The sequence below is a fragment of the Talpa europaea genome, assembly GCF_964194135.1.
Source record: "Talpa europaea genome assembly, chromosome: 10".
NCBI classification, from domain to species: Eukaryota; Metazoa; Chordata; class Mammalia; order Eulipotyphla; family Talpidae; genus Talpa; species Talpa europaea.
The window spans coordinates 13,383,692-13,527,870 of NC_140077.1; the positions used below are offsets into that span (position 1 = coordinate 13,383,692).

Below are 144,179 nucleotides of genomic sequence, written 5' to 3' on the forward strand. Positions count from 1 at the left end.
TGGGGGCCTGCCAGGCTGGCCTATTGTCTGGCACTGTTTGCCTTTGGCCTGATGGGTGCCCTGGAGTGTGGAAGCAGAGTGAGGCTGGGGTGGAGGTGGGGAGCAGGTTACAGCACCAACCAGGCAGCCAGCCTGGTGCCAAATGCCAGGGCAATTGTCCCGACAGCCCAGCCGCCTGCCTGCAGGCTCAGTGACTTAGTGATCGTAGAAACTCCTTCCCACCTCTGGCAGAAACCCCTCAGGGCCATGACCCTCCCTCCCCAGGGCCCTCAAAGGCCAGAGATAGTGCTCAGTCCTCTCTGCCCTCTGCCCCCACCGAAGAGCTGGGGACGATAAGGAGATACTGCAAGTGCTGCCAAAGTGTGGTGGAACCCCTCAAGGAGAGTTGAGGACCTGCTTCCGGGCACAAGCAGAGCTGACGTGCATGGGTGTTCCAGGTGGCTGGCCTGGCCCAATGTCATCTCCCCAAACCACGACCTGTCACTTCTGTTTACCTGGCTAAGGCAACAGAGTAGTGGGAGCGTGGGGCGAGTCACTTCCTCTTGAGTTCTGTCTCCAGAGCCATTAGATGAGCTGTTGGATTCCTACACCACTAAGTGCCCTTCCAGCTTCCCAGGGTCATTACTGTGGACCGAGGCTTGAGAGTCCTACAAGACAGCAGAGAGGAACTTGCTGTCACAGACATGCAACAGGGAGGATTCAGGCCCCTGGCTAGAGATGACTCAAGCCACCGAGTGGTATCTGGCTCAACTTAGGTGTTGGTACACACTTTGTGCCCATGCCACAGCACGGCTTGCTACCACAGGTGCACATTATCACACTGTAAGGTGCGATGCACATTTTGGAGAATATTCCACACTTTGTGCATATACATCCTGTGGAGCAAAATACACACGTCGAGGCATATACACCGTAGGGCATATGGACACTTGGGCATGCACACCCTGCATGTATCCACGCACTTGGGATAGCCAAACTCTGTGTGCACAGCACATTCTGGGTAGACGCCTCACTGCTGGGAGTAGTCTGCAAAGTGGTGCTGATGTAACTCGGCCACCAATTCTGGGGTTAGAGTGTACAGACCCTGGAGCCAGGTAAAGCTGGATGCGAAGCATTGCCACCACTTGGTAAATCTGAGCAATCACTTGCCCTTCACTAGTTTCTTTGTGTCCAAAATGGGGATGATAATAACTACCTTGAAGCGTTTAAGGGAAGATTAAGTAAAGCAGAACCCACCTGGGCTTAGACAGCAGGCATTTAAGAAACACTAGGTAAATGGTAACTTTGCTACTGCTGCACTTTCAAATATGAGTGTTTTATAATGTACAAGCATTTTTGTACTAAAAATAGTAGAGGGGTCTCCCTGGTGGTGCAAGGGGTTTAAGCACTGCACTATGAAGCCATCCGCAGCCTCTGAGGCACGAGTTGGATCCCCAGCCAGCCAGGGAGCAACCCACGTGGCACAGCAGACCTCTTCTGTCTCGCCCGCTGCTCCCCTCAGCAGTGTACTTTGGTCAATCTGCCTGTTCTGTTCCCCCACTTTGCCTCTGGTGAGTCCTCTCACCCCCCCAAACCACTGGCCTGTATCCCAGCTCTTGTATGCATAAATAAATAAATAAATAAATAAATAAATAAATAAATAAATAAATAAATAAAAAAAATACTAGAAAGCTATATAATCAGGTGTTCCCAGAGTCTTACAGTTCTTGGAAACACAGATAACAGACAGGACCATTTAATTCATATTTATTTCACATTTGATCTGTAAACGTTTTATTTTAAAAATCCACTGTCATTAGCAACATGTGCTGACATTAGTTTTTCTTTAGTGAAATAAGAGTGCAGGCCTGGCAGGCCTTAAAGAGTCTCCGTCTAAACCGTGTAGAAACTCAGATGTAAACACGAGGTCTCCGCCCTCCTCCGCCCTTGACTTCAGGAGCTCATCAGTGGCACAATCTCCACCAGAAAAGCAGGGATTAAAAAGGGGCAACCCTGATACCTCACAGCTCTGGGAGCAGAAACTTGAGTTTGGCAGGCTCATTTGTCTTTTCAAACTGTTTACCTTGGGCAAATTGTATCAGGTTTGCTTCTTCCACTTAATTTCCACTCCTCTGGGTCTAAACATAGCAGTTCAGAGTTTTCCCCTAGTCAGCACTTTGAGGGGGGAGGGGCCCAAATACATACCAAACAGAAACAAAACATACCCTTCAAGCAGGGGCCCTGCAGCGAGGCAGAGGACATGGGACAGGGATGGTTTTTAAGTCAGTTACTGGGACAAGGTGCATCAGAGGATAATGGCTTTGTACACAAGGCTGATGCAAGGCAGAAAGGTTCATTTACTTCTGTCTTGGCCCATCACTGTAATATTTACATAGGAAAAGGCGCTCACTTGTGCTGTTGGGCACAGGGGGGGAAATGGGCAGACATCTCCCCCCACCCCAAGAAATCTCAAAGCAGGTCTAGGCCCAAGGGACAGTCACCAGTTGCTGGTGAAAAGGTCCAGAGAGAGGTAAAGACATTAAAATGTGGTTTGCAAGGCAAAGGGGCTTGCCTGAAGTAGAGACAAAAGCCTCCGCCTCCAGGACATCTCCAACAGCCAGGATTTCAACAACAAAAGCCAAGCACGGTTGGGGAATCTCCCTCCCCCGCCCTAACTATCAAAAATAGTGTATATTTACAGTGGGGGATGCAGAGGGCAGGCAGGGCCGCCCAGCCTTTGTTTAAAAATTGAGCCAAGTGGGGGTGGGGTGGGGTGGGGTGGGGTGGGGTGGGGTGGGGTGGGGGGGGCGCAATGAGCCAGGTCTGTGTAAGCCCCATCCATTTAACCCTTTGCGAGCCATGCCCTTTGGGAGCCTGTGCTTGCTGGGAACTGTGACAGCTGCTGCGCTCAGGGGGGTGTGAAAACACCTTTAGGAAACAATACTGATTTGGGGAGGCCCAGCACCCAAGAGGGTTGAGCTGGGTCTACAGGGGCCCTAACAACCATGGGGGGGGGGCATATGGCGCTCCCACACAGTACTTTTTCTGGAAGGAAGGTCAGGTTTTGGCAAGAGGCCTGGAGCAACCCCTGGGGGCGCGTGAAAAGCGAGTTCTGCAGGCCCCGGGCGCCGGTGCTGGGAGCGCACGGGCGCGCCCCTCCGCCAGCCCTGCTCGCGGCCGACTCCGGTCTATTCTCCGGCGCGGGCCTCGGTCACACGATCCGCTTCCTGTCGCCGCGGCAGAGGATCTTCTTGAAGGCGCGGCGAAAGTCGTGGTTGAAGATGGTGTAGATGACGGGGTTCAGCGAGCTGTTGCAGTAGCCGAACCAGAAGAAGAATTTGAAGAGCATACGCGGCACGGAGCAGCCGACCGCGGTGAGCGTGTAGGTGAAGAAGAAGGGGAACCAGCACACCACGAACACGCCGATGACCACGGTCAGCACGAACGTGAAGCGCTTCTCGCGGTTCTGCCGCCCGCGCCACCGCGACGCCCGGGCGCCCCCGGCGCGCTCCTCCGCGGCCCCGGCCCCCAGCGCCCCGGGCCCGGGCGCCCCGGGCGCGCGCCGCGGCAGGCTGTCCCCGGGCTTCACCTGGCCCGCCCGGGCTTTGCACTTGGCGCGCGCGCCTCGCTCGGGCCTGCGGGGCCCCGGGGGCCGCTCGGCGTGCTCGGACGACGAGCTCTCCTCCAGGTCCAGCGCGTCGGCGTCGCGCGGCCCCGAGGGCGCCGGCTCCCCGGGCGCACCGTTGAGCTGCGCGGGCAGCGGCTCCGCCTCGGCGCCCAGGGCGCCCACGCCTCGGTCCGGGCCCAGGCCGTTGGGCCTGCGCTCGGCTCCCCCCGGCGGCGCGGCCGCGGCGTCGGGGCCCGGGCGCTTGGGAGGCACGCGGGTTCGGCGCTTGGCGATCTGGTAGATGCGCACGTAGACCAGGATCATGATGAGGCAGGGCGCGAAGAAGGAGCCGATGCACGACGAGATGACGTACCACTTCTGGTCGTTGATGTCGCAGAGGGGCGCGGCCGGCTGCGCGCCCCCGCCACGGCCCTTCTTCTCGATGGAGATGAGCGGCGGGAAGGAGATGACGGCCGAGATGACCCACACGGTGACGATGATGGCCTTGATGCGGCGCGGCGTGCGCTTCAGGTTGTACTCGATGGCCTGGGTGATGGACCAGTAGCGGTCCAGGCTGATGGCGCACAGGTGCACGATGGACGAGGTGCAGAAGAGCACGTCGAGCGCCAGGTAGATCTCACACCAGACTTTGCCGAAGTACCAGTAGCCCATGACCTCGTTGGCCAGCGAGAACGGGATGACCAGCGTGGCCACCAGGATGTCGGCCGAGGCCAGGGACACCAGAAACAGGTTCTGGGGCGCCTTGAGCGCGCGGCTGGTGAACACCGCAATGATGACCAGCACGTTGCCAAACACGGTGAGCAGCATGAGCAGGCCGGCGAGACACACCAGCGTCAGCGTCACCTGCAGGGAGTAGGGGGTGCCCTGAGCGCCGCCCCCCGGCGCCTCCGTCCCGTTCCAGCTCGCGTTGCCCGCGTCCGGCTGCAGGGAGCCCATGGGCGCGAAGCTGCCCTCGGCCAGCGGCTGCTCCTGGCGGAACATGAACGCGGGTGCTGCACGCTCGCCTGGGCCTGCTGCCAGCCGCCTTCCGGCCCGGCGCCCGCGGGTCCTCCTCTTCCTCCCGCGCCCGGCTCGCCCCGCCGCGCCTCCGCGCCTCACATGGGGAGGGGGCGCAGGGAGGCCGGGCCCGCCTGCCGGGCAGCTAGCGGCCCATGGGCCCGGCTCCCGCGAACGGCGTCCGGCCCGCGCTCCGGGCGCTCCGGGGGGCCGCCTTCTCGCTCCCGAACACTGCAAGTTTTGTGGCTCAGCGGCGGAGGAGAGCGGGTCGCGCCGATGGGTAAAGGGATGTGTTCTTCAAGGAGAGAAAACAAAAGTCATGGGGAACCTGGCGACTTGGAAGGACGATCAAAAAAAAGGAAATCGATTTATCTAAATCAGTCTTGACTCGCGCCCGAGGAAAGCGAGAGGGCTTACCGTGCGCGGGGCCCGCCCCCACCCCGGGAGGCGGCCGCGGGTGCTGGTGCGGGCCGGGGGTCCTAGGCGCGTCTGTCTTCACATCCCCGGAGCGATTCCCGACTCTCTCCCTTCGCCCGGGCGCGGCGGAGCCCGCGGGGCCCGGCCTGGGGCCGGGGTGCAGACTCTGCTGCTGCCTCTCGGAGCGCCGCGGGACTTCCAAAGTTGTGCGCCCTGCTGGGGCGGGGGCACCGCGCGCGGGGCTCGGGGGTGCAGGCTGAGGGATGTGGGGGCCGCATGAAGGCGCCCCCGTCCTTAGGCGGGCCGCGGCGGGTGGGTGACCGGCCGGCCGGCAGCTGGGGTCCGGGCTGAGGGCGTCCGGGGCGTTGGCCCGCCGCGGGGAGGGTGCCGGGGGCCGCCGGACGGGCCCGGGCCCCAGGGCAGCGGGAGTTGGGGCGGGAGCGCGGCGCTCGCGGGCAGGTGCTGGGGCGGCGGGGCGGCGGCCGCTGGGCGTCTGCACAGAGGCGGGAGCCGCTGCTGCTCCGCGGCGCTCAGCGTGGACTGGTTTTATAGCCCCAAGATCTCGCCTGCGTTGCCGAGCAGCCGGCGTCAGCCCCCACGTGGGAAGCCGACCCTCCCCCGCCCCTGGCGCCTCCCCTCTGCGGGGCTGGAGCCAGCGCGGGTGCCCCGCCACGGACCCTCGGGAGCGCGTCCCTCTGGGGGGGCCGGCCCCCCGGAGCGGGGAGTACCTTGAGCGAGGGCTGGAAAGTGCGCGTTCCGAGCGTGGGGAGCGGCCCCTGCGGGGACTTGGCCGAGAAGTTCGGGGCTGTCCCAGCGGAAAGCAGCGGGCACCGGGGAGCGCCCCGGAGGAGCCGGATCCCGGGGAGGAAATGGTGCTGGGGACCTCAGGCCCGCTCGGGAAGCAGCGGCCGGGAGCGCGGGTGGCGTCCAGAGCAGCCCGGCCACGCGTCAGGCCGCCGCGGCGCGGGCGCAGCTGGTGCCCGGGGTGAGTAGGGGTCCGGCCGCGGGAGCGGGCGAAGGTGCGGACTGGACCCTTGGGGAGGAAGGGGAAGCACCCACCCAGGAGCAAGCCCAGCCGGAGTCCAGACCTCCGGCCCGGGGACACGGGCCACGAGTGATCCCCGCCGTAGCGCAGTCCACCGGACCCGACCCCGAGGTCTGGACCGCTCCCCAACCTTGGGCCGCGGTGGGGAGGGGTCCTGGCGGCGGCGACCAGGCGCCGTGACAGAGCGAGGGCGCACTGACACCTGCTGGCCACTCGTGGTCATGGCTGGGAAGGTACCCGCGGGCGCGGGCATCTTCCTCCCGCCCCTGCAGCTCGCGCCTGCAGTCTTCCAGCTAGGGACGAGTTTGGGTCCAAGTTCCAAGAAGAAGAACCCAGATTTTAAATTGCACGTTGTCATATTGCGTACATCTTCCCACAGTCTTGTGTGTCTAACCCTGGCGGGAGTGGGGGTTTCTGACAGTTAATTTAGCAAGAATTTAGCAGGCACTGGAGCCCAGGCCTGGCATCCCGCCCTAGACCCGCACAGCCCACCCTCGGGAAGACTCCAGAAACCCAATCCTGTGTAGATGGTTGCCCACCTCTGGCGTGCTGTGAACCTCTGTGTCTCTGTCAAAGCAAGAAATCTAGGCTCATCCCCTCTCCCACCCCACTCCCATTTCAGATGCACACACCCTCTTTCGGGTCACTGGAAGAGAGGCTGTTCTTTGTGACAGGAATAGCATGAGTGCATGTGCATGGCTGGATTTTCTCTGCGTGCTAGGTGGCCTACAACAGATTTGGTTGCTAGAGTATCAGTTCCTATTGTGGCCTCTGCACTTTTCAAATAATCAGTAGTTTTAGGGGAAGGCCCAAGAGGATGGGACCTGTCAGCAGAAGAGAGATCAGCCCTAACGAAAGCTGGTCTTATTTAAGGACCCACTGAACTAAATTCCCTTGGTAGTGACCTAAGCTGGAATACCCAAGACTTGACTAGATCATGACCTCTCTGCCCAGTGGGTTGCAGACTCGGGCTCAGGGCTGCTGGGGACTCAGAAAAATTAAGGATGTCAAGTATCACCTTCAACCCCAGCTGGTCTCCATCCCATCGGTGATGCAGGCAAGGTCCTCAGTGACTGACGCTGCTCCTCTCCATGCAGATAATCACGTCTGTATTTTTCAGTCCTTCCCCGAGGTCTCCTTTAGCTTCAGTGCCTTTATCTCCCTACCATCGCCCTGGGGGATGGCCTGCCTTCCAGTCTCAGTTCTGAAGAGCCTCTCTGAGTCCCTTTTCTAAAGAATCTAAGAAAGCCGAGAAGGCAGAATTTCCTTCCTCTGTCAGTCCATCTTCCACTCAAATCTCAGCTGTGTCTCTTGGCAGGAGGCAGAGACAAGGACCTGGTTACACTCATTTTTGCACAGGAACCCCAAACTTCCAGTATGAATTCAAAGAGAGACAAAAGTCAAAGCCCACGGCAGCCTGAGGCCCACAACACGGGGACCAAGTGTAGGGGGGCCAGAGGTCTCCGTTCCAGCTGCTGACATGCTGCTCTCCATCTCCTTGCAGAAGGGGAATGAAACCAGAGGCAGCAAGACCACCTTCGTTGGAACCTCTGCTCTCAGATGACACCTCTTGTCACACTTTCTAGATGATTCCCAAATAGCCAGTCAGCTTTTTTATTCCTGAGTTTGGAGTCTTTCTCCTAAAGTGGAAACAGGCCTTTCATGGAGCCCTGAGGCCACAGCAGGAGAGTGGCTGCCTCCCTGGGTACTGGTGCCCCTGGGCAGAGCTGTCCAGAGAGCCCGTTAGATGCAGGTGCAGAGTTCTCTGTCCCATGTGCCAAGGCTCTGCTTCCTCAGCTTGGCACACAAAGCAGTGTCTCTGAGCTTCAAAATGCGACATGGAAACCATTGTGTTTTGCTGGACTTACTGCTGTGACAGCTGAGTGACACAGTGTTGAGTCGAGACATGGACGAAGAGCAGTCCTTTAGATCCGTGTTGCTGGGAAGGTAAAGTACACTTACCAGTGCTGCCCCAGGGAAATCAGGGTTCATAGAGTCTGCGGGGGGAGGCAGGATGATCATTTTAGCAGAGCTTCTTGGGAGATACAGTTATGTACTGCTTCAGCCTCCCTGGCGTACGCAGTAAATCTCAGTGGCAGCAGCCGTGATGAACAAGTGCTTTTGGGAGGGAGGCAGGGAGAAGGTGGGGGTGGTTGGTGACCTGGGGACTTTTACCTGAGTGACAAAGAATGGGCCCCAGATTGAGACTCACTGCCCTGATGGGCCTGTGAGCAGGGGCCTGGGGCAGCCAGGTCCCCTCCAGCCTCCAGCCAGGACTAGCCCTCTAGGGAGCTGGGTCAGGATAAGCAGTTGTGAGCCACTGTGGATATGGAAGTTGACATTCATGGCTGGAGGAAGAGACACTTCTGGGCACATGTAGGGGGTCCAATATTAACAAAAATAAATACTATTAGCACTGACCCATGCCAGGTACAGTGCTGAGCAGTTTATGTGCTATGTGTAATTTTATATAATTCCCAAATAACCCTATAATGTAGAACCTAGTATGTGCCTTTGTAGATGGAAAAAGCAAGGCCCGGAGGGCTGAAAAGGTTATCTACTAGAGATTCCCAGGATCACATCTGGACCGTGTCTCTGGATGATAAGCCCAGCCTGCTTTCCTACCCCTTCCCGTGCTGCCTGACCTCCACGCTGACCATGGGATACCAGCAAGAGGGTCGCCAGAAGCGAGAGTCCCCTGAGTCAGCAGATTCCCCTCTAGCTCAGTCCTCCCGGCCCGTGTGCAGCTCCTAGAGCAGGACAGAACAGGCATTGTCGTCCACTCGAGCCTGACGCCCCCTGCGTTGGAGCAAGCAGCCGGCACACTACACAAGACTGAACATTTCCTGCTGACCAAGCTGATGCATGGAGAGCAAGCCCCATGCCAAATGGTGTGTGCCCCTGAAATTGCGTCCTCCTCTGGCGGGAGCAGCTGTGCCCTCTCAAGGATGCCCATGCACCTCAACCACAGCCTGGTGAACCTCTCTGCACGAGCTTGCACTTGTACATGGTCCAGAAGGGAAAAGGACTGCCCTGTTCACCTTTGTGTTCCCAGAGCATACCCAAAACAGCCTTTTTAAAAAGGAAATTTCTGGAACCTACCTCTTGGAAATTCAATAGGATTAGGGTAAAACCTAAACACTTACTTGTATTTTTAACAAACATATCTGAGCAATTCAATAAATACCAAAACATAAGCTGCACTGGCATAGATAATTGATAAAGGTTTGTGTGATGAATAAATGAACAAATGGATACTACTTATAATTAACCAGCCAAGAAGAGACGGGAGTAAGGGGAATGGTGAGATAGCTAGCATTTCACCCCAAAGTCAGGATGGGTTAAGGGAGATAGGTATAGAATTGTCCCTTTACACACACACACACACACACACACACACACACACACACACAACCACACACAATATTCCTAAAAGGAACAGGCAAGCAATGGAAGATATTTTATTTATAACTTTCAGTTAGGCAATTTACCAATAAATGCCAGCTGCTTACGCTGAGTAATATGTTTGACCTGGACTCACATCTCTAAGTAAAGTGCCAGGCAACACCATCTGACTTCGGAGGTGACATCATCTAAAGGGAATGAGCAAACTAGGTGAGGTGATATTAACAGGTTATTATTATTTTTTTTTGAAGATTTCACTGTCTAAGAAATATCCTACATAGCCCATGAACTAGGACTCCCAAGTCGCGCTGGAACCCTGGCAAATAGAAGCTGGGACACATTGGCACACAAGCCACACGCCCACGAGCACAGCACTACTTAAACACATATTCTCACTGGTCCAACATGATGAGCAGGTGGGGAACAGAATGTTCCCGCTGCCTCCCGTGCCATGTGCACAGCTGGAACCAGATGCCCCAGTGAACAACATCTGTCAAGTCTCTGTATCTCAGCACTGGGCAGGGGGTGAGGACAGCGACTAGAAAAACCTTCCCTCCCTCAGAGCTGTTATTTCATTCCTCCACTTTCTTGCAGCTGTGCAGGAGCCCTTTGGGGTCACATCCTCGCTGGATGCAAATGGAAGCGTCAGCAACAAGAGGGATGAGGAGCTGCGTCCTTGCCGCCCTCCTGGTTTCCCGCCATTGACTGCCAGCTCAGTCCCGCTCCACTCCCAAAACAAGTGTGCGGGCCCGCCACCCTTCACCTCTTTCTCTAAAATGCTAACCCCTGCCTGGAAAATTAAGCCAGGTCTTTTCTGCCTCTGCAAGCACCCCTGGCCAAGATCACAACGACAGCAGCTATGCGAGAACCAACTCTACTTTCAGGGTGCCAAGAAAAGTTGGGGTCCCATCTGGCTCTCTGCTGCTGCCCGGCCCTGTGATATGTTTGTGTTTCCACTAAAATGTGACTGTCCGTGTACACACGTGGACCTACCTTGGTTCCCTCCTTCTTCCAGGTCAGGCCTCACCAGTAAGTGCCCAGGTGAAGTGTCTTCCCTGTTTTGTCCAGAAACCTGAGGCAAAGCAAAGCCTGAATCAGTTACGGTGAGTGAGAGCTCTTTGTTGTCAGGTTTAACAGGTGAGCTAGAGCCGCTGGCCCTTGGCTGTCAAGGTGGTATCTGTCACCACCATTAATAAGGCTTAAGCTAACATTCACTAATCTAATTAGGTGGGGTGACGCATCACCTTTACTCAAAGAAACCATGGAGACTCGGTACCTGAAACATCACGTGTGGTGTTTCACACATGTACATGCGCGCATACACGCACCATTGAAGAGATGGTGTCTGGCTGTCATTGCTCCCCGGAAATGATTTCGTTTTTCCATGCTCCCTGGTTAATGATAGAGCACAAGTCCCTCCCTCCAGAAGGGACCCCTGCCTGTCAGGTCCTGGGAGGTATGAGAGTGAAGTCGTTAGGAATTCAGACTTTGGAGTAAGACAAGCCTGGATTCTGGTCCTGCTTCTGCCACTTAATAACGATATTAATTTCTCAACTTTCTGGGCCTCAGTTTCCTCCCATGGAAATGGAAGCAAGCTCTACACACCTCGTGCGTCCTCTGGAACGAAGATTAAATGAATACAGGGAAGAGACATAAAATAAAAGTGCTTAGTGTTTTACAGGTGCTTGACATACATGAGATAATTTGTCTGTTTATTTGATATCCTTTCTCCTTTATTAATCTCATTCTTGCTCAGACAGATGCACATAGGTCCTTTGATCTGTACATACTGAAGGTTGATAGTTAATAAATTAACTTGAGAAATAAGAACTAAAACTAACATGAGTGTGGAAAAACCCATGTTTATTCCATTTTTGTGAAAGGCAAGGGAAGGGGTGGAAGTCTGTAGTTTTGAGCTGTTCGTAATATATAAGGAAGACACACGTGCAGTGACTTACGGTATTAGCCTCCAAAGAAGAAACACAAATGGCAATGAAGTTGATAGAACCAAAAAGAAAAAAGAAAAAAGAACTCCAGAAGGAAAAGCTCCCAACAGGGTTATTAAGCACTAAAATGCTTCGGAGATGAAAACTGGAAACTGCCTTCTTTGGAAAATTTCAAAGCAGGATTCACGGCCATCGGCTAATTTTGAGTCACTGGGGATCAGACTGGAGGTGTAGGAAGGGCCTAGAGAAAGAGAAGAGAGTCACAGATTCTCCAAGCTGATGGAAATTTAGATGAACAGGATCAATAAAGGCAACGCTGTTTCGGGTGCTTTCTTTTGTAATAGAAAGCCTGCCCTAAACTGGCTCAGTAGAACAGAAAATGGATTGATTCAAATAAATGAAATTCCATCAAGGGGCAGGCTTTGGGCAACAGTTCAACATTCTCACTAACAATCCTGTTTCTTTCCCTCTCTCTCTCCCTTTGGAGAAAGAAAGAAGAGGAAGCAAATGCACAGAGAATAATAGATGCAGGACCTATGTAGTTCTCCGAATTGTGCGTGAGAAAGAAGTAGCCTTGCTTTTTCCCTGAGCTCCGATTTCCAGATTCATTGCCACGAGGCAGAGAAAGGCAGACCTTTTGCTTTTGTTCTTGGATTCCATGGGATTCCAGACCCCACAGGACTACCCCTTTCTTAGTTCAGTCTAGTTGAGTTGGTTTAATTCTGGACAAACAGAATGACTTTAATTTTGCAAATTAGTATTGATCATCTTCAAAGAACCAGAGTCAGTGCTAGATACCGATGCTAATAATTATCAACAAGACATAATTCCCAAGTTCACTGACCGGGAAGTCTCAGAGAGGAATGTTTTCCTTTGACCTACATATATTCAAAAGACTTAAAGTAACTGAGATTTTTTTTTTTAAGTGCCAAAAATGTGATGATGGCACAGTAAGTTCATGCGTTAAAGCATCCTTTTGTGCAAGCATATACAAATAAAAGATAAGAGAAATTAAAAAAGACATACCCAACGTCATACAAGAAAGGATGTCTATAAGAACCGCTCTCTCCCTCTCCCCTCCCCCCACGTTTATTACCAATAAAACATTGGACAAGATACAGAAAGTATTAAAGTAACTACTTAAAAAGTAAACAGTACCAGATTGATTGGAGAGGGGAAACAAAAATTGAGAAAAATAAACCCACAGGGGGGTGATTTCCTCTCTGTTTTTATCTTGTGTTTTATCTCCCAACTTTGACCCTAGGAAGGCCTCAATTGTGGAACTGAGCAATAGGTGTGAATGACTGAGACAGAGCTTCTACTCCATCTTTCTTTTTTTTTTTTAGACTTTTATTTTACTGATGTTGTGCTCCTCACCACTTTGTTCTCTCTCCGTCCCTCTCTTGTAGCCTCAGTTCTTCAGTCAGATTTCTAGGGTCTGTTTCTTGTTTAAGCCATTTAAGAGATGAAATTATTTTTAAAAATTTTGTATTAGGGAATATGGAAAAAGAACCACGAACATCCCTACTCCCCTCAAAAAAATGCCTTTGGAATTTGGGCATACGCTTCATTTGTATGACATTTGCTAACTTATTTTTTAAAAATCTGCTTTAGAAAATGCTTGACTGACAAGAAAAACTTACCTAGTTACTACTCAGTATTTTAATCTGTATACCTGGATGTTGATGGATCTTCTATAGGTCTTATGTAGCCAGGATATAGAAGACTACTCTGCCTTTTAGTGGCATTTTAAATGGAAACAAAACAAAACAAAACAATCATCAAGTGAGTTCTTTAGGTGCTTTTATAGTCAATGCCTTTTAGGCAAATAGTACTTTCCTAAAATAGTTCAGATATATTTTTTAAAGGGCCAAGTATAAGCACAAGTGTAAAATCTTTGCTTCTATTTCAAGTAATGGTCGTGCTCCATGTTAGGTATTTCAGCAAAATAATCTATCCTCCCTCCAAAAAAAAAAAAAACCAACAAAAACTGTCTAAACTTACATATAGAACCAGTGTGCAAGGCTTGCTTTATGAGGTATTGTTGAGAAGTAAATGACAGTGATATGAGGACTCAGAAGGCACAGCAGGGGTGGTCATGCCAAAGAATATGTTGCTAATTAAGAGCTACTTCTATGTTCAGACACTGTGTATTCCACTTCATATTCCATACTTCTTAAAAAATGGACTAAATGATTTCTTGAGGATACTTTTACCAATACCTGGTAAAGAACCAGTTATTGAACTGTAGCTCCCAATAGCAAGGTATCTGAGAAAATTCCAGGGTGTCAAACATGTAATTCTGGACACTTGCAATACTCTATTTTCTCATCTGTAAATAAAGGCACCTAAATATAGGGGTTTTGAGAGTTAAGGAAATGATAAACAGCAAAACAATAGACACTCAAGTCATTTGTAAAACTTATGCCATGCAAATCACAGCCAGCAAATATTCTTGAATGAAGTCACTAACAACGAATGATTATTAAATTTAACTGCAAACATATACCTGTATTACTTCAGATTACTGGATTTGTAAGGTGACTGACATTTACTCATTCCCTTTAAAGGTCATTTATTTTGTGATACAAACATCTAGTTAACGCTACGAAACACTACTCATTTTTTGTGGTCTTGGTTTTCCAGGAGTGTTCATCAAGTGCTTGTTAAAAAAAAGGGAGGGGGGGGCCTCCCCGGTGGCGCAGTGGTTGAGCACTGGGTTGCGAAGCTGCCCGCGGCCTCTGCGGTGCCGGCTCGATCCCCGGCTGCTCCCCGGCCACCGGAGGAGGGTCCCACATAGCGTGCAGACCTCTCCTGCCGCCCACTGCTCCCCTCAGCAGTGTCCTTCGGTCCTTCTGCCTGCTCTGCTCCCCGCTCTGGCTCTGGTGAATTCTCTCACCCTCCCGCGCTTCTGACTGTACCCAGTGCATGTATAAAACAAAACAAACAAACAAACAAATAAATAAATAAAAACATGCCTCTATAAAAAAAAAAAAAAAGCAGATGATAAAAAAAAAAAAAAAGGGAGGGGGGGTGACAAATTCTGATCCTTTTGGCTTAGACCAGATCCAAGACTGTTTTTTAAAAAATAATCCTACAAGCATCCCTATGTAGATGGTGTGAATACCACATTTTGAGATGTCTGGAAGAAAATATTCAAACTTTTGGCCTTTTTCTTCCATGTGTTCTATCATCTGGTCACAATGGCCAATTTCCTCAAATAGAATATTTGGGACTGAGATTGAATCCAAAATTTCCATGGGTTAAGAAGAAAAATTTCACCATTTACTATTGAATCAAAAAATAACTCACTATTCACCTTAAGGTTTGTAAAAAACACCTGGTGGCTGGGTTGAAATAATTCTTCCAATGTACCACTTACGTGTTAAGCAAATGGTTCAATCCCTAAAAGTCACATTTTTTTAAATGCTACTTACACCATAATCTCAATCACTAGAATTATAAATCCTATAACTGCTCATAATTAAATGCAAGACACAGCTTAGATACTATATATGTAACAGCCCCATTTATACAAAAATATGTTTATAAATATAAAAAAATATAATAATTTTTTAAAAGACAGCAGCTTTCAGTTCTTCAAAGAAGGATAACTGAAACTTAGTAACTGAAGCAATGGGTATATTCATAACCAGCTTAATGAGGATGTTGCCCACTGCCTAACATCCATAGGACAGTTGGGGTATTTCTGCAAAGCATTCATAATTTGCTACTCCATCTTTTTGGCCAGAGAATTGTGAACTGGGAAATGTGGAGAGAGTCTCTGGCAATTTTCTTTCTTTTTTCTCTTTTATATTGACATGGCCCTGACACTACAAAGAATATACTACATTCTGTTTATCCATTCATCAGTTGTAGTTTACTTGAATATTTCTACTTTTTAGCTGCTATAACTAATGCTTTGTGAATATCGAGGTATAAGGATTTGTGTAGACAAATATTTTCATCTCTCTTGGGTCTATATCTAGGAATGAAATCGTTGGGTCTTATAGTGCCTATGTTTAACATTTTGAAGAATTCTTTTTCCAAAGTGAATTACCATATCATGTTGCCACCAATAGTTTATGAGGGTCTGATTTCTTCACATGTGATTTATTGATTGTATTTTTGATGATCGCCATCCTGGTGAGTGCCAAGCAGCATCTCATCGTGGTGTTGGCCTGCAGCCTCCCCTTTTATGGATTACATATTAGCCATCTACACTCATTCCATTCTTGTTTTAATCTTAGCTCTACAATTAAATATACAGGATGCTTGTAAATATAAAGCACTAAATATACAGGATGCTTGTCTTCTCAGACATTCTTTGACTGAATAATATTTGCCATCTGGTGGAACCCTCATGAAGAGTGCATATTTTGTTTAACCTGAGATCTGGAACATCCAGACTGTAACTGGGGGCTGAAGCCAGACTGGTAGAGGTGGCGCCCCCTGGAGGAGAAGCTGCAGAGGAGGCTGGAGAAGGAAGGTGGATGGAGAGCCAGAAGAGCTGGAGGAGGCACATGGAGCAGAGAGACAAGTGAAGAAGCTGCACTTGCTTGTAAGCCAAGCACTGAATCGAAGGGACTGGGGGACTGAAGCCAAGCACTGTTACAGGTGGTGCCCAGCTCCAAGTCTTCACCTTCCCCTCCAGGCTGTAACACAGCAAATCTGGGAACAGTGTCAGTGGCTCAGCTACCTGAAAATCCTCTGAACTTTCCTGCTTTGAGGCTGGCTGCTAGAAGCCGTTCCACAACCTTCAGAGGCCGGCAACAGCCTTCTGGAAGATCAGCATGGTGGGGGCAAAAATGGCTGATCCCGTAATTGCTTAAGGTCCAAAAATGCTGAAATCAACACAGAATCTCAGGGCCTGCTTCTGCAGTCCTTATGTTTCTTATCAGAATCCACCCCACAGATACTTTGTATTTTGCCTGTGGCTCTCCATCCTCACCAGCATCCCCCTCCAGGGGGCACCACCTTTAACAGTCTGACTTCAGCCCCCAGTTTCAGAACTACTTATGGCCTTGATACTTAAAGATTAGATTTGAGGGACAGAATAATCTTAGTTCACACTGTTTCCTGGAAAGGATGGTTCCCTTTTGCTGTGGTTTGCATGTTGATTTTGAAGTCTGGTGTTTCACCAGTCTCTTGTCTTTGTAAGATTATCTTTGCTTGCTTGGAGGATTTTTTGTTTGTTTGTTTAACAGTTTTGCCATACTAGGTCTCTGAGTCAATTGCTTTGACCAGTTCTCCCAGGTAACCAAGTGGGCCCTTTCAATGTATACTTCAGTTCTTTTGTTCGGAAAGTCATCTTCCCTGCAGCCAATATGATGAACTACCAAGTCCCAATGACACTGTGTGAGCTGTTAATTTAGCCCTTGAACCACCACAGGTTTTTGTTCCATGAAGCCGTAGGAAGGAATTCACAGACTTTTTAGATAAACAAGCCGAGAGAAGCAAACTTTATTCAAGAAAAGAAAGAACAGTTTATTTAAAGGAAGAAAGCAAGGACTCCCACGCTGCACCTGGGAGAGGCAAAGAATCCGCTGTGGACCCATGTCTAGGGGCATTTAAACTTTTTTTTTCTCTATTCTAAAGCCTCATCATCCTACTTTGTGATGGGCTCGCTCCCAGTGGTCATACTCCTCCAGGCTGATGTGCCCATTTTCCCAGCTCTTATCTTAGTTTCTCCTTTTACCTCCCCTGTCCAAGGTCTTATTCTCTCAAGTGTTACTATCCTTGTTTATTTAGTCCTCCTGGACTCTCTGACTTCATCTCTGGAGTATGTTTTGGTTAGCACCTCTTAGCATTTATGCCCTTATCTCAGAAGCCTCTTTAACTCTCCTAGAAGCCCCTGCCTGAAGTCCCTGCCTGAAGCTGCCTACTTAACCCTAACTTGCCCTGGGACTCACTAACCTATATTGTTTGTTGGCATTTAACCTTGAACTTTGTTTAGAGTGAACTTCAAAGCCTCCCATTCCCTATTCTCCACACCCACAGGCTTGGAGCAACAGCTGGTGGTGGAAATTCCTTTACAATTTCTTTTCTGGCTTCTAGTTAGGCTGAAGGTATGGACCATGTGTAACCCGGTTTTATTTGGTCTTTTTGTTCACTTTGAAAGACAGGGGTGGCAAAGCTGAGTCACAGGATTGGTGGGGAAATAAAATCAAGGAGCTTCCTTGTTCTCAATACCTGGAAGTTCTCGACCAAGCTGAAATGAAGTCTGGGGCAGGCCCAGGCTAAAATACAGAAGCAAATCAGACACCATCAAATACTGTATAGTAAGTAAACTCAGTAGATAAAATACTTGGCTATTTTCTGCTTTATTCAAAGACCTCATTTTAGGTTAAGTTTTGGCTGCAAATAGGCCTGGGTTTTGCAATACTGTAACATATTTTGTGAGAGCAGAAAGCTCTTTCAAGAAACAAGGATTGGTTAAACAAAGATAGTAAACCCTGTTCACTATCCTGGCTGACTTTGTTTCCAGGTATAGAGGAAGAGGAAGATACTGACATGATACTGGAATCTCTGATTGGGGGAATGAAGAAATGAATTGAGGTCAAGTCAGAGCTGCAGCAAATACTGTTGAATTTACTCTATAGGTAACAGAATGTTCTTTATTTTAATAATCTCCACATAACATATCTGCATTGATTCTCTAAGGTTATGCACAACAATCTTCATATTCATCTTTTAACACACACACACACACACACACACACACACTGGCTTACAGACAAATGTTCTAAATGCAATCCTCTGCAGGCCATTTTTCAATTTCTAAATCAAAACTAGACATTTATTTTAGGACATTCTCAGCACTTTTGAGACAAACAGACCTACATTTGAGTCGGCTTCCTCTGTTTTCTTACTCTGTGCTCATACAGATGTTACTCAGCCAGTTTCATCATCTGTAAAATGAGAATAATAAAATAATAGAACTTACCTCCTGTGGTATTATATTACATGATAGATATCAGCTGCTTACTATAGTATCTACTATGTAGCAATGGCTCATTAATAATACATGTCACTATTAATCATTGCTATTCACTTACCTCCCTCTTATACATACATGGTCAGCAAGAAGTAAAAAGGAAGTAAAGGCCACACAGCACAAGTGATACCATAAAATAGAATGAGCACACCCACACCACCAAAAATAAAAAAGACATTTTATAAAATATGGGGTAGTGATGACATATAATTGTAACAGGGTAATACCCAGGGAAAGGGGAGGTTCCAGGTTCCCTGCCCCACCCTGAGGAAGGATGGAGCTGGACAGAGAGGTGAAGCTGGAAAAGACTGGAAGACTGGAAAGAGGAAGAAGCAGCAGGGAAAAAAGAAGAAAGGAGACAGGAAGAAGACCTGGAGGAAGCACGTGGAGCAGAGACGTGTGAAAAAGAGGTCACACTTACTTCTTGGTCTTGGACCTGTGCCAGGAACTTGGGTACATGGAAGAAGATATTTGAAAGAGACAGAGATGTGGGTGAGATACTCCTGGGGAGGCTGACAATGGCAGCCTTTATCTTAAGTTGGATTTTGCTTTTGCTTTTTCCCTTCCAAGCTTGCCTGGCCCCATCTGTCCCTTTACTCTGGGTCCCCACCAGAAGGTGCTTAGCCCTGTGGCAGGCTTTCAGGCCTCAGTGGGCCTATTATTGGCCAACCCTGTTTGGCTGGGCATTTACCCACAAAGGGGTAACTGGTTGTTTCATGGGGAAACTTCTATAGTCTTTCTCTTCTTTTTATTGCACACATTATATTCAAGTTAACTCCTATTGAAGATCTCACACACTGGACTGTTTTGTCTTGACGTGGCTGATGGCAGAACCCCTTTAGAGTGTGCAGGTTTGCAGGTTCTGGGGTACACCTCATGCTGCCCTGTAACATTTTTAGTGACACTGCTTCCTAAAACTTCAGGGGAGCGTGAGAAACAGTCCTTAACTTCTCCCAGCATGGATCTTAGCATGAGTCCATTATGCTAGGGAGCACTACTCACAAGCATTGGCAGACCAGACTGAGAATGACTAGGCCGCTACCCCTAGTGCCTGGCCAAATAGACCTCAGATAACATTCCTCTAGTTCATCCAGACAGCTGAAGGAAAACCAGGTTGGTATACCAATCTGGACAGCCTGGCTGTCTTCACCAACACCTCAGTGTCCCCTCAAGCTCATCGTGAAACTTTAGTGTATATTTTCTTTTTTTTTTTTTAATTTTTTTTTATAGAGGCATGTTTTATTTATTTGTTTGTTTTTGTTTTTGTTTGTACATGCACTGGGTACAGTCAGAAGCGCAGGAGGGTGAGAGAATTCACCAGAGCCAGAGCGGGGAGCAGAGCAGGCAGAAGGACCGAAGTACACGGCTGAGGGGAGCAGCGGGCGGCAGGAGAGGTCTGCGCACCATGTGGGACCCTCCTCCGGTGGCCGGGGAGCAGCCGGGGATTGAACCGGCGCTGCAGAGGCTGCGCGCAGCTTCGCAACCCAGCGCTCAACCGCTGCGCCACCGGGGAGGCCCTTTAGTGTGTATTCTCTATGTTACACAATCACCTGGATACTTATTTCCTGTTTTTATCAATATTAGAATATAATGAGTCAGAAGGCTATTAGTTACAAGGAAAATGAGTGGACATTTTAAAACAGGAAAGTCATACCAAAAAATGCAGCTCTACGGTGGCAATACCCGAGGGAAGATGAAGAACCAGTACTCCCTTAATACCAACCGTAATGCAAGACAGTGTTACTGCAATTAAAAATAGGATGGTCTCATAAAAAAAAAAAATTAAATGCAATTAAAAAAAAGAGAAATGTCATTTTAAGATTAAATTTTGGTGGAGGCAATTAACAAACTTTTAACATTATCCAAACCAAAAAAAAAAAAATGTTAAAAATGTAGCATGATTTTGACAATACTGATTGTAAAATATAGGTTTTTTTTAGTTTGCTACATAGAAGTAGACCATGCTCACTACTGGCATTCCTCGCACAGAAACTTAGGATGTTAGCATGTTGCCAGGGGTGCGTAATAATGGAATGTAAGTGCTTATAAATCATATTTAGAAGCAGGGTTAAAACGCAAGATGATAAATTATACTTTGAGGCTGCTTATTACATCTTGGGGCACTGAAGTACTGCCACAATAATTTCTTGGAGAAGGCACAGCAGTTGCTTTATCCCCAAAATAGACAATTTCCAGAGAATCTGAGAAAGATGGCCTCTCAAAAACGTGAAAGGTTTATTATAAATATATCAGAATGGCTAAAAAAAAAAAAATACAACACTGTATGTCAGGCAAAATAAGGAGTTTTGGAGATTCTTAAACAGATGCTGCTAAATTAACTATATATTAATTCTAACACTCCAGAAAATTATACAGTAGTATTTATTAAAACGGAACATATTATATTCTATAACTAATAATTTCATTGTTAGATATATAACCAACAGAAATGCATACATGTTTATCAAGAGACAGTAAAATATTTATAAAAGCTCAAAACTGTACACTATTCATACATCCATCCACAGTAGAATGATTAAGTAAATTGTGGTATATTCATATGCTGCAATACTATATAACAATGCAAATCACCAAACTACAACTGTATATAACACAATGACTCTCAGTTTAAATTTGTGCATTCCCTCGTATCCCTGGATTCCTCCTGCTCCTCCTTTCATTTTTAAACTTAATTTTTTAGAGTTTTTGGTTTGCACACTAATTAGAGAACACAGGAGTTCCCATACAGCCATCACCCACAAGCACACAAACTTTCAGACCATCAACATACTGCACTAAGGAGGTACATTTGTTACAATGATAAACCAGCATTAATACTTATTGTCACCTGAAGTCCATAGTCTACATTTGGGTTCACTCTTTGGTATTCTAAAATCTATGAGATTTGACATGTACATAGTATCCTACAAAACATCATAGAACAGTCGCATGTCCTAAAAATCTCCAGTGCTCTGCTTATTCATTCCCACAAGGTCTTGGCAAATGTTGACTATTTTGCTGTCTCAAAAAATTTTGCCTTTTCCAGAGTGTCATACAGTTGAAATCATACAATATTGTAGCCTTTTTAGAAGGACTTCACTTAATAATATGCACTTAGGGTTCCTCCATGTCTTTTTGTGGCCTGATGGTTTATTTTAAGTGCAGAATATTTTATTTACCACAGTGTATCTATCCATTCACCTACTGAAGGATGAAGCAAATGTGGTTGCTTCCCAGTTTGGGCAATTATGAATAAAAATGCTGTAAACATCGGAGTGCAAATTTTTGTGTGGGCATGTTTTCAGCTCACTTGGGTAAATATCTAGGAGCTAGATCATATGGTAAGAAAATGTTTCATTTTGTAAGAAACTGCCAAATTGTCTTCCACAGTGACTGTGCCATTTTGCACTCCCTCCATAATGACTGAGAGTTCCTCTTACTCCTCATTCTAACAGTTGGCATTACCAGTTTTGGGTTTTAGATATTCTTATAAGTATGCCATGGTATCTCATTGTTTTATATTTGCAATTCCCTAATGATGTATGTTAAGCATCTTTTAATGTTTATTTGCCATCTGTATCTCTTAGGTGAGGTGTCTGATCACACCATTTAAACATTTTTTTAATCGAGCTGTTTTCTTATTAGCATTTTACTTCTGTATTTTGGGTAACAGTTATTTGTCAGATGTTTTGCAAATAATTTCCCCCAGTCTATGGCTTGTCGTCTCATCCTGCTAGTGTCTATCACAGAACAGAACATTTAAATTTTAGTGAAGTCCTCAGCAACTATATCTTTTATTGTTAATGCTTTTGGAATTGTATCTAAAAAGTCACTACTAGACCCAAGGTCATCAAGATTTTCTATTACCTTTTTGGAGTTTTATAGTTTTGCCTTTTATATTTAGGTGCACGGTTCATTGAATTAATTTCTGGGAGAGGCTTAAGATCTAAATTCACTTTTTTGCATGTGGATATTCAGCACCATTTGCTTAAGACTATCCTTTCTCCACGGAGTTGCCTTTACTCCTTTGTCAAAGATCAGATAGACCCTTGGGTGGGTCTATTTCTCAGGTCCGTAGTCAGCTCCAACTGTAGTCAGTTAATTTGTGTGTTCTTTCACCAATACCACTGTCTTGATTATGGTAGCTTTATATATATCAAGTAGTATAGTCCTCCAGCGTTCTCTCTCTTCTTCAGTATTTTTGCCTATTTTGAGTCTTTTACCTTTGCATATAAACTTTAGGATTGGTTGGTCAAATATCCACAACGTAACTTTCTGGGGTTTTTGACTGAGATTGTGTTGAATCTAAGATCAAGTTAGAAGCCAATCTGTATATTGAATTGGGAAGAACTGACCTCTTGACAATATTGCCTTCCTATTCATGAGTATGGAAAAATCTCATTTATTAGTTCTTTGATTTTTCTCTAATTTTTTAATTTTTACTTATACTGAAGTATGTATTTTGGAGGTAATCATGCAAATGTATTTTTTCATTTCAAATTCCAATTATTCATTGCTGGTGGCTTTTGTACATAGACCTTGAGTCTTACAAACTTGCTATAATCAATTCCAGTTTGGTTTATTTTGCCAGCTGCTTTAGATTTTCCACATAGCTGATCAGGTCATCTGAAAAGTTTTATTTTTTCTTTCAACAGATATGCTTTTATTTAAGAAATGTCTCACTTCTGGTTCAATGTTAAAAAGAGTGATGAGCAATGGAATATTACTCAGCAATCAAAAAAGATAAACACATACAGTTTGCAGCAACATGGATGGAGCTAGAAGGGATCGTGCTCAGCGAAATAAGTCAGAAAGAAAAAGAAAAATACCAGATTGTCTCACTCATAGCAAGAATTTAGAAAACCTAAATAAGAGACCAGGAAAAAGACTAATCAATGCAAAGTAATAATCAAAATCAACAAGCAACTATAAACCAGAGACACACTATGGGGGTGGGGGGTTTAGGGAGGGGCAGGGAGAAGAACAACTAGAGTCAAAATAAGGGGAGGGGTGCAATTGTATGGGGAACATATCCAAAATGAAAATGCATACATCGTACAAAGACGAAAAATGATGTAAGAATTACATAAAATATTAAAAAAAGAAAAGTGACGAGAACATCCTTGCCTTGTTCCTAATCTTAAGGGAAAAGCTGCTTTTCTTACCATAAAGTAGTAACGTTAGTTGTATGGTTGGTTTACGTTTTTTTGTAAATATGCTTTAACAAGTCGAGGAAATTCTCTATTCCTAGTTTGCTACGTTGCTATCATGACTAGGTACTGAATTTCGACAGATGCTTTTTCTGCATCTAATATGATCATGTGATTCTTCATTAGTCTGTTATGTGATAAATTACCTTATCTTTACAAAGTAAAGAGTAAAATAGCAAAAATGAAAGGAGAAAGACCATCATAAGCCAGTTGATTAAATGAGAATAAGAAAAAGAGCAAGCAGTAAGAGTTTACATGAAGAAAAATGGGTTAAATCTTTAGGTGACATTTCTAGTGAGATTTAGGGGAATAAAATTTAAATAATAAAATTTAAATAAAATAAAATATTTTTAAATTATTTATTATACAAGCACTGGGTACAGTCAGAAGCATGGGAGGGTGAGAGAAATTCACCAGAGCCAGAGCAGAGAGCAGAACAGGCAGACTGACAAAGTACACTGCTAAGGGGAGCAGCGGGCGGCAGGAGAGGTCTGCGCGCCATGTGGGACCCTCGCTGGTGGCCAGGGATAGAACCGGAGCTGCAAAGGCTGCTGGCAGCTTTGCAACCCAGCACTCAATGGCTGCACCACTGGGGAAGCCCAATAAAGGATATTATTATGTAAGATTAGACCATGAAAAATTGCCCTTAACTTTGGCACCCTCCAGAGTTATTTGGAGAGATAAAATTGCACACAGGCCAAACCTGGGGAACATGCACTTAGAGAAATCTCTATCTCAACTTCAAGGCTGAAAACTAATTTTGGAGAGAGTGGTTATAAACTAAAATCACTGTCCAATAGAACTTTTTGTGATGATAGAGATGTGCTGTATCTGCAGTAATACCGTAGCCACCAACTGCATGGGGTTATCGAGAACTTGAAATATGACTAGCATGACTGAGAAATAAAAGTTAAAAATTACCTAACCTTCATCCAAATGGCCACATGTGGTTGGTTAGGGGCAGCCAGTTTGGACAAGTTGCAGAGTTCTAGAAAAATAGGACTTGAAAGTGAGACTGAAACACAATACACTGAGAGTTTAGAAACACTGAACTTTAATGCAACTGGCTATTCTATTTTCTAAACACAATATTCCTCATTGCTTTCCCACTTCGACTGCAGCTATTTTTCAATTTCTGCAGGTTCCTCCTTATCAATACAAAAGCTGAATGTTGGAATTCATCGGGTTTCCATCCTAGAGGATTCCACCTTCATTCCACTCTACATGTTCTCCCTAGAAAGTCCTTGCTTCAACTATCTATATGCTCGATCCTGTTTCCAGAATTCATCTTCTAAGCACTGAATTTAAATATCCATTTGCTTACTTGACATCTCCACTTAACATCCAACAAGTAGTAGAACACATTTCTCTTTCTTCCTCCCAAATGAAAAGAACCCGTTTTCCTGCAAAGTTCCATGGTTGAATAAATACACCCATATGCTTAAGGCATAATCCTGGGAATAATGTTTGCTTTTCTCATTGTTTCATATCAATCATGGTCTCACTAATACATAGTTCTATGACTTCATTAAATGATTCTTTGCATCCCCACTGCTACAATCCCAAAGTCATTGTCACCTTGCACCTGAATTACTTTAACAGCTTCCACTTGCCTGCTTAGCCTCTAGTTGTGATTCTCTCCAATCCATTCTTCTCAAGATTACTGGAGCGATTTTTTTGCAAAATACTATCACAGAATGTTAAGAGGAAATATAAACATCAATCGGGTTTTGATTAGAACTACTTACTATTTGTTACATTCCTTGATAAGTTTTCTTCAGCCAATTAAATAGTCCCCATTTGGTCAGGTTTCCTTTCCCATTAGAGTTTTTGTTCTCAAGGAACATTAAAAACACAACCTAAAAAAAAGTTCTTTTCAAACGAGTATCACTTTTTCTAGGAATCATGAACTCAGTTTCCACCTTTATTTACCAAGACATCTTAAACATCTGAACAGACTTCCTCAAAAGTTTACAAAACAAGCATTTTCTTTATGGCACACGGAGAACATGACAAAAATAAGACTAAGGCTCACAGAATGGGGGAGGAATTACCTCTAATAATTCAATGTCTCCATTATAGAACAATCTTTACTGTAGGATATATTCATTATATACTTTAATAGTGGGAAAAAAGTTTTTGGGGGGAGAGGTGTAAATAGTAGATAAAAATATAAATAACTGTATTGAAGGTCATTATTGACCATATAAAATACTTTGTTGAATCTCTCGGTGCATCTATGCATGTATACCTTATGCAGACAATTTGGCATTTTAGTTTTCCAAAAGATCAAACAGTAGTGAAAGTCATTTCTCTCAGTTCCACAATTTTGTGGTAGGATGACACTGCAAACTGATTTGATGTCCAACCTCAGTTATTTGTAGCACTGGAAAATTTTCAGAAGACTCAATGGCAAAACATTTACAAATACATTATTTACATGAATACCTTAATAAATGACTTTTTAAAAGGTAAAATGATTTTTATATAGGCAAAATAATCCACAATATGATTCAGGTTAAAAGTACATTTTCTGAAGGCCATTTATACCTTTTTCCCTTGAATCATAATTTACACAGCACAAGCCCTATTAACTATCAGTGGAAACTTGGGATCTTAAGTAAAAACAAAGTCAATACTGATTAAGTATGTTTTCAGAAACTATCAACTTTTGTAGTGTTCTATTTATAACACTTATACTACATACTGCACAAACTATCATATATCTAATTAAAAACAAGTTCTGATGTACAGATTAAAATATATATAATTATATAATTTTAAAATAAATACAATTAAAAGACACTACTAATACAAAATTCCTCGTTACATTCTTATTTAACAATTATAACTTTCTGATTTATGAGTTTTGAGGTGAGAAATAAACACTAAAATAAAGGAAAATTATGTATTAGTATACTTTCCCATTAAAGACAAATATTAAAATAAACTATTTGAATCATATACATAACAATCTTCTAGTAGTGAATACCAGGTTTTAAGTGCTAGCTAGATGGACATATTCAATAACAGGTTCTACAAAATCATGAAAATGGTATAATACAAACGCTATTTGTATATTAAGCCTGAACAGACTAATGGAAGGTTAAATTTTCCATATAATACCAGTAATGATGAAAGGTAAATTAAGATAAAATGAGTTCTAAATAATAACGGTCACTAATAAAGCATCCTTAAGACTCTAGATTTTCCAAGCAAGATCATCTTTTGTAGTACCTATGACTTAAAAATGCTTATAATGTTATTTGAAATATTATTGAATCACCATTAGAATTGCTAGGATGAAGACCTAGTAATTTGCATAAAGATTGCATCTCCCTCTTACCCAACCATCTTCATTGTGCAAATGAAGAAAAAAATGCTCCTTCCTCAAAACTTCTTACTTCCATCTATCAGAAATTTGACATTCTATACTGCTCTTGATGGAATATGGTACTTTACTGCCACCTGTTGAAAAACTGAAATAAACAGATCTACAATGTGAATAAATCCCAAGATACTATTATACACTGACACAACCTGCAGAACTGGTACATGATAGCCCGACACATACTACTGTCAATAATGGACACTCATCCTCCTATTACCAAAGTTTAAAAAGGTCTCCGATCTGAAACATTTCAACTATCAAGTTGAAGTCTTGTTCACTAAAGCCATTTATGTTCAAACCAGTTTATATGTATAATGTGAGTGGAATAATTCATAAGGGTGTAAAAATAAAGTTTTTTAGGGGAATTAACAACCAACTTTAGTTTTGAACGTTTAAAAAAAAAACCACAACTCCCATCCTTATTTATATTTTAACTTATATGTTAATGTTAAAAGTAAATGTTTGGACTGTAAGACCAGTTAGTGATTTCCAGAAGGAAAGGGGGAGAGGGGTGGGTAAATTAGGAAAATGGGGGAAATGGCCTGGTGAGGGATGGATTTGGACTTTTAGTGGTGGACTTAATGTGGTTATATGCACATGCTGATTCCCATGATGCAGACCTGAAATGTGTTACAATGCAATATTACTTCAATTAAAAAATATTTTTTAAAAACCCACAATCGTTTCTTTAGAATTCTGCAAGCTGAAATCTGGACTCAATAATCATGAATTAGAAGTAACTGAGATGGATGAAAAGCAAAAATTTTAACAAAAATTATCAGACAGACATAAATTGAGATATACTAGTACTGTAACAGTTCATCCAATTTTAAATGATTTGGGTTTTTCCACTGCGATAAATTAGAAATATGCAATTAAAATTTTGGGGCTCATTCCAATTGCATCATCACTTTTAATATAAGCACAAACGAAGGTTTTGTATATTTTTCCAACAGTTTCTGTTGCCTGTTGTTTTCATTTGTACCCTTCAAAGTCATAAATTACTTAGCATCTTCCCCTTCATTCTGTATGAAATAATCATCTGGGGCTTTAAAAGTATTAAACAAGTACAAAGGAAGGGGGCGTCCCTTGTCATCCAGGGGCTAAGTCTCAGCGCTATCACCTTTACAAACAGAGTAAGATCCCAGCCAGGGAGCAGACCCACATATGGCATAGCAGACCTCTTCCGTCTCACCTACTGCTCTCCTTAGCAGTGCATTTCAATAAATCTGCCTGTTCTGCTCCCCACTCTGCATCTGGTGAATCCTCTCATGTTTCTCACCCGCCCCCACCCCACCCCACCCGAGCATATCTGGCCTACACCTCAGTTCTTCTACACAAAAATAAATCAATCTTTTAAAAAAATTTAAAAAAAAATAACACATATTAACAAAAAGAAAGTCTAAGCAATGATTTTATAATGTACCACTCTTTGACTTTTTTTAATTATTTACTTTGCCCCCTGAAGAAACTAAAGCTAATTTCTCTAAAAGAAAGAGAACTTTTCAATGTGCCAATCAGTCCCAAGGTAGTCCAGGAAAAGTATTAGCTCATATGTAGTTATTCAACAATATGTCTTATTATATTCAAACTCAGTATCAAATACCTTTATTTAACAATATCCCAATCAGAGTCTAAGTTTCTTGTTGGAAGAAGTGATGGATGAAATTCATGGTCTCTTACAAGGTGACAACCATATATAAGACACATGTTTTATGCTTCTTAGAACAAATTCTAACTCCTCAGCTATATATGGTTTGTGTGTAATATCCCTGCTACATGTAGACTATGATGAGTTAGCACTTTCATTATAGACTAACATAAATGAAGGTAGGGGAACCAAAATATTTTAAAAACCGTATCTATTTTCATTTTAAGAAACAACAGCCATATTATTTTTCAAGAAAAGATACTAGGTTACTGACTTTAAAGTTCAAGTTTCATCATCTTAATATATAAACACACTTGGATATGAGATTTTAAAAAACCACACATACACACAAGCTCTAGGTAGAGCTATAATAAACAAATTCCTTTTATAAACAAAACTTTAACTGAAAAGCCACAGTAGATGGAAAAAAAGAAGAAAGGATATTACTTGGTAAAATCCAGTGACATCTACAATAGTTTTACAGCACATTTAAGCATTCTACGGTTTTATATCTTTACCTGTCTTCCATTTCTTAGTTGCTCCTTAAAAAATTGCCAATTAAAGGTTTGACCTCAAGCTTAGCCCTGAATTTGAGTGCCAGGAAAAGCAAAACAACACTTCAAATTTCTATCTTAATATTATAGCCTTAATTCAAAATTGGTTTATTTAAAACACAATGCACATCTAAATGGAGGAAAATTAAACCAAGCAGCAATACATAATTACACATAATAGGTTTCCTTATATGGGAAGTGTTTTTTTTTTTTTTTTAGGAGGATATCTAGAATGCACTTGCTCTGTGAGACTTTTCAATAATTAAAATTGACTTCGATCAACACTACCAAGGTAAGAGTACTGTATAAGGGGCACACATTTACAATACTGCTAGCCTTCAAAGCAGTAAAGCAAAAGAAAACATATCAAATAGCACATGCACATCTTACAGAACTCCACTGAACTATCAATGATTTCTATGCAATGTGCCTCTTTTTCCATAATTGTATTAACAACTACCAAGAAAGGAAAGATGAGATTAAAATGAATGGTACTGAACTGAGTTGTTTGAAGCCAGTGCCCCACATGTGGGGAAAAGTGCATTTAGTTCAGCAGCAAAACAGCACAGTGTGAAGATATTGTGCTTAGACGCAGATATTCCAGAATTGAAAGATGTGCAAGGCAAGTCAAGATATAAAACCATAGTACACCGTTAAATAACCTTGAAACATACATATATTGCAGTGTTCAAAGGAAAACATTCATTTCATTGTATAAGGATAGGGAGAAATCCTTAAAGTTACCTATTGTTGTTTATGATATTATAAATACATATCTATATAGCATTGTATATACACATATAGAATGTGTGTTTATGTATATTTTTCCCAAAATTATTATTTTTGTGGATCTGCAACTTTCAGGAATGAAAACTCATTTGCACTGTAAGCTTCTGTTCCCCCAAACTTAAGATAGTTTTACCAGGAAATGTGCCCAAGCCCTCCCCGCCAACCCAAAACTCACTTCAGATATTCTGCTTTGTAAGTGAACCAAGAAACACGATGAAAGGAATTCTAGAATTTTTGACTGTATTTTTTCACTTTGCCAGTTGTTTCAACAAGCAAATATCTTTAAAAGAGCTGATGCAAATTGGTAAGCAGAGTATATAAACTCTAGATGTGAATGATTAAAACAGAGCAAATCAAAACAATTAAAAAAATCCAGTGATTTACTCTGACTGTAAACAATATATAAAATTTAAATCTCAAATTTCAAAATAAGTTAAAAGAAAAAGTCTAACTTCAGGGCCTATAATACTATAAAGATCTGACAATTGGTAAGGGGAAAATGTATATGAAGAGTTGTAACAAAATTTGCTTGCCAATTATTTTTGCTAAGAAAAAGTATATCTAACCATACTACCTCTGTCCCTTAAATTTATTAACTTCACAATCTGTTGGCAAATGTTTTAAGCAAACTGGCGTTATCATATTACACAACAGAAAAATGTCCTTCAGTTCAGCAAAGAAAACTTACACAAGCTTTTTGTACAGAATTAAAAAAAAAATCTAAATGGCTATGATTCCTCTATTAGCATAAACACATAATGCAGTCTTTATAAATCTGCCAAATATATCGATATCTACATAAATAGATACAGATATAGATATGAAACATCGATGGCAGTCTATTTTTGAACAGTGTGTGGGACCAGCAGATTTGTATCAGACCATGGCACGATATGGACCCTGCATCTTTAGGAACTGAATGATGAAGGAAGGACCCCCAGCAACAATCTGAGGCGGAAGGTGACTGAGTGGACAGTTCTCAATACTCATGATTGAAAGCTTGCTGCAAAGAGCCAGCTCAAAGGGAAGGCTATGCAGGTTGGGGTTGTCATTCAAATACAGTTCTTCTAGGTTCTCCAGTGTACCTGTTTAAAAAAAAAAATCAAATCAATTATTTTTTAATAAATTAGTTAGTATTAAATACACTCAACTGTCATGATGCTATCCTGGACATTATACATACTGAATATATATTTCCTCTTATTTTCTTCTCTTACTTTTAAAACTCTCTGCAATTGTGGTTCTAAAATTTTGCTGCATATTCAGATCAACTGGGGGGATTTTTAAAACTATAATGTCCAAGTCATACTCCATACCAATTAAGTCAGAATCTCTTCCTGGATGGTTCATTTTCAACCTTGGGCAGTGCGTTGGAGAAAAAAACAAACAAAACATGCTACATGCTGTTTGGGATAGCTTGGCATTCATATATGTTTTTTTCAAGACTCAAGAGGTAAATTTACAGTCAATGCCTATAGTTACTTTCTGTTATAAATAATGTGATAATCTCTCTTATTAATAAACTCTTGTGCAAAGTTTTTTGCTACTTGGTATAAATCTTTCACTAAGAGAATTATCACATTTTTGATAATAAGCCAAAAATCAATCCATGTAATCTTTCAAAAATTTTTATTAGACTGTCTTAGGATCCTAACTCTCACTTTCTAGGCAAATGTCTCAACCAATTGCACGAGGCAGTTAAATATATAGATTAGGAATAAAAGTGTAAAGTTGATTCATATGTTTCTATTTTAAACTTCAAAATCTATAATATTTGATAATGACACATAGAAAACAAATAAAAAATAATAGCTAGCAGGTAATGAATTTGTTTATATTTAAGACTTTATTCTTCAGAGCAACCCTATGAGAAGCTACTGTATCATCCTTCTTTTAATGGAAAGAAGGAAGCTTAGGAAATTTATGTAGTTTATGTACTTTATCTAAAGTCAAAAAAACCAGTAAGGGGCAGAGCCAGATTTTGAACTATCGTACTCCAAAATTATTCCCCAGAAATAACCTATAGTGCCTCTGGAACAGCACAGTATATATGGGAGCATATGATACATGGAATCACTAAGTGAAGAAGTAGCTTGTAAACTGGGGTTACAACCTGTACTGCCTAAAATGCAAGGTAGTCATACTGATTATATTAAATAATGGACATGAAAATTCTAAAGTACCTAAAATCTCATAAGGAAATATTCTTTTGAATACACTTCACTAATTTAAGTCTTTGTAACTTTTTGAATTTAGAATAAATATAAAAGAACTTCGAAATTAAGGTCAAACCTACTGGAAATGCAAGTTTGCAAAAACACTGTCAAACATAGTGTTATACTAACACTCAATGAGGAAACCCATCAAAACCAACCAACCAACCAACTACTGGTACCCTATAAAAGAAATCTTAAGTCTGATTTAACTTCAGTTGACAAAACACAGTTGATTTTTCATTTATCTGAAATAGTACTTGAACAAGTAAGAGCAAACTATCAGTACAGAGTCAAGCATCCAAAGGGTTCATACCAATTTCCTCAGGAAGATGAGTAAGCAGGTTCTCTCCTAGGCCTAGATGTGTGAGATTGGTAAGATGGCCAATGCCTCTGGGGAGAGTGGTCAACTGGTTGTTTGTCAGAACTAATTTCTAGAAGATTAACAGGACAAAAGATGATTAAATACATAAACTTCATATTACTGATGTAAATTTAAAATAATACATTGACTAAAAAAAGGAGATAAATTAACAGGGAAATTAGCTTTGTTAGGATGAGAATCACTTTGTTTTCCTCTAAAAAACACACTTTTTAGGAAGAAAAAACAGATTAAAGGAATATAAAATTTAGCCCTAATACTCTAACAGGAAAAATCTCTCTGTTCTAAGAATTAGATGAAATTCTTAAGAAAAACATGCAATTTGGAATGTATCCTCATAATCATACAACATAAAATCAGCATAAAGTTTTACCTGTAAATCCTTAAGATAAGCAATTTCATTTGGCAAGGATTCTAATTTGTTCTCCTCTAGATCCAACTCTCTTAACTTCCTAAGGTTTCCAAGACCATGGGGAAGCTTCTTTAGAAGATTGTTTGATAATATTAAAACCTAAAGATAAATTATTGATAGCGTTTGACCATTCGGAATTATATATTACCACTGCATGACTTAAAATTTTATATTAATTTTATACCAACTTGCTAAGTAGCAAATATTAAAGGTAGTAACATAATAACTTACTATTCTAAAAAACAATTACGTATTTAGATATTTAGAAATAAAAAAGATTTTATCAGATTAAGTCAAAACTAATTAAAGCAAATGGAAAGAATTTAATTAAATTACCAAAAAAGAAAATTATTAACTACTTGTTTTAAGGTACTTTTAGCTAATGATATTTTGATAATGAATAGTTACAAACATATATCTAATAGAAAACCAATTATTTATTCAAAACCCCTTATAAGCCCATTATTTAAGGTTAAGGTAATAAGTGATTTCTAAACTGCCTATATCAGCCCACAACAATTATTATTTGTAATATAATGCAAATTTATACAAATACAAATTGTGATTTGAAGAGGGCAAAAAAAGGTTGAGAAAAGCAGTCCTTGTTCTCAGAGAAGTTACAATCTAGAAGGGGGTTGGGGGGAAGGAGACAACATTAGGCATGGGAATAGTAAAAAGAACACTGGCTCCAAAGATCTATTGATACATAAAGATTTGGTTAGTATTTTATACCCACTTATTTCTCCAAAGGTTATACCACCCATGATATAATAAACATACACAATAAGACCAAAAAAATAATAATAGCAGCTACTACTGAGTTTATTATTTACAGGACACTGTACCTAATGTATTATATGTGCTGTTGTATTTAATCCTAACCACAACCTTAGGAAGAAATACCAATATCCTGATTTCAATTTTAAATGCTCTTTTATTACTCACTTCAAGAGAAACGAGACCAGACACATCCTCAGGGATCTTTGTAAGCTGATTGGTGGCTAAATTCAATTCTACCATACTAGTCCAAGTTCCAAAATCCAAGGGAAGTGATGTCAACTGATTGTCCTGGCAAAGACAAAAAGATGCTTGCATCCAAAGAACCACCACAAAAGTAAAACCCCTTATGTAACCCCCAATGCAAGAGCTTTCTTAATTAAACAGAAAACTTTATTTCCTTAGTTGATATCCAAACAAAAAGGGGAAAAAAGCAACAAAAACTATATGCCTTGGAAGTTTTTCACACAGCAACTAAGTTTTCACTTGGAGGCTAAACTGCAAGTTTGTTTCTCATGTGATTATCTATATTAGGTATAGAAAAATATAACACATATAACAACAATTTAGATTTCAAAGGTCCCAATGATAAATAGGATATTTTCCCCATTCCACAGTAATTTACAGAAATGTATTGAACACACTGAATTAGATATTGAAAGAATATCTAATTACAGTTCACAAGAAAACAGATAAGCTCAGCATTTCTAGAGATGCTGAGCAATAAAGGACAGGGGGAAAGTCTAAAGACTTTCGATCAATACCAACTTTCAACACATTGTTGTGTGACTATTAATATTGAAAGGGAAACCATCAGTACCTAACCCTGCCCCAGTTAGGTACCAATAATACATGCCAACATGTTAATAGGGATGTTGCCTCTCACTGGTGGGAGGGCTTATTTTATGTCCTCCTTGTTCACCTGTATTTTTTATTTTTTCTGCAATGTACATGGACCACTTTTCTCATTTTATATAAAATCCCCATAAGAGAAATTTCATGAGGCAAATATTTATTTACTTGCTTTATATCCTGCCACTTTACTGTACTCATTATTTCTGTAAGTTGTTTTGTAGAATCCTTCAGTTTCTCTAAGTAAATGAGCATGTTATCTGTGAACAGTGTCAGTTTCACTTCTCCTTTCCCAGTTTGAATTCCTTGTATTTTATTTTTATTATTATTATTATTATTATTATTATTATTATTATTATATTAACTTGCCTAATGTTTCAGTTAGGACTTCTAACTAAAACTATGCTGAATATCAATGGTGATAGTGGACATCTCTGTATTGTTTCTTTTTTTAAAGATTTATTTATTTATACGAGCACTGGGTAGAGTCAGTAGCGCGCGAGGGTGAGAGAATTCACCAGAGCCAGAGGGGAGAGCAGAGCAGGCAGTACACTGCTGAGGGGAGCAGTGGGCGGCAGGAGAGGTCTGCGCACCATGTGGGGCCCTCACCTGGCAGCAGGGGATCAAACCAGCGCTGCAGAGGCTGCGGGCAGCTTCGCAACCCAGCGCTCAACCGCTGCGCCACCGGGGAGGCCCTCTGTCTTGTTTCTGATTTTAGTGGAAATGTTTCTCACTATTATGATGTTGTCTTTGGGTTGCCATATATGGCTTTTGTAATATCTAGATAGGTTCCATTTATTCCTATTTTTTGGACAGTTTTTATCATAAATGGATGTTGGATCTTGTTGAATGCTTTTTTGGCACCTATTGAGATGATCATGTGATTTTTGTCTTCCTTTTTATAATCTGATGGATGACAGTGATTGATTTGCATATGCTGAACCAGTCTTGCATCCTTAGGGTGAAGCTTACGTGATTGTGGTGAATGTATCCGTTCGCCTGGATTTTGTTGAGTAATTTTGTATCTGCATTCATCAGAGATACTGGTCTCTATTTCTTTTTTGGTACTATCTTTGCTTGGTTTTGGGATCAGGACAATGCTGGCCTCATAGAATGTATTGAGGAGTTTTCCTCCCTCTTTAATTTTTTTGAAGAGTTTGAGTAGGCTAGGCATTAAATTTTCTTTCCAAATTTGGTAAAATTTACTGGAGAAGCCATCTGGTTCTGGGCTTTTTTCTGGGGGAAAATTTCTATTACTTTTTCATAATTTCAGTACTTGTACCTGCACTACTTTTTTTTAAAGATTTATTTATCTATGCATACAAGAGCTTGAGCACAGGCCAGAGATTCAGGGAGTGAGAGGATTCACCAGAGGCAGAATGGGGAACAGAACAGGCAGACTGACCAAAGTACATTGCTGAGGGGAGCAGTGGGCGAGTCAGGAGAGGTCTGCTGCACCATGTGGGTTGCTCCCTGGCAGGCCAGGGATCGAACTCATGCTGCAGAGGCTGCAGATTGCTTCATAGTTCAGTGCTTAACCCCTTGCACCACCAGGGAGGCCCCTGTACCTGGACTATTAAGCTTTCTATTTCATCCTGGTTCAATCTTGAGAGACTGTGTGAATCTAAGAATTTGTTCTAGGTTGTTCAATTTGTTTGCATGAGCTTCTGTGTAGTTCTGCAGTATTTGTTGTAATTTCACCTCTTTCCTTCCTGATTCTATTGATTTGGGTTTTCTCTCTCTTCTCTTAGTAAGTGTAGCTGATGGGCTGTCAATTTTATTTATTGTTTCAAATAACCAACTCTTGGTTTCACTGATCTTTTTGTCTTTTATTTCATTTATTTTTACTCTAATTTTTTTTATTTCTCTCCTACTGGTTTCAGGGTGCTTCTCCTAGTTTCAACTGCCATATTAGATTGTTACCTTGACATCTTTCTTTTTTTTATGTGGGCCACTATTGCTATAAACTTCCCATGTAGTACTGCTTTTAAAGCATCCCATGGCAAATATTTATTTGAAAACTGAGTTCATCTTTTATTATATTTAAACTAATTATCTAGCTGTGTCTAAACTACTGGTAGTTATAGTATGATAAGATACTATCATTATAAAAATTTGCTACTGGTGCTTACATGAAGAGGAAATGCCAGGTTTCATTTTGACTTCTTTCAAGAAAAAAAAATTTTTTTTTAATAGAGGCATGTTTTATGTATTTATTTGTTTGTTTGTTTTGTTTATACATGCACTGGGCACAGTCAGAAGCGCGGGAGGGTGAGAGAATTCACCAGAGCCAGAGCGGGGAGCAGAGCAGGCAGAAGGACAGAAGTACACTGCTGAGGGGAACAGTGGGTGGCAGGAGAGGTCCGCGCGCCATGTGGGACCCTCATCCAGTGGACGGGGAGCAGCCAGGGATCGAACTGGCGCCGCAGAGGCTGCGGGCAGCCTCGCAACCCAGCGCTCAACCGCTGCACCACCAGGGAGGCCCGAAAAAGTTTTTTTTAAATATTTGTCATGATTTTGAAGAAAATTTAAGGCAAAACTCTAGCCAAAGTTTTATTCCTTGAAAACAGTAAGCCTTCCCAAACTAACACATTACAATGACATCAGTTTAGCAAAAATGTGTAACCGAATGCAAAAACTAATCTACATCTGGACTGCTGTGTTCCTATAAATGGAAATTCAGAATTAATGCCTTTACCTACTAAATCTCAAATTGCCAATAATGATTAACAATAAATTTTATACTTAATATTATAATTATCTCCAATTTCCATGCATTCACTTATTACATACTTCCAAATAATTGTAAATGATACATGCATTATCATTTACAGATAGAATCAGGTATAGCCAGAATCAAGAAATTACATGTTTATAGAAATAAACCATAAAAAGAAGGCAAGGAACTTTCCTACCTCATGGAGATTAAAAACCACACTACTGGAAGACCATTGGACTAATGAGGAGATCAAAGAAGAAATTAAAAAATTTTTTGAATTGAACGACAAGGAGGACACCAATATCCTAAATGTATGGGATGCAGCAAAAGCAGTAATAAGAGGAAAATATATAGCAATAGAAGCTCACATCAAGAAACAAGAAAGAACGCAAAGAAACAACCTAATCTCGAAGCTCAAAGATCTAGAAAAAGAACAACAAAAAAACCCCAAAACCAGTAGAAGAAAAGAAATAATAAAAACCAAAGCAGAAATAAATGAAATTGAAACTAAAAAAACAATCCAAAAGATCAATGAAACCAAGAGCTGGTTCTTTGAAAAAATCAATAAAATAGACAAACCCCTAGCCAGGCTCACAAAGGAAAAAAGGGAGAAAGCACAAATAAACAGGATCATCAATGAAAGAGGAGAAATCACAACGGACACAGCAGAAATCAAAAGAATAATCAGTAACTACTATGAACAGTTATATGGAAACAAGTTTAACAATCTAGAGGAGATGGACAAATTCCTACAACTCTACAATCACCCAAAGCTAGATAAAGAAGAAATAGAACACCTAAACAGACCAATTACAATTAGCGAAATTGAAATGGTAATCAAAAACCTCCCCAAAAACAAAAGCCCAGGACCTGATGGATTTACAAATGAATTCTACCAAACATTCAGAGACGAATTAGTGCCTATCCTTCACAAACTCTTCCAAAAAATTGAGAAGGAAGGGACAATACCAAACACGTTCTATGAAGCCAACATTACACTAATACCAAAACCGAACAAGGACAACACAAAAAAGGAAAACTACAGGCCAATCTCCCTAATGAACACTGATGCAAAAATCCTCAATAAAATTTTAGCTATCAGAATCCAACAATGTATCCATAAGATAATTCACCACGACCAAGTTGGATTCATTCCAGGGGCACAAGGATGGTTTAACATCCGAAAATCAATCAACGTTATCCAACACATCAACAAAAAGAAATATAAAAACCATATGATAATATCAATAGATGCTGAGAAAGCTTTCGACAAAGTGCAACACCCATTCATGATAAAAGCCCTTGAAATTCTTGGGATACAAGGAACATACCTCAACATCATAAAGGCCATCTATGACAAGCCAACAGCCAGTATCATTCTCAATGGTGAAAAGCTGAAAGCAATTCCATTAAGATCTGGAACAAGACAAGGATGTCCACTCTCACCATTGCTTTTCAATATAATACTGGAAGTCCTAGCCAGGGCAATAAGACAAGAGAAAGACATCCAAGGAATCCAAATAGGAAAAGAAGAAGTCAAACTATCACTATTTGCAGACGATATGATATTATACATAGAGAACCCCAAAAACTCCACAGAAAAGCTAATTCAACTCATCAATCAGTTCAGTAAAGTGGCAGGATACAAAATCAACACGCAAAAGTCAGTAGCCTTCCTATACACAAACAATAAATCTGAAGAAGAAGAAATCAAAAAGACCATCCCTTTTGTTATTGAAACAAAAAAAATCAAATATTTGGGAATAAATCTAACAAAAGAGGTAAAGGACCTATACAAAGAAAACTATAAAACACTGTTAAAAGAAATAGAAGAAGACACAAAGAAATGGAGAGACATCCCCTGCTCATGGATTGGAAGAATAAACATTATTAAAATAGCCATCCTTCCAAAAGCAATATACAGATTCAATGCTATTCCAATCAAAATTTCAATGTCATTCTTCAAAGAAATAGAACAATTATTGATGAAATTCATATGGAATCACAAAAAACCCCGAATAGCCAAAGCTCTCCTGAAAAAAAAAAGAAGGGAATGGAGGCATCAGACTCCCAGACTTCAAACTATACTACAAAGCCATAATCATCAAAACCGCATGGTATTGGAACAAGAACAGACATACAGACCAATGGAATCGAATAGAAAATCCAGAAATAAACCCACAGGTTTATGGTCAACTAATCTTTGACAAAGGAGCAAAGACTATGCATTGGAGCAAAGAAAGTTTGTTCAATAAATGGTGCTGGGAAAACTGGGTCGCTACATGCAAAAGAATGAAGCTTGACCACCACCTCACACCATACACAAAAATCAACTCAAAATGGATTAAAGAACTAGACATAAGACCTGAAACCATAAAATATATAGAAGGAAATATAGGCGAAACACTACGTGATTTGCACATCAAAGACATCTTTACAGACACATCACCCAAAGCTGTGATAGTGAAGGCAAAGATAAACAGCTGGGACTATATCAAATTAAAGAGCTTTTGCACAGCAAAAGAGACAATAACAAAAACAAAGAGAAACCCCACCAACTGGGAGAACATTTTTGCACCCAACACTAATGATAAAGGACTGATCACAAAAATCTGCAAAGAGCTGATGAGTCTCAACAACAACAAAGAAAATAATCCAGTCAAAAAATGGGCAGAAGAGCTTAAAAGAAACTTCTCTGAAGAGGAAATGCAAATGGCCAACAGGCATATGAAAAAATGTTCAACATCACTTGTCATCAGGGAAATGCAAATCAAAACTACCATGAGATACCATCTTACACCAGTGAGAATGGCACATATTAAAAAAACTAGCAACAACAAATGTTGGCGAGGGTGTGGAGAAAAAGGAACTCTTCTGCACTGTTGGTGGGAGTGCAAACTGGTCCAACCACTGTGGAAAGCTGTGTGGAGATTTCTGGACCTACTAAACATAGAGCTTCCATATGACCCAGCAATTCCACTCCTAGGTATTTACCCAAAGGACACAGAAACATCAATTCCAAAGAACACCTGCACCCCTATGTTTATAGCAGCACTGTTTACAATAGCTAAGCTTTGGAAACAACCCAAATGCCCAAAAATAGATGACTGGGTCAAGAAGATGTGGTACATATATACCATGGAATATTACTCAGCATTCAAAAAAGATAAACACATGCAATTTGCAGCAACATGGATGGCGCTGGAAGGGATCATGCTCAGCGAAATAAGCCAAAAAGAAAAAGAAAAATACCGGATGGTCTCACTCATAGCAGGAATCTAGAAAACTTAAATAAGGGACCAGGAAAATGAATAACTATAAGAAAGTGAAAATCAAAATCAACAAAAAACTATGAACCAGAGACACTTTTAGGGGGGCGGGGGCGGGAGGGGAGGGATTGGGGTCAGAATGGGGGGCTGCAATTGTATGGGGAATATAACAATAAAATTTATAAAAAAAAAAAAAAAAAAAGTACAAATTTAAAAAAAAAAAATAAATAAAATAAAAAAGGAAGATGTTCAAGTGTTTTAGAAGATTACAAAAACATGCCTTTGCATAAGGAGAAGACATCCTGTCCTGTGAAGAAGGTGGTGTCTACCAGCCCTCATTCTCTCTCTCTCTTACTCCCAGGGGTGAAATGCCCTACTTTCCACTAGAGAATAAATAGTATCAGGTCATCTCCCTTTGCCATTTTGCAGATAAGAAAAAGTAAGATACTAAGAAGTTATCATTTCAACACAAAATAAAACCATCAGGAGGCTGGTGAATTATAAAAAAAAAAAAAAAAAAAAAGAAATTACATGTTTAGACTGTGGTTCAAAGAACCACAATTATGTTGAAATGGCACAAAGACAAAAGGATGTACTATAACACAATAGAAAAAAAACTACAGCTATAAGCAGAAAATAAAGATTTCCTAGATTCCCACCTCAATCATGAATTAGCTATATGCCAATTTACTTATCACATCTGGGGCTAAGGTTTTTTCACTACAAATTAAGTCACTGGAAAATAATCACTTTTCATTTCTTTCCTCCTTTGGAAACAGATTCCTCCCCATACACCCCTCCCCTTTACAACAATGTAAAAGTCATTCACTATAAAGGATATATATATAGAGAAAAGAAGAAATTAAAGATTACTCATAAATAATTCTTACACATTTTGGTAAATACTGCTTATATGTATGATATAAGTCTATAGACATTTAATATATAATTAAGCACATTAAAAACAACTTTAAAAGATATATTGAAAAAGAGTTTTACATGCTTTAACTTTTTTCTACTTAGTAAGTTGAAAATGTCAGCTAGTATTTAACATTCTTTAGACTACTGTTTTCAATAGCTCCATAATATTCCAATAAGATAAATTACTTTTAAAAAAAGGGAAATGTCTATTAATAACTTGGTATCAACTAAGTAGAAAGCTCTACAATAACTATCCCTACAGCTATGCTTTTATGGACATTCAAGATAATTTCGTTAGGACAAATCGCTAAAGGTAAGCACAGTCCTAAGAGCTTTGTTATCTAAAACAAATTGCCCTGAAGTACTCTTATTATCAGATTAGACCCCATTAGCACAAAACAAGTACCCATTCACACAGTGATAGAGAAAACATAAGTATTTGCACATGTTCTATTAATAACAGCTTTTACCCGCTCTCCCCATCACAGAGACTTACCTTCATATTCAGCTTACTTAATACTTTTGCTCTGGAGAAAATTCCAAATGGGATTTTATTGATTCGATTGTGTTCCATGTTCAGGGAATAGATGGTAGAAAACTGAGATGGACCACCTACTGGATATAACTGGAAGCAATTTCTAGCTAAGGTCAAACTATTCAGTTTCACAAGACTTGATAAAAGACTCTGTAAAAAATGAAACAAGCATAAGAACTATAACAAGACTTATTGTGTACAGAGCAGCAGTCCCAAACACAAATGTCTCAAAGGGCCCTGAAGGGAACAAACATTAGAGGCTGGGTTGGACAGATCTGTAATGCCTCACCCAGAATGACAGTCTCTCGCCTCAGCTCTAGTCATTGGTTGCCTTTCAACATAGGTTTGTGGAGCCAATGAAGTCATCTCTACATTTTACAAAAAACCAAAAAATTCACTAATTTGATATCTCCTGATTTTTATTCTTTGATTTTAATTTATTTAAAGCACTCAGTAAATGTAAAGAAAATATGTCTGCAGGAAGAGTTGTCTTATCGTAAGTGGCCAGTTGGACTCAGTCTACACAGCAGTAACTATCAGTTAGTCCTGGGTGTGAGTCCTGACTCTGACACTTGCTATGTGGCCAATACTATCTAGGTGTTAGTTAAGTACCAATCTCTAAATTATTTTTAAGATAAATATAATGCCTGGCACAAAGTAATTTAATGCTTTCATTTAGGAATATTAAATTCAAAAAATGATAGTACATCCTGACATTGTATGATACATTGCTCTTCTATGTGGTAAAACTTCTAAGGGAATATGCATCTACCAAACAAGTGTATCACCCTATCTCCCCTTATTTCAGTCTCTTACCATGTAACCACAGTACTAGGTATTAAGGTATTATAAAATAAATCTTTGTCATTAAGAAAAATAAACCCTATTTAGAGAAATAAACCATTCAGGAAAAAAACAGGAAATGGTATATAACTGCACATAATCAATAATAAATTATATAGACTAGGCTCTCACTATTTAATGTCTGGTATCAGCATCCCCTGAGAGCTTATTAAATTGCAGACTCTAAGGCTCCACACCTACAGAATCATAGTATGACTCTCAACAATATTCCCAGGTGATTTATTACATGCTCATACATATGTTTGAGAAATACTGGTATAGGCCATCAAACAGTTTTGAAACCTGGCTCTATAAGTAGCTTGTGACTTTTGGCAAGTTATTCTTCTTAGTTTATCCATTTGCAAAATAACACATTATTTTATCGGTCATAATGAAGAGTTTAAGAGATGACATATAAGTGATGAAGCTGTAAATTCCTTTTCTATTTAAATTCAAAGAAAACAAGAAATAGTGGAATAACAAGAAAAGCAGCTCTAGCTCTAGACAGATAGGTCTTGAAAGATGAAAAAAATTTAAATAGTCAGATAAATAGAAGAAAACCTTGTAGACTGAAGTAAAAGCCCAAGGAGAAAACAATCAGTGGAGGTGTCTCTGTGCGTGTGTGTTTTAAACAATGTTCATATTTCAACTATTTTCCATAAGGAAATTGAAGACTTGGTATCTGGAGATATCAGCTGATTTGCAAGGCCAACTGAAGAAAATATGTAACTATATAACTGAAGGTGCACTTTTATGGTGAAATGAAACTTGCTCTTTATACTAAACATTAAAGAAGTGTCTCCACTAGTATAAACAGATAAAAAGTAGACAAAGAGTGCTGTTGAGAAAATTGCATGGCAGTAATTTAGGAAAAATATCTACATCTTTCTTTACCTAAAACAAATGAGTTTTATTGCATCTCACGGTTAAAACAATATTCTTACAACTGATTACTTTATTGAACGGATATGCTTCAATGATAAAATGTTAATATCTAAGGCTATTTGAAAAGGGGTAACAAGGAAACTCTCTAGCCTCATTCTTAGATTATACTGTGAAGCTTTGAGATTGCTTATCATTGTTTTAGAGTCAGTCACTTCTGATTCCTATCTTACTTAGATCCTCTGCTAACCAGTTTTTGTGACCTTTGGTAAACTAGATAATCAATATCATTTTCACCATATTCCCAGAAAAATATTTAAGGCAACAAACGTGGCCAAGAAAATAACTTCTCTTATTTTCCTATTTGATGAGATTACTCCAATAACTAGTAGGATTACAGTAAAAATTTAAATGGGAAAGAAATCACATATAGCGTTCCCAGTCTTTGCTTTGAGCATACATGTTTAAATGTCTTAAATTGCTTGATCTTATGTTTACATTGAATATAGTCCATTTTCAGACATCAAATGGAACAGTAGAGTCATTTTGCAGGCTGTAATTTCAGCAATATAGAGAACCCCAATTGAAAATCACTTTCCTGATTTTTCTTGTCGAACTCAGCTTGAATGTCTAGTAAGTGCTGTTTAATGGATTTTATTGTTTTCCTTATTGTGCTTATTAAAAATGTAGATAATTACACATTGGCTTTAGGCATATGTTGCTTTCAAAGCACAAAGTACTTTCAAATATGACTTACTGCTTTGCCATATTTGGACAAGGCCAATCAAGGGTCTTCTTCTCTATTTGAAAATGGGCTGGTTTAAACATACACCCATGTGCACACATACACACTCACAAGCATAAACACACATACCTTCCAGAGCCAAACTTAAAGAGAGCTGTCCTCACTAAAGTTCTCTAATCAAAAGTAAATCCTGGGGGGCCTCCTTGGTGGTGCAAGGGGTTAATCCTACACTATGAAGCAATCCGCAGCCTCTGCAGCACGAGTTTAATCCCCGACCGCCAGGGAGCAACCCACATGGTGAGGCAGACCTCTCCTGACTCGCCCGCTGCTCCCCTCAGTGGTGTGTTTCAGTCAGTCTGCCTGTTCTGTTCCCCACTCTGTCTCTGGTGGATCCTCTCACCCCCCGCATCTCTGGCCTGTGCCCCAGCTCTTGTATGCATAAATAAATAAATCTTTAAAAAAAGAAAAAGTAAATCCTGGTGGCACAAGGGGTTAAGACGCAACACAATGAAACTATCCACAGCCAGTGCAGCACAAATTCGATCTCCGGCCAGGGAGCTGACCCACATGGTGCAGCAGACCTCTCCTGTCTCGCATGCTCCTCCCCTTAGCAGTGTATTTCAATCAGCCTGTTCAGTTCCCCACTGTCTCTGGTGAATCCTCTCACCTCCCCCCCCCCCGCACCTCTGGCTTGTACCCCAGTTCTTATATGCATAAATAAATCTTTTTTAGAAAAGTAAATCCTCACTTTTTTGAGTCACAAAATAAATATGAAAGTACTTAACACAATATCTGTATCTTAAGAGGTATCCAATAATTACTGCTTTGCCATATTTGGACAAGGCCAATCAAGGGTCTTCTCTATTTGAAAATGGGCCAGTTACTAGTATCTCAGTTACTATTAGAATGGATGTTGTTTACTTGCACAATTATTGCTTATTTGTACCCTTCCTTTTTTTTCCTTGCACAAGCTAGTTAGTAGTCTTTTAAATTTTGTCTTTCTTCTTTTAAAACACCAGCCCCTGATTTTATATTTGGAGAGGATATAAATTCAAAGCTATACAGAAAGAAAAAGAAAAATACCGAATGGTCTCACTCATAGCAGGAATTTAGAAAACCTAAATAAGGGACCAGGAAAAAGACTAATTACAATAAAGTAAAAATGAAAATCAACAAGCAACTATGAACCAGAGACACTCTATGGGGTGGGGGAAGGAGGGATTAGGGTCAAAATAAGGGGGCTGGGAATTGTGTGGGGACTATAACCAAGATGAAAATGCATATGTTGTGCAAAAATGAAAAATGATGTAAATATATATATAAAATAAAATAAAATAAAATAAAAATAAACATACACCCACGTGCCAATGATCTGGGTATTGCTGACAATCTGCTATATCTCAGACCAAGACTGGATATATATAAAATAAATTTTGAATTTCTCATTTTGTGAAATTTGACACTCTTTAGATTTAGGCATACTGACACTATAAAGGGGTCAGTGTTAAACTCATAAATCAAACCTAAAAGGAACCCATCAAATTATAATTACTACAAATCTGTAACTTCATCTACCCAATTGTTCTTTATAAATCAAAATATAAATTTGAAAATTTTTTATCCAAAACACCCTTATTTTTAACTCTCTTTCTCTCTCTCTCACACACACACACGAAAAACCAGTAACAGTCTAAACATAACAGTTACTTACAGAAGATATTTTGAATTGTTAGAAAAAAACTTTGCAAAGCTTATAAATCCACAAATTCACATTTCCAGCTTTTTGTTAGATTACAATAAGATTTGCTTATTAAATAACCACAAGCAGATATATAATTCATTGGGTATGCTAAAATAATAGGTAGCAAAATAGAAAAAGCAAAAGTGAGAAAATAATAAACACTGAGGAAAACAGTCTATAGAAAGTATAGAAAGAGTACTATATCTTTCCCAGTTGACATCTAAGCAAAGTAAGTGAAAATCTTTTTCTAATAGAAAAATCAAATTAAAAATAATTTATTTGAAAAAAAATAACAGATTCTGGTGATAGAGACATATGCTAAATAGGCTCTAATATTATATAAGCAAAATAATAATTTGGGTAATAGGAGTACTGTAGGTAATATTAATCTTTATAATAGTGTGTTGTATGTAGTTCTTTCTTTTCATTTATCATCCATCTACACTACTTTTTCTTTTTTTAATAACTGAACAAGGTGCGGTAGTTAAGTTTTGAATCCAGTCTGATACCCTTTCCTTAATAATTGTTATCACCACTTCCCAAAATGACATCAGAAAGATGTATGTGGTGCTAAAGAAGAATGCAGCACACTGATTTTCCACCTTGGCTTTTTCCTTCCGCACAAAAGAAAGAAAAAAATATCATTTTTTTAAATGTTCCTATAATCAGACATATTCTTCCTTCTTTGGAATTTTTACCACGGTGGGAGCTAGTTATTCATAGCATACTCACAATCATAAAATTATTTACCCTGTTGTAAAAATTTAGTTTCTCCTGTCATTATTTTGCAGATTTGTTTCTACTTCTTACCTCTGGTAAAGTAGAGATGTTATTATTCTCTAAATTTAATTCTTCAAGTGCACTGCATTTTGCCAATGATCTGGGTATTGCTGACAATCTGTTATATCTCAGACCAAGACGACTTAAGCTGGACAGGTTTCCTGTGAAGACAAAAAAGGAAATTAATACTTTCATTTTTAAATCTAGTGAGTCTCTCACTGTCTCAGGCTATCAACCAAATATTTATGAATTACTCTGAAGTACTATTTTAGCAAGATCCTTAACTTCTATTACCAAGGAACTACATTTTGTCAATTAGTATGAAAATGAAATACTTTTGTGTCTACTTGTCTTAGAGAAATAACGAAATGCACAGCATTTGTAAGTCTACAAATATTTGCAATAATTTTTCTCAGATACGCAACTTCTAAGCAGCCTATTTTTAGATATCACAGAGGAAAAAGAGAACAAGTACAACTCTGTATTCCCCCTACCTCACCAAATAATTTTTTTGAATTACAAAATACATGAATACATTTTTCTCTCCTCCCTAGATAACTACAATTTATAATCTAACATGCAATTAATGAGATCTATCTCTCAGCACTTTTTGTGTGTAGAAAAACTGGGTTATAGAGCAGAGGTAGGGGGAGGTAAGAAGGTTCACCAGAGACAGAGTGGGGAGCACAAGTGGCAGATTTACTGAAATACACTGCTAAGGGGAGCAGTGGGTGAGACAGGAGAGTCTGCTGTACCACATATGGCTTAGCTCCCTGGCCGTGGATATGTGACATATTACCTCTTCCGTGTAACAGGTCATAGAAATATTTTCTTATGAGTAAATATACATAGAACTCATTTTATTTAACCATTAAATTTTTTAAGATTAAATGATTTTGTTTGAAAAGAGTATTCTGAAAATATCATACATAATTTTTCACCTACACATAAGAAAACCAGACAGTATGTGATAAAATCAGTAATGAAAGAAAGACTGGAAAGAGCGAGGATTATTCACAACAATCTCAAGCCTCAATCATAAACTTTGTCAGAAGTAGAACCAGAAGGAGTATACCATCCCACTCCATTTAGCCTGTCTGTATTGCCTCTGAAAGGAAAGAAAGTATTAGAGCTAAAATAAACTTCACTGAATTTATCAACACATTCCTTCTTCTGGGCCTTAGTAAGTATCTCAAGTTCTTCCTCAAATACCTTCCATTTTTTCAAATCTTAATCCTCACCAATAACTCCAGTAACATATTGATGAATGGCATTGATGATTCGCTCTAGTTTCAAACTTCAATGAAATCACTGTGGATAATGTCTGAATTATCAGGAGTTTGCCTTAACTCCCGCAGGATGTACGCAGTGTATCCTAAACTACTGTCCAGCTCCAGTGCCAGTAACCTGAGTATTCTTGCATAACACAAGGAGTTACACTGAGTATACTTAAAAGCTGTGGTGCCTACAGTAAGGCCTCAGACTGTGGATTCCAGCAAATCTTTGTTTTTTAATAACAACATTGCTAAGTAATGACTTGTCAATGACACCATTATTTCTCTTCTCACTTAAAGACCAAAGAAAGTGCAAACTTCATTTTCATCTTGTTGTAAGACTGGTCCATCTAAAGAACACAGTAGCTCCCATTTTTCGTTTTATAAAGTATTTGTAAAGCTAGCTCTTCAAATCCTGATGCAACAATACCATCAGATAACTCTGGGGATAATTTTGGCAGTAGGGCTATCACAAACATTAGAAACTGCAATAAAGTCACCAAATGAAGACATCCTATCAGCCCCTCTTGCTCTTGCATATGCAGTTGGTATGGGTATAAGGGTTTGATATGGACTATAGACCAGGCGGATTTTTGCCATCATCTTCACTGAGTGCAGTACCTGCTGGTCTGGCATGTTTGAAAGAGACAGAGGATAGAACAGCTAAAGTTTGAGTTCCTTCACCAATTGTCAACATTCAAAGTATCATACAAGTTTATAAATCCATTTAAAATTGCAATGGGAAACTTGGGATTCAGTATGTACAAAAAGGGCATCTGAGATACTCCTTTACTTAGTATTTCCTGAAGTAATCTGAAATTGCTTTATCCTACTGTACCATATGGGTATCATACTATGCCTTCAAAACTAACTGGCATCTAGGCTCCAAGGAGACATCTTCATTGTTGGAGTTCTGTATCTACATGGAGACAGTCACCTAGTAAGCTGGTTCACACATGACTGTCACACAAGCATCGTTTTTGGTAGCTACTCTCAGTAGCAGCCTATATCAGCCTGTTCAACAGCCTCTCCAACAGTTATAGCTGGAGAAGCCACTGTCTGCACAAAGGGATAGAGATTATAAATGGCATCTCTTACGAGACAGAAATTAAGTCTGGCCAAGTCAGTACCTCTTGGTATATTACGAGCCAACATTCCGCATGAACTGCAGGATGCACACACCATACCGTACCCTGCTCCCAACATTTCAGGAATCCCATCAGGTGAGGGACATCTTTGATAGCCAGACAACCATCCCTGAGAACTTTCGCAGTCCCTCCAGAAGCAACCAGATTCAAAACCCATGGAAACTAGACTTCTGGCAAATCCCACAAGGTCAGTTTTGCCAGGGATACTACTGCCATGCCTGAAGGTGGTGGGGTTCAAAGGCATGTGGGAGCAGCCTTGCCAATGCCAAGTGTGGAGGATAACCACCGTATTCTTTGATGTGTGTGTACCATTATCTATTTAATCATTCCCCAATTGATGGTGTTTGTTTCTAATATTTAAAAAAGAATTCTTTAATGAATATCCTTAATACATATGTCCTTGTGTATGTGTGACAAGTCACAAATTTCATCTCCACCAAAAGTGAAGGCTAGTGCCCTCTGGTCACATCCTTTCAAAATGGGGAGGGCAGGGGAAGGTATCAATGTTTTCCCTTGCCTACTCCATGCTCTTGGCCCCTACAGCTATAGCAAGATTTGCAAAGGTAAAATTTTTTTGTAAGTAGTGATAATGTCTGACTGTGAAGAACTTTTTAAGATCTTCTGATAAAACTTTAGTTTGCTAATACAGTTGAAGATAAAAGGCAAACGCTTGTGAGAACTGGAAGTAGAAAAGACCATCTTTCTCCTTACTCTGACCACCACAGCCCTATGGAAGAAAGCTGTTCCACTGTAATAAAATGGCTGAAGCATTCACTAAGGGGACTATGAAATCTGCTGGAAGAGGAAAGGGCTTTTTAAGTAGAAATTCCTCAGAAATTTTCTTCATCAACAGGCATGCCTCATTCAATCACTGTTTACAGTAGAATAGTAGATGAATATAGTACCATATCCATTTTTTTTTTTAATTCTCACTGAAACCTAAAAGCGTCCTGTGGTAACAGATTAGTATAGTAACCAAATTCAATTCAGAAGTACAGTCAATAGAACAAGAGTCCAAGAACTTCTCTTCCAAAAGCAAAATAACTCTAAGTTTCTCACTTTTAATATCAGAATAGGTTTCCAGAATTTGAAAATTATAAAATAAAAATGGTGTAGTGAAATTACCACACACTAGTGCTTATTTTAACAAATTTAGTGCTTATTTAAACCAAATGGCACTTTCAATTTTCCTAATTTTTCCCTCCTTCCAATCCCTCATTTTTGTGGGTATAAAAGAGGTTGAACTTAAAAAAAATGTACTCCATGAGAATATGCTATTCTGACAAGGAACCCCACATTTGTAAATGCCTTATCATTTCTTGAGAGCATGGTATTATAAAACAGTCATCCATACTTTACCAAAACCCATTGTTATAAGCAAAATAAAAGATGAGAAAAATAAGGATGAAATATCCAAATTCTCTTACGCCAGAAGAAAAAAAACTGACCTCAGAAGTCTGGTATTTACTGTGATTCACCCTCTGCAGTGGTTTCAACTCTAACCTCTTTTAATGAGCAATGAGAAGTTTTAACCACAAACTAAACAGCAGTCTAGAAATCAAGTCAGAGCTTGCTTGAACCATTGAACCACTGAAGCTATGAAATAAAACAATGTTGCTGGGCTTCTGCCTATAAATGCAGTTATCATTACTAATCACCTGCAGCTTGCATTTAAGTGCTTAACTTTTACAAATAATTGTTGTATGTTTTGCTTTTACAGGTTTGCTTTCTTGTGCTGTCAATTTTTTTTAAATATAGCAAATTTTTTAAATATAGCCTATGAATTAAAGTAAGATGCTTTCAATTTCTGCAATTATGATCAGCATCTGTAGGTTAATTTAGTGTAACTTTTGAGTAAGACTAATTCAAATAGCCTTAATCTTATTTTAATAAAGTAGCAGAAAATCAGCAGGAAGACATATAGTTCTAATAATGAAACAAAGTCAAAAATACATTTTTTCACAAACACTACATTGAAAAACTGAAAGCAAACAGAAACACAAAATAAAAATTCTTAAATGTCAAAAACCACAAAAAACACCACCTTTAAAAAGAAAACTAGTAAAGTTGTATATGTAAGTTATACTGTAATTACCTAAAACCTATTTACTAAAACTCTACTTGTTGGTATAACCATAGTTAATGTAACAGTTCTTCAGAGCCCAGTGTAACAAAAAGACCTCTGTGAATTGTTCTGTGCTCCAGCCTTGAAGGCAAGGTCTTGCTGCATATTTCTCTCTTTATCTCATTTTGAGAAGAAACAGAAAATATAATGTTTGTTCTACTTCAAATTCCCTACCTTCTTTGTCATAAAACCCTTAAATTATCTCAAAAGTCTTTACAGTATCAGGTTCACAGTTTGAAACAAAATTATTTATATTGAAGCTTAGTAATTCCTGAGTCCATAGGTAATTCTTGAATTTAAATTTTTTTACACAAAGAGAATGTATTTTTTATTCATTAATAGAGCAGGCTAAGGGTTAAATCAGAGAAACCATAAATATCTCTTGAAGCACTCTCTCACTAAACTGCAACCAGCTTTACCTCTCACCATTTCTTTCTCCCTCTTTTCCATATTTTATGAGCTGTCAGTTATCTTGGCCTAGAAGTAAATGACAGTGATTATCACGAAAGAATTATCAGTAGTCTAGAAGTACTCACTTTAAAGGGGCCTAGTTATGGGCGGCGGGGTGGTGGGAGAGGAGGGGGGTGTGTGTGCGAAGAAATTAAGTGATTTTTAGAAGATTTTATTCTCAGTTTAAGTTTAAGGCAAGATTCTACAGTCTAAGGTATAGAGTAGGGCAGCTACTTATTGCAGGGCTAGCATCAACTCTCTAAAACAGAGTGGGGAGCAGAACAGGCAGACTGACTGAAATACACTGCTGAGGGGAGCAGCGGGTGAGGCAGGAGAGGTCTGCTGTGCCATGTGGGTCACCTCCCTGGCAGGGGATCAGGGATGGGGCTTGTGCTGCAGCAGCTGCAGATTGCGTCACAGTGCTGACGCTTAACCCCTTGTGCCACCAGGGAGGCTCCTGTTTGCTTTTCATTTTAATTTATACTTTTCAAGAACTAGACAAGTAATACAGAGAAGTATCAGAATTATATTCCAATTAAGTAAGCTGTTCTTCTCCAACAAATGAGAGGAAGAATCTCAAAGGTCAATTAAGACTGTTAAGATTTATAACAGTTCAAAACTCAAATCTCCAAATTTCTCACTATACCTCAACCTTCTGATATACAATCAAAATAATATAGATAGAGGGCTGGAGAAAGGGAATACAATTATTTTCTTTTGTTTTAAAGATTGATTTATTTATTTATACAAGCACTGGGTACAGTGAGAAACGCAGAAGGGTGAGAGAATTCACCAGAGCCAGAGCGGGGAACAGAACAGGCAGGCTGATGAAGAAATACACTGCTGAGGGGAGCAGCAGGCGCGGCAGGAGAGGTCTGTCGTGCCAAGTGGGACACTCGCTGGTGGCCAGGGATCGAACCAGCGCTGCAGAGGCTGCGGGCAGGTTCGCAGCCCAGCGTTCAACCGCTGCACCACCAGGGGAGGCCCCAATTATTTTTTTTTTAAAGATTTATTTATTCATGCATACAAGAACTGGGGTACAGGCCAGAGGCACGGGGGGCGAGAGGATTCACCAGAGACAGAGCGGGGAGCAAAACAGGCAGACTGACCAAAATACACTGTGAGGGGAGCAGCAGATGAGATAGGAGAGGTCTGCCATGCCATGTGGGAATCTCCCTGCCCAGCCGGGATTGAACCCATGCTGCAGAGGCTGTGGACAGCTTTACAGCACTGTGCTCAACCCAGAGCAAGCTATGATGCTGTTCTCCTCCATCCCAGCTCATGGGCCTGACCTTTAATATCTTCTCCTAACTCCTTTCAAGGGGTCAGGCTGTAAGTCTCCTTTGCAGCACTGGTTCCCTCATACACGAGTCTCTAATGAAGCTTTGCCTGGTTCAACTACACCTAGCAATCCCTGGTAAATTATTTTTCCTGGAAGGTAAAGGATCCACTCCTTTGGGTTGGGGCCTATAACGTAACCAAACAGATTAAGAAAAAAAGAGAAGACACAAGTTCTTTGGTATTAAGAATTAGAGATGTGGCACTGCTATAGACTATAAATTAAATTTTTTTTATTAACAATTTTATGCCTAGTAAATGTGACAAGTGAAATGAATATGTTCTATAAGACACATGATAAGGGTTTTTACAAGGAAAGTAATAATCTAAATATCCCTGTACCTATTAAAGTTAAAATTAATTTTAAAAAGATTCCCACATTGAAAACTCTAACCCAGATGGCTTCACCAGTGTATTTACCAAATACTAAATGAAGAATAATGACAATTTGATATAATCTCTTTCAAAAATTAAAGAGAACACCTCCCAATTTATGTGGCCAGCATTAATTGAAACTAAGAAAATATAAGTTTTACATTATTATAAATGAATATATTGTTTTTTCAAACCAATTTAGTAAATCTAATTTTCAAAATTTGTACTAGACTGTATCCTTTTCCATTATTTCTTCTTGGCAAACAATTTCAATCTTATTATCTGGGATCTTATCTAGTTCAGAGAAATATAACATTATACTGTATCAGTTGCTACATTATATTACTTCTATGCTCTTTCTAGAACTTTTAGTCCCTGTCTCCCATGACTTTTCTTCACTTATTTTGCATCTGTGCTTTTTGTTCTAGAACTTAGGGGACTTCAACTTTATTCTACACATCTCTTCTGTTTTGGTCTTTGGATGTATTAATATTATACAGCATTTTCTATTACATCTTATTTGGCAAAGATTTTTAAGAAGTATATTCTTTGATTTCTTTTGTCACAGAATCTGATAGTTAATTAAAAGTTTACTTTAAAATTCTTTAAAAATTGTTTCTGTTTCACTACATGACATGCACCTCAAAAATATCTTTACAGACACATCACCCAAAGCAGTGATAGTGAAGGCAAAGATAAACAGCTGGGACTACATCAAATTAAAGAGCTTCTGCACAGCAAAAGAGACAATAACCAAAACAAAGAGAACCCCCACCAACTGGGAGAAAATTTTTGCACACAACATTAATGATAAAGGACTGATCACAAAAATTTACAAACTGCTGATGAAACTCAACAAAAACAAAGAAAATAATCCAGTCAAAAAATGGGCAGAAGAGCTAAAAAGAAACTTCTCCAAAGATGAAATGCAAATGGCCAACATGCATATGAAAAAATGTTCAACATCACTTGTAATCAGGGAAATGCAAATCAAAACTACAATGAGATACCATCTTACACCAATGAGAATGGCACATATTAAAAAAACTAGCAACAACAAAAGTTGGCCAGGATGTGGAGAAAAAGGAAATCTCTTGCACAGCTGATGGGAGTGCAAACTGGTTCAACCACTATGGAAAGCTGTGTGAGATTCCTCAGTTTACTAAAGACAGAGCTTCCATATGATCCAGCAATTCCACTCCTAGGTATTTACCCAAAGGACAGAATCATTAATTCCAAAGGGCACCCCACCCGCACCCCTATGTTTATAGCAGCACTATTTATAATAGCTAAGCTATGGAAACAACCCAAATGCCCAAAAATAGATGACTAGATCAAGATGATGTGATACATATACACAATGGAATATTACTCAGCAATCAAAAAAGATAAATTCATGCAATTTGCAGCAACATGGATGGAGCTGGAAGGGATCATGCTCAGCGAAATAAACCAGAAAGAAAAAGAAAAATACCAGATGGTCTCACTTATAGCAGGAATTTAGAAAACCTAAATAAGAGACCAGGAAGAAGAATAATAAAGAAAAAATCAAAATCAACAAGCAACTATGAACCAGGGATACACTATGGGGATGGGGGGCGGGGAGAGGAGGGATTAGGGTCAAAATAGAGGGGGTTCAATTGTATAGGGAATATAACCAAAATGAAAATGCATGCATTGTGCAAAAATGAAAAATGATGTAAGGATTATATAAAATAAAATATATTAACCATTAAAAAAATAAAATAAAACACTGACACTATCGCTACAGATATATTAAAAAAAATTTGTTTCTGTTTCAAGTAATGGTAGACTAGGTAATTCAAGCAAGCATTCCCATTGAAAACAACTAAAACAAAATAAGGGGGTTGCAACTGTATGGGGAATATAAAAGTAAAATTCATATATATATATAAAGAAAACAACTAAAAATACTTCTAAAATAAAAATTAACAAGTAATGACTAATTACCAGGCCAGAGATAAGCTGGTAGCCCAGAGAAAAACAAAACATGGGAGAACATTTTGTCTTGAGAACACCTCCTTAACTAGAAGACAAAGCTGAAAGGCTAAGGTATATTTCTGCCAAGAGTAAAACTCTAGGGTCAAGAGTATAGTCTAGGGGCCTCCCCGGTGGCGCCCATGGGGCGCAGACCTCTTCTGCCGCCCACTGCTCCCCTCAGCAGTGTACTTCGATCCTTCTGCCTGCTCTGTTCCCCGCTCTGGCTCTGGTGAATTCTCTCACCCTCCCGCGCTTCTGACTGTACCCAGTGCATGTATAAAAGCAAAAACAAACAAATAAATAAATAAAGCATGCCTCTATTAAAAAAAAAAAGGGTATAGTCTAGTAATCAAATAATCTGGAACCCTACACTACAGCACCCTAGTACTAAAGGTGAACTGGAAGTAAAATGGCTCCAATTCATCTGTAGTCTGCTTCTGAACCACCTGGTAAACCATAAAAATCTCAAGTCTGAAAAAACAATGACAGACTGAAATGGTCCCTTAGGTACTTGACAGAAAAGCCTCTGGATAAAGATAACCTCATTATAGGCCTTGAATGATTTAGTAAGTCATTGAGTGATTCACTGCCAAACTATACAAGTATAGATGTAATTTTTCCAAATGAATCTTATAATATCCTTATACCATACCAATAACTAAAAACAAGTCCAAAATTAAAAAAAATATATATTCTGTACTGTTTATACATGAGCAGGCATTTAGAAAAATAAACAAGACAAACTGTACATATTACAGTAAGTTCAATTCAACGTTTTACAGTTTGGCTAAGTCTTTGAAACACGTCTTGCACTTCAAAACACAACACCAGATAGACCTTCTTTTAGTCCCTATATTAGAAATGAATAACCTTTAAACTATTCTTGCAAGTTAAACTAGTCTGATAGTGTTTTTAAAACACAAGAGCAATGAATGTTGTTTTGTTTTCTAAGTGGTTTACTTTAGCGAAGAAGGGACCGCACCCTATGCAATAGCATGCAACATTCTATAATAAGCAAAAACAGAAGATGAACTCTGTGCAATTTAAGCAGAGTTATAGTAGAAAATATTCATGTGACTCAATATTCCATAATCTTTATAATACAATTGAGCTTATTTTCTAAATCCTAAGTATTTTCTTTGCCAAGAAATGGAAAGTGATTTTAAAATACTATCTTTTAGAAGTTTTACTACTTTGATAGAGTTTTAATCTTTTAATTTTTATTCTCAAATGAATCAAAATTTTTCTTTTTAGTGTTAAAGCAGATAGAAGCAACTTTGTCTTCTTTTTATTCTCATACCTATAGTATCTGGGAGGTCTAGCAGTTCATTGTGCTGCAAGTCAAGGTTGGTTATCTGTGTACAGTTTCCAATCTCCTTTGGAAGGTGTTCAAGTTGATTGTGAGCTACATCCAGCGTAATGAGGTTACATAATTCACCTGTAAATTGACCAACATAAAAATTAATAAGGATTATTTAAAAATATACTAAATACTGAAAGAAAAATTCACTTTTTATATCAGAAGTATACTTTTTTCCAGAAAAGGTAAAAGTTGAACACAAAATCTGAAATCACCTTTTCAAGGTGACATCTGATAAAATGTGGCATGTAATTACCAACCAATGTTACATATTCTGCATTTTATGACTTACAAATTCCATACCTTATTTTTTAATTTTAAATTAACATGGACATCATTCTTTCATTCATTCTACAAATATTAAGTATTTACCACATGTGATACACTATCCTCGGGCTGAGGATACAATATGGAAAAAAGACAAAATTCCTGTTTTCATAGAACTTACATTTCATAAGTGGAAAAAAATCAGCAAATTAAAACATAATCAATGTGAGGAAGTATTAAAAAATGTAAAGGAATTAGCAGGATAAAAGTAAAAATGTGTAACGGAGGAAGGAGAGAGCAGAGGTGTTGATACTAAGTATGCAGGAAAGTCTGTTTTGAGCAAGTCGCATTTGAGAGTAGACCTGAACAATGGGAGAAGGAAGAAGAAATGGAGAGTATCTTAAGTGAAGGATGCTCCATACTGGTGACCAACAAGCGCAAAGATTCTGAGGGAAGACAATAGTTCAAAACACAACAGAATGCTGGTAGAAGAAAGAGGGAGGAGGTGAAGTAGCCACGAGTCAAACCATTCATGACCCTATATGCCAAGGTACGGGCTTCGGTGACAATGGTAAAGAGAGTGAGGTTTTGTGTGTATATCTAGAGCAGTTTTAGGCTCACAGAAAATTGCATTAAAAAGTTCAGAGTTGCAAAGATCATCTTCCCCATACAGTTTCCTCTATTATTAATATCCAGCATTAAATGTTACATTTGTTACAGTTGGTGAACTAACACTGACACATTATTAACTAAAGTCCATAGTTTACATTAGCATTCACTTTGTTTTTTCCAGTTCTATGAATCTTGATAGATGCATAACATCATGTATCTGTCATTACCATATCATACTGAATAGCTTTACTGCCCTAAATATCTCCTTTTTAGTGTTAAAGCAAATAGTAAATAGGGCATCACCTATTTATTCCTCTCCCTACCTATTTCCCTCTCTCTCTGCCAGAGTCCTTGGTTCCTGATTTTTTACTTTTGCCTTATCCAAAATATTATATAGCTGGAAATATAGAAACATATGCTATGCAGCTTTTTCACTGGGCTTCACTCATTTAGCAATACACAGCTCAAGTCTTTCCATGGGTGTTTTGTTTTTGGTGGCTTGAGAGTTTATTTCTCTTTTCAGTATTCCATTATATTGGGTGTACCACAGCTTGCTTGCCCATTCATTTATGAAGGACATCTTGGTTACTTCAAATTATTAGCAATTATAACTAAATCTGCTGAAAACATTTTGAGTGCCATTTGCTGTGTGGACATAGTTTTCAACTCATTTTGGTAAATAACTAGGAGTATGATTGCTGAAATGCATGATAAGACTATGCTTAGCTTTGTAAGAAAATGCCAACTATCTTCCAAAGTGACATTTTTACTTTTCCACTAGAATGACTGAGAGTTTATGCCAGTGTTTGATATTGTCAATGTTTTTGGATTTCAGCCTTTCTGATAGGTATGTTGTGGTGGTGGTGGTGGTGGTTGTATTTCAAAAATATAGCTTACAAGTTATGAGGCAGCTTTATGGAAAACCAGTACCAACAACATTGCCTCAGAAAACTTAAAATCTAAAAAAAAAAAAAAAAAAAAAGAAAGAAAACTTAAAATCTATTATGGAAAGTGATGGGTAACTAGAGAAGGGAGATTCTGGCTTGGTAGGCTGGGGAAAGCTACATTTTAAAAGAAGTCAGGAATTACATAAATATTCCAAGAAAAAGAAATAATCTGAGGAAATTAAGAGAGAAAAATTCATCAGCTCAGCTATCCCTTTATTAGATATATATTCAATAGAAATGAGTCAATATGTTTATCAGAAGACAAGCATTAGTATAATATAGTAGCATTGTTTTTATTAGCCCCAAATTAAAAACGACCAGACAACAGGAGAATAGATAAATCAATTGTGCCATGTTCACACTATGGAATATTATGTAGGCGAACAATCTCTAAACACATCCACCAATATGATGAATAATTCAAAGTCAAAGAAGTCAGACACAAAATCATATATGATTCTATGTATATAAAAATAAGGAAAATTAATGTAATGTAAGAAGTCAGGATACTAGAGTCCCTAAATGGGAGTAGTGATTGAAAGGGATTTTCTGGTTGGCTTGGTGTTAAGTTTTAAGTGTATACTGATCATACACTTTGCAAGTAACCTTTAAGTACATAAACATGTATGTTAAGGAAATAAAATGCTGAAAAAACAAGCTCTGGCTCAAGCTCCTAGTGTGGACATGGCTTAATCCAAGCTATGGTAGAAAAACAGAAAAAGGCATTTCTTAAATTTGTATTAGATGTGTAATCTCCAACATATTCTAGTAAAATATTGTGGTTTATCCCTATGGAAGTTCTGTAAAGTCTAAAGAACTCTGGCCATGAATGGCATTAAAGATATAAAAGACTGTTTTTTAATGGTGAAATCTCATAAGCAGGCCCTTATTAGGGTTCCATCAAATAATGTAAAACTCTTGCACTATTTAAGTTTCATAAGAACAAGCATTTAGTGTGGTATAATGCCTGATAAAGAAAAAGCACACATAAGAATTTTTTGACTGAGTGAATTAATAATTTATTTTCTTTTATGTTTCAGGAAAAATATGTGTTTTATATGGTAATGTTCCTTTGTTACTGGTTAAACTCCACACTTGGTTTTGTCATGTATTTAATCACATTTTCATGAAGTTTCTATTCTGAACAGTCATATATAAAATATTTTAACATAATTAATAAAAGTCAAAACATTAAAAAATGAAAAAAAAAAAACTAGGAAAGTGCCAAATAATCCCCAGAAATTTGTTATTTAAGCATTTTAATGACTTGTAGTCTCTAACAGGGAGAAAAACCATTTTTCCTCCTAAAATTGCTCTTCTGTTTGCAGGATGATTAGTTTTATATCCCTAATAACTTATCTGGATATCAGAGTATCAGGGACCACAAGTCCCAATGCTTTTTGCATGTAAAACACCACCTTTCTGTATCACAAAATGAAATTACTCTATTAGAGTAACCTGGGAAACCGTGTTGCTTAGATAAACAGCAGTAAGAATCCCAACATATGTCTAGTCAGTTTTGACAGTTTGAGAAGGGACAATAGGCAGTATACTTCATTGTCTGGATAAAGGGTAATGTCATGCTTTAAAAGTCTTGGATAGAGGGCCTCCCTGGTGGCGCAAGGGGTTACGATGCAACCTATGAAGCTGTCCGCAGCCCCAACATGAGTTTGATTCCTCAGCCGGCCAGGGAGCAACCCACATGGTATAGCAGACCTCTCCTGACTCGCCCGCTGCTCCCCTCAGCAGGGTACTTTGGTCAATCTGCCTGTTCTGTTCCCCACTGTCTCAGGTGAGTCCTCTTACCCCCCCACACCTCTGGCCTGTACCCCAGCTTTTGTATACATAAATAAATAAATCTTTAAAAAAAAAAGTCTTGGATAGAGTCTGCAATCTTTGATTCCTCTAAAGAGAGGACAAAAGAAAAATAATTTACATTTTTCAAAGTGGAATTTTCCCCGAGTTTAAGGACATAACCAAATAGAAGCACCCTAAAAGAGTTAAATCCATGACTCTACAGGTTCAAGGTAAGTCAACAGTAATTCAATTGTCTAGAATAGAACTTAAAGCTTTTTCAGAGGATAATAACAGATTCCAAAATCATTACTTGTTTACATATATACAATATCATTCACTTTTACTACACCACGAAGTTTTTACAATGACTTCCATTTCTGGCCATCATGTAATGAGAAAATGTACAAATTATATGAGAAAAAAATGGTTTGTAGACAGTAGACAACAGCCACATATGACTATGATCCCTAATATAAAGGAAAGAAACTTAAAATGAGCACTATTTTTTGCCACAGGTTATTGCCTAGAGGCACGGTCTAGGCCATTTAAAAATAAAGCAAGGGAAAAAGGCCAACAAGTTTAACTGAGTTGTGGCAAAAAACAAACAACAACAACAACAACAAAAAAAAAAAACCCACTGCATTTAGAAAGCTTGGGATGGGAGAATTTGGGGGGCAGAATTTGAGATTAGAAAGAAGTAGAGAGTTCTAGGTATTTACCCAAAGGACACAGAAACATCAATTCCAAAGAACACCTGCACCCCTATGTTTATAGCAGCACTGTTTACAATAGCTAAGCTTTGGAAACAACCCAAATGCCCAAAAATAGATGACTGGGTCAAGAAGATGTGGTACATATATACCATGGAATATTACTCAGCATTCAAAAAAGATAAACACATGCAATTTGCAGCAACATGGATGGCGCTGGAAGGGATCATGCTCAGCGAAATAAGCCAAAAAGAAAAAGAAAAATACCGGATGGTCTCACTCATAGCAGGAATCTAGAAAACTTAAATAAGGGACCAGGAAAATGAATAACTATAAGAAAGTGAAAATCAAAATCAACAAAAAACTATGAACCAGAGACACTTTTAGGGGGGCGGGGGCGGGAGGGGAGGGATTGGGGTCAGAATGGGGGGGCTGCAATTGTATGGGGAATATAACAATAAAATTTATAAAAAAAAAAAAAAAGAAGTAGAGAGTTCTGTGCAATCTGCCAAAATGTACCTTTTAGTATTTGGATAAGAGCCAATCCATGTTATTTGAAAAGAAATTATTAAAGGCAAGCAAAGAAGCAGTAGAAAGCAGTAGCTGAAACAGTTTCCAACAATCACACAGGACTAGAATAGCTTGAGGTCACACCAGTCAGAAAGAAAGACCTCATAATATAGAGTGCCATCAGTGTTTGCAGAAATGTACAGCCTTAGCAAGGGGGATAAATTAGATCTCAACTAAAGGCTATTCCGAAACCACCAAGACATAGCTTAAAATCCAACTACAAAAGGAATTAATTGATTCCAAATAACTGCATGTCAGAACAAAGTCCAGCACTCTTTAAAGGAATATAACAAAATCTACACTCAAGAATGTAAAAATTTTAATGCTGGACATTCAATCAAATACTATCAAAGCATGTAAAGAAACAGGAAAATACCAACCACACACAGGAGTAAAGTCTTTCTATAGGCTAGAAGTAGAAATAAAAAGATTATGGAAATAGAAAACAAAGACACTGAAAATTTATTAAAAATGAACTCCCTATGCCCAAGGCAAAAAAAAAAAAAACAAAAACAAAAAGCCTTGAAAATCACACCCAAATCAAATGCATAGAGTTAAAAATACAACATCTAAAATTAAAATTTCATTGCATGGGATTAACAATAGAATTAAACACTGAAGAAAAAATTATAGCAATAAAAAAATAGCAATAGAAATTAAACACACGTACAAAATGAATAGAACATCAATGACCTAAAAGACAATAGAAAGATATCTAATATACATGTAATTAGAGACCCAGAGAACAGAAAAAGAAAGCAGAAGACCCCCCCCAACCCTGCCCAGCCCAAAAAAAAAGAAAAAAAGGGAAAAAATGACAAATAAATAATTGCAAAAATATTTCCATCTTTGATAAAACCATGAACCCTGAGATCCAAGGATGCTCATAAACTTCAATCTAAATAAACATGAAGAAAAGCAATAGAGGGACACCAGTCATAAACAGCTGGAAAGTAGGTACAAAGAGAAAAATATTTAATATACATAGAAAATAAAGCTTTACAAACACAGAAATAAAGGTAAGAAGAACAATAAAACTCTTGTCAGAAAGTAGGCAAGCCAGAAAAAACTGGAAAGCTAGGAAAAATATCTTTAAAATGCTGAAAAAGAAAACAAGCAAACCAGAATTCTATACCAGGAAAAAAAAAGCTTTCAAAAATGAATACAAAATAAAGGTTCTCAGAAAAACAAAAACAAATGACTACTCATTATGAGCAGAAATACATATTTAAAAGAAATTCTGCACTAAAATACATATTAAAAGAAATTCTTCGGGCAAAACGAAAATATCAGAAATCAACATCATATGCCTCTTGATATGATTCACTATATAGGGTGCCATAATCACCTCTGTAGTATTCTTGCCAGAAAAGCATATCCTCAAGCTAGTAATGAGAAAATATCATACAGAAAAAAACATATGCACACATATATGTGTACAGATATCCACACAGACACATACATGAGTGATATACTACATATCTGTACAGTACTCTTCAAAAGTATCACTATCATGGGGAGAAAAAGATCTGTCTTCTAGCCTGTTCCACATTTTAGAGACTATGGACATATAACTATTAAATGCAATGTGATTCTGGAACAGATAAAGACCATTAATGGGAAAAAAATCAGAATTTTTTAACTTCTAACTTGCTGGTTTTAATTATTGTACAATAGGCATGTAAAGATATTAAAATTAGAAGCTACATAAAAAGAATATGAGAATTCTCTGTACTGCTTCTCCAACTTTTCTGTTCAAAAAACTTCACGAATTATTTAATCTTTCTATATTTCCAGCTCCTTCTTCAGTGTTAACAGGAAGAAGGGTGGAGAGGGCAAGAGAAGATTTATTTCACTGGGTTACTTAAAGGAAATATTAAGACAATGTACTGAAGTATACTGGTATAGAACAGTGTATGGTATATGCCATACTATGCTCAAAGAATAGCTCTTCTTAATATTATAATAATATTATTTTTACTAGACTTTTATTTTCTCATTTCCTCTAAGAAAACAGATAATGCAGACCTGCAATGTTTGCCCCAAATCCATGCATCGAAGTTGAAGTTTACAAATCTTAACTCCTCATATGAAATATTTATGTTTATTCAGAAGAGTAGTTATTTTCTGATGCCCTGCTTGGAATAAAATCAATTAACATTTATGAAATTACTTTTTCAGAAATTATAAGAACACAAATTTTAATAATGTTACTAATGGTGGGAAGGTGCTCACTAAAAAACAAATTCAATGGTTATTTTTAAAGTTACAAACAGGAATGAAAGTCAAAAAATTAGGCCATTACAAATATCAACAATTTAATAAAATCACTTTTAATAAAAATGATATTATCTATATGCTCAATAATGAACTACAGTAAGTTTAAAATCCTGTGAAATAATTTCTTGCTTAAATAATGTATAGTCTTAATTCCCAAGTAATCTGATAATATCTCCATGAGAAAAAAATCTTTAAAGAATGACTCTCCCATAAAGCAAACTTTGCAGATGGGATATTAATACATACACAAAACAATAAGAACAAAGACAACAAATAACATTTTATACTCCTACGTAAAAATACAACATTTCTTTCTCAAACAGCCTATACCTCTACTCCACAATGGACTATATACACAAGTCTTTTTTTTTTTTTTTTTAATAGAGGCATGCTTTATTTATTTGTTTGCTGGCTTGTTTGTTTTGTTTATACATGCACTGGGTACAGTCAGAAGCGCGGAGGGTGAGAGAATTCACCAGAGCCAGAGCGGGGAGCAGAGCAGGCAGAAGGACCGAAGCACACTGCTGAGGGGAGCAGCGGGCGGCAGGAGAGCTCTGCACGCCATGTGGGACCCTCCTCTGGTGGCCGGGAAGCAGCCAGGGATCGAACCGGCGCCGCAGAGGCCGCGGGCAGCTTCGCAACCCAGCGCTCAACCGCTGCGCCACCGGGGAGGCCCTATACACAGGTCTTAATTCACCTATTTTATTTAGAATTTGCCTTTCACACAAAAAGAAAAGTTTCCGGGCCTCCCTGGTGGCACAAGGGGTTAAGTCTCAGCACTATGAAGCTATCAGCAACCACTGCAGCGCAAATTCGATAATGCACATGGCGCAAAAGACCTCTCCTATCTATCATGCTGCTCCCCTCAGCAGTGGATTTCAGTCAATCCGCCTCTTCTGCTCCCCACTCTGTCTCTGGTGAATCCTCTCATCCCCACCCCAACCCCCCGCACCTCATTTAAAACAGTGCAAAATACAGAAAAGTAAGCACTTTCAAAATGAAACAGAACATCAAATTTCTTATGACACTGCTCTTCTCATTGCCGATCCCTTTAGGAAATTAGGTAGAAAAGTGATAAAAATTTAAACAACCATTTTTCAGGTAAAAAAAGGGAACATGAATGTTATAATGGGAAAATGTAGCCTTAGTACATTGAATGTAATTACATAAGTCAATACTTTAAAAATAGACAGCGACAACTTCAAAATTAGGAGAACATCTTTTTTCTTGCTTCAAATTCACTATGCTCCAATGAAAATGAGAACTGAGTAGATCTGCGTGAAAAAGGGTCTGTTACAGCTATGTTCCAACTCACTCTCAGGTCTATAAGCTCAAACATGTAACATTAATATTGATAAAATTTAATAAAATAAGCCATAGTGAAAACAGAATTTAGAAACCAGCTATTTCTAGGCAAGTATCAGATACTTTCTGACATGAAAAAGCACTCAACAAAATTATTAAGCATTACAAATACCACACACACACAAAGTAACCCAAAGCCTCTTACCAATTTCAGCAGGTAGTTGTTTGATTTTGTTCTCTCGAATGCTGAGCATGCTGAGTTTTGACAGGTTTTTGATGTCCTTTTCCACAGTAGTTATACGATTGAAGCGAAGGTAGAGAGTGGTGAGAGAATCTAGCCTGTACACCACTGAAGGAATTTCTCTCAGTTTATTATGCCGTAAATCAAGCATCCGCAGCTTCTTCAAGTTATCAAGAGAGTCAGGCAAACTGGTAAGTGAATTTTCACTCAGAGCCAGTGTCATGAGATTTACTAGACAGCCCACTTCAGCGGGAAGGGACTGCAATTTGTTGCTATATAAATAAAGTTCTGTTAATTGAGTCAATTCTTTGATTGACGGTGGCAATATGTGTATAGACCTTTTGGATAAGTCCAAACGCATTGAATTCTCTTCTCGGCATTTGTTGAGCTCTTTTATCACCTCTGCATTACTAGATTTTTTCCTAGTCCCAGGTGCTGGATTTGGTCTTTTGATGGTATTGTCAACTGAAAAAGCCACCCCTGGCTGGGCAGTGCTGGGGTCTTTCTTCCCGTCTTTGGCATCTTTCCCTTTGGTCTTAGGTTCTTTTTCTTTGCTGTCTTTCCCAAAACCTCCAGAGGCTTTTGCCTCCTTTTCTCTTTCCTTGGCTGATGGTACTTTGGGATCTTTCTCTTTAGAGTCTTTTTCTTTTCCTAAACTACTACTCATGGTTACTCAACCTCGGACAAAAACTACATGAACTCCTTTTATCTTATTTGCCAACAAAAGTAATTGAAATTCGAAGATGAAGAGACAAAGATCCTACACAATCAGAAAAGGTGCTGGCTTGAAAAAGTAATCACTATGGAGTAACAGCCATCTGTTACATGTTGTCGTTAAAAGCACTATGCCCATTTCTGGCAATTCATTCCAAGTGGTAAATGGTGCTGGTCAATCAATGATTCATTAGGATTTCTGAAATACAACAGAGAGAGAGTATTAAATTACTTTAGAGCATAATTTTCATAAAACAAATGACCTCTGGAAAAAATCTTATTGGCAATTTTACTATTTTCCTCTGACTTGATAATGTAAATATGCAAATTCCATCAAAAACTATAAACATTGGGGCCTTCCTGGCAGCATAAGGGGTTAAGAAGCAACCTATGAAGCTGTCCACAGCCACGGCAGCACCAGTTCAATCCCCAGCCGGCCAGGGAGCAACACACATGGTGCAGCAGACCTCTCCTGTCTCACCTGGTGTTCCCCTCAGCAGTGTATTTCAGTCAATCTGCCTGTTCTGCTCCCCACTCTGTCTCTGATGAATCCTCTCACCATCCACACCTCTGGCCTATACCCCAGTTCTTGTATGCATAAATAAATAAATCTTTAAAAAAAACTATAAATACTAATAAGGCAGGCCCTGTCTTCAAGGAATTTACAATCTAATTGAAAAAGGTAAATATATAAATTGCTACAGTAAAAAATTTTATAAAAGTGGGAGAGATCACAGCAGCTGGTAATGTTTGAATATTTTCTGTGTATAGACACTGTTATGTAATTACCAGATAGGTTTAAGAAAGGATTTCAAAGGTGATGACAGAATGGAAAGCAGTCTGACAAAAGAATAAAATGAGCAAACAAATATGTAGTGAAATATGAAGAATGGCACATAGTTCAGAAAAAGGGGCATTAAAAACCTGCAGTTCAATAAACACTAAGTGATTCTTATATGAAGGTAGATTTGGAAGCACCTTAAAAAAAAAAAGGCAAAGAGAAATTTCCAAAAACACCTATATTCTAGAGGTAGAAAAGTGAAAACATTTTTTTTTAAAGATTTATTTATTTATGCATATAAGAGCTGGGGTACAGGCCAGAGATGTGGGGCATGAGAGGATTCACCAGAGATAGAGTGGGGAACAGAACAGGCAGACTGACTGAAACACACTGCTGAGAGGAGCAGCGGGCGAGTCAGAAGAGGTCTGCTGCCCCATGTGGGTTTCTCTCTGGCGGGCCGGGGATCGAACTCGTGCTGCAGAGGCTGCAGACTGCTTCATCGTGTGGTTCTTCTTAACCCCTTGAGCCACCAGGGAGGCCCATGAAAAGTATTTTTAAGAGATCTTAAAAGCAGAAAAAGTTCACTGATAAAATGACTGACCAAAAGGTGTCCACACAAAGGCTGAAAAATGAGAAGAATATTTGTAGGGTCCCAAAGTTTTTCAAAATTTAAAATTATTTTTATGGGCCTCCCCTGGTGGCGCAGCGGTTGAGCGCCAGGCTGCAAAGCTGCCTGCAGCCTCTGCAGCGCCAGTTTGATCCCCGGCCACTGGGGAGGGTCCCACATGGCACACAGACCTCTCCTGCCGCGCCCACTGGTCCCCTCAGCAGTGTATTTTGTCAGTCTGTCTGTTCTGCTCCCCACTCTGGCTCTGGTGAATTCTCTCACCCTCCCGCGCTTCTGACTGTACCCAGTGCTTGTATAAATAAATAATCCTTAAAATAATAATAATTTTTATTTTGTAACTATTATTAATTTTGTAACTTTGGTACTAGGGCCATAAGATTAAAGACAAAATAATGTTTTACCTAATTAGCTTAAGAGGTTTAACAAAATTTTATCAAACCATCAAAAGTATTTGATAGTCTAACTGCACAGGAGTGTAGTAAGGATTTCTATGCAGGCACTGTGAAGCTATCCGCAGCCTCTGCAGCAAGGGTTTGATACCCGGCCGGCCAGGAAGCTACCCACATGGTGCAGCAGTCTCCCATGCTGCTCCCCTCAGCAGTGTATTTCAGTTAATCCACCTGTTCTGTTCCCCACTCTGTCTCTGGCGAATCCTCTTACTCCCAACCCCCCCCCCGCCTGTACCCCAGTTCTTGTATGCATAAATCTTCTTTTAAGAACTGGTTGGAGGGCCTCCCTGGTGGCGCAAGGTGTTAAGACGCAACCTGTGGGGCTGTCCGCAGCCACTGCAGCATCAGTTCGATCCCTGGCCAGAGAGCTACCCACATGGTGCAGCAGACCTCTCCTATCTCGCCCGCTGCTCCCCTCGGCAGTGTATTTCAGTCAATCGCCTGATCTGTTCCCCACTGTTTCTGGTAAATCCTCTCACCCCCCACGCCCTGGCCTGTACCCTAGTTCTTATATGCATAAATAAATCTTTAAAAAACAAAACTGATTGGGAAAAAAGTTAGATAAGACAGATCTATGATAAAACTCAGATGGTCTATTTCTTGGTTTAAGGAGATTCTATTTTTCCTGAAGCCCTTTCAACACTGTTAACAGTGTTAACATATTCAGGTTATCACATATAGGAGTATGTTTAGCACTTAATGGGTCTACACCCATTAAAAAAGCTTTTAAAAAAGCTGTACTGCTTACAAATAAATTATTAGCATCAATATCAATGCTTGGGGTATAGCTGATGCTCAGTAAGTACTGATTAAATGAATAAATCAAATGGCGATTTCATTCTATATAGCCTGTATTAAAAGAACATCAGACATTTAAATTTTAATCTCAAAGACAAAAGTGCTTTAAAAATCCATTGCACTACACCCATTCATGATAAAAGCCCTTGAAATTCTTGGGATACAAGGAACATACCTCAACATCATAAAGGCCATCTATGACAAGCCAACAGCCAGTATCATTCTCAATGGTGAAAAGCTGAAAGCAATTCCATTAAGATCTGGAACAAGACAAGGATGTCCACTCTCACCACTGCTTTTCAATATAATACTGGAAGTCCTAGCCAGGGCAATAAGACAAGAGAAAGACATCCAAGGAATCCAAATAGGAAAAGAAGAAGTCAAACTATCACTATTTGCAGACGATATGATATTATACATAGAGAACCCCAAAAACTCCACAGAAAAGCTAATTCAACTCATCAATCAGTTCAGTAAAGTGGCAGGATACAAAATCAACACGCAAAAGTCAGTAGCCTTCCTATACACAAACAATAAATCTGAAGAAGAAGAAATCAAAAAAACCATCCCTTTTGTTATTGAAACAAAAAAAATCAAATATTTGGGAATAAATCTAAAAAAAGAGGTAAAGGACCTATACAAAGAAAACTATAAAACACTGTTAAAAGAAATAGAAGAAGACACAAAGAAATGGAGAGACATCCCCTGCTCATGGATTGGAAGAATAAACATTATTAAAATGGCCATCCTTCCAAAAGCAACATACAGATTCAATGCTATTCCAATCAAAATTTCAATGTCATTCTTCAAAGAAATAGAACAATTATTGATGAAATTCATATGGAATCACAAAAAACCCCGAATAGCCAAAGCTCTCCTGAAAAAAAAAAGAAGGGAATGGAGGCATCACACTCCCAGACTTCAAACTATACTACAAAGCCATAATCATCAAAACTGCATGGTATTGGAACAAGAACAGACATACAGACCAATGGAATCGAATAGAAAATCCAGAAATAAACCCACAGATTTATGGTCAACTAATCTTTGACAAAGGAGCAAAGACTATGCATTGGAGCAAAGAAAGTTTGTTCAATAAATGGTGCTGGGAAAACTGGGTCGCTACATGCAAAAGAATGAAGCTTGACCACTACCTCACACCATACACAAAAATCAACTCAAAATGGATTAAAGAACTAGACATAAGACCTGAAACCATAAAATATATAGAAGGAAATATAGGCAAAACACTACGTGATTTGCACATCAAAGACATCTTTACAGACACATCACCCAAAGCAGTGATAGTGAAGGCAAAGATAAACAGCTGGGACTACATCAAATTAAAGAGCTTTTGCACAGCAAAAGAGACAATAACAAAAACAAAGAGAAACCCCACCAACTGGGAGAACATTTTTGCACCCAACACTAATGATAAAGGACTGATCACAAAAATCTGCAAAGAGCTGATGAGACTCAACAACAACAAAGAAAAGAATCCAGTCAAAAAATGGGCAGAAGAGCTAAAAAGAAACTTCTCTGAAGAGGAAATGCAAATGGCCAACAGGCATATGAAAAAATGTTCAACATCACTTGTCATCAGGGAAATGCAAATCAAAACTACCATGAGATACCATATTACACCAGTGAGAATGGCACATATTAAAAAAACTAGCAACAACAAATGTTGGCGAGGGTGTGGAGAAAAAGGAACTCTTCTGCACTGTTGGTGGGAGTGCAAACGGGTCCAACCACTGTGGAAAGCTGTGTGGAGATTTCTGGACCTACTAAACATAGAGCTTCCATATGATCCAGCAATTCCACTCCTAGGTATTTACCCAAAGGACACAGAAACATCCATTCCAAAGAACACCTGCACCCCTATGTTTATAGCAGCACTGTTTACAATAGCTAAGCTTTGGAAACAACCCAAATGCCCAAAAATAGATGACTGGATCAAGAAGATGTGGTACATATATACCATGGAATATTACTCAGCATTCAAAAAAGATAAACACATGCAATTTGCAGCAACATGGATGGCGCTGGAAGGGATCATGCTCAGCGAAATAAGCCAAAAAGAAAAAGAAAAATACCGGATGGTCTCACTCATAGCAGGAATCTAGAAAACTTAAATAAGGGACCAGGAAAATGAATATAAGATAGTGAAAATCAAAATCAACAAAAAACTATGAACCAGAGACACTTTTAGGGGGGTGGGGGCGGGAGGGGAGGGATTGGGGTCAGAATGGGGGGGGCCGCAATTGTATGGGGAATATAACAATAAAATTTATAAAAAAAATAAAAAAAAATAAAAATCCATTGCACTAAAGGCGATTTACTATCCTTCTAATTTAATGCTGACATTAATATTTTCTTATCACATGAGAATAGTAGTCTTTAGATTACTTATTTGCTATAGTCCTGCCACCTAAACCATATCACTCCACCTACTCAATGTTGAAAAAAATCAGCCAAATTACATCATTGTATTATTAATTCGAATATCTACTCCAGGACAATGCCTTTCAATGAAGAAAAACTTTTAAAGATATTATAAATACTAAATTAGAATAAACATATAATTATACATAAAAAACATCAGGGATCAAAGGAAGGACCTGAATTCTCCTCCTCCACAGACACAATAAATCTACACTATACAACTAGATATGGCGTAAACTCAGAAAAATGCCTGAAAACTGTATAAATAGAGCCTACCCAACAAAGAATAAAAGGCAGCACCAAGACTGGTAGAAGAGACAGAGTTTCATTCTTGCCAAAGAAGAAATCCTACCCTAGCACAACAATTTGTGGCGGTAGGCAGAGAGATCTTAAAGCTACAGAACATGTCCCTCGCGGGTAGGGAAAAGTGATGTACACTGCATCGGGCACACCAATCCTTCAATACTGTGCAGTGGAGATAAGTAGCTGAAACACGAGACATTGAGGGCTGAGGAAAATATGCCCAGGAAAACCAAAGAACTATAGGGAACAGAGAAGATGACCTCACAAGGCCCAAGCACAGACTCACTGACACCAGGACCCAAAGCGTTAACACCACTCAGAAAAGTTCCTGGAACTAAGTGAAGGAACCCAACTTACTATTCATACAGCATCTGTCTGAAAAGCAGGAAACTTTAGAGATGATCCCCAGGGTTAAAAACACAAGCCAGTACCATTTTGGCAAATTCACAACCTTGCTAATACTAGCTCCACTGGGCACCATTTTGGAATCCTCCCTCCAGTTTGCAAGAGCTGGTGAGCAAGCACCACTGAAGGTTCCACCCACCCCACATGACTGAAAATTACAGTCCTGTGCTGAAACCACGATCCACTGCCAGGCCAGGCTGGCAGCCATGCCCACACAGTTTGCTGCAGCCTAGCCATGGCAGGCAGGACATGCAGTCCACACTGGGGATGCACCTTGAGCACTGAGCTCTGGCAGCCAGTGGAAACTGAACTAGGCCAATAATTCAAGACTGGGAGAGGTAGATCTGCTAAATACATAGAAACAAACAGAGAATTAAGCAAAATGGAGAGACTGAAGAATATGCCCCAAATGAAAGAACAAGAATTAATGCCAAAAAATGCCTTGAAGAAACAGATAAGCAAACTACCCTGAGGAAGAATTCAAAGTAATGGTTACAAAGATTCTAAGTGAAATGGAAAGAAGAATGGATTAACACAGTGAGAATTTTACACAAAAAGAAAATTTAAGAAAGATCAAACGGAAGTTACAGAGCTGCAGAATAAGATAGGAGAACTGAAAAGACAGCAAAGGGTTTCAACAACAGACTGAATGAAGCAGAAGAATGGCTAAGTGAGCTGGAAGACAAAGCAACAAAACTCACCAAGAGAGCAAATGAAACAAGAACTAAAAAGAAAAAGTGCCCTAAGAGACCTCTGGGACAACATCAAGAGGAATAATATTTGCATTACAAGGGTCCTTAAATAAAAAAAAAAAGATGATAAAGGGCCAGAAAAAAATATTTGAGGAACTGATCGTTGCAAACTTACAATTTGAGGAAAGCAGCAGCCACAATGGCATAAGATGCCCAAAGAGTTCTAAAAAAGAGGAACCCAGAATCCCACACCAAGATACAGTATAATTAATAAGATAAAAATTAAAGACAAAATGAGGATGTTAAGGGCATCAAGAAAAAGAAAGTAGCATGTCAACAGAAGTGAAACAACATAAGGCTAGCAGCAGACTTTTCAGAAGAAACCTTGTGTGCCCGAAGTGAGTGGCATGACATGTTCATAGTGCTGAAAAGAAAATTTTCAAATAAGATTTCAATACTCAGCAAAAATTCTATTCAGATTTAAAGAAGAGATCAATAGCTTTCCAGACAAGCAAAAGCTAAAGGAGTTCACTAAATCAGCACTGCAAGGAATGCTAAAAGGATGCATCTAAACTGAAATTAAAAAGGTACTAAATAAAAGCAAGAATGCATACAAAAGAAGAAAATCTAACTTTGAAAAATATACTCACAGTAGCAGATCAACCACCCAGGAAATAGATTAAAAGATCAGAGTAGTAAAATTAACTAAATTATGGCAATTAATCAAGGAAATTATATAACAAAAAGATCTGAGACATTACAATTTTTAAACATGAGGGAGATAAAAATGCAGTTTTGGAGTGCTCAAATGTAAACGGCAACAAACTCAATACAGATCAATACATATATCCTATTACATCAATCAAATGGAAATAATCTCTGGAAAACCTAACCAAATAGCGAATGACCTTAGGTAAAACCTACTTGACACACAATGAGTGCAAAATACTGACATTCATCGCTGTTTTTATGTTAGGGGAAATAACTTGCACAAATGGACCACCCTCAGACTTACGTTGCTAACTAGACCCTAATCATAAGTAACTGACTTCATGTTTGCCTACCCCCAAGTTTTCACCTTTTATTAAGATTATATCAAATGTCTATTGTTCATTATTTTATAGCACTATAGGCCCAAAATAACATTAGTAAACACAGCCTTTTCTCATACCATTCTCAAGTCACTAAAATTTGCAACAGCTCTCCGACCTATTCACTAGAGTTCTGTACTGTGTTCTTACTCAGTAGGCTCAGTCATCTTCACATCTGTCCTGACAGCACAAGACTTTCACTTCAGAACTGCCAATCAATCTCCTCTTGTAGCTGTTATACTTCTAGTGACAAGTCCTACTGGGCTTGCTGATAAATTATCATTTTAATTAATCCCACCATTTCTTAGGTCAATAATCTCTTTATAAACTTAATTTCAAACCCTAAACAACAATCCAATCTCTATAAGCCTTCGTTTTTTTCTATTTTTTTTTCCTCTGGCTTCCTCAAATGACTAGTTTACAAGCCTCCTGAACTTGTTAGTTTTTATTGTGGCCAATACCCACAATCCTTATTAAATTCTTGAGTGTCAATAGGCTATTATATAAGGTACCAAATTCATCTCCTTGATTCTAGTCTCTAAACAACCTTCTGCATCTGATACCAGATGATATAAGCATCTTTAAGCTAAATCATCGGTTTGAAATAAATCCTCTACTAATACATACAACTATGTACACATACATGTACACAAATACAAATGTACAAACATATTCGGTTTCTCCACAATCAGGTTTCGATCTGTCTTTTCCAGATTTGTCAGTTGTATCCGAAGTACACTCATCATTCCTGTCTTACACTATTTACACAGCATGTGGAAAGGAACTTTCACATAACCATACATTTGCTTAGCTTGCTGCCTTTGCTTAATGATTTCTACCTCCTTCTCACCTCTATACTAGTCTCCTTGGCTACACCCTTTATATACTACCCTAATTATTGTTATCGGTATCCTTAATATATGGTACTCTTTCCTGACTCCATGTTCATAATCTTGCTGTTTCCTTCTCTGCCAGTAGGCATTCCCTAATACCTCCTTTACACTTCTTCCCTTTCCCATTGAACACATACACACATCTTTTAAGAATTCAAGAGTAAGCTTTTCCAGAAAGTCTTTCCTTTATTTATATTGGGAATTAAAATAAAAGTCAATCTTTAAATTCAAATTCTAGTTAACTTTCACAATAGTAGTTTAGATTCTGATATATAATCAGATTTTTCTGCAAGGATCTGTATTTCATTTCTTTAGTAAAACTATAGCCATATTTTTGCATAGCAAAAAAATTAAACACATTTATCCCCTATCTGAACAATTCAAGATTAAAACAATTGAGTGTGGCAGAGCTATGTAGGAATCCACCCCAGTGATGGCGGGAGGTGAAAAGTCAAAATGTCCTATGTCAAATTGTCCTCAGGGTGAATCCAAGAAGATTCAAAGAGAATGTGAGTAATAGAATGACATATTGAATGTCAGAGCCTGAATGAGGTAAGACAACTCACATAGGGGGGCAGCTCAGTGAGGAAGAGTGGTATTCATAGCAGGAAGAGATGGACATCAACAAAAGCTAGCAACCCACAAGAAATTTCAAAGGCCAAGTGGAGGTATGGATGGATATTCTCACATTTTAAAAGAATGTTTTTAAATTTCTTAGTTTTAATTTCTAATATAATAAATATGGATAAATGTAATTCCTATGTGCAAGCTCTCTGAGGTTCTAAATAATTTCTTAAGACTATAAAGTTGTCTGAGCCCAAAAAGAGAACTGCTGCACTAAAGTAATCAAGGGTAATGGGGAATTAGACAGATAACTTACTAACAATTAATTTGGGGTAAAGAAGTTTCTTAGTGCACTTTCTTAGTGCACTTTTGTGATCATTTAACACTATTTTTAAAGGGCAAACATGAACAACTTTTTAAAAAACATACCAAAGACTAGGACTAGATCTTTGTAACCTGTACTTCTAAATTAAGGCTTGTGTTTGGAAAGTTCAAAGAAACCTAGAAAACTGTTTAGACAAAAACTGACTAAAAAGAGAAATACTGCATGCAAGTCATAGAAAAAAATCCTTGGGTTGCCAATAAATACAGTTTCAATCTCCCTTATAATAAAGGGAATAAGAAGTAATGTTATTGCCATCAGGTTAGCAAGTGAAAAAGTCTGATAAAACCAAATGTTGTTATGAGTATGGAGCCAGAAGAATTCACATTTGGCTGGTATAAAAGTATAAATTGTTAAAAAGCAGACTGGAAGACAATTTGACAAAAATCTGGTGAATTTTTTTAATAGTTTCATCATTCTTGAAGTTTTACTATATCCACCCATTAGATCCATCAATTCTACTTTTAGGTTATGAAAACACACTTGCACAATGAGCCGCTGAGCCAAGGTATTACTACACAGTAAAAACCAATCACTACACCCACAGGAAGCAATATGTACAAATCTCAGAAACAATGGTGAACAACAACCACCCTCCCCCCAAAAACAAGAAGAAACATAAAAGTTGCAGAGTGATATACAAAGAGTGCTCCCATTTGTATAAAGATTTAAAGCATATAAAACAATCCATTTCTTTGTGGATACATATCTAAAAGTTAAGCACACATAAAGGATTAAGAAACATCAAGTTTAAGGCAGTGGTTTCTCAACTATAGTTAAGGGTAGAGACAAGGTAAGTTAATATGCTAACCCAATGTTTGATAAATTAATTGCAGTGGGTCCAAAGTTACACAGAAAATGTTCAAATTAACTGAGTTCCCTTCTCCTGGCCTTTTCAAAGCTCTAGAAAGACAGCATTAGTAATTAGAAGAATGTTTGCTTTAAAATGCAATGAAAAATGTTATACCTATAAAATTGATGAAAATATAAAAAAGAACAGTGTTGGTAAGACAGTGGAAAAAGGGACAGGGAACAAACCAAATGTTTGTTTGGAATGAATCAGGGAATGAATTAATTATGCCCATTTATTTTGTAGAGTATTATAAAGCCATCAAAAAGAATGAGAAGGATTTTTTTTTTTTAAGATTTATTTATTTATGCATACAAGAACTGGGTACAGGCCAGAGGTGTGGGGGATGAGAGGATTCACCAGAGACAGAATGGGAAACAGAAGAGGTGGACTGACTGAAATACATTGCTGAGGGGAGCAGTGGGTGAGACAGGAGAGGTTTGCTGTGCCATGTGGGTAGCTCCCTGGCTGGCTGGGGATCGAATTTGTGCTGCAGTGGCTGCGGATGGCTTCACAGGTTGTGTCTTAACCCCTTGCAGTGGCTGCAGATGGCTTCTTAGTGCTGTCCTTAACCCCTTGTGCCACCAGAGAGGCCCTGAATGAGGGCCTCTGGCATATAAAAGAAAAAGCATGGTGTAGAACTCTGGCATATAAAAAAAAAGGCAAGCTGTAGAATAAAAAGATTTAAAGCACTATTTTTGCCTTTCTACTCAAGTATATAGTCAATCTATATAAAGAATATGTGAATTATTTTTCAGGATTCCCAACCATTTTCAAAAACATATTACCAATTACCCAAGTAGCCAGGCTGAGTGAGTGCTACTGATTTCCTTAATATGTTCAAGGGAAAATCTGAACTAACTGAAGGCAATAGAAAATCATTAAATAACTAAGAGTAAAAGGAATTGATAAAATCATCACAGCAAAGAAACAAGAATACATCAGTCTTCAAAATTTTGCTATATTTAAGCAACATCTGCATATAGGTTATGCATATAGGTTATAGAGGTTATAAACATAACCTCTATAAAATTACAACTCTATAAAGCATAGTATTCACATTAGTTATGTTATACTGCAAAAAATCACATATAATATATATGCAAAACCATATCTACTATACTTTACATGCATTTACAGACTGAAGGGACATTTTTATTATACACTATTTTCACTATATGTGCTGACTTTTGGACCTAATTCCTAAAATGCAACTTCTTTATAATATGATTTGAGAGTTTTGTGTTTAATGAAAAATATAAATGTGAGTTACATTACTATATAAGAGCACAGCAGACAAAGAACATATCCCAAAGTGTTTGCTTAAATGCTTACCTGTAACCTCTCTCTGGAAAAGACATGGGTGTTGGTGTGACAAGAGAGACAAATGGCAGAGAACAAGGTAAACAAGTAGAGGTTGAGGTGAAAGCATAAAGGGCCATAGTTAAGAAACTAAGAGAACCTGAACTCTGCCACAGATTCATCATCTAGGATCTTATGAGCACTACGGGGTAGACATTCTGAGTCTAATTGGCCAGAAATGGAAGTGCCACATATGTCACAGTCTCGTGGTACTGAAGACAGACGTGTCTTTAAACCATTTCTACTCCCTCTGCTTTTACCTGCCCAGTCATAATGGTATAAGACTTGTTATCTTCAGTTCAGCCCAAGAAGTATTATTCTCATTCTCACTTAACAGATGAGTTCATCAAAATTATGGAAGTTAATTTGTTCAATAGCACCATGTAAACCTGAAATAATACCACTAGCAGCAGTAGATGATACTTATTGAGCACTTATTACATTCCAGGCACTATGCTAAGTGTTTTTAACTCTTATTAAGCCCTTACAATAACTGTAAGGCAAATTAATTCCCACTTACCAGTAAAGAAACTGAGACTGCGAGATATCAAATGTCATGTCAAAGATCACACATACTATAACTGGCAAATTTGCAAGAATAAAATATTTGACTCCAAAATCCACTATATGCATTTGCAGGATACATTAAGTTGACATAATCTTGTACACAATCAGGATTACATTTTTATACTGTACTGATTTACACCTTTAAGTTCTACAAGACTTTAATTCTTGTAGTTCCACTTATCTCTTGATCCCTAAGCTATGAAAGGTGAGTAAATAAGCAAAATGTTGTAACAAATATAGATAAGCTAAATACACTCATTAAAAGAAAAAGTCTCATATTAGACTAAAAACATTAGACCACAAAGCATCTCATATCAACTGACTTTTAGGTTATGTCTATCACAGTCCATTGAAACTAATCCATGACAGCCCAAGAAGAAACAAGAATACCCAGCACTTCAGATTAGAACACAGTACACTGATATTCAAAAGTGTGTCAAGTGATCTGATTCACATAAAACTTATAAGTTTTTTTGAATCAAAATCAACAGGCAACCATAGGCCAGAGACATTCTGTAGGGGAGGAGGAGGAAGAGGGGTCGGACAGGGGTGGGAAGAGCACAAGGGATATGGTGATGGTGCACTGGTGAACTGGTGGGGGGAATTTCATGGGGAAATCATACAATGTACAAAAATGAAGGATGATGTAATAAATATACTAAAAGTTTTTTAGATGTCAGCATTTCTGAAAAATATTTTTTCTCCAATTATATTTAAATTTTATAGATGTTAAAACTATATTTTCATTGAGTCAATATTTATTTTACATATATCAAGTGTCATGTATGGTGCAAGATGCTAAGTATGCAACAATATTAAGGCAAAGCACTTGCCTAAAAATTTATGAACAAGTGGAACTGGCAAGAACACAGCTTAGTAGGAGCTGCTGAAACATAAAAAGCCAGCACTAAATTCAACCTTAGAGGTTGGGAAAAAAGTTTCTTAAAAGAAATATCTAAGAATAAATCAATTAAAAACAGTGAGAGGGGTTCAGGAATCCTAAAATCATCCTGATTCCTTCACCCCTCTAACTCCCACTTCCTAACAATAATCAAACTCTATTTATTCATCTCCCAAAATCTCTCCTACCCTATCAACTTCTCTACATTGTCACTGCCACTACCCTGCTTCAGGGTATACTGAATCACTCCTCCCTCTAATACTTTTCTAACTGGTCTCACTGCATCCACTTTCCCATTCTGTTCCTAACCTAGTCACTATAATTAGAGTGATCTTTCAAAGGTTGAAGTCTAAGGAGGTTAGTGTTCAATTTAAAACAGGGAGAGAGGGGTCTTCCTGGGAGTGCAAGGGGTTAAGATGCAGCACTATGAAGCAACCCACAGCCACTGCAGTATGAGTTTGATTCCTGGCCAGGGAGGTGACCCACATGGCGCGGCAGACCTCTCCTGACTTGCCCGCTGCTCCCCTCAGCAGTGTATTTCAGTCAATCCACCTGTTCTGTTCCCCACTCTGTCTCTGATGAATCCTCTCATGCCCCCACCCTGTACCTCTGGCCTGTACCCCAGTTCTTGTGTGCATAAAAAAATCTTTAAAAAAAAATTAAAAAAAGAAAACAGGGGGAGAGTGGGTAGGCCACACGAACCCAGCATCAGGACAAAATCCAAAATTCTTAAAGTAATTACCAAGCCTTTCAAGATATGGACGCTACTTACTTCTCCTCTTCACAACTCTAGCATCTCCAACCTTGCACTCTGGTCACATGAAGTTCTTTTAGAGCCAATAGCAGGCCCTTCTACCCTTTGTCCCTAGGACTTTGCACAGGCTATTTCCTTCTGCCAGAGACACCAGTTTACAGCAACCTGAGCTAACTCCTATGTATTCTTCAGATTTCAGCTCAGAGGTCTGGAAAGCCTTTCATGATTACTCGTCTTTCTGAATACCCCCCTCCATGCTCCCATTTAAAATTTCTTGTATCAAAACATTTATCAAAATACATTTATCTTGTATCAAAACTACACTTGCCAGTAAGTTGTCTGATTCCCTTATTTAAAGTAACGGGAAAACAAATACACTTTAGTCTTTTTCACAATTATATCCTAGTACTTAGAAGCAATACTTAGCCTATACAACAGTTATATTTACTGAAAGAATTATAAATATTTATTAACTTGGCTTTATCTACCCTACTAGATGGCAGGCTCCTAACACAAAGAAACAATTATGTTGTAAAGTGTACTGCAACTTCAAAGACAATTATGAACTACAGAAATGAGGCTACCAGAAGGGGAGGGTGGGGAGTGGGGAGTAGGCCCAACAGATCTGGTGCTTTGGTAGTGAGTACAGAAACATATAACTGAAGAGGTGTGACCCTGTAGCTCTCTGTCATATACCATGCTGTAAAACAATGCTGCCTCAAAGATACCAACTATTTACTGAGCATACAGTAAGTGCTCAAAGAAAATATCTGCTGAAAGAAGATAGTGAAACAATAAACAAAGACAAAAAAACTGTCTTATGCCAATCTCCGTATATTCTATTCAAAATTAACTCTAGAGCACTCAGATTTTGATATGAATTCCTGAAAGTGCAGAATTTCATGGTATTTTCACTTGTTTATAAAGGTCTGAAATGTTCCTTATCCTTTTAGTTAGTTTAAAAGACAAACTGTGCTCTGCTTCAAACCACATAAAGTCATATATTTTTGTGGCTCAAGAGTTAAAGGGAATCCTCAAAATAGAAGACCAAAGATAAAATAAACACCCAAAATAAATTCAAAGGAATGTTATTATTCAGATAGAAAAGGAAAAACACATCCTTGAGCAGCACAAGTGAATCTGAGGTAATAAGAGCTTTCATAAAGGCTAAAGGAATAGAAGTCCATGAAAAATAAAACACAATGCTCCACACTAGTTCATGCTAATTAGAATTAATTGGTCCATGATTAGTTGCACACAAGAAAGTACAATTCACAGCAACTTCACTTTATTCACACAACTTCGCCCCTCCCTTTTGGAGAGGAGGCAAGATGAAGTAGTTCTGACTAAAAAGTATACAGGATTAACTTATTTTCTATAGTAGCAAATACATGAGAGTTTTTCAGGAAATCTGCACTCCTTAAGGGAAAGCAGGAGACTTACTATGTAACTTTGCTCGTGGGCAAACAAAAGTTTTAAACAGTATCAAAGCCATAATATAAGCCAATTGGGGTTACAGTTCCTTTGTAAAACACTTCAAATCACTATATATACACAAGTTGTATGATTTTCCAGCAAAGTCTCAAAATAAAAGGCAGAAGTAGGGTAGAATGTCCCAATATAACTAAGCTACAGCAATAAACATCTAAAATATTCTTATGCTGCACACTTTTCCAAAAAAGATTTACCTACGCATATTTGCTTAAACTGCCTTTCTTGCCAAAGACTCAAAATATGTCACACACAGCCTAAATATTCCCAAGAGTGACTTTACTCGTCACTCCCATGGGCAAGTTGGCAATAAATCAAAGTTGGCTGCCTAATTATCAATGTAAAGCAAAAGATAAAATGTAATTGCCATCTTAGGTTATATGCACTAAAATGACAAGAGTGGTCAATAAAGCTTAAAAATGATTTCCAGTATTTTTAAGTTAAAAAAGAATTACATTTAACTGCTTCACTTTTTGTATATATAAACCCACACATTTCTTCACTACATCTTATCTGATTGTAAATCCATTCCATTACTCATTCTATAAACTATCAGAAACTTAGGAAAAAAACAAAAATAAATGTACTATACATAGCAAGGTTAGCTGAGTGTGTGGTCTCAAGGACAGAGTCTTACATTCAAGAATCAGTATTTAGAGGTAGTGGGTACTAGGGCAAACTTCTGAGAAGTTTATAATATTCTACTCTTTTAGCTGCCTAGTTGGTTACTCTGGTTTATTGACTTAGTTAAAGTTCACAAGTGGTAGATATACTTATAATTTGTTGTAATATTTTATATGTATGTACAATAAACTTGAAAAAGTTTATCTGACATAAAGTTTATCGTTGTCAGTCAGTCAGTCAGAGTGCTGGCAGTTTACAGGCAACTAACTGCCTAATTAACATTTTGATTTTACTTGATTTTTTTTTAAAAAATCAGTATTTAGGGCCTCCCCGGTGGCGCAGCGGTTGAGCACTGGGCTGCGAAGCTGTCAGCAGCCTCTGCAGCGCCGGTTCGATCCCCAGCCACTGACGAGGGTCCCACAGGGCGTGCAGACCTCTCCTGCTGCGCCCGCTGCTCCCCTCAGCAGTGTACTTCATCAGTCTGCCTGTTCTGTTCCCCGCTCTGGCTCTGGTGAATTCTGTCACCCTCCTGCTCTTCTGACTGTACCCAGTGCTTGTATAAATAAATAAATCTTTTAAAAAAAAATCAGTATTTAGTAAGTTGCCATTATTATAAAACCAATAGTTGTTATCATGTCTATATAGTTTATTTTAAAGATAATTTGACAAATACTTATGTTCAAGTAATTATTCTATTTATCTACTTATCCTGACAGAAAAGTAAGTTTTGTATAACATATTATGGGCTTCAAAATGTAATTACATTTTTTTCTGCATATTTTTAATCCAAAGTGAAAATCTTCCTCATAAAAGATCAAAAGAAATAAAAGTGGTCAGTCAGGCCCAGTTTAACTTAAGGTTAATAAAAATTCTTCCCATTAGAATAGCTACTCAAAAATATTGGAAGGCAGTCCTTGTTTATATTTTTGAATACACATAAAGACATTTTCTGTGTATTAAACCAATATAAGGTATGAAACCAAACCAGCTCCCAATTGGTTATGTACTATCTGCTATCTTGTAACTATAATCCCAAAATATGATTCCCACATAGTTTACAGAAGCTTTGATGTAAAAAATTCTCACACCACAAAGATGTAAATCATTTAGTAATTTGCAGTTAGCAAGTGGTATATTATTTAAATCATGCCAGAAAGAAAAAAACATTATTTGGCAATACTTAATTTTAATTACTTGCCTAAGCAACTCAAAAATTATCAAATTGTTAGTTATAAAAATTGGATAATGGTATGGTCAGGAAAGAAATGTGGTAATCAACAAATTATTTTTATTTTAAGCACTTGACTACCATTTACAGAGTGTCAATTTTCAAAGAATTTGAATATAAGATAGCAAAAACTTCAATTATATTCAACTTAATTTTAACTTTCTTCAGTGAAATAAAGATCTTCAAAATTTTGCCACAGGGTCATTATTGTTACATTGATTATAACAAGAAATTATACATATGTGTGTGTATGAGAGAGAGAGAGAGAGAGGCACATATAAATGAGTTACTGTTAAGAAAAGGACAGATAAAATTTGTATATTTTTGTATGCAGACAATTAGTCATGCATTAAAGCATTACTCACAGTGCTAATCTACAAAAATTACATAGCTGACTTTTAAAATAAATTTATTAAGACCTTCCTTTCATATCATAAAAATCTTTAAATTAAAACATTTAATTAACATCCATTTGAATTCTACAATTAGTGCAGATCAACTCAAACTCTTGTAATTAATAAACTGGTAAAAAGTATATTTCATCAAATGTCTTTGTAATCATACTTTCCTGAAACTAGGAACTTTCATTCTTTTAGTTTGTAGTTAGTTCTAATCAGTTTCAGTATCTGGGTCTCACAGCTGACACAACGGAGTGCTTGGGTTGCAAAACACTCTGGGGGAAATGTTTAAAATTATTTCAAGTACATAAGCATCATAAAAATGTTTATATCAGAGTTATCTAATGTTTCAAATAAGAATTTTCATAAATACCCTAAATTTAAATTTTTTTGCTCTTCAAAAATTTATTTTGCTTTTTCATTTTTAAAAAGTAATTTTTTCTCCAGCCCCAAAACATTTCTTTTTTTTCATGCTTTATTTGCATCCAGTGAGTATTTGAAGTAAATACCATTAGCAAATTTGATAATCTTTAGATCCTCAGTGCACTAAACTAACACAGTATCACATATTTGGGGACTTCAATACACTTTATTTTTGTCCCAAATACTCATGTTCTACGTGCACTACTATAAGCTGTTATGTAACAGGAGGTGGGAAAATTAAAAAATACTGCAGCACTACAAGCCGCTTAGCATGCTGACTTCCCACAGCTGCTTAGTGGGTGTTCTGAAACTAGGCCATATTTCTAGTATTAAGAATTTCAAATCACTACTTCTAAAGTACAGAAATAAATGTCTTCAGATTAAATCATAAAACCTTACTATTTTAAGTTGCTAGTATATAAGCATCCAAAGTCTCTGAGTTTAAAACTGTAATTAACACATGGGAGATAAACCAATATTTATTTTAGCAACAAAATAAAAAATAACCAGCTTTTCTATGTATATTTATATAGTCATAGCAGCCAGTAGATGACAATATTAAGATAAAATGCAATTTATTTTAATCAGAATTAAAGCCCTTTAGTGAAATCTTTGAATTCTTTGTCCCAGAAGACATACAAACAAAACTGAATTAAACATAAGCTATGGTTACCCAATCTGTTAAACTCCACATACTTCTAGCAAAGTAATTATGACCTCCGATCTAATTTTCCAGTCTAGGTTACCAGGCAATGCAAAAGAATAAAGTTTATTCTTTTTTAAAAAAAAAAAAAAAAGTTGCAGAAATACTTATGTCATTTTGTCCTATCATTGTAACAGGTATTTTTCATTCAAAACTGATGAAGAAAAATATGTCATTACTAAATTTGACATTTATCTTAGCTAAGTAAATAAATACATGGTAGGTATAAAATCCACTTCTAAAAACTATAAAGCAATAATATTATACTGTACCGATTTAGTACTCTAAGTATTTGCTTCAAAAATTGTACTCAGCACCTACTGTTGCCTGCTGTTTCACTCATTAAGTAAATCCTTACAATTACAAACACTTAACACATTAAGTTTTAAATTGTATCATTTCAGATGAAAACTTTTCTGAAATACACCATCCTGTGATATCTTCAACAAAACTTAATAACCGATGAATCTATTTTTTGTGCTTTTATAATTAGTTACACTGTTTTACATACAGTGTCTTTAAAAAGTCCAAATATATTTATAACATTAAGCGGCCGTAAACTATTTTTTAAAAAGTCTTGTATCTGCTTTTTAATTGCTTCATCTAGTCTTATTTTCACCTATTTTATGGTTTATAGGAGTATCCCAGACTTTCTACATTTGGCTATCAAAACTTTCAAAAAGTGTACCTTATGTGAGAATTTAAAAGTCAATTGAATTAAGACCTTCAATGGTTCTAAGAACAGGAAATGTGTTTAAGATAAGAGCACATCTATGATCTCTTTGACTTTTGTGTGTGTGTGACCTGTTTGGGAGCTCTAGACTATGAAACTAATTTTCTATTAGGAATCTACAAGGCCTATGCATTGTATACTGGAGAAAAGGTGGGTAGACATACACTATGCTCCTCACGCAGCTTAGAGTCTAGCAAAAAGGGCATTAAACACAGTATTACAAAAATGACGAGTGTTATGAAAGAGAAAGTATAGATGCTAAGAGACCTTAAAACAGTAAAACAGGAGAATTTAGGGATCAGAGAAGATCTCTCGAAGGATTTAACAGGGAGGTCTGATGGGCAAATTAGGAGGTTAGCCAAGTGAAGATGACATGGGATTATTTATATTCAAGGAGATGATACCAGAAAGCTATTAGGATGTTAAAATGTTAAGGTAACTGTTAAAATGTTAAATGTTAAGGTAATTGCTAAAATGCAGGGGTGGGGGGATATTAAAAATAATTTCTTAAATAGGGATTAAAACCAAAGAAAACAAGAATGTTTTAAAATGAGAGACTATGGCAACTTCAGGGGGAATGATATTTGGGATGGCAAAAGAATACCGTATTATGCCCTCAAAGCAGGCTTAAATTATACGGCATGAAAAATTACTTAATATTCAGAGAACTTTCAAATCATGTAAGACCATACAAAGACTTGTACGGAGGTAACTGTTCATCATGAAGTCCAACTTATCCACGTGAAACAGTGGCACACAGAAATAAGTATAAAAAACAGTTTTTTAATGAGCTCAGAAGAGTGAATTTTGAATATTTATAATAAAAAAAACTTATTATGAGTTCCAAGGGATAGACTGTTATTCTTAATTAGATACATAAGTGCTGAGAAAAAGATTTAAATATGATTTTGAGGCATATCATTATCCAAGTTCTAAGTCTTGGAATTATTGCATAGCAGGTTGATAATGTTCTCGTGTTTAATTAAAATATTAACAAAACATATACATAGTTAAAAGATGTAAATAATTTGGAACAGTTCATCAAATTAAATTAGGCACACAAAAAATAAAAATCTAAAAATGCAGGCTTTAATGAAAACCTAATATTTTAGGTCACACAGAGAATTCAAATTCTATTCACTTGTATTTCTCCAATGGACCCAAACAGCTCTAACCTTTGAGCTTTTTCTACCCTCTCCCTATCCTACTAGTTAGTTATTCCTTGTTATTTCTAGCTATTCCTAGTTATTTCTAGTTATTCCTAGAAAGTTAGTTCAGGTCCTATCATCCAGTAATCACTGCTAGATACACAGGCAGTCTGAGTTCTTCAATGTATATGGCTATCAAAGCACTTGTCACCTTGTAAAGCAGTTAACTATTGATTTGTACAGTCAAATCAACAAACTGAACTTACTAAAAGTAGGGAACACAGTTCTCAGATTCTGGAACATACATGGCACTCAGCAGAAGGTCTATGACATTCGTGTATATGAAACTGTAGTTAGGAAGAAACATCCATAGAACAAAATTTTAAAGTTAACCTGAAGACTATCTGTGAAAATCTTCAATGCAGGAAGGAGTGCTGTACAAAACTAGAAACTGAGAAAGCCCAAATTTAACTGATGGAATTTACTACAAATTCTAAAAACCATCAGTCATTTCCACTTTTCCTCGAAGACATCAGAAAACTAACACAAAAAGATTTATCTTTGTCAACAGTGAAATTACTTAATTAAAACTATAGGATTTATAATTAGTACGTGAGTGCAAATAAAGTGCTTAAATTGTGAGTGCTCACAATGCTATAAATAATCAGAAGACAGACATGCCAAGATACTTCATGAAAGTCTTTCAGCCTCATTTCACATAGGGACCAATTATACACTCTCTTAAGGGTTCCTGTAATATTTTAATTTCAAGCAATATATTCCTTCTTTCTGGTTAAAGAACCCTTACCTTTTACTGCATACACTACTTTTTGCAGTTCCAATCTTTAGGGAAGTTGGAATGAGATATATGGTGTGAAATCTAATTAGTTCTTTTCAATCTTGATAATGGGAACTTCATACTCTCAAAAAGCACATATGTTACTAACATTTCAAAAGCTGAAAAGCCCTTTGCAATGAGAATACTCTTTTCATGTGTTAGTACTTTGATTTGCTGAATTACAGATACTGTGTTAAAAAGTTGGGAACGGGGGAAAAAAAACAAAGAATAAACATTACTTTACCATAAAAAATACAATCACATATTTCAGAACATAAATTTCTCAGACTTATGCATATTCCTTTCAAGCTGCAGTAACTGACGATTACATTTCAGAATCCTCTAAAACATATCAAGTTCAAGCACATCATAGGTCACCTACAACTTGTAAATTTTTCAGATTTTGAAAGTTTGGACAGGATAAGAAAACACGAAATTTTAATCACTTCACTAACACAGATGAGAAAAAATATTTCCAGAAAGATTTATAAGGTATAACTTTGATTCAGTATAACAAGCAGACAAAAAACTCAGAAGTCCAATCAAGCAATTAAAATAGGGGATACAAGGATAGCAAATTATATTCATATATTATATATACACATATATTTTACTTATTATATTCATATATTATATATACACATATATTTTACTTAAAACACAACAGATTATTTTCATATTTACCTTCTGACTAGAAAAAATCTAAAAATTAAAATATTTTAATATTTTTGTATGGCAAAAATATTAAATTACACAACAGACACTGATAACCCAGCATATTTTTAAAACAAATATGACTGCAATTTAACTGCCCGGGTAACAAAGAATTCCAATTTTATTCACCTTTTCCCCACAACCCATATTGGTAAGTCAAGGCAAAATAGATACCAGTAACTATTTGGAAGCCATGTTGGGGAGTATTCCACATAGAACTCCAGTTTATAGCTCTTGTAATGTGGGACAAATTGTGACTGTCCCAGCCACTGAAAAAACAGCAATACTTGAAAAGGATAATTCCATCAAGAACAAAAGAATTTATAATTTTGATGTCTCTCTTGAAAAATGCTGGTTTGTAGTACCGACCGGTTTGTAGTTCACAAGTGGTTGTATGACCCTTACTTGCTACAATTATCAAAACATAGCTCTCATCAGCTTTGCGAATATGATGGCTAAAACAACAGCAGCAAAAAAAAAAAAAATCCAGCTGTTCGCTGCCACTAATTTTTCTCATAATATCACTCCTTAACCCATAAAAACTATAACAATTTTAAAAATGCATTTGATAATGACAGGTCTGAATACAAATGCCAACGTAGGATAAATACAGTTGTTTTTTTCAAAAACTCAACAAAAAACTTGGGAAGTAGTATCCTCAGAAGACAGGTTAGGTCCATACTTCAAAATCAGCATTTCAAGGATATAGTTTTCTATCTTAGCTTGATGTTACAATTAAGTCATTAGAAACCTACAAACCTTTTAGACAAAGCCTTTGTCTGGGGTCTATGTCGCAAATGTGTATTTATAAGAAAAGTTGTAGGGCACCTTATGTTCAAGCAAGTATTTAAAAGACATCACATACAGTCTAAGTTCCATACGTATACACGGTCATTTACATACTTTAGTCCTAAAAATTCTGGTCACTGTCACTTAGAAAAACATCAACACTTGAAACAAAAAATGTTGCCGACTGTACCCAACAGCTAAGTCTCTTCAAATACATAGTAACAAACCGCAATCAGGGCTAACGCATAGAAAGGCGGGGGCAGACATGAACACACTAATACACAGGTCCTTCAAATGAAAACATTTTTTTCAGCGCTGATGCTACATTGAGATACAAAAATATCCAGTTCCACAAATGCACCGGGAATGCTGAAAAACGTCAGGGGTAAGTTTAACAAACACTCATCCCTACGAGCAGCTACCACCGCCGTCTGGGAAGACAGGGAACAAAACTGCACAGGTGGAGGCTGCGCTCCAGCCTGGCGGTAGAGGGGCTGGGAGCAGCAGCCACACCGTCCACATCTGCAACCCAATTTGGCTTCAGCATCCCCAGAGACTCCGAAAACATTTCTTTGGGTAGGTTGCAAAACAGCGCTTCCTCTTTTATTCTCATCACCCCCATTAGGCTCCAAAGCAACAGAGACCCAAAAAAAAAAAAAAAAAAAATCCGATCAACTCCACGGTCAGCACGTCCCACTCCTGACAGTCCCTCCACCTGTTTGGAAACCCACGCGGACCCCGGCCCAGGCGCCGCGCGCATTTTCGCCGGCGGTCCAGGGTCTGGAGTCTCAGGCTCCCACCTAGGCAGGGCGGGGGAGGGGCCGGGGGAAAATCCTCCGTCCCGGCGCCCGAGCGCGCGGAGCTGGGGGAGCGGGGAGGGCGGGGGTCTCCTCCTCCACCCCGCGGCGCGCCCGCGGCGGGCGGCCCCCCAGGCTGTCCCGGGCAGCCCCGCGCCCGACGCCCGCCCCGCCGGGCACCCCGCGCCGGCGCGCGCCCCCCGAGGGGCGCCGGGGAGAGGTGGGCTCCGCGCGGGGCGGCGGGACCCGCCCGCGTCCCCGCCGCCGCGCCTAGGCCGCGGCCAGCGGTCACACGCCCCCCGACGCCCCGCTCCGGGCGCCCCGCGGCCCGGCCCGGCGCCCCCGGGGGCGGAGGGGGCCGGACGGGGCGCCCGACGCCCCCGGCTCGCCCTCGCGCGGACGCTGCCCGGCGCCGCCGCCGCAGGCCCCGGCCGGCCGTTGTCAGAGCCGCGCCGGCCCGCGGCCCCCGGAGCGGGCACCGCGCGAGAGCCGGCCCCGGGCCCCGCCGGGCGAGGCGCCCCGGAGAGCGGCGGCCCGGCGCCTCCCAGCCCCCCGGCCCCTCGGGCCTCGCCCGGGCCCGCCGGCGCGCGCTGTCAGGGCGCGGGCCTCCCCCGCCGGCTCCCGGCCCGGCCGCCCGACGGGCAGGAAGGCGCGCAGGAAGCGCCGCCGACACACGCCCTCCCGCCCGGCGGCCCCCGGTTACCGTCGGGAGCCCGGAGCCCACCATCCTCCTCGCTCGCCCGCCTTCCTCCTCCTCCTCCTCCTCAGCAGCGACGCTGCCCAACCGCCGCCCCCCGCCCGCCCCTCCCCCACTCGCCCCGCCCCGCCCCGCCCGCCCCTCCACACACTCCCGTTTCTGCCGCCCCGCCCCTCCCCTCCGGCGCCGGCCCGTCACTCGCTGGGGAAGAGAAACGGGCGGAGCCGGGGCCGCCGACGCGACCCAATCAGGGCGAGGCCCCGGCTGCCCAATCAGAGGGAAGCAGAGGTGCCAGCTTCCCCCTCTCCGCCCTCGCCCTATCCGCGGCTCTTCGGCGGCCTTTCTCCCGCCCACCGGGCGCCGCCGGCTAGCCCCGCCGCAGAGTCAGCCTGCGGCTCGGGAGAGTGACAGCTCCCAATCGGAAGTGACTGTGGAAGCTAAGGCGGCCATAACTGATGATGGCAAGGGGAGTTTCCGCGCCTCCCGTCTCCAGCGTGACGTCGTTTTTCCGTCGCCCAGATCTCACCGTTGCCCTGGGCAACAGCTGAGCCGTCAGCGGAGCGCTGCCTCTGTAAGTAGGCCCGAAAAGGACCCCAAAGTGACCAGACACCCCGCTCTAGACGAGTTCACTCATCGTCCGGACTACCTGCCCGGGCTGGGGACAGAAGGGGGTTTCCTGGCCGTTATTTTGTAGGCCGTCTGGTCACTTACCAAGGTGGCCAAGAGTTTAGGGCTCCGAAAATCCCTGTCCTGCCCGGAAGTTGCATATGGCACTTCCGAATAGGGGTATGGCGGAAGGGTGGGAGTCTCCTGCGCCCCCTGCACCCCAGGAAGTGCCCATTCTCGACCGGAGCGACGAGGTGAAGCGAGCGTCCCTCGGCCCCGAGCGGAGGGGCAGGCCCCGGTGGTCAGGCCCCAGGGCGGCGGAGCGCCGAGCAGCCGAATGGGTCTCGGAGCCGCTTCCGCTGGAAGAAGGTTTTCTTTCCGGGCTGGCCGGGCGGCGGCCCGCCCTCCTCCGCCCCTCTGAGGCTTCCTGTGGGGCGAGGCCGCCCCACCGGCTCTCCGCGCCCGGCTGCAGCCTGCAGGGACTGGTGGGGTCTGGGCGCGGGCGGCCGGGCGGAGTCCTCCACGCCCGCTGGATGGAGCGCCGGACCACGCCCCCTCAAATTCCTCTTAAGTACTTTCACCCCCTGACCTCTGAGGACAAAGACTGGGGAGCTTGAGAAAATAATTTTCCACTCCCTGTTATAGGGGGGAAAGATGGTCTCCCACCTTCACGGCGAGAGCTTGAAGCCTTATTTCCCCGCCTCCTGTTTTCACGTTCTAATTTTTCTCCCTTTGTTTCTCCTCTCCTGGGGGTTTGTAAGTTCTGGATGACTTATAACCTGACCTAATGCTTCATGTCTGCTGTTTATTAAACAAGTTAATGCTTGTGGATATTCGTAAAAATGCCGTATTATTTTTATATGGCTCTTTATGAGAGTTGTCACACATTATCTCATGTAGTTCCTTCTGTAGGCTTGAGTCAAGAGTTGTCTATGGTCATCTTCGTGATAACTGGATGGAGGCCTAAATGCTGTGGGGGGGCAAGACCTCAAGAACTTTCAGGTAAATTGAAATTTTTTTCTACTCAACCGGCCAGCAAGAATAGTGCAAACTTGCTGTCTTTACTTAATGTCTTTCGACTTCCTTAATATTCATGCTCCAGCCGAAATAAACTAGTCCTGTGTATTCCAAGGTTAATCACCAAGCGCTAACCTTTTGCAACTTCGTATCCATGCCCTAGTTATTCTTGAGGATGTGCTTCTAGATTCTCCACAGAAGGAAGTATTGTAATTTTCTCTTGAGCTTCCCTACCACTTTTTGTACCTTTTATGACAACCACTATTTCATATATTATAACTTTTTATGTGCTTGACTTCACTACTTATTATGTTTATACCTAGACAGAATGATTTGTGCCGGGTTCATCTGCCTACCATTCTACCCTGCATGTGGTAGTATTCTGGTAAATACTTAACTGAAAAACTGGTGTCTCCTCAATGCTACTCAACTTTTTTTTAGGTTTCCCTCTGAAAATTTTCCAACATGATTGCCTGTTCCAAATTTGTATTTTAAAAATATAGAAAAAAAGGGGCCTCCCTGGTGGCCAGGGGGACAAGACGCAGCCACTACAGCTATGAGTTCGATCCCCAGCCAGGGAGCTACCCATAGGGCGCAGCAGACCTCTCCTGCCTGGTCTGCTGCTCCCCTCAGCAGTGTATTTCAGTCAGTCTGCCTGTTCTGTTCCCCACTCTGTCTCTGGTGAATCCTCTCACCCCCCACATCTCTGGCCTGTACCTCAGCTCTTGTATGCATAAATAAATAAATCTTTAAAAAATATATAGGGGCCTCCCCAGTGGCACAGCGGTTGAGCGCGCTGGGTTGCGAAGCTGCCCGCGTCCTCTGAGGCGCCGGTTGGATCCCCGGCTGGATCCCCAGCTGCTCCCCAGCCACCGGAGGAGGGTCCCACATGGCTTGCAGACCTCTTCTGCCGCCCGCTGCTCCCCTCAGCAGTGTGCTTCGGTCCTTCTGCCTGCTCTGCTCCCTGCTCTGGTGCTGGTGAATTCTCTCACCCTCCCGCGCTTCTGATTGTACCCAGTGCTTGTATAAAGAAATAAATCTTAAAAATAAAATTTTAAAAAAAAATCCAAAAAAAAATATATAGAAAAAAAGTTGAAATAACAATAAACACTCATGTATTCATTACTTATATCCAATAGTTGTGGCAATAACATTTTGCCACATTTATTTCATCTCCACTCATACTTTTTTCATTGTCATTGAATCACCTGGAAATATGTTGCTGACACCTATCATTAAGTAGACACCCTTGACATTTCCTGTATTTCCAAAGAATTAACAAGTTCTGAAAAAGTCACAGTTAAGGAAATTAATAATTTTGTACTGTTTAAAGTCCATTGACTTAAGAATTTCTTTTATACTTTTCCCTGCCTTCCCACAACCCCAAAAATCAGAGTCTAATTAGGGTTTATATATTATATTTGTAACTCTTTAGCCCAAATATGACCAGTCCTCTTATTGTTTTTTTTCCTCTGTGATATTGGCAATTTGAAGAATTCAGACCAGGGGTCTTTTTGAATGTCTCTTTTATTCTCATTTCTTATAAATCAGAAGTTGGTCTAGAGATTTGATTAGTTTCAGTTTAACATTTTTTGCAAGAATGCTTCTCAGTAGTCAGACTTTTCCAATCATGATTAAACCCTGTAGGATGTAGTTACCTGTATTCATACCATGAGTTACTAATTAAATCCCTCCAACTTCTCAGCAGACATACCCTTCTATGGTGTCCTACAAAGAAGAGTTTATCATTTAATCCTCCTGTCTGTAGAAAGTATGTGTGAGTGCCTTGTAGTGACAACATAGACTGTCTATCTTTAATAAAGTGTTGCTGCTACTTTGCCTACACTTGAAGCTGATGCAATGTAATCTGCAGCAAAGTGTACTGATGTCAGCATAGTTTCATGAGTTTCAACTCTGGCACCCTAAGAACTGTTGATGAAAGATGTGTGGGCCCTGCAATTCAAATACAGATGAATCTTGATATCATCAAAGCAGATAACCAAGGCAACTGCTGGCCATCTGGCCACATTCCAATTTAGGTGCTGTTATTTTTCTTCATGAAATTCTCTTGCACGCCCTAATTGGTCCTGGTGTTTTGTGATATTTTTTTGTTCACATTCATCAGAGCCTATTAAAAATTGCAAAAATCAAGATTATACTGAACGCTTAGTACATTCTCTGCGGACAGAAAAGTGTTTGCAGAATTTACTTCATATCACACGATGAAAACTCCTAAGACTGCCAAGCTCGTACTCCTCCCTATCCTAGACTTACATTTGATCATGAAAGGTAAGTGAATGGAAGAAGATGCACTTAAGGGAGCAAAAGAAAATGCTCTGAGAGGCCTGAAACTCCTAGATAGATAGAGAATGTTTTTAGCTGTCGGACTGAAAGTTAAGTAATGTACTCCATTAGTCACCTTCTTTGTGTAGAAGTGGGACTATGAAACAACTGACTCCAGATTCAAATAATGCAAAATAATATATTAATTAAGACCACAGATTTTAGAATCAGTCCTAGGTTTCAGGAACAGGACCATTCACTCGCTGGTCACTTTGGGCAATTTACTCTCTCTAGAGCCATTAAACTGCTTTGGATTTTTGAACAGAATGATGTCAAATACATATAAAGCGCTTTACCTTGATGTACATAGCACATGATATGTATCAATGTGTGGTTATTATTAATAACTTCTAAAGCAATCCAGTTTGGTCACACAGTAGACATTAGCTATTAAGTGAGTGAAATGAATTTAAGATTGTGGTTCTTCAAGTTTAACCTTAAATTCTTTAAGTAGGAACTTAATGAGAAATTAGAGATTCTGCTTTAGTTAGTCTAGGGAGGGCTCCAGAAAAATCTTTATTTTTTTTTAAAGATTTATTTATGCATACAAGAACTGGGGTGTAGGCCAGAGGTATGGGGTGGGGTGGGGGGGCAGTGAGAGAATTCACCAGAGACAGAGTGGAGAGCAGAACAGGCAGATGTACTGAAATACACTGCTGAGGGGAGCAGTGGGTGAGACAGGAGAGGTCTGCTGAACCATATGGGTCATCTCCCTGCGGGGGGGATCAAACTCATGCCACAGTGGCTGGCGATAGCTTGATAGTACTGAGACTTAACTCCTTGTGCCACCAGCGGGGTCCAGAAAAATCTTTATTTTTAATAATTTTCCAGGGGATTTAGGTGCAGGTGATCGGAGGATCAGGCTTTGAGAAACACCAAGTAAAGTATCAAACAATTCTTTATTTCCCGTTCCTTGCATACTATTGAAGTAGCCAAATATCTCAGCTGCTAAGAATGTAAAACTCTTCACATTTTCAAAAGGTTAACAACATTTTTAGGACAGTTTCTAATACTGAGTTTTGAAATAACAAAAAAATTATTAGAAAAGGGCATTTTGCATGAGTAGGATGTTATTTTTCTACTGACATAATAGTAGTGTTTGCTGCTGGAATATACCAGAATCCAAATTCACCCCAGAAAAACAGTTCCTGTTCTTAGGCCTAGGCATACATTTCAGAAGCTAGACACCACACATTTTACTCACATGAGTCTGAATTAATTAGTCAAATTAAACATGTTGCAACATTTTTCTACCAGCAGATGCCAGAGAGCAAAACAGAATAGAATCTACTATAGTTTCCAACTACTTGACATATGATGTTATTTGGCATCTCTGGATGAACATTATCAATCCAAATTAAGCACTCTGCTAGCATGTGGGCAGCCACTTGAGTGAGAGTGAATATAACTACTTTGTGTCTGCTGAAAGACACCTTTTTTATGGGCCCCATTTATGCATCCCCAAGTCTTAGTTAAGACAAAAAAATAAGTGTTTTTTCCCCCCCTACCATTCCTGCAACCCTGTCTACAACTTGTACTATGCAGATTGAATTTAATTAAAAAGAACTAAATAAATATTCACTAGAGAACATACCTTTATAGTCCTTTATATAAACAGGATTGCTTGTGGTGCCTTCCTCAGTTCCCAAATATATTTTTGTTTCTTAATTTCCATTAATGATAAAATAAGACAGCTTGGCATACAGTGTTGTAGTGGCTCTGTTTTATTGAAGTAGAAAAGTCAAGTGACTGCAGTGACTGAGCAGGTAAAGAAATAATGGGCAGCAGTGGCGATCGGAGAACTCCCTGTGCTCATCCAAATGCAGCATCACCTCCTGGCCCTAGCCAAATTTTGCCATGTGGGAGTATGGACCTCATGTTGCCAGATTTGTCAAGAGGAGCTGAAATTTGGACTTTATGTGAAATCTCCTGATTTTTAAACAGTGGTTCGAATACTTTTTAAACAGCTAGCATGCCAGTAAAACATTTAACTAGACAGGACCAAGGAACACCAGTTTATGACCTCTGTTTCCTACATGAAAGTATGATTGGTACTTTGGTTGAGAATCTCAGAATGCTTTAGAAATGCTTTTTTGCCATTTTCCAGGTGCATTTACTTCTGTAAGTAGGGATCCATGGATTGTCACCATCCAAAATATAAATTCTTACAGACTTCAAGCTTCTATTCCCTTGATTACTGCCTACTTTAAATTTTGTCCACATTTTCTCAACTTTTCTCTGGTGGTCTAGTGGTTAGGATTTGGAAAGCTCACATTTTCTTGACTTTAATTATATTATGAAATAGAATAACAATTATATTTTTTAAACATACTTAAGAACAATTTGACAGTAAATCAAGTTTTTAAAGGAAAATATCTTCAAATAGATGATGGTATCTTATAGTTACCGTGGTATTGATGAGAATTTAAAGGAATTTTAGAGTAAGAAAGCCCCTTAATGGGAAATCTAAAACAAGTCCTTTATTGTAACAATAGGAAAATTAGACCTAGGCTAATAAATGTCACACTGTATTTCTAAGTACTTTCACATCCACTTTTCATTTGAACCTTGCACCCCAGCACAAATACTAAACATGTTTTTTTTTTATGAGAAAATCCAACCTTTGATTACTTAAGAAATGTATTCAAGCTCACATACTAGTTAGCAGTAGAACAAAGTACAATTTTCTACCCCATTTAAAGATGATATGTGAAATAGATTGATCAGGAAAAAATGTAAAAAAATTCCACAGTAAGTTTCTGTTTTAAAATTCTTACTGAACTTATCTGTCATAGCTAGTTTAAAATACTCGGATCCCGGACCTCCCTGGTGGTGCAGTGGTTGAGAGCTGGGTTGCGAAGCTGCCCACAGCCTCTGCAGCGCCGGTTCGATCCCCGGCCGCCAGGCGGGTCCCACATGGTGCGCAGACCTTTCCTGCCGCCCACTGCTCCCTTCAGCAGTGTACTTCATCAGTCTGCCTGCTCTGCTCTCCCTCTGGCTCTGGTGAATTCTCTCACCCTCCCGCGCTTCTGAGTATACCCAGTGCTTGTATAAATAAATAAATAAATAAATCTTAAAAAAAAAAAAACTGGGATCCCTAGAATACTCTGAAACATTAAATATCAAGCTTTTTAAGTGGGGTTCTTTATAATTAGGATAAGCTGATATGTTTAGCTAAATTAATGAAGAAAAATTATGCTGTGATGAATTATGATGAGCTAATGACAGGTTAGGAGTGGTAAGCTCATTTATGGATAACCACATTGACCCAAAAATGACTCCACGGAACTGCTAGCAAAGAGCAGATATTGGAGTAAGGAGGCTTGAGTACGACCTGGGAGGACAGATTTAAAAACACCCAGTTCCTGTCCTGTGCATTATTTAGAAACCAAGTCTTGACGTTAGCATCAACAGTATGTTATCATCTTGATATTTGATCTGGATGAATGTACTTTGAGTTACCGGAGAAGGAATTTTGATTTTAGTAATTTATTCCTCTTCTCACTCTGCCCCTGTATTTTCCAGGTAGCTTGATGAAAATAGGTTGCAACCTAAAGCTAATAATCCTGATCAGCTATTTCACCCATGATCTTGGTCTCAATATGTCCTCATTTAGTTAATCTAAAAAAAATTACAAATTTTGTAAGTTTTTAAAGTGCAGATTTTTTAAATGTTGCATATTTCTAATCATGCTATAACAAGATTCACAGACAAAAAGCAGTTTTTTTTCCTGTTAGTGTAAGAATATTACTTCTGACAGCCTTTTTCATTTTAAAATCTGCCATAGTAGTCCATTGTATAGCTGTTCCATAATGTAATCTTTGACATATTGAACACTGATTCATCTATTACTGAAAATTTTGCTATTCACTGCATTGCTTTAATGAACATGCTTATGTTCACATTTTTATACACTTGTGCTTTTATTTCATGAGGGCTCATTACTAGAGGTAAAATGTTTGGGCCATTACAAAATATTAATGGATACTACAAGATATTAAGATACTACAAAATATGCCTCTAAAAGAGCAATATCAACAAACACCCACCAAGAGTTTTCCCATTTCCTTATGCCTTCCTTAATTGTGGATATTCCCTAATTGTGGACCCTAACTGTCAGACTTCTGACTTTATTGCAATTTCAAAAGACATAACACATCAAAATGATGCCACAATGATTTTCACCTTCTTAATGAGACCATAGTGATTTTTCTATTCAAATTGCAGTATCTACCCCCACAGCAGTCCTAAACCCCTGTAGACTATTTTATTTTCTATACCACTTGCTGTCTTCTAGCAGTCTATTGTTTCTCTCCCTTTAAGCTATACTTGTAAACTCCAGAAGGCCAAAGGTTTTGCTTGTGGTTTCTTTGTTCACTAATGAACACTGCGTGCATGGTAGGCACTCACGTATTTACTAAATTGAATGACATGGCACTTGTGCAATACACATGAATTTCAGCCATAGCTGGTATGTTTCTTTTTTGGCCCATCTGCCCCTGGGCTTTCATACATCTGACCTTACCAGTAAGAAAATTCCTTTAGTAGCAGCCACATTTCCTTAGAGCACTTTACACCAGAACACTCACATTGGCTTATTAGCAGGCCACCTGGAGAAGGAAATAAATGTTCCTATTCTGGACTCCTGGGCAGTTGATTATCATGACAATGTAGCCTTGCCAGTGCAGGCCATCCAGCCACTACCTTGGCTTATTTTAGCCCTTCCCTTCCGGTTTCTCTCTTGCCAATGCCTAGGGGGGCCTAGGAACAAGAACCAGCCCTAGGAAAGTAGACACTCTGCCTCCCAAGTGAAGGCACTAATCTTCCCCACACCAGGCCCAACCAGCTCTCTACCAGGCCCTTGGCCCCACGCCCTTTGCAGTAACAGTGGCAGCTTAGTCAAACACAGAACTGAGGTTTGGTTGATGACCAAGTTTCATTATTTTCCTCAGGCCAGATTTTGGATGAGAGTTACACATACGAGAGTAAAGGATAGTGATTAAATTCTGAGTAGCTGGTACTGCTTCTCTAATAAACGGCTAAGTTTAAGTATTCACCCAACATTTTAGGACTTTGGTGATATAAAAACTCTTAGTTGCTATTTATTTTCTTCACATATATCAATATCTATAATATCTAGCCTTTCAGACGCTTTTCATGTCAGATTTGCACCAAATAAGAGTCTAAGGAATATTTTCATTGTGATGTCTTAATGAAAAGGTGGTTTATTCTAGCTATAGACAGGCTAAACAGAGATCTATGATGTTGTTAACCTCAACATAACTTGGGAAAAAAAGGAAATGGTCATGAGGTGCCACTGGCAGGACTAAGTAACAAAGAGAAAAGAGTGTGGCAGAAGGAGCTATGCTTTCTAAGGAAACAGCGTATTACATTTACCTCAGATTCTAGTTAATAGTGAGTTGCTCTATTCCTGGTCCACTTAGTCCTTCACTTCCAGAGCAGTGTAAGGGTAAATTTTAATCACAAAGTCCTGGAAAGTGTATAGAGGTTCCTCAGGAACCTGTTTAGATGTTCAGGGAGAAGGAAAGAGGCTTGGCATAGAGAGTAATAGAGCGTTAAGAAGCTTTTACTAGGAATGTTAAAGTTGTAGTAGGTTGGGAATAACTTAAGACCAGAAACAGCTTCACTTCATTATTACTAATTTGCAGTGGGTGGTGAAAGCAGGCACCAAGCCAGCATCACCACTTTATAAATAATAAATCTTTCTTCTGCAGTGGTGGTGATGTAAAAAAAAAAACACATGGTAAGGTTGCATCAGTATGATGAAATCTCACAAAATGGGTGGGACTGTCTGAAGAAGCATCTGTGTTTGGAATGGGATTTTGCTACAAATTAGTGCAGAACACCTTGAATATACAGCATAGCAATACCAGGGTCATAACACTGAGAACAAATACCATCAGCAAGAAGTGCCGTATATGCCTAGAATATTCATAACAAAGTATTCCTATGACAGAATTCACTGGCATATTAGCGTATCTCTTGTAGTAAAGAAAAACAGTAAACTGAAAGCATATCACTTCTGTACAAGGATTAACGTAGCTGTTTTTGTTGCTTTTTAAAAAGTGGCAGTTGTGTACAGCCAGTAACTGGTCCTTAGAATGCTTATCATTGTAACAAAGGGATTACAAAAAAAAAAAAAAAAACAGCTATTGGCTATGGAGAAAAGTGGAACTGTTAGGAAATGTTTACTTACCACCACCTCCTTTCCCTGCCTGCCTGCCTGCCTTACTCCACCTCCCAAATGGTCATACTTTTTTTTTTTTCCACTTCATCCACCATTCAGAAGAGATGCTTTTACTAACCAAAATGGCTGCACATAAATGCTTTTTCCTCAGCTGTTACCTATTCGCTATTTGTCTAAACAATCAAGCCCTGCCAATTTCTCACTCAGATGGGAAAAATTTAGAACACCAGCTTTCCTATTAACACCACTATTGGTTAATGAAAGTTTTCAAGATCTAGATATTAGCATGAACAATCTCAGCTTATTTCAATGAAGACTCAGTAAACTTATGGAAGGACAGGGTAGCTCATTTTCTGTGGGAATTGGTGCTTTTACTTCTTAAGCTACAATGAAAATGACTCAAGCAATATGCTGCGGAAATTCATTCTTGAATAACTGATTTCTCATTGAAGGAAAGAACTTGTGTCCAAATTCAGCTATGGCGGAAGTGAAGTCAATGTTCCGAGAAGTTCTTCCAAAACAAGGTAACTAAATCCAAAATACTTAGGCCATAGAATATGATAGGGACCTACAAAGTTAACAGGCAATTTACATAGCAGCATCTGTAGCTGAACATCTGAAACTGCTTTGTGTTCTATATGCCACATTTACTGTCCACTTTTACTATGCTGCTTTCACGAGTAGGTTGTGAAGGAGTAATCATCACATTTTCTTCCTTGTAAAATGATGACAAATGATGCAGTTTCTTAAACCTAGTTGTTACACCCAACTGTAAATTACAATATGAAATTTTCAATTAAAATAAATTTCAATTAAAATTATAATTCATATTAAATAAGGTAATTTAAATGCTTGTTAAATACCATATTTTGTATTTTTATGCAATATATATTTCTCCCAAATATTTTCAAATTGAAAATTTGACCCCACAAGTTTGCTCATGCTAGCTTAAAATCTTAGAAAGCTCAAAACTTACCTTCCTCATGAACTCCCTAGCATTCAAGTGTTGCTTTCCTACATTACTTTATATTGCAGAACTACTGCAGGGTAACATGAGAACATGGGATTTTCAGACAGTGAATTAAGTTTTTAAGACTTTAATTCTAGCTGCAAATCCAGACCACCAAACAACTGGGCTATCTCATGCAAACTAATTCTTTCTTCTTTTTAAACTTAGGGCAGTTGTCTGTGGAGGATATAAGCACAATGGTGCTGTGTAAGCCCAAACTTTTACCCTTAAAATCTGTGACTCTGGAAAAACTGGAGAAAATGCAGCAAGCAGCACAGGATACGATTCGTCAGCAAGAAATGGCAGAAAAGGAACAGCAAATAACTCACTGAGTAACTTACCACTTCTGTAGACACCTATCTGCTGCTGATTAATAGCTAGAAAATAATCTGCATCTGTAGCTGAAAGTATGTGTGTAATAAAACTGAGTGTTCATATAAATAATGTAAGAATGCCCAACACTAATAAAATTTGTATTGTAAATTTAAACATTCTGGTTTGTAAATTTAAACAATTTAAAAACTTTGAACACTCTTTTTTTTTTAAACCCATTTTTAGAATTGCAAATTATTGCTCATTATTATGCCCAAATGACTAAATGCAACTTTTATATTCAGAGATGACATACTTAATAAAAATTGAATTCAAAGATACATTCTAAGCTTATGTTGTGTAAGATTTTTAAAACTTTTTCCTGAATTTTGTGTCATGTCACTTTTAAGGCTATCTTGCCTGACCAATTGATCACAATGTTTAAAGACAAAACTCTATTAAATTTTAAGAAAGTTTCACCCATCCAATAGTCCCCTGAGCTTTTAATTATACTGATTTTAAGGATTTAGGAATTAATACCTTCTTCAGGTCTCAAGCAAACCCTGAAAATATTAATATGAACTTGAAAGAATCCATGAGGTAAAATATGAACATTAAATTTGGAGTTTTGGTTATAAAAAACTGTACCTAAATGTGTATAGATATATTACTAAGTATACCTTTGTAAATTCTGAATGTTTCTTGCTTGGTTTGCTGCAGTCAATAAGCAACAATTTAAATTAGCATAAATCTTGAGGGCCTGCTGACTAATTGGGGTCTGCATGCAAAACAGGTTAGAAATGTGATCATTTAGATGTTATATTGGTAGCTACTTCTTTCTCAGACACTGGATAATGTAAGACTTGAGTCTTTAAAGAATAATCTTTTTATAACACTGTTACAGAATTTAAGGATTATGAAGGTGTTACTGTGTTTTAGAAATTAAGCTCTACATAAGATCAAAAAACAAAGTGTACATGCATTTTACTTAGTATAATATTAAAAGAACTTACAACTGTACTTTTGATTTAAAAGTTTACAAGGGACAAAGCTTAAATTCACTAAGTTCTAATATGATTTAAAATGTGCTAGGTAGAAAAAGTTTAAGTGATCTGAAATAAATAAACTCCCAATAAAGAATCAACACTGCTTCACATGTTTTATTTTTGTCATACATTCTTCCAGAACCAGGTTCACTTTTCCAGTTTGTAGAAAAATAGATGTTCCAGCCACCATTTACTTAACTGTCTAGTCTTTAAGACTAATCAGTATGTTCCCTGGAAAGATAAGTTTCATGACTAACTCGTTTTCTTAAAATTCTTTAAGACAAAGAAATACTTTTTTTTTTTTTTTTACTCCCAAAGCACAGTATTTCAACAGCAGCAGCCAACATGGGGTTTTAGCAGCTTAACTTTACCCCCTAAATAAAGCTTTGTATAAACCAGTGATTTTACTACAAAAACACTGTCCTTGAAAGAAGGGTGGCAGTCAGACACTGATGCAAAACTTGGAATGATTAGGTCATAAACATGGCACTTACAAAAGTTAGCTTATGAGAATATTCCACTTAAGAAGTGGTTACTTTTCTATTCCCCCATCCTTTACTCAAAAAAAAAAAAAGAAAAAGAAAAAAGAAAAGAAAGAAAACAAAAAAATTTTGCTTTAAAAACTTCCCTTAAATGTAAGTTTATAAAATTTCAGAAATGCCTTGTACTGAAAACAAGTGCTTTAATAAAAAAAAAAAAAACCTGTGCTAACAACTCTTACAATTCAGATATATATAATTTTATAGTATCTAAGACTGCAAGAGTTCTTATATTCAGTAGCTCTCTGGTTTAAGACGACCTCCATCTCCTTCACTTACAAAACGTTTTCTGCCCCTGTAAATGAAAAAAATACAAACATGAAAACATAAAAAGTTTGACTATATGTAAATAAAAAAAACTAAACAGTAGTTTTTGATTACTTATATTAAGTTTTGAAGGATTTTATTATCATTTAAGGACAGAGGTCCCTAATGCTTTTTTTTTTAAAAAAAGATTACAAGCACTGGGGTACAGGCCAGAGGCGCGGGAGGGTGAGAGAATTCACCAGAGACAGAGAGAGGAGCAGAACAGGCAGAAGAACCAAAGTACACTGCTGAGGGGAGCAGCCTGCAAGACAGGAGAGGTCTGCCTCGCCATGTGGCAATCTTCCTGGCTGGCCAGGAATCGAACTGGCGCTGCAGAGACTGTGAACAGCTTCACAGCGCTGTGCTTAACCTGCTGCACCACTGATGCCTCTAATGCTTTTAAAAGTACTTTTTCCCTGCTACATATCCTCGGTTATAAATGCAAATGATGCCTTTATGAGCAGTTTCTAGTTAAATGAAAGCTCAATTACTGAAATAAGTCCACTGTCCAAATGGAGTAATCTAAAAAAAAAGTTAAATTATTAATAAGGCAAACATTGTGCTAGTTAGAAATTTAATACCACACTGTTATTTGAAAGCTAAACAGTGAGCCAAGTAGGAAATACCAACATGATTTCAAATTTTGCAAACTAGCTATTGAACCTATCAAAATAGCTATGTTTAAGATTTTTTCCCCCTCAGATGTAGAAAAGCCATAACCTTAATATAGAAAAATAAATCAGAATCCAATTAAGTCAAGTCTACACCCCATTTTGGGATTCCTGCTATTTCAAATGCAGAAGACCTTCTATAATATAACCACACTCTACCTACATGTAGTAGCAACAGCCCAGGGAGAAGAGCTGACCAGCAGCCTAACATATTTGGAAAACAGAACTTGGGCAGGATTTAGCGCTTATTCTCTAACCTGAGACCAATATGCACAGGCATTCAAAGCCATACATAAATGGGCACTTCACCCAAGTAAGCACAAGGATAGAGGATAAAAAGTCAAAGTTCTATGGTACACACAGAAAGTTTAGGTATCACCTCAAATAATCCTTGAGAATAACATCACAATAGAAATAACCAGTTATGCTTTTGAACAGCAGTGGAAAATTCTTAAAGTCAATACCAATGTGTTACCACCACTTTTCATACTAAGTCTAAATGGAATCCAGCTACATGAAGGATTCAGACTATAATATTAGGAGACCAAGATGGGGAACAAAGCAGCCTTGCTTAATGAAGTTGACGGTTTTTACTGACGTCAGTATATAAGGTGCCATTAACAAGTAGTTTATTAGTCATTAAACTATATTTTCTACCTTTTTCTTTTTCTATCTCTTGATGGTTTCTAAAGTTTGTAGAGCAAAGGACACTACGAGGAATATTTTTCTGAGATTTAATTCTCACAATGCACTTGTAAAAATATGCAAAACAGAATTTTCAGATAAAAATCACAAACTTTAAAAATGTACATAAAACAGACTCCTCAAGTCTAGCTTTTGTAACTGTTTCATTATGTGCTTTATTTTAAAAATAAAAAACTCCTAAAGAGGTAGATTCCTAATATCACAAATATACGTCCAGAGAAACACACACACCCACTTTCTAGAGCGAGAAGACTCAACTAGCCCTGATTCTCCAGTCTATGAAGGAGCAAAGGAAGCTACATAGAATACAAGCATGAGTCTAGATTTCCGAAGCCAAAGAAAGTCTGAGTTCATTCTTGGCTTCAGAAAAAGAACATTACGCTTCTCTAAATCCCAATTTTCTCATCTTATTGGTGAATTTCTATACCGAAGTAACATTTAAGCTATTTAGAACACAGTCTGGTACACAGAACTATTCCAGGAAATTAATTTCCTTCCAGTGAACTAGGATTTCATGGGGGACAGATTTACAAAGGGGTAAACTTTATAAACTTCACCCTTGTTTCTCCATAAACTCAGAACAGAAGATTTTCATTTTTGAGTTACTTCAAGGAAGACAGTGTTTTATTCTGACAGGGTTAGAATGATAGAAAATTAGCTTAACCTTCGTAAGCATCTTAGCTGGTATTTTATGTTTAGAAAGTAATAAAGTACCTTGAAGGACAAAGATCTCTAAGTTGTTTGGAAATTATTCCAGCTTGAAAACATTCCTCTACAAATCGCTCAAGCACAGAGTAAGAATGTGGAACATCTAGATTAATGTCCGGAATTTCATTGTAAATTCTCTCATAACCCTAAAATAATGAAATTAGATAAGGAATTTATTGCCCATATAAAATACGTAATACCATTACTTTCATCAAGTTACATTAGATGCCAAAGGTCCATAATAAGTAGAAGTCAGATCTGAACCTTGAAAAGTATAGGTAGCAGACTGTTTTCTTTAAAATTATTCTCCTGAAACAGCTTCAGGCAGATATCAGACATTGGATACATTTCTTCACATCATTTCTCTAGATACTTAAAATGATTTTTTTTAATTTTACTAATGCAAACAAATTAAAATAGAAATTAAACATATAATTTGTTAAAAGTTCATGTTTCTCTCTAGATATAAAATACAAATTGTCCTATCTCAGAGATAGAATCCATGAGGAAGAACATATAACCACATATTTTAAAATATAGGTAAAAAAGTAATTGAAGTGTTACTTTCTAAGAAATAGCTACAAGAGATTCAAACATAAACATTACCATAACAAAAAAGCTACGCACATAACACTACTAATAGGTACTGTTATTATAACTAAAAACTATCATTTACAATTCATAATCTTTATTATCAAATATTTAAAACAGAAGCCTAAAAAGTATTCAAAATAACATTACTTACTCTCTTCATTTGGTCTAAAGTAATGGCAGAAGACTTCCAGAGGCATTTTAATAAATGCAAAATCATCTTAAATGTACTTTCTCCAGTTGACTCTAAAACCATTACAATGGCCTAAAAATGGAATGAATGAATTTTGGGTCATTAATTCATATAAGAAACTGCTCCTTAATAAATTTTTAAAAGGAAAAAGCTGTATATCATTAAAGAATCATTAGGTCACTGTGTGCAAAAAAGAAAATTTAGCAATTCTCTTTGGAACGTCAAAGTAATCTTACTTCATATACAAGCTCATGGTGAAAATGAGGTACTTCCAGTTCCTTAAGGCAATGTTCAGCTTCAGCTATGTCTCCAGAGAGTAAATACTCTTTCAGCAGCATATCAATCTATTTGATTTAAAATTGAGATGTGTTAGAATTTCTGATTTTTTAAAAAGTACTTTGCCTAAAGCACAGGATAAAATTGCAGGTCACATCATCTGTATAAGAACATATGTCTGGCATGGCATGTCACTATCATAACACAATCTTTTTGTAATCAAAAAGTAAATCCACATACTTAAAAAATAAATGGTGAGTGGTTTGTTGTGTCTCAGTGATAATATTATCACTGAGATCTATGAGTAGACTTCAGATCTACATGGCCTGAGTTGTAACCATGTTCTTCAGAGCGCACTGTAAAATAATGGATCTTAAATACCACTAGAGGGCACTAACTGAAAGTCTCAAAATGAATTTTTAACATGGCACAAACTGCATGGAAAACCAAAAAACAAGAATAATGACTATAGGGCTTTACTAGACAGGGCAAAGACTTCCATATAGTTTCTCTCTTCTCTACACCTGAATTTGAAACCCATTATCTAAAATGTCCATGAGTAATAGAGCTTCCTGTTACAGTAAGAGACAAATCTTGTCTTTTCTTGTTCAAATTTGCACAATAACACCTACGGCTCCAGAGAAAAAGTGAAAAACAATTTCAGCACAAAAACTTCAACTACGTATGTTCTTTCTATACACCACTTGTTAAAAATCATCTTTGTACCTAGTAGACACTCAATGGATGTTGGATGACTGGACAAAATAATGTTACTTATCTTTTACTTTCAATTTCTTTTCTTTTTTTTAAGATTTATTTATTTATGCAAGAACTGGGGTACAGGTCAGAGGTGTGGGAGGGTGAGAGAATTCACCAGAGACAGAGTGGGAAGCATAACAGGCAGACAAACCAAAGACACTGCTGAGGGGAGCAGCGGGCGAGGCAGGAGAGGTCTGCCTCACCATGTGGGTTGCTCCCTGGCCAGCCGGGAATCAAACCGGCGCTGCAGAGGCTGCGGACAGCTTCACAGCGTGGCGCTCAAATCCACTGCTCCACGGGGGAGGCCCCTACTTCCAATTTCTAGAAAGTATTTTCATAAAAGATACAGTGAAATTTGATAAATAGATTACATCATGGTGAATAATTCCTATTATCATCATTTAATAATGTAAATGTTTTAAAGTATGGCATTTGACTTTTTTCACTTTATAAATTAATATATTTATTAAATTATATCCCTCAGTTTAACAGTAACTTATAAGTATTTATATTAGAGTGAAATAAGCCAGAATAAAAGGAAAAATATCGGATGGTTTCATTTACAGGAGGAATATAGGGGAACCAAATAAGGGATCAGGAAAAAAAAAAAAACAATAAAAATTAAAAAAAAAAAAATTAGAGACAACCATAAATCAGAGACATTCTGTGAGGGAAGAGGAGGAAGAGGGGTCAAAACAGGGGAGAGAAGTGCACAAGGGACTATGGTGATGGTTCATAGGTGAACTGGTATTGGGAGTTTTACAGGGAATACACCTAAAAGGAGAAAGTATACAAGCATACATTGTTCAAAAATGAACAATGATGTAAAAAATATATATATAATATAAATAATTTTTAAAGTATTTAAATATTTTCCACTAAGGTTTCACACATTTTTGAGTCAAAAATTGTAAATACAGGTACACATTCCTAAAGGTGCTCTTTGTCCACCTTATCTATGTGAAAGCAAATGAGTATCCAAATAATGTCAATCTCAATATTTACCTTGACCATTTTTTGGTTGAGATAACTCACATACCATAATACAGTCTGGTAGTTTCTCAAAATAATTTTAGGAGTATTACCATCTTAAAAATAATGCCTCATAAACATGCACATTTTTTTATTTATTTAGGTCTTCAATTTTTCAATGTCTTCAGAGGTTTCAATGTACAAGACTTAAATTTCTTTTGTGAAGTATGTCCCTAAGTATTTTGCTATTGTAAATACAACCGTTAATTTCATTTCAGGTTATTCATGGCTGGTGTATAGTATTAGAATTAAATTTGGTATATTGACCTTGTATCCTGCAACTGTGTTGAATTCTTTTATTAGCTAATCGTTTCAGTTTTTGTTTTCGGGGCTTGTTTTTTCTTTGTGGATTCATTCAGATGTTCTGTATACAGATCACATAACATGGGAAAACATTACTATTTCTTTTCCAACGTAAGGCCCTTTTATTTCTTTTTCTTGACTATTTTTATACCCTAATGTTTATAATAATAACTTTTTAAAAAACAGGTCCTGCAATCAGGGCATTACAAATACTAACTCATCTATCTTAACAGATATAAAAGCAAAAAACATGGAAGCTCTGTAACTACATTTTAAACCCCTTATTATTCAAACTAAGTATACATATTATTAAAACATTAAATGTCAAAACTATGGTCACATAAAAATTATACTCAAAATTCAACAGCACATGAACCATAAACCTTCCAATTTGCTTAAAGATACACAAAATAGGGAGAGTAAATACATTTTTTTGTTCCTTATTATAGAATATCACTTTAATAAGAGAAAAAAATCTACTAACGCAATCTATTTGTTTTCATAATTCATAATCTCAGGCTACACAGTTTCAAATTGCTCATCTAAAAACGGATATTTATTGAAAAACTGCAAAATAGACTTACTTCAATGGCATTTAAAAATTTTTAAATATCAGGCCTCCCTGGTGGTTAAAGGCACAGGGGTTAAAGACATAGCACTTTCAAGCTATCCCCAGCCACTGCAGCAGTTCGACCCCAAGCTGGCCAGAGAGCGGACCCATATGGCATATCAGACTGCTCCAGTCTTGCCTGTTGCTCCCCTCAATAGTGTATTTCAGTAGATCTGCCTGTTCTGCCCCCCACTCTGTCTCTGATGAATTCTCTCACGCCCTGCTGCATCTCTGGCCTATACAGCAGTTCTTGTATATACAAATAAATAAATCTTTTTAAAAGTTAAAATAAAAAATTAAATACCAAGCTAACACTTCAGGCATTCCTTTGCAGTTCATACCTTCTTGTGTATGATAACAATTATGTAATTATTTCATAATTTATAGCAAAGGGGTATAAAGCCAAATATAAAATATACATAGATAATTCAATTTTCCACTTGTAGTTATGACTGAACTTAATTTCTGTCCACAAAAATATCAGTTAGAAGGAATAGTTTATTTCTCTTAGAAAACATCCAATAGTTACCTCTTTGACAAGGTGATTAACAGACCGCTGTCCACCTCCAGAGCCCCATACACTATCCTTGCGCTTTCCTCCTTTTGACATGCTCAGGAGCACAGTCGCCTTGTCTAGAGCAGCTCTAAAAAAATTAAAAATTAATTTTGCCAGGCATGTTTAAGGTTGACCAAATTATGGATAAAATTGGGCGAAAAAAGCCCATATGTACCAAAAGTGGTCATGTATCATAAAAGTAACCTAAAATTACAAAGTCTCTTAAACAACTATTTTGAAAATTTAAAAATTGGGAGCTAAAAATGTTGCTTTTTATGTTACTTTAACTAGAAAACTACAAAAACTCACACAGTATAACTCCCAAATATCACATTTCTTTATAATTAATTATACCAAAGAATAAGAATGAAAACCATTATTTCCTAGCCACAATTTCCATAACAAATATAAAACCATAAATGCAGTTCTTTTGTTAATATTGTCAATCTTACTAGAATATTAAATAACTACAGAATTGTAAAACCTGAAGGGACCTCAAAAAAACATCTAAGTTCTCCTTTCCTTTTATAAATGAGGAGCCTCAGGGTGCCTCGGTGGAGGTTGTGATGTGGTGATGTGCATGTGATCCTTTGCCTTTGGTTTACAGTGTGGTAAACCAATGTTACCTTGACAAAAAAAATTTTAAAACATTAAAAAAGACACTATATGGGAAACTCCAGGAAAAAAAAAAAAACATAATCAAAAAATAAATGAAAAATAAATAAGAAAATTGAGTCCCAAAGTACAGCTTAACATGAGTTAACTAATGGTTTAGCTACAACCCAAAACTTCTGCATTATAGTACTGTCCTCTTCCTGGTATATCACGCCAACAATCTCTCAATTTTGTTTTAACGGTAGTGAATAAACACCAATGACCAATGGATGTCTACAGTGTCTAATTAATGTGTTACTTCAATAGAATGCTGTGAATTTTTCTCTATCATGAATTCTAAGTAGGAAAATTAATTTACTTACCTAGCCTGTATACAATCTACAGTTCCTTTGTAACTATCAATATAGGTATTACATAAAATTCCATCTCCAACAGCTCTAGCAATAAACTGGCCCACCAACTATAATAAGAAAAAAAAAACTATATAAAATAATCTAAAACAAACTTTTACAGGACACAGTTTCTACACAAATGATGAAGACTGGCTGAACTACACAATTAACACCAAAAACATGCTGGAATATTTCTTAAAAACATCTACTTAGCACCTACTCCAACATCTTAGCATTCAAATTAAGAGCCGTCAGAGGGAGGAGGCCACCTCTATTTTGCTCATGACTGAGTCCCCAGTACTTGAATACTGCTTGAAACACAGTATATGATCAAAAACACTTAGTAAATCAATGACTTAAAGTCAAGAGAAACCTCTTGTCTAGAAAAAATATATGTTTTTCCAAAAAAACTGATTATAGGAATTTATTTTGTGACAAAAACATGTACAAATATTTATTTGAAAGCAAGTTCATAGCACTATTTCTTATTAAAACTGGAAACAACTTTAGTTTCTAATAACAAAGGTGTGGTTAAATGGTACATAAAACTCCACTACATGGAAATATGTTTACCACATTTTGTGGTGTAAGAAAAAAATAAGTTTCCAAATTATCACATACAATATTCCATTTTTTTATTAAAACATAAAATGTAAGTATATATAAAAACCATACATTGAAATATACCCACAGAAAACAGAATGGAAGATTTAACACCATAATTTTTATAGTTTATTTATTCTTACTGACCTTTCTTCCTTCTGGTTTTCACTTTTAAAAAATTCTATAATGAATATGAACTTAGTCATTTTTCTAAGTATGTGTATTGGTGTAAACAGGCAAAAAAAAGAGTCCATGTTTGAATACCAGCCCAAAATCTTACCAAACTGTCTATCATAGGTAAATATAATACAAATAGCATTTAAGGATTAACCTACCTATACACTATCCCTAAATTAATGTTAAATAAAGCATTCCTACCTTAATTAAAAACTTTGGTCAAGTGAAGAGCAAAGATTTCACATTTTCAATGTCAAACTAGAGAGTAATAGTGTCAGCAGGTATTGAATCTATTAAAATGGTAAGTCTTTGAGGACAATCTACCTGGAAGCTTAACTTGTGAATTTTCTAATTATTTCCCCACAAACTACAAAAGGAAATAGTCTTATTATTATGTTTATAATAAACATTAGTCAAGCAAATTGAGTGCTCAATTCTAACAATCTACATTTTTTAAAATTCTACCTTATAAAATAGCTCTCTTACATATAACAGAGAACACACAATGGCAAAAAAGTATGACCTAAAAAGTTAACAGAACAGGGGGCTAAAGCAGCATATAAGTTATAGTATGATAAAAATTACGTCTGGGGAAAAAAATGAAGAATTAGAGAAAAATACACTAACGTAAAATGTTAGAGAGCTATTTTTGTGTTGTAGAAAATATGAGCCATCTTTTCTTCCTCATGCACTAAAATTTCCTGAGAGCATGCATCAATATTCTATAATTGGAAGTGTAATGGGGAGAATAAACAAAAATTTTGAAGAATCATACAAACCTGTGGTGCTCTGGGAGTATCCAACGCTAATTCAGGTAGATCTTTCAACAATTTATCAAATGATTTTTCCACATCATTTGTGCTCATTACTGTCCCACAAAGGTCAGAAAGGAGCTTAGATGTCATTTCTCTATGACTGGCCTTTCCCTCCAATGCCAAGGACACTGCCAGTACTGGTACTCCACTCTTCATTTCACCAAGATTTAAATCTCTCAGCATTTCCTATTTTAAAAAAGCATGTCACTTTCTATAATTCAATATAATTTTATTTTTGAAAAATCAAGATTTTATCCATATTATCGCTACCTCTCCCCATCTGGAAGCAATCAAAGAAGCAGTGTTTTTTGTGGGACAGGATAAATACATGTCTTGCTGCATATAAATTAGATATTGAGCAACTATGTCAAGCTTAACTATTTGAACATCACTAAACTCAAGAATGTGAATTTTACCTAACACAGTTTATTAAACATAATAGTGCTAATTTGGTGTTAGGAGTTAACTAATCCTCTTTAATTATTTCTAGGAATGCTTTATGAGCACTTTTGGAGTGACTCAGTTAACATTATCATAGCTATTTACACTCAACTTCTCTTCAAACCTTTCTCTTCACACAAAAACTTAATTTATACTTTAACATAAAGTTTAAAATGAGACCTTAAACCATTATTTTTAAGTGGAATTATTATAAATACAGGGATAAAGTTAAAATTCCCTACTGAAAATACAACAGCAGCATCTAGTACTGATCACTTATAATGTTATCAGATGTTATATCAATTTATTTTATATTATCTTATTTAATATTTACAACAACGCTTTGAGTGAGGTAGCACCATCATACTCATCAGACCTAGAGCACAGAAAAATTAAGTGTTTGCTAAGGGAATACAGCTGGAATGGCCAAACAGGAAGCGGAATACAGGCAGCTATGTGTGATCCTAGAGGCTAAATTCTACCTCTGTTACTTATGGTATCTGCCTTTTACTGAAAGTTTTCTCAGAATATTTAAATCATGCCATATTCTACTGAGGTGCCAAAACTATTTTTATAGCCATCTAACAGGTATCCTCTTCCCATGTCATTTCATCCTCCTGTGCTTAAAACAATTAACTCACTGCCGTTAAACATGATACTCCTCCTTTCTGACAAATCTCCTCAACCATCTTACCCTGACCAACTCCTAGCCATCCTTAGATGTCTCAGTCATTATTTCTATGACTTTCTATTTCATACTTCCATAAAACTCTGTTCACAGTACTACTTAATTGATAAACTTGAAAGTATACCATTGGTAGGTACTGTGCTAAGCGGACAGGAGGATTTCAACAATCCTGCCTCACTAGACATAAATTCTTCTTCTGTAATAAAATGTTTCACATCATATTTTGAGAGTCTGTTTGCTTATCATTTCCCTCACATGACTAAGACTCAAAAGAGTAGGAATCCTCCACATGGTATGCAGTAAACAAATGCAACAAACAGGGATGTTTTATATTAACATCCTACAAATCCAAAGATACCAAATCTCAAAAGTATAGAGTAAAGAAAACTCAGTCTGTATTAAAAAAATCTAAATCATGAAAGTCTTCTGAAGAGTTGCAATTTTATTATTTAAATTAGTGATCCTAACTCAGTCAATAATTTTATTTTAGATTTACTTTATGAGGAATTCAAAATGCAGTTAATATGTTCCCATGCAAATTATGCTTCAAAAATGTGCTTGTTCTCTTGGTTTCTGTATATATTCTTTTTCAAATATTTGTAACTATTTTTTTTGACAGAGTACAAAGATAAATTTTTCCTAATCCTAAGGATTGAAATATGTGTCCAAAAAAAGAGAATTAAGTCAGGCATTTCTTAAGTGAAATTCCTAAGAGATGCCAGAAGTCCTTAAGTGACTCGAAATTGTTAGTCACATTTTATAAGCTATCAATTATAAAAATATTCTGTTGTGCCATTTTTTTAGTGAAATAATTGGCACATAGCCTGCTTCAGATGCCAAATAGATAAGAACAGGCCTGAAATAATGAAATTTTGCTTCGTTTCTTTAGAAATTCATTTATGCAAAACAAAATACTTAAACATATTCAATGTCCTGAGTTCATTCTAGATGTTTTGCTTTTCATAAATCACAATAGCAACTTCAAACCTACCGCAACTTCATTAGTATCTCCATGCTCAAAATATTCCTGTATGATTGGTGTTAAAGTCTTCTCAAATGCCCTTTCATCCAAAGGCAAAACTACAGTTTCATAAACACAGTTCTCCTGGGAGGGGAAGGAGGAGAAAGAATTACAAATTATTAGAAAAGCATCCAGATAAAGTGAGTTGTTTTAGAATTTTACATTCCGGCTGGTTTGTAATTCCCATTCAGGCCAAGATAGAGACATACTACTGTCTTTGATCACTCATATAAAAATAGAGTCAGTGTCACTGTTCTTTTACAAAATCTGAATACAATAAATCAATACAGATTAGGACCCTTAACCACAGCAAACATGACTTACTCCCAGCCCCCATATCTTCTATTAATTGTTTGCATCTCATAAAACCAGACCCTCAGTGACAAAAAGTTTTAAGGTGGCTATCATACCTACTATTTCATTAAATTTTCACTTTTTTAAAAAATGAAGTAGAAACCAAAGCTTTTATGATTAGTATTATCATGACAAAAGTGCCTACAACAAAAATGAGCATTGTAATGACCAAAACATATCTAAAGAAAAGTACTGTTTCACGAAAATTTCAAAAAGAAGATTAAGGCTTGTATTCTTCTGTGTCCCTTCTCTGGGAAAAAAAAAAAAAAATGCCCTGAAATGTTCATACGCAACTTGGGGCAGGCTTCAGTCTAACAACATACACTTGAAAGACTATATATTAAAATTGATTACTTAGTAAAGACATTATAGTATTTGAATTTTACTTGCTCTAAAATCTATTTTTTCATATTCTCTTAGAAATATTTCCAAGTCCAACAAGTATTTAAAATATACAAAACATATACACAAACAATACGCAATAAAAACAATTTAACAGAGACCATAATAACTTCCTTTCCTATCTAAAATTTTCATCATTTCTTTTCTTATGCAAAGACAATATGCCAAAATATCTGAGATTTGCTTCAAAATAATCGAGAATACCAGGGGAATAAGGGCTGGAGGGAGAAAAGATCAAAATGGGAAGAGCACTGGATGAAACAAGATCAGCCATGAGCTATCAATTATTGACAGTGAAAGCTGAGAGATGAGTACCAGCGGTACCATTATCCTATTCTACTTTTGCCTAAGTTAGAAATTTTCCATTAAAAAGATAAATATAAAGGGCCTCCCTGGTGGCACAGGAGTTCAATCTCAGTGCTATCACTACGACGGCCTGAGCTCGAGCCCCAGCCAGGGGGCGCAGCAGACCTCTCCTGTGTTGGCCACTGCTTCCCCTTAGCAGTGTATTTCAGTATATTCACCTGTTCTGCACCCCACTCAGTCTCTGGTGAATCCTCTCACCCCCTGCACCCCTGCACCATCGGCTAACCCCCAGCTCTTCTTCATAAATAAAATCTTAAAAAAAAAGATATACAAATTCATTATAAAATCGATTGAAAATTTATGATCTCAGCATTATCTCTAGAAAAAAGATGTACATGTTCCAAAAATAAAAGTTACCTCACAATTACCATACTAAAAAGTAATTATTTAAGAGGAATTTTATATCTATATTTTATGATGTTTAAAAGAATATGTATATTTTCCATTAACATTATCACAGAAAGAAACACACATTAATTCAATAGAGTTCATTAAAAAATGGTGAACTTGATCATCTTAAGTAAATTTGTAAAGACCTACTTTTTACTTCAGAAGCCAAATAAAAATTATGCATGCATCACTATCAGTTAACTTTGTTTCCTCATCCAAAAGTAACCTAGCAGTCTAAAAGCACTGAAAATATGCATTAGATACACACACTAGTATGTATGAAAACACATACAGATAATACATATACACCATATATATGATTTCACAAGTACAGAATATGTTTTCACAGATGTATGAACATACTGTAAATATAAGGTTTATAAACTTATAAATATAAGTTTATAAGCATTTTAACTATACTTAAAAAAAGTAAAACACTGGTACCTGGTCATCATCATAGTTAGGATCTTTCACATCTACTTCCTCCACATCATATACCTGTCCAGGTGTACCCCATACACCTTTGCCTCCAGCACCACCTAAAAAAGTTTAGAATTGATAGAGGAATGAATACAAAGTTCATAGTTAGTAAATTTTAATTGAAATCTGAAATATTTCTAGATGTTCAAAGATTGAATAAGTTAGAAACTGCATTTTAATTTCCATGCTAGTTTTTTTTCCAGTTGAGCCATATTTTAAGCCTCATTTTATTTAGATCACTGCCTTTTCAATGATTACATTTTATAAGTAGTTTCTAAAGCATCAAGTTGAAATAGTTTATAAAGTTAAAACTTAAAAGGCAGATGCTTTAAAATAAAAACAACAAAAAAGAAATTTAAAAAATAGTATGTTTCTCCCCAGTGGCGCAGCAGGTTGAGCACAGTGCTGTGAAGCTGTCCGCAGCCTCTGCAGCACAGGTTCGATTCCCAGCCAGCCAGGGAGATTCCCACATGGTGCTGCAGACCTCCCCTGTCGCAGTGTATTTCAGTCATTCTGCCTTTTCTCTTCCCCGCTCTGTCTCTAGTGAATCCTCTCACCCTCCTGCACCTATGGCCTGCACCCCAGCTCTTGTATAAAAATAAATAAATCTTTAAAAAAAATAGTTATATCAGAGGCCTAAGGAAGGTGACACTACCACTGAATTCCAAATTTTATTTGACGTTTCTTAGAACAACAAAAAACCACAGAAATAATGTTGAACCAGTATGATGTAGCATAGAAAATTCAAACAAGGGAGATATTATTTAATAAAGAAACACAGTGGCCACCATCAAATGTTTTAAAATCAAATACTCCATTTAGATAGAAAAGCATGTAGTAAACCATACTTTGCAATTAGCAATATGTTACAAATAACTAATTGCTATTTAATCATTAACCTTACTGATACTTTTCCCTACTCTCTACAAACCAACCAACAGAAGCTTAAGATTCTAACTTTCAAAGTTTATGGTACATTACCAGTATTTTTTGGAAGTTTTCTTTTATACCTAGAGCATAATCCTCGCTACCAGAACAGAACCAAATCTGATAACTTGGTTTAATTTTGATCCAGCCAATGGCTGTAGAGACATTCAACAGGAATAACAACTTTTGACAATTCACAAAAACATTTTGCAAAAATCCTAGGCTATAAATTAAAGCTCCCACCATTCAGAAGTGGGTGAAATCTCCAAAGTGTATCAAAGTTCTACTACAAACAGAAGCTGATACACTCCTTGCTCAACAAATATTTAAATATCAACATTGCTAGTCACTTCTCTGGGAACTAGAGATAGAGCAGCAAAATAGAGCAATCCACTGCAGTAACTGAAATAAAGAGCTAAAGTGAACTCAGAAACAGATCTATAAAATCTTTAAAATTCTGATGCAGCTATTGCCAGTCAAATGTATTATTTACCGTGTATTGTTTTTTAATTTTTAAAGGACTTTTTTTGGAGGGGAGGAACACATGGTAGGGGTTTTTTTGTTATCTTTTGTTATTTTTTACAACACTGTTCATTTTTAAACAATATTTGCTTCCCCCCACCCCGTCAGGTGTAGTCCCCATAGAGTTTCCTTCCCCAGTGCACCCGGGCACCATCACCTCAGTTCCCTGTGCTCCTCCCTCCCTCCCTCTGATCCCTCTCCCTCCTCCTCCCCTGTAGGATGTCTCTGTTTATAATTGTCCATTTTTGCTTTGCTGTGTTTTGTATGATTACTTTTTTACACTGATGTCTTATTTGGTTCCCCTACATTCCTGCTATAAGTGAAACCATACAATATTTTTCTTTTTCCTTCTGACTTATTTCTCTGAGCATAATTCCTTCTAGCTCCATCCACATTGCTGTGAATGGCATGAGTTTATCTTTTTTGATTGCAGAATAATATTCCATTGTGTATATATACCACATCTTCTTGATCCAGTCATCTATTTTTGGGCATTTGGGTTGTTTCCAGGTTTTACCTATTGTAAACAGTTCTGCAATAAACATAGGTGTACAGGTGTTCTTTTGAATCAATGTTTTTGTGTCCTTTGGGTAGATCCCTAGGAGTGGAATTGCCGGGTCATATGGTAGCTCCATTTTTAGTAGACTAAGGAAATTCTAGACAGCTTTCTATAGTGGTTGGACCAGTTTGCACTCCCACCAACAATGTAGGAGAGTTCCTTTTTCACCACATCCTCACCAACATTTGTTGTTGCTAGATTTTTTGATATGTGCCATTCTTACTGGTGTAAGGTGGTATCTCAATGTGGTTTTGATTTGCACTTCCCTGATTATAAGGGATGTTGAACATTTTTTTCATATGCCTGTTGCCCATTTGCATTTCTTCTTTGGAGAAGTGTTTTTGAAGTTCTTCTGCCCATTTCTTAACTGTTTTGTTTACTTTGTTTTTGCTGAGTTGTGTGGGTTCTTTGTATATCTTTGTGATCATTAAAGGACTTTTTAAAAAAGATTTATTTATGCATAAAAGAGCTGGGGTGAGGCCAGAGGTGCAGGGGGGTGAGGGAGAGTGAATGAGAGGATTCACTTCACCAGAGACAGAGTGGGGAGCAGAACAGGCAGACTGAGTGAAATCCACTGCTGAGGGGAACAGTGGGCGAGACAGGAGAGGTCTGCTGTGCCCTGTGGATCAGCTCCTAGGCCAGGGATCGAACTCGTGCTGCAGTGGCTGGTGATAGCCTGATAGCGCTGAGACCTCCCTGGTAGATCTGACTCTTTTTTTCTACCAAAGTTAGATGCACAATTTATAACTACGAAAAATATTAGTACATATTTTGCTGGAAATCAGAGATAAGAGTCCTGCTCAAGAAAACTAAAGATAAATAAGAAAAAAGGCTCAACTTAAAAAGTGGGATGGTCCTCAGACTGTTACAATGTAGAAATATATGCAAACCATAAAATCTTACATTATTATTGTTTGAACTTCTCTCACCCCTGAAACACAGAAATTGTAGTATAAGAACCAGATAATATTTATTTCTATTTGTGTGTTTGGATACAGTAGATATACCAACCTTTCTTTGGCAGCCCCCTTCCTTTCCCAGATCTGGATCGCCTATCCAGCAACCTTCCCTTGGGACTGGTTGGTACAGTTACTCCACTTCTAATGGCTTCACTCCCATTATCACTAACTGAATCCCCTCTTCCAGAGTCCCGGGATGAGTTTTTCCGTAGTCGCCTCTTTGCCTTGGCATTAATTCTAGCTTCATTAATGGAGGATGCTGAAATCCAATTTCCATTTATTTCATTCTTTATTTCCTCAGTCCCAGCATTTTCTTCATCGCCAGAAAAGAGAGAGTCACTTAAATTATCAGGATCTTAAAGAGGAAAATAAAGAAAGAAAATTCTATGTAAGTATTTAAACTATGTAAGTATTAAACCATCTACTGGTAGATCAGCTACAGTCATATTACATCATATGAAACTGCTATTTTTGTACATCAGTAACAAGTTACATTTTGGTGATTTATTGGTTCAATCTAATAAATGACTATGAAATGGGATTACTTTTCAAATTTTCATGGAAAGTAAACTTGAATTTTAATGACCTTTATGAAAACACATTATCTCACATATTTAAATCATAAAATCTATGTTAATATAAACACATGTATTTAAATCATAAAATCTATGTAAACACAAACACAACATTAGATTTTTGTGATCTAAGAGAGATAAGCAATTAGAAATAATAAGAAAAGACTATGGATCTTTTTTTTTTTTTTTAAGAGGCATGTTATTTATTTATTTATTTGTTTGTTTTTTTTTTTCTTTATACATGCACTGGGTACAGTCAGAATCACGGGAGGGTGAGAGAATTCACCAGAGCCAGAGCGGGGAGCAGCCGGGGATCGAACCGGCGCCGCAGAGGCCGCGGGCAGCTTCGCAACCCAGTGCTCAAGCGCTGCGCCACCGGGGAGGCCCAAGACTATGGATCTTAAGAGAAGGTAATAAACTAATATTTACAGAACATCTACTACTATTTATCAGGCACACTTTGTCATTTACCCACAAGCCTGAGAGCTATTTGTTACATCACATTTCAACAGATATGGAAAATAAGGCTGATAGTGTTCAGATAATTTATCCAATATCTCATGATTAATTATAAATTCTCAGGAATCATTACTAATCCAACAAGCATGAAAGGCTGTTGGCAAATAAGTTAACACATGATTACTGAACTACTACTGCTGTTCTACTGCTTTTAAGATAAAGCTTATGCTCAAAGCCATGATCTCAATGTCCTAGTTCACCTCTCCAACTTGACTTTGAAAATGTTCTGGCCTATGTAAGATTTGCACATTCTCCCCTGAGAGACAGCAATGTATTTGGAGTTTCCAATTGTACCCTGTTTATTAGCATGTCTTCCTCACTGCTCTTTTCAGTTATCAAAATCCTTTAGAGTTAAGTACTACTCCCTTCACTAAAACTTTCCTAACAAGGTAACCACAATAACATGCATACTCACACACCACTCATTTGCCACATCAAGGAGATCACTTTATTTCTTCTTACACAGCAGCCTTACTTTTCCAACTAAGTTAAAAGCATCAAGAGGATCATAGAGTCTCACTTAACAGTATTGATTGGTTCTTGGAAACTTTAAGCAAAATAACATACACTAAAGCAGGTCCAAACTCACACTGTTCCTTCAATGCCAACCTGGGATGTTTTGCTTTGTTTTTCAAACCAGTGTCATAACAAAATGGCATTAAAAGACCTGCTGTACTGTTCTTTGTAACCTCAGCACATAGCAGAGGATCTTACACACTATCAATTCAAAGGATCATGGAGATCACAGGGAGACATTTTGGCATTGCTCTGAAAACTTTACAAGTCAGAAAACTACTGAGTTAGTTATTCCTGAGCCAAAGTTTTGTTCATTACAGCTAACTCAAGTCACTGAATCCTTCATACAGTTTTATTAAATATCCCTAAATGTACTTAGGATGTGTTAAGTCTCTGTGCATGGGTTTAATATATGTTGAAGCTAATTTTTAAATAGACCTATAAAAAAGATATATTAAAATCTTTATAATCCTTGACCAAAAGAATAAAAATGAAGAACATTGTAGTGATCAAAAAATAAAAACATTAAAGTCAAATGACTTCATTAAGCTCATAGTATCTCTGGCTTCAGTCTTCAAGCCATTCTCCAAATTGCAAGGAGACTGATTATCTAAAACAAACCCCCCACTGAAAACTCTTTAATGGTATTCCCTTAGGTCAAAAAAAATGTTAACTTATTACCTTGTAACTTACAGTCCCTTCATTATCTTGGTGCTGCTTAAATTATCAGAATTGCTGAGCACTCCCACATTCAGAAGGTTACAGAGCTTAGATGTGATATCATAGGTAGGTGACCGGGAGATTCAATTGGCAGAGGAATACAGAATATGTTTAAAAGATAAGAGAAAGTGTAAAGTGGAAGATTAAGAAAATTATGCAGCAATTCAGTCATAAGCTAACTGGAAAGGGCAAGGATAGTAATTTGGGGATAAATAAGAAAGCGACAAATAAAGGGCTTTTAAACAGAGTAAAGAATGAAATGTCTTAGAAGTTTTTAGACTAGAAAAGGAAGCCAGATTAGCAAGGTGAATTTGGTGTATCATCATAACTAAACTACTAATAACTTCGAGTAGTTGTCATCATCAGAGTATATTGTCCCCTTAGTAGTACTTTTTTGTTATCATTACCATGATTGTTACCTACTAGATAACAGGTTCTTTGCTAGGCACTTTATATATATATTAGGTCTCTAATCCTTACAAAGCTTTATCATCCTCATTTTACAGACAGAAGATGTTTCATAGAGAAGTTACATATCTAAAAAGTATTGTAGCCAGAATTCAACCCCACATTTTAATTTCATATGACTGTAACTACAGAAAATACAAAGTTAGACTACAGCAAAGTGCCTGACAGGATAAATAAGGAAGTGAATGCAAAGAGATAAGCAGAAGATTAAAAAAGGAGAAAGACCAGAAATCAAAAATTAAGATCAAGTTTCAAGCAAGGGAGGCAGATGGGGAAAGAGGGGAGCTTACAGAAACAGTAAACATTGATCTGTAATATGTTGCTTTTGCTATTCTACAATTAAGGTTAACAACCAAATTCACCCAGAAGATAAAGAACTTATAAGTAAAATAAAATGCTTTAAGTCTGCCTTGGAGTAAGAAAGCATTTAATCTAAAGAAATTTTCCACGTTTCTTTCTTCATTCATTGAAGCAATCATTAACTCACATGAAAATATTAATAAGCAAGTTCACTCTTCTCCTTTCTGTACTACATTTATCATGCACAGTGGAAAACAAGGATATATGTAATGTGAAAGAATAGGCAAAAAAATAAGGACATATGGGAATTTCCATAAAAATAAGAATCACAAGTTTGATTTTTAAAAATATGACCTATTTTCTTAGATCATGAATGAGATAGTTTTTAAGTAAATATATCACATTTTTATAAAATTTGGTGTGGCCTGAAACTCATTCACAATACAGTGGAAGTTCAAGATATTAAAATTAAAGTATGTATTACTTACCTGTGGGATTTACATTCAGTATCTGCTCATTTTCTACGTCCATTGTTTCTTAATTTCACTTGCACTGATTAAATTATCAAATGGAATGCTTCTGTTAGGAATTATTCCTTTAAAAAAGAAAAAAAATATTTTAGCATTTCCAAAATGACATAATCAAGCCAAATTCAATTACACTGCAAAAAAAATCACAAAATTCTATTTTTAAAAAAGATTTCACTTTGCTTTCAAAGATAGCTTACTATAATTAATATAGAGTTTCAATCTTCTAGACACGCTTAGCAGTGTCCCAAAAAAAATCTTATTTCTGGATGTGCCAAAATACCTCCTTTAACTTAGAATTAAAATACGTATTTGCTATACATGTTTATCTCAAGTTAAAGGAATACACACACACTGCAAAAATTTTTAGGAAAAACAGACCTTATGAGTAACCTTATATACATAAATACTGACTAGTTCCTTACCAATGAACTATGGGAATTAAAAACTACATATGAACAACATAGTTTTGGTTAGTCAAGAATATCTTATGATTGGGTCATTTTTCACACTACATATCTAAAGGCAGATATATCAGCCATTTTATCACCTCGGTATCTATAGTTACAAAAGCTGATTTTTTTGTTACAAGTCTATTATCTTTAAGTTTGGAAAACCCATTTTTCAAAAAATCTTGACTATTTCAGAAAGGAATAAGTATAATGATATTACATCTTAATATTTTAGACCTTGATTTCAAAGTGGCTTAAAAATTATTAATGCTGTAAGATTCTGATGAAATTTGTTACCTTTTATTTAGATAATTAATGGTATAAATCCAATGTTCTCTGAAAGGTTATCAAAGTATGTTTTCATACTTTCAAACTATTACCAAAAAGATGGGATCAAATATGACATCAGAATACCTCTGTAAATATTTTTAAATAGTGGTTTAGAGTATTTGAGTATTAATTCAGACAGGTTAGATATAATTACTGTCAGTTACAATCATTTCACTCGCAGTGTGATTCTTTTTAAGATATAAAATGTATAAATTAATTAAAATACCTAGTAAATAAACTACAGAAAAGTATTTCTTTTTCATTTAACATAACAGATGTCATTTTAGATAGAGATATGATGCCTCCTGGGCTTAAAGGTGAAACTGACTTTTTATATATTATATAATATATACTGTTAAACATTTTATAAGTTTATGTAGCTATTTTATAAAACAAAAACAAACACATCTCATGCTAAAATTACAAACCTAAAAATGGTATATTCCTTAAACTTGAGGTGCTATCATATGTGAGATCACTCTCTTATTCTATTCAGAATAAACAGATATATGAGTCTACATAAATTATCTTTCAATATCATAATTTCCACCAACTTTGGATTGGGGGGAAAGTATCTTAAAAATTTCTGCATAAAGATATAGCTATATAAACAAAAATAATCTGCAACCGTAAGTATTTAATGTCTTCCATGTGAAAATGAAAATGTGTACTGTTTCATTTCAGTACACAGATTACACACTGAAGTGACAATGTCACTGTCTCGCATGAGTTTTTTCAGTTACATTAAAAAGTTTTTCCGTTCTTGATGAAAGTATAACCTGGGAGAGAATACTTTCTGCAGAAGCTAGTTAATAAAGGAAATAAAATGCTTATAACTGATGTTCATAAAGCCCTTTGTAGTTCAAAAAACGTGTACATATGCACATTCCAGGTACCTCTCAGAACACCTTGAAGGGGGCACACCACTTTGTGCACAGCTAAACAAAATCAGAAAAGACAGGTGATCTACGGAGAGACACTTGCTGGGTGGAAGAATTAGGACTAGAATCCAGAATTTGTTTGCACAAATTCAATGTAAGATTTAAATATATCACAGGAAGATTTTTGTTCTAGTAGTAACAGCATCTTATTAACAGACTCCTTTAAATAAGGGATTTGTTCATCAAATTTTTAAACACTGCTTTCCAAACACTAAAAATTATTTACAACTGTTACACTGAGGACATTCAGTTAGGGCAAGGAAATTACCAGTTAATGACTCTCATCTTTAACTTACCAAGTTTATTTTTATTAATAAAAAAGTGCTGTGTGTCTTTAGACAACACCACCACAATCATGAACTCAGTCACACTTGAGAACAACACAGACATTTTACCAGGGCTTAGACAAGGATAGAGATAGAGTCCCAGACTTCACGCTTTCCAAACCAGTGGGGGGCTTTTACCCTCAGTTCTCTTAACAATCCTCAAGCTATTCCCCCCCAAACTTAAAAAAAAAAAAAAAAAATCTAACCACACATCTTTAATACTGAACGGCCTATCAACTTTCAGTAAGAAAAACCATACATGTAAGTTAGACAAAATAAGGCTGAAACGACACCGTGTTTGCATTTCTCCACAATCAGAAGCATTTCCCCGCCAAGACAGTCCTCACGAGACAGAGTCGCTTTCTCCCTCCCTGATCCCCTCCTCCAGTCTGGTTCCCGAAAAGGTAGCGCCCTAAACCACTGGCATTTTCGGGAGTCAAGATTGGGCCAGAAGTCAACGGAAAAATGATTTGCCTCCGTCCCAGGGTTACAACTGCAGCTGATTAGCAACTTGCAATGAGCGAGACGCGTCCCCGCACCCGGACCACACAGAGACCCGCTGGGCGCCACTGACCCGCGCGCGCCCCGCGGTTCTTTCTCCACAGGAAACCCGAAGCCTGTAACCCAAGGGTGCCGCCGACACCCGCAGGCATCTCACGAGCCTGCCGTGAAGTGGGTGCCGGGGGCGCCAGCTCCCGGGGCGCCCCGCGCGCCCCAGCCCTCACAGCCCGCAGCGGTTTCCTGGGGAGCCCCCCGGGGCCCGAACGCCGGGTTCCACAGGAGGGAAAACCCACATTTCCAGTGGACGCCGCGTGTTCAGTCCCCGTGTCCGACCGTGCGCGGAGGCCCCCCGGCCGCGGCCCCCGGGTCAGCCCCCCGCGGACAGTTGGGGGGCGCCGGCAGAAGCGCCCCCAGGCCGGCGCGGACGTGGCAGCGCACGGACCACCGCGCCCCCAGAGCGGGGGCCCCCCCGGGCTTTGTCCTCTCCGGCCCCTCTCACCTTCCGAAACCACAGGGGACCCCGCGCCGGGGTTGGGGGGCGCCGCCAAGTGGGCGCAGGTCTGGGCCGCGGACGAGCGTCCGCCCCCCGCGCCCCCGCCGCGCCCCGGGGCCCCCAGCCCGGGCCGGGCCGGCGCGGGAGAGGCCGGGGGCGCCCTTCCAGGGGGTCCCCCGAGGCGGGAGCGGCAGGCGGGGGCGCCGGCCCCCTCACAGGATTCCCGCGCTGCCAGAGGCTCGCCTGGCGCACCCGCCCCTAACAAGGAAGGAAATTTGGGCGTCCGCGGGGAGCAGCCCCCCGCCGGCGAGCGCCCCGCCGAGCCGAGGGGGGCTCCCGGAGCGGCGGCCCGCGCCGCCTCGCTCCGGGCCGGGCCCAGGGGCGGCGCCCGCGCGCCGCGGCTCCGGGCGTTGGGGCCGGCGGGGCCCGCGGAGGCTGAGGGACCCCGGGCCGCCGCCCGCCGCGGCCTCCACGCCCCCTCCCCCCCCAACGTGCGGTACCTCGGGGGAGAGACGGGCCGGAGCGGGCGCGGCCTCCCAGCGTGCGGGCCGCCCCGCCGGTACTGACCCTCGGCCGCCGCGCTGCCCAGGCGCCGTCCGCCGGCCCAGCCCCGCTCCTCAGCCTCGGCCGCCGCCTCCGAGCGCCTCTGGCCCCGCTCGCTCTGTTTGTTTTTGTTTTGTTCTACCCAGTAACACGGGGGCGAGAGCGCCGCGCTCATTGGCCGAGGCGGGCGGGCCGGCTGGCCAATCGCGGCGGCGGAGCGGGACCGCGGAGGGGAAGGCAGAGGAGCGAAACGTGGAGAGCCGGGCCGGGGCGCCGCAGGGCGCATGCGCCTCGGCTCCCGGGCCGGCTGCGGTGGGAGCGGGGCGGGAAGCTGGAGGGGTTGGGGCGGTGCGGGGGGCTGGGAGTGTGGGGGAAGAGCCCTGGCGCTGGGTGGGGACTGGGCTGAAGCTGACCTGGCCGGTTCACCCATTTCCCCTGGCCGGGTGGTCTGCGAACCCAGCTAAAGCGAAGGCTTGGTGTTCCCCGAGGGTCCCTACCTCCATTTCTGGACCCTCGTGGGAGCTCTACCCCGTGGGCGCTCCAGCTCCGCCCCCTGCGCACACCTGGGCGCCTACTGTGTGCAGAGCCCGTTCTCAGAACTTCACCTCAGTGAATGCTCTCGACACTGAGATAGAAATCACTCCTCTCACAAGTGAGGAAACAGACTCAAGAGCTCTTTGAAGTCCCTTTCCTAATCATAACTAGCCAGGCCACTGGGGTTCAGTCCAGCACATTCCTGACTCCAAGGCTGGGGTTCTCAATCATGTCTTTAATTTCTTTACTTTGAAACGTCGGCCTCCCGTGGCTGATCCTTTGCTTCTGGCTGCCTGCTCTTTGACTGTCTTTTCCTCTTGTTCTTCCTAGGCTGCCATTTCCTGAGGTAATGACCAGAAACTTCTGCTGTCTCGGTGCTCTCAGACGAGTATTCAGCCTCTCCTGTCTCTGGCTGGATTGCCTGATAAGCAACGCCTGAATGGGTTGGTCAGTCTAGGCTCTCCAGCAGGCAACTGCTTCTTCCCTCCTCTGTCTGCTGCTTCCCCTGACTTACCCCTTTACTGCCCAGTCACTCTGCTGGGGAATCATTTATAGTGCTTTTCATTTCTCTACGTAGCAAACAAAACTCCACTAGCTTGCCATTGCCTTCCTGGAGCACCAGTACCTCAGCCAGGCAAGTAAAGCCCCCAGAGTGTGGGGCCTTGTGTCTTCACACCCCTCTGGACATCCCGTCTATACATCCCCTTGACTGGATACGACTTGCTCCATATGCTTCCCCCACCTCCTACTGGTTCTTTATATCTATCACTCCTTTCTGTTTCCTGTCTCTGTCTAGTGCAGCCCTGGCCATGCCTCCTGGTTCTACCACATCGCTCTTCTTGAGCCTCATGACTTAATATGACCTGATTCCTCACACTATTGAACTGTACTTGTGGAGATACTGATCACATTCTACCCACCATTATGTTGTCTGAGTCCCTGTCCTAACCCTCTCTCTCCCCTTTGACTGTCACCTTATTGAGGGTAAGACCTGCCTCTTGCACATCTGTTATTGTTGTAGCGTACCTGTGCAGTAAATACACCTTCTCCTGAGTTCACAGAGGTTCTCAGCAGTCGGTGCTCATCCCCACCTCCTGAGCAGGAGCCATTTGGCACCACCAGCAGCTGAATAAATCTCATGAGTCACTTTCACTTTTTAAAAGCTTTCTCTTCACTCACTTTTGCTTTTTGTTTTTTTCCATCACCTGTAGCTGTCTCCCCCCACTTTTCTGCCAGGGCTCCACCAAGCACTGATCAGAGACTCCTGGGTCCTTTAAAAAAAAAAAAAAAACTTCATTCTCCTCCCCAATTTTCCTTTTCTCACTCCTTTTCTTTCTTTGTCCCTGGTACCAGCCTCCTCTGACTCCTGCTAGGTTCTTCCATTTACTCACTCATTAATCACATCTGTTAAGCACTAAGGCACACCCAGGCTGCAATGAGCAGGCACCCCAAGATCTAGGAGATAACAGAAGAGTAGGATATGATTACCTGTTTTTAAAACAGGTTGCATCTAAAGCAACCTCTATCTTCTAGCAAATTATTCCAAAAGGCCTCACATCCTTTTTACCATTCATCTCAAATACCACCTATGATGCCTGACATCCCAGGATCCCCTTTAGGGAATGCCCCTTAAATTGTGTGACCTGTTTGGATCAGACAGTCAGGAAAAATGGGGTTCTAGGCCTAGCTCCCCTATTAACTACTAAGAACTTAAGGACCTCTGTTTTTTCACCAATAAAATTCAAAAAGTTGACTACTAGTCCCCAAGGTATTTTCCAAAGAACATGAATTTTGTGAAACTTTAATGGCTATCATGAAAAAAAAAAAAAAAAAAAAAAGGAGGAGGAGGACTTGTTACAAAATCAAATCAACTTGGAAATTGTTTTAATAGAGTTAAAAAAAAATTTTTACTGCAACTCTTCTCAGTATTTTTAATAAACTAATGTGCCTTGATAATCTTGGGGAACTCAATAACATTTTCTGAACTTAAACACGTATGTTCTCTTCTCAAGATACCCCATAATCACTATCACTTTGAAATCATTTTAGAAAATACAGATGCCAGCCGCTGTTACCAGCATTCCTTCCAAAAGTAGTAAACACTGGCCACCTGTGACTTTGCTAAGCATTTTAAAAGAATAAGCTGAAAAATGGGAAAAAATCCACATGCTTGGTATTTTTGCCCACCAAATCAATCCACAAATATTTATTGTGTGCTTATTCTGTGAAAAACTCAGAGCTGGTCCAGCTGTGCTCTTGGCAAAAGACACAGTTCTACATTCTGGTAGGTAATGTCAGAAACATAGAGCTGACCATGCTTCTGGGCCACAAAGCACAGTTTTTGTTTCAGACTATAATTACTCACAAAATGACTTTCTTTCTCTAAATTCCCCCCCCCCCCCCCCGCTGTGCCTTTGGGCTTATGTTAATTTAGCTTATGGATGAGAGAATAGGAGAGAATCCTCCTTAACTCATTCTATCCAGAGTGATGGAACTACAACTTCCATTTTCCTCCATAATAACCCATTCAGGAGCTTAGGATAGAAAGGACCCCACCGTAGTCTGGGATGAGACAGCTGTTCAGAGGTGGCAACAGAAGTGATCAGGTGGACTTTATGTATCTCACTGTCCCTGTACCCCTCAGATTTAAGCACTAATGAAATGTCAGTTGGGGCACAAAGAGTGTTCAGTTGTTAGGAGGGATAAGGGAGGGGTGTTTTGTTCCTCTTCAGACAAGTTATTGACTATGTCCCTAAGTAGCTGTGTTGCTTTGGGAGTTTCACTTCCCCTTTGTGGATGGATTGAATGCCTCAGTCTCTCGCGTTGTAAAAGGAATTGGCATTTTCAGAGGGCCATTCCAGATCTGACACCCCATGTCGCTGGGCAGGGCATTGAGATGGCCTCACCAGAGTCCTGGGAGTAGGGGACAAGAAATAAGAGGATTTGCCACAAGTAGCATGGAAGAATTTCATCAGGTGTGGACAGAGGGACTATAATGCTCAACCCAGGGGCTCTCACTGAATGCAAAGCTCAGATAATATCACCTCCCTCTCTCCCAAAGGCAAGGGCAAGGGCAGGTGTGGGGTGGGGGGGGGTGCTAATGAGTTAATGTGGGTAAATTGCTTGGAAATGCAAAGATGCAAGGTAAAAGATAAGTGACTCAAATTACTATTATTCCCCTTGCAACTCTTCAAGGCCTTTTCATTCTTTGGGCTAAGCTCCATTCGAGAACTCAAATTTCTTAGTAAGCACTATTCACACCCATGAATGTGATCAAGAAGATGCCATCTTTCTCTGGGTACTGAGGGAAGTCTTAACCCACTTCCTTCCCGAGAACTCTTAGATGCTGCAGTTATTTACAACAATTTCATCTACCTGAACTAACATCCTGCCTTCTATTTTATCAAACTGAATATTAGGAATTCCTGTAAGGCACTGAATTTCTCTTTAGCATACATAAAAACAATAAGAAATATGTTCTAAAGCAGGAGCTGCACAAAGAATTCTATTATTTATGATGACAGATGACATTTGTGCTGTTTTAAGGTTGAGCATTTTCTCGCCTTCCCTATAAAGTGGTCAAGTAGATATCACTCTTCTGGCTTTAGAGATAAGGAACGTGAGGTTGGAGCAGGTCACTGGTAATCATGGCATTTTTATGTTAAAAGAAAAGTTGAGGGGCCTCCCTGGTGGCGGGCGCAGCGGTTGAGCACTGGGTTGCAAAGCTGCCTGCAGCCTCTGCAGCGCCAGTTCGATCCCCGGCTGCTCCCCGGCCATTGGAGGAGGGTCCCACATGGCGCGCAGACCTCTCCTGCCGCCCGCTGCTCCCCTCAGCAGTGTACTTCGGTCCTTCTGCCTGCTCTGCTCCCCACTCTGGCTCTGGTGAATTCTCTCACTCTCCCGCACTTCTGACTGTACCCAGTGCTTGTATAAATAAATAAATAAATAAATCTTTTTAAAAAATCTTTAAAAAAAAAAAAAAAAGAAAAGTTGAGGATCCTTAGTCTAAGCCCTTCATGTTACAAAAGGAAAAACAGAACCAGAGAAAGTTGAGTTTTACCTAAAACCACACAGCTAGTTAGTAGCAGAACCATAGTACAAGTGAGATCTCAGTGCTCCAGCCGTGCACAGACCAGGAAACAAGTTGACAGGGGGTGTCCAGACCTCCTGGCACCCAGGCCTGGGCTGGATTCTCCCTGCTGCACACCTTTGAGCCCCCTGAATAAAAGTTAAGTATTTGAGCCTTTTTCTGGCCTCCAGATCCTCTTGCTATCAGTTGAGTCCATTTTAAGGTCCTGGAAGTGAGAAAGGAGTGGGAGGGGAGTGTGGGGAGCTCTGTGTGATGTTTGGAAGCTGCTGGTGGGGGCATTTTCAAAAATGTCTTTCCTAGAGCAAAAAGCATAGAAACATGAAGCATAGCACAAAGAAATAGATGCAGTGTTTTAAAATAGCATGTACCAAGAGATATTGAAAGATTAATAAGGTTTTACTTCCCCAATTCAGATTTTGAGGGGTTTTCTTGGTGCAGTTGTCTTGGGAGGGGGGAATTTCCCCACTATATCACTCCTGCTGGATTTAGAAACAAGTTCACTTAGGATTGAGGAACTCCCGCAGGACATCTTTTCCCAAAGAGTCCATACATTTGAACACAACTCCTACACCTAGCCTGAATTCTAAGACTATGAAAAGAATTTTGCAATCACTGGAGCAGGCAGCCCATGCTTACAGTGCCTAGTACAACCACCACACCCTGCAGCTTACCATGTTGGTTTGGGTAGAGAACTCCTCCACTCTCCAGTGGTCTCTCTGCCTTTATTTGCATTCTTCTGGAACACTGGGTCCTTGGCTAGATGTCACACTTGGCCAATGAGCCCTGGGAACACATAAGTAGCCATTATACTCACCTCCCCCATAGGCACTACTTTTGTTTGCTTCCCAAAGGAGGAAGCAGAGGCCAAGCAGCCTGGACAGGAGGGATTCTTCACGCTGGAAAAAAAGACGAAAAGTGGTCATGGGCTATGATTAAGAAAACCAGACCCGGAAAAAAAGAAAGAGCGCCAGATCTGTAAGGAAACAGAAGCAGAGAAGAATGCAGAGGGAGAGAGGGCAGCTTTCAAGAGCTTAATCAGAGCTGGGTAGAGGGAAGTACACCAAGAAAAGGCCGTTAATGAAGGGAACGAATCCAACTTCTATTTTGAGCAAAAGGAAATAAAAGTAGTGGAAAATGAGAACAGGAGAAAGCCAAGAGAGATGTTGCTTCTTTTTATGAAATGTTTATAATAAAAATGAAGTTAGGCCCATGGAGAATCGGAGACAGAAATTATTTCTGGGAAATGGCCTGATGGGGCCAACAAGCTCAGAACACAGATGAAAACACTGAAGCCCAGGGGGTGGGAAGGGCCTGGCACCAAGCAAGTTACAACCATAGTCCTCTGCCCACCGCATGCTACCAAAGATTCAAAAAAAAAGCAAAAAAAAAACCCCACACTCCGGAGGGAGCCACGTAAAATGGCACCACCTTCTCCACATTGAGTATGTGCATCCTGGTGTGTGTGTTTTGTTTTTAGAATGTTCTCTTTGAGGGCAGTGCATCTAGGTCTGTGATTTATTGATGATCTTCAAAGGAATAAGAGCATACCATGCAAATTTTACTGTGAACATGCATTCTCTGGCACAAGAGGTCTACACCTATTTTTTCCACAAGACCCCCAAAAAGAGTGATACCCTAAATAAATTAAGAACTTCTGAAATGCAGCACATCTTTAAGCTTGGGCATGTGTTCCTAGGGTATGTCCCACCAGGAAATGCCATCAGATGTCCTCTGTAAATATCAAACCAGGTGCAGAATCAAAGTGCCTTCAAAGTCACCACTACAGGGAGACAAAACAAAATGAAATTGGGTTGTAAGATGACAGTAATCCTAAGGAGAGATGAGGTGCCATCTTGGGATACCCTAGTAGGTATTCCAGTCAGGTGCGGCAGCTACTTTTTATTATGGACCAGAAATACAAGCTGAACCTCCCAACATTTCCTAAACAAAGGGCATACCTCCATCACCGTGAATTTATCTTTTTAAAAACCTCTTGAAATCATTTTATTTTTTTAAAGATTTATTTATTTATGCATACGAGAACTAGGGTATAGGCCGCAGTGTGGGGGGGAGTGAGAGGATGCACCAGAGAGAGTGGGGAGCAGAACAGGCAGATCTACTGAAATACACTGCTGAGGGGAGCAGCGGGCAAGTCAGGAGAGGTCTGCTGCACCATGTGGGTGAGCTCCCTGGTCTGGCATGGAACCCAGTGCTGCAGTGGTTGGGATAGCTTGACAGCACTATGTCTTTAACCCCTGCACCTCCAGGGAAGCCCCCTTGAAATCACTTTAGAGAGGAAATGCACCCCACCAATGTTCCAACGCAGGTTCCTAGGATGGAGTAAATTGGGGGAAACACTGTATCTCCCCTCATAACTTCATAGTAAACAGTGGTGTCTTAAAGGATCTGAGAAATCCTATCATAACTAAACCCATTCAATGTTCTTCAACCTGATATTTGCTGAACTGAACTTGCTTGATCATGGCACTCTTGTTGACATAATAGCTATTAACATCTTATGGAATACATATTGAAAAGGACTGACATAATGGAATGGCACCTGGCCTAGCAGTCAAGGGCAGAATTCCAATCTTAGTTCTGCTACTAATTGGATATGTGACCTTAGGCCTTTCACTCCTCTGAAGGTGCAGGGCTGAAAAGGTCTCTCAAATTCTTCCTGAGATTGTGGTATCCAACATGATCACTGTGTTGGCTAATGGTCTAAGGTTCTTTTAAAGTCATTTTCTATGATTAGTCATGTTTTCATCCTGGAGACTGTGATAGTACCTGTTTCTCTTATGAGCTACATTTTCTTAAGAACCCTTTGGAGAGATAAGGCAAATGTCTAGACACTAGAACAGAATGGACCCAGCACTGCCCAGTTGGCTCAGCTCTGTTCACTGTGGTGAGTACATGTAGTAGGACCCAGACTTTCTCAAACACAAAGGCAGCTGAGTAATGGCCATGTGTGTTTGATGGAGCCGGTTTTTGGAAACTGCACACCTCTTTGAAGCCAGCAAAGTTTGACCAAGCCTGATCATGTGACATTAAGAGCAAATGCTTCTTTTGAAAGTTATTCCCACAGGCATTATAAACCGCTGGAGAATCCCCTATCTCAGAGAGCAGGAGTGCTGACTCTAGCTCCTTTTCAAAGGTGCTTGAGTCAGTAACAGCCCTGATGGCAAGCTTTCCCAGGCAATGCCAGAGGCCTGGGAACACTTTAAATACCACCTGTGAAGGGCCTGCACTCTTGCACAATCCTGGAGAAGTAGCCTAGGGTGACGCATTAAGACTGCCTATGCTTTCTGCATCCTGCGCACAGGAAGCTCTATAAAATTTTGCAGGCACAACATCTGGAAGATGTCATAAAAAGCAAAGGCCCATGGCTCTAGGCAACAGGGCCAGAGATAAGTTGGAACTTGTTCGCTGGAAGGGCTTTCCCAGCCACTACTGTGGCTATACACGTTTCCTTGTATTCAGGTGAGACCAAGCATCTGGCAGCTGTGCTGTGTACAGCCTCTTACCTCCTATAGGAATCTTAAAAAATGCCAATCTATATGATCACTCCTTTGCTCCTTGGTGGTCCATGAAATTAATCAGTTTAGCAAAGCATAACCACATCTTCTCAGCTGGAAATACCCAACCTGTGTTTCAAAGGCTAGACTCAAAAAATGGAGAACCATACAGAATAGGGAGAAGGTCTCTATATACTGCAGTGGAAAATTCTCTTACATATCTAATTAATATTAATAATCCTTTGGATGCCATCGATATTATTTTGACTTAATGAATTCTAACGATTACTCAGACTAAGGTAAAACACCACCTCCTCCGAGAAGCTTCCCCTGGTCCAAGGCAGAGTGAAGTGTTTCTCCATCATCCCCAAGATATGCCTTTCTAGTCTCCTGCTGGTCTCCCAGTCTCTGTTCTTTGTTTTCACATTGGCTCCCTGCTGGACTGTGCACTCCTGAAAGGCAGTAACTCTGCCCCTGCATCCGGCACACAGTAGGTGTTTGTCAGTGTATTTTGGGTAAAAGAATAAAGGAACTAGTACAATTTCGATTCTGTGCATAAGTCCATGGCTGCCAGTGCTCCCACTGGCCTGTTTCACTTCTCAATTCAGCCCTGTAGATGCCTGCCTGTTGCTCAGGAGAATAAGCTGCACTTACAGCCAGAGCCTGGCTTTGCTTAGAACGTGCCAGGGAGGGGCCTGTAACCGTTTACAGGGGGCCTCCAGGAACAGCCAGAAGCTGGAGCTCTCCAGGGCCCCAGCCGTGGTGATCCCAGGCAGAACGTGCAGGCAAACATGCCAGCTGTCTCAGGAACACGCTGGCCCCATGGGCTGAGGCAGGATTGATGTCAGGGCCCAACAGCCCCTGAACTGTTTCTGCTCTTACCAAGCCTGTTTGCTGGGGTCAGGACCCGTTCAGAGGAAAAGCTGACAAAAATAAAACCAGAATGATGAAGAGCTGAGCAGGAAGTTGCAGGTCTAGAGCACAATATGGGTATTTGGGTATCACACCGCAAAAAAACAAAAAACATAAAACCTACCTGAATATGGAACTGTAAAACAAAACCTGGACTTCATTTGCATTTGGGGATTTCTGCTTTCAAGAGCCAAGTAGACAATACCTGCTGTTTTCAGGCAGTTCTGCCTCTCAGTCCGTCCCTGCCACTCACCCGGTGGTTGAGCTTAGACAAATGAACCTCATTTTCTCTGAGCCTCATTTTCTTGATCTGAGAGTCTTTGGGCAACAAGCAAAAACCAAGTGTGCACTAGCAGATCCAGTATTTACCTAATAAATGTGTTTCTTTCCTTTACTACTGAGCACTATTGATGGTGAAAGACGAGGCCTGCAGGGAGGAGGTGACTTTTTACTATGGCAATAACACACACACCAACATACCATCCACAACGCCATCCAGAGACACAACCACACACACACTACACTTGTGCACTTGTACTACGTACACATACGCCACACACAAGTACACACTACACACACATCTACACCACCCACAAAACACACCTACACACACACCACACACAGACACATGCTCAGTTTAAAATGTGTATGAATCAACAGCTCTGTGGGCTGCTCCCTAATTGGAAACAGATTGTCTTCTCCCCACCCTCCAAGCTGTTCCTGGGGCAGAGTTCCTCTAAGCGTGGGTCTGCTCGTGGTGATTTTGTTTCCTTTTTCTCAGCCAACGATCATTCAACATCATTGCCTGGTACTCTCTTTTATCAGTTCATAAATCTGGGAGCTGAGGGCATGTTTACAAAAATTCACACTTGGCCATTCATTGAGTGACCACTGGGCACTGCACACACTCCATGGAGTCTGGCCCTCGCCATATCCAGCAAGATATTCCTACCCCCTCACACAACAGATGAGAAATTGAGGCTCAGAAAGGCTCCAATATTACCCAAGACCTCACAAGCAGTAAGGGGCAGAATTTGAACCTGAGTGACCTCTTAGCCCAAACTGTTCTCACTGCCCGATGCAGCCTGGAAACACAAAACTCGATTTGGGCTCTTGAGGAGTTCCTAATCCACCACCCTCAGTACCACCCAAGCTGTTCCTCTCCCGAGTTTCTACTTGGGTTCCTCTTGCTCACACTGCTTCTACTCCCCTCTCCCCTCTGCCCTCTTGGGAACTGCAGGCCTTGCCCTCTTGGAGCCTCGCCCCACTGGCTGCAGGCTACAGGCCTCTGCTTCCCTTGCCCCCACCAGCATGGCCAACACAAACTTCTCACTGGAAAACACTGTGCCCGCTGGACAAAGGCTCTGTGTGAAGTTATACTACCTGCCTGACAGGTCTTCTGTGGAAAGGCTCAGCTGAGGTAGCTGGACTGCCAGGCCTGGGACAAGCAGAGTTTGTAAACAGCTTTTCCAGCCTCAAAGCTCAGATTGGACTGGAACCAGGTGTTGCCTGCTTCAGAGTCTGGACCCTTCTTGACCTTGCTCAGCCGGAGCCATTTTCTGGAAAACCAACAGATTTTCAGGGCCTGAGTCTGTGGGCCCCTTCATGATAGAACATGGGTTTCAATTCTAGCTCCACCCATCTTTTACCTGTCTGGCTTAAGGAAAGTGGCCTCTGCTGGCTCTCTTAGCTATACATGGTATGAATACCATCTACTGTCCCTAGCCCAGTGCTTGGGCCTCTGTCTCCTTCTCTCTGAAATGCAAGAATTGGGTCACATGACCTTGAGGTTTCTATCTAAAGTACTCCTTAGAGCAGGCTGGGGGAAGGTGTTCTTCCTGCTAGGGTACAGTGGGGGAAATGGGTGTATTGTTATTTCCCTCAGGGTAAACTCAGCCCTGTTAGAGAGTTCCTGGCTTAATTCAACAAATTTTATTGAGCACCCCGCACATCCTGTACCATTTTGAGAGTCATGGTACAAAGATAAGCATAGGCCCTGCCCTTAGGGGCTCATGGACTAGAACGGTAGGAATGATAAGGGCCATAAAAATAAGTATAAAATAAGGGGAAAGTGATAAGTGTACTAGGAGGGGTACAGATAAAAGACTGGGAATGTTCTAGCAGAGAGAGGAGGAGCCTAGCTAAGCTGGGATGGGGGGAGCTGTGGCCAGTGCATGAGGGGTCCTGAATAATGGCTTAGGCTATGTGGGTCCAGACTCCCGGCAATGGGAGAACTTGGGACTGGGGGGGAGTCTCTTGTTAGTCTTCTACCATCTGGAGCTACCACACTGTAGAATATCTAAAAGGAAAATATTCAAGCTCCACCATTTTCACCAGAGCTTTGTTCCCTGAATGAAACCATTCATCACCTAAAAGGTGCAGTAGTCAAAAGCTGCTCTTGTTCCTGGTCCTAAGTGTTCTGCAGCCCTGATGCACACTCTCTGCTCTGTGTCTGCTCACCAGGCCATCTTTGTGTAGGAGAGACATGGGACTCAGGCAACGCAGTAAGAGGCAGCCCCCAGCTCAGGGATACCATCCTGGCTCAACAGACGCAGTCCCCTGGGGCCCTTGCTGCCCAGCAAGCTTGCCTTAGCTCGGCTCACAGTCTTCTGGAAAGAAGTCAGCCTGCCGAGGAAAGAATGTGTCAGTAGGTTGCACTTAGCTTACACTGCTTCAGGGGTGTGTGTGTGTGTGTGTGTGTGTGAGTGTGTGTGTGTGTACGCGCGCGCATGTGTACATGTGTACGTGTGTTTTCAGGCTAGGTGTTTTGCAGCTGATTTCAATCTGGGTCAGAACTGTGCAGCCCTCAGCACATCACTATCTGGAGAAGATAAGCTTGAACAATCCTCTCCAGGACTGAGCAGAGATAAACTAGCTCTCTGGATATAAACACAGCTGTTTGCTAAGCTTTAATTTCTAGAGAGGAAGGGGCCTGCTTTGTTAGGCAGGTGGATCATGGGTTTGTTTGGTTAAACCTCCCAGAGGGGCGAGGGTCTGCAGCTGGCTCACTTTTCTGGTAGAAAACACAGGAGAGCTAATGGATAGTACATTTCCAGCTAAGTTCTTGCCACGTGGCTCATGGAAGAAAGCATGAAAAAGCCAGGGAGTTGGGGAAGACACCCAGGTTAAGGTGCTTGTTTGTCCACTCCCTTACCATATGACCGTGACTAAGACACCTTGTCGCATGAGCATCTGTTTTCTCATATGTAAAATGCGATCAATGCTCTCATCAATGTGAAAATCTCAAAAGACCTCTGAGGAGTCAAAAGAAGTTGCTCCACCTATCTGCCTGGCTCACATCCTCACTCAGAGCACGGCCCCTCAACCCTTCTTCCCTTGGAGCCCGTGTGCTCTTAGTTTACATGTAATGAGAATAAGTTTGGTTTTTGACTTCCTGGGCTGCCACAGATGACAAACAATTGATTAGCAGGGTGTTGGTCTGCTAGATATAGGCATTGTGATGACTGATGGAACAATAAAAGGCAACCTAGAGAGCAAGGAAGGAGAAAGAAAAACTGCAGGGCAGAAACAATATCCTTAAAGACAGCCCAGCCCAGTGAGTACTTGCAGAAACTTGTTTCCATGTGTCAATAGCTCCGAAGGCCACCATGCCTAGGAGCCTGCTATGATTGCTGCTGCTTACAAAGACTCGCCAAGGAAATGTTAAAGATTGTGCTCTGCATCTACTGTTTAGCCAGGCAAATCTTTACAGAATATTATTTTAGAAAAGTTCCTTCCCAATATTTCAAATAAAGTTTTGGTGCTTAAAAGGAAACTCCAATATCCTGAACATTGGGATCTGGTGACACACCACTCTGTAGAGCACAGCCTTGCCTGCTACCTGAACTTGTGTTTGACTCTATCACTTTGCAATGCAGAAGCTACTGGAAAGGTATAAAATACTATACAGGTTAACCTCTGGGATTGTGAGGAGTAATCCCTTGGTCTCCAATTGTTCTTGAGGAATCACTATTTAGGGATGATCCTACCAAACTTGCATGTTGATGAGTTGATCTGGAATGTAAATTTGTCTTGCCCTTATTCAGATTTATTGAGCTTTTCCCAATACTAGTGGCATAACCATTGTAGGAAGGAACTGGGAACTGGGAAATAAAATGTCCAGTAAGAAACCTTTTCAATAAGTGCAGATATTGTCTTTAAGCCTATCTGAACACTGTGTGCTCATAGGGAAATTTAGGCAATTAAGCCACACAGTCCTGCTGCTGGTCAGGGCCTGTGTCAGGTGTATGGGAGGGAAGGGGCACCCAATAAAACATGAGGCTGCCTCAGAAAGCTTACAATCCAATTGCTTTTCAAGAACAGGGCCTTGGTCAATATGAGGTATTGGGTAGACAGTACTTTGTCTGAAAATTTTTTTGTTTACATACCTCTCAATGAACAAGTTAGAGTTATTTGTGTGGAAAACCAAGAAAATACAGATGAGAGAACAATTAAAAGCATCTGTAATTCATCACACAAAAATAACAAGTATTAACATTTATGTTAATAATTGACATTAGCAAAAAAAAATAATTGACATTAGCAAGTTGTAGAATTATTCCTGTAAATGAGTACATTAATAAGTTCACACCATACACTGACAATTTTTACTTAAAAAATTGTGGATCCCCTAATGTGTGTTCACAGAAGAAAACATCAGAAACACAACATCTATGGTGGGAACATAAATTCCTTATCTATACCAAATAGAAATTCCTAAAATAGTAAAGCTATAAATATAAATAAATGAGGCCATGTAAGTATGATTTAAAAAAAAACCAGCAAACTAGTAATGTAACATCAAGATATTACAGGCAAGACAGGAAACCTAGAAGCCATAAAGAAAAAAAATAACAGTTCTGAACACTAAAATACTTAAAACTCCTACGTGTTGAGGGACAGTATAAAGTTTCCAAGCAAACAGTAGACTTGGGTAACATGTTGCTAAACAACATTAGAGATTAATATGTTAATTCACTCTGAAACCTCAGGACCTGCTTCAGATTCCCTATCCCCACCCCTAAGCGTTCCAAAATAGTGTCCTTTTCTTTAACACCAAAAATACGTCCATAAAGTATAGAGTAGCCACAAGTAAGAACAACTCAAACATGCAAATAGAAAAACAGGCAAGAAATAAAAAGAGTTCACAGAAGAAAGGCAGTCAACACACATAAGATGTTCAACTTCACAGTTGTCAGGGAAATGCAAAAATTAATAAAATCCAGTGCTGCCAGGGATATCTAGAAATGAGTACTCACATGTACTACAAATGCAATTGCAAATTGGCACAACTTTAGGAGGATGGTGATTTGGTAGAATCTAACATGTATACTTTAAATATCTATGCTTTGTGACCCAGTAATTCTAATTTCATGACTCCCTTCTATAGAAATAATAAACATGTATGACCACTGCCACAAGATTTGTAATGGGGGAGGGGGCCTCCCTGGTGGCACAGGTGTTAAGTCTAAGCTCTATCATGTTATCACTGTTGTGGCCTAAGTTTGATCCCCCACCAGAGAGCTAACCCACGTATGGTGCAGCAGACCTCTCCTGTCTCGCCCGCTGCATAAATACACCTTAGCAGTGTGTTTCAGTAGATCTGCCTGGTCTGCTCCCCACTCTGTCTCTAGGGAATCCTCTCATCCCCCCATACCCCTGGCCTAAATCCCAGTTCTTCTGTACATAAATAAATAAATCTAAAAAAAAAAAGATTTGTAAAGGGAAAACACACCTATCTAAAACTCCATCAGTAGCTTACATTAACTATAATAGATCCATATCATAGAATACTATACAGCTGGTAAAAAGACTGATATGATTTTTTTTTAATTGTTTAGTAGTAGGGTGTAGGCCAATGGTGCGGGGAGTGAGATGACTCACCAGAGACAGAGTGGGGAGCCAAGCAGGTCGATCTGCTGAAACACACTGCTGAGGGGTGCAGTGGGCTAGACAGGAGAGGTCTGCTACACCACATGGGTAAACTCCCTGGCCAGGGATCGAACTCATGCTGCAGCGGCTGGTGATAACTTGATAGTGCTGAGACTTTAACCCCTGCACCACCAGGGCGGCCCAAAAGAGTAATGTTTTTTCTGTAAGGACTTGAAATGATGTGTATGATAGATTGTTAAGTAGAAAAAGAAGAAAACAAGTTGCAGACCAATATGTGTAGTAATTTGATTTGTAAAAAGATGTATGTGTTTACATACATGTCTGTGTCAATATAATGCTAGAGGAAAGTCTAGAAATATTTGAATCTTTTTGATTGATGAAAAAGAGAATTTTTGCTTTGCTCTTTACATATCTCTTAAATAGGTATAATTATTTTCACTTTACACAAGTTTTTTTTTTAGGCTTATAGATGTTGTCTTATGTTGTCACTTGCCAAGGTCAAATGACAGAGCTGCTACTGAGTGACAGAATGAGGACTCCAGATGAAATCCATGTGGCCCTAGGACCAGGCTGCTCCTAAGCTGTGGGGTAGCAAAAAGAACTTGCAGGTTTCTACCTGGTTTTAAAGGGCCTAGGCAAGCAGCATTAAGTCAGTGACTAGCCTTGGAGCCATTTCTTGGGTGGGGGAGTAGAGAGGAGGGTGGAGCAGTTGATGGCAGGAGGCAAGGCATTCTGCTTCTCACACACACCCTGCTCCTGGAGCCTCAGAATTCCATGGCAGGTTCTGGAGGGTGGGCTTTAGGGACCAAAAGCATCTCCAGGATGCTTTTCTCTTTGAGAAAAGAATTCTACACTCTAGACAAGGTTTTGCTGCTCGCCGATCTGGAAGAACAGCAAACCGCCCACTGATGCTGCCTCAAACAAACTCCAGGCGTCAGCCTCCTGGACACCCGGTTTCCCCTGTGAGTGCCCCCGAGGGCACCACAGCCATAAGAAAAGAGAAATTGCGGATCTGAAGGAGGAACGAAGTCTGTGAGTTGCTCAGTGGCACACAGTGCCCTTGCTGTGCTCAGGAGCCCTGAGTCACAGAGGCCAAGGCAGCTCTTAGCCAGAAGGGAAAAGAGCAGCAGTTGGATGTAAAAGAATGCTGAGACACCAGCTTTGCTCCCGGAAGCCGCTCACCTCCTTGTTTTCCTCAGCTGGTGCTACTTTGGGCTGGCTCTCTGGCCTCTTGCCTGAACCAACAGGACAGAGCAGCCCTCTCCTGGCTGACATTCTTGGATTTGGATTCTCTCCTGCTGGTCTCAGTGCTCACCTGATCCTGCCTTCACTATATGTCCTGGGGGAACTTCTCAACAGAGTGCTCTGGGCAATCACGCCCTGAAAAAGGAGGCCCAACTTGACAGACAGACATTTTGAAAACTCCAAAGCTCTCAGGGGTCACTTTGCCTCATCATCCTATAGATACTGGGAGTGGTGAATT

General features: G+C 39.3%; 4 protein-coding genes across 6 annotated transcripts; 1 reads left to right on the plus strand and 3 right to left on the minus strand.

Annotated features, from left to right (window-relative positions):
* Nucleotides 1–3,190: 3,190 nt before the first annotated feature.
* Nucleotides 3,191–4,596, minus strand: ADRA2A (adrenoceptor alpha 2A; the record flags this gene model as incomplete). The annotated part of the gene is made up of 1 exon (XM_084245868.1): nucleotides 3,191–4,596. The coding sequence occupies exon 1, from the start codon at nucleotides 4,586–4,588 to the stop codon at nucleotides 3,191–3,193; it is 1,398 nt and encodes a 465-aa protein (XP_084101994.1). The 5' UTR covers nucleotides 4,589–4,596.
* Nucleotides 4,597–30,884: 26,288 nt separating this feature from the next.
* On the minus strand, nucleotides 30,885–66,546 carry SHOC2 (SHOC2 leucine rich repeat scaffold protein; the record flags this gene model as incomplete). Of its 2 annotated transcripts, XM_084246255.1 has the most annotated exons (8): nucleotides 30,885–31,093; nucleotides 32,538–32,655; nucleotides 32,977–33,114; nucleotides 33,961–34,083; nucleotides 42,050–42,238; nucleotides 47,110–47,240; nucleotides 57,091–57,228; nucleotides 65,844–66,546. In XM_084246255.1, 8 exons carry the CDS (start codon nucleotides 66,544–66,546, stop codon nucleotides 30,885–30,887), a joined length of 1,749 nt encoding a protein of 582 aa, XP_084102381.1. The 2 variants fall into 2 exon arrangements, with proteins under 2 accessions (XP_084102381.1, XP_084102382.1); XM_084246256.1 differs by lacking the exon at nucleotides 57,091–57,228.
* A 35,144-nt stretch (nucleotides 66,547–101,690) lies between these two features.
* On the plus strand, nucleotides 101,691–102,556 carry BBIP1 (BBSome interacting protein 1; the record flags this gene model as incomplete). Its single annotated transcript, XM_084245089.1, has 2 exons — nucleotides 101,691–101,739; nucleotides 102,393–102,556. The coding sequence occupies exons 1-2, from the start codon at nucleotides 101,694–101,696 to the stop codon at nucleotides 102,554–102,556; spliced, it is 210 nt and encodes a 69-aa protein (XP_084101215.1). The 5' UTR covers nucleotides 101,691–101,693.
* A 1,432-nt stretch (nucleotides 102,557–103,988) lies between these two features.
* On the minus strand, nucleotides 103,989–124,171 carry PDCD4 (programmed cell death 4; the record flags this gene model as incomplete). Of its 2 annotated transcripts, none has more annotated exons than XM_084245775.1 (11): nucleotides 103,989–104,416; nucleotides 106,518–106,657; nucleotides 107,257–107,367; nucleotides 107,532–107,639; nucleotides 110,805–110,919; nucleotides 111,809–111,906; nucleotides 113,398–113,619; nucleotides 115,554–115,667; nucleotides 117,540–117,634; nucleotides 120,595–120,855; nucleotides 124,129–124,171. In XM_084245775.1, the coding sequence occupies 11 exons, from the start codon at nucleotides 124,169–124,171 to the stop codon at nucleotides 104,356–104,358; spliced, it is 1,368 nt and encodes a 455-aa protein (XP_084101901.1). In that variant the 3' UTR covers nucleotides 103,989–104,355. The 2 variants fall into 2 exon arrangements, with proteins under 2 accessions (XP_084101901.1, XP_084101900.1); XM_084245774.1 differs by having other exon boundaries at nucleotides 120,595–120,897.
* Nucleotides 124,172–144,179: the final 20,008 nt, after the last annotated feature.